Source organism: Dipodomys spectabilis, unplaced genomic scaffold (genome assembly GCF_019054845.1).
Source record: "Dipodomys spectabilis isolate Male_0828 unplaced genomic scaffold, ASM1905484v1 ptg000324l, whole genome shotgun sequence".
Classification (NCBI taxonomy): domain Eukaryota; kingdom Metazoa; phylum Chordata; class Mammalia; order Rodentia; family Heteromyidae; genus Dipodomys; species Dipodomys spectabilis.
Window position 1 is genome coordinate 3,445,076 of NW_024871001.1, and position 144,179 is coordinate 3,589,254.

The 144,179-nt window shown below is 39.1% G+C and overlaps 1 protein-coding gene and 1 pseudogene across 1 annotated transcript; both read left to right on the forward strand.

Moving 5' to 3' along the window:
• Nucleotides 1-5,642: 5,642 nt before the first annotated feature.
• On the forward strand, nucleotides 5,643-120,453 carry Tspan7 (tetraspanin 7). The gene is made up of 8 exons (XM_042702438.1): nucleotides 5,643-5,784; nucleotides 98,229-98,417; nucleotides 102,579-102,653; nucleotides 104,634-104,729; nucleotides 105,305-105,460; nucleotides 112,296-112,379; nucleotides 119,054-119,129; nucleotides 119,477-120,453. The coding sequence occupies exons 1-7, from the start codon at nucleotides 5,704-5,706 to the stop codon at nucleotides 119,120-119,122; spliced, it is 750 nt and encodes a 249-aa protein (XP_042558372.1). The 5' UTR covers nucleotides 5,643-5,703; the 3' UTR covers nucleotides 119,123-119,129; nucleotides 119,477-120,453.
• On the forward strand, nucleotides 8,473-8,583 carry LOC122128197 (annotated as a pseudogene).
• Nucleotides 120,454-144,179: the final 23,726 nt, after the last annotated feature.

The window sequence follows — 144,179 nt, forward strand, 5'->3', positions numbered from 1 at the left end:
CTTGATCCATTCATCTACTGAGGGGCATCTGGGTTGGTTCCATATCTTAGCTATGGTGAACAAAGCTGTGATAAACATAGTTGTGCTTTAGTATGGCCTTGTTTGTGATCATTTGGGTAACTGCCCAGAAATGGGATTGCTGGGTCATAGGGGAGCTCTATTACAAAGCCATAGTAATTAAAACAGCTTGGTACTGGCTGAGACCTGACGACCAATGGAATAGAATTGAAGACCCAGAAATGAACCCATAGACCTATAGCTACCTAATCTTCAAAAAGAGAATTAAAAAAATAAAATGGAAGAAAGACAGCCTCTTCAGTAAATGGTGCTGGCAAAATGGATTAAACATATGTAGAAAACTAAAGTTAGATCCTTTATCACCCTGCACCAGAATCAACTCCAAATGGATCAAAGACCTTGAAGTCATAGCAGACACCCTAAAAACATCACAGGAAGGAATAGGAGAAACACTAGGGCTCTTGGGCACAGGATGAAATTTTCTTAATAAAGACCCCAAAACACAACAAATCAAAGAAAGGTTGGATAAATGGGATTGCATGAAACTGCAAAGCTTCTGCATGGCAAAGGACATGGCTAGCAAGATCAATCGAAAGCCCATGGATTAGAAGAGCTTCACTAACCATACAACGGACAAGGGTCTCATATCTAAAATATACCTGGAACTCAAAAAATTAAATCCCTCCCCCCAAAAAAAATCCTCAAAGAAACAACCACCCCATTAATAAGTGGGCTAGAGACTTAAAGAGAAACTTTTCTGAAGAGGACATGAGAATGGCAGATAGACACATGAAGAAATGCTCAAAACTTCTGGCCATAAAAGAAATGCAAATCAGAGCAACATTGAGATTCCACCTCACCCCAGTTAGAATAGCTATGATCAAGAAATCTAGTAATAGGGGCTGGGAAGGTGGCTCAGTGGTAGAGCGCTTGCCTTGCATGCATGAGGCCCTGGGTTTGATTCCTCAGCACCACATAAACAGAAAAATCCAGAAGTGGCACTGTGGCTCAAGAGGTAGAGCACTAGCCTTGAGCTGAAGAGCTGAGGGACAGCGTCCAGGCCCAGAGTTCAGGCCCCACGACTGGACCCCCCCCCAAAAAAAGAAATCTAATAATAACAGATGCTGGAGGGGATATGGCCAAAAAGGAATTCTACTGCATTGTTGGTGAGGGTGTAAACTTGTTCAACCACTCTGGAAAGCAGTATGGAAGTTCCTCGAAATTGGACAGTTTTAAAGCAAAATAGTGGCATAATAAGATTTGTATTTGAGCAAGATCACTGTAGATGCTGGGTGAACAATAGATGGAGAGGGTGACAGTAGAAGCCAGGACCAGGTAGATGATTTGATGGCAGTTCAGTTTTCCTTGAAGTACTTGTTAAATTCCAAGCAAACAAAAATTTCTCTTGCTTTTGGACAAATGATTAAAATTATTCCTATCACTTAAAAAGGCCTGGATGATTTGACTCCCTCAGCAGCCTCAAGTACATCTTCTTTTCCTCTGCAAGTGAGCCTTACTGACATTCATTTAGTTTCTTAAATGCATCCTTCTCTCAGGCTGCAGGAGCTTTGGATTTGCTGTGGTTATGTATTTATTATATTATGTAATTTCTGTGTATGGCAAAATATACATAACATAAATGTAACATGTTACCCATGACATTTAATGCATTTACAGTGTTGTGGAATCATCACCACTGTCTAGATCCAGAAGTCACTCATCAGTCCAAGAGAACTCTCCATATCCCCTAGCCTCTGGCCGCCACTCTTCTGCTTTCTGACTATGGATCTATCCATCCTGGATAGTTCACATGAAAGGAATAAGAAACTGTATGATCTTTGTGTCCTTTCTTATACTTACTAATGTTTACAAGGTTCATTTGTGTTGTTTCACACAACAGGTAGTTCATTAATTTTTATGGCTAAATAATACTTCATTATATGGATATCTTACACTTAGATTATCTATTCATCCCCTGATGGACCTTATTTATTTCTACTTACAAAGAATGTTCACATGAACATTCATATGCCAATTTTTGTCTATTTTCCATTCTTTTTGGTATACACCTAAGAGTGAAATTGCTGGTTGGTTTGGTAACTATGGTAACATTTAGTGGAACTATAGATCAGTGAATCCTATTCCTTTTCTATGGTGACTGTATAAAAAGTACCACAGATTGGCTGTATTAAAACTACTGAAAATTTCCAACCATTCTGGAGGCTTGGAGTCTAAAAAATCAAAGTGTCACCAGAGCCATGCTCCTCTAATTCTGAGCTGAATCCTCCTCTGTGTCTTTCTAGCCTCTGGAAATAACCATTGATCCTTGACATTTTGCAGTTGTTTCTCATCTCTGCTCTGTTGTCAAATGGCCTTCTCCCAGTATGACTGTCATTATATCTCCTTCTCCCCTTGTCTTCTTTATTTTTAAGGACACCAATCATATTTGATTAAGGGCCCATAGTACTCCAGTATGACCTGGTCATCACTTAAATAATTATACCTGCAACAAGGTTTCTTCCAAATAAGTTAACCTTCTGAAGGTGGGACACAATTCAATTAATGAGCACCTGATTGACATCTGGTATATCTGAATCCCCTGGTGAGTGTGTTGATACAGGTTTGGGGTGAGGCCTGGAGGGGTCAGAGATTCCACATTTCCACAAGTTGTCTATCAGTCAGTACTGTTAATTCAGGGATAGGGTTGATACCAGATGGTGAGACCTTACATAATAGAAAAAGTGGAAATGAGACCAAATCATATTTTACGAACAAAACAGGCAAAGCTGTATAGGATAACAGCCAGGACTGGCCAATTTCAGTTGGAGCCAAAAGGAGGTAAGCAGTGACCAAGTGGAGGGTTTATCAGGCAGCTGCTCTCTGAATAAGAGAGTAGCAAGCTTTTATTTGTTTTTGAAGACTGGGTGGGCTGAAGTTTGGTCTCTGTACATTCTTCTTGGGCACAGTTTCAAACAATATTTTTGTTCTTGTGCACAACATCCTGGCCTTGTACTTCATGGCTAATGGATAGTCAACTTCATTCAGGAACTGCTGAATTACAGCTGGAAATATCATCATGTAAATACGTCCTGGCCATACGTATGATATGGCTGAAGATCTTTTGGTGCTAGAACTGTTGAGGGAACCCAAGGGCAGGGTCGAAGAAACATACATCTGCTCCGAGAGACAGTGAGCCAAGTAAACTGTTTGTTTTAGTGTCTTGGACTAACCATTTCTCAAGTGGTCAGTCCATCTACATGCAGAGCTGAGTAGAGCCTGACTCACATTGAGACAGCAAAGGGGAGAGGATATGCCGGCAGAGATGGCAAGCATTTTAGGCTAGATAAGTCCTAAACAATGGATTTGCTCTTTAATAGAGAGTCAATGCTTTTAGTAAACTCATCCTTCAACTTCCTATAAAGTAACTTAACTAATTGTTGTTGTAACTCTGAAATCATAGAGGTATTAGCTACAACGACCTAGAGGAAAGTCACCAGTGCCTTGCCCAGATGAGTGACTGCTGATGTTAGTGATTTTAGGTCAATGAAGAGCAAATGAAGCTAGAAGGCTTGTTTTTGTCATTTGTGTGGCTATCTTGAACTTCACTAGTTTTAGCTTGGTGTAGTCATAAGGGGCTCTTCATCTAGCCTTGTGGTCTTGTGATACATATGACAAAGCTGTTGACAGAGCACAAGGATGAAGGCAGAAGAAAATGCATTTCATACTTTTATTGGGTTAACAGGCTAAGACCAGAATTTTCCTCTTGTCTCCTTGAGGCATTCCCTACCTGTTTCAGGGTAGCAAGCTGTCCTGGTTCACGCAAGCCTTTTCTAGTTTCCACAATGAAAACTCCTAGATGCATAGAACCCCCTTAATCCTTGGGAAACTCAGTCCTTAGTGTGCCATCCTCTCAGTCCTTGGTTCATCACCCTCTATCACAGATCACAGTTTAAGTAGCAAGAATCTAGTTAGGAAGTATCTCAACTTACCTATGAATCAGATTACTGAATACATACATCACTGAATTTACATTACTTTATATCATTACAGCACTTAGAGTTTACACACAGTTTTTGCTTGAGCATTCCAAGTTTTCAAAAATTATGTACATGGCAAAAGCTACAAATGGAAATGCTATTATTTCAAGTTGGTAGGTGGCATGTGTGAATATCCTGGTAACTTGCCTAATTATCCATGTTGGGCTGGACATTGGGATCTTTGACTCTTTTAAGCAGTAATTATACATGGCCAAAGCCTTTTGTGGCTAAGGATACTGACTGGGCAGCAAGTGACTTGCAACTCTTATTTCATATTAAAGCCACCTGAAGAGCTTAAAAGTTGCTGAGTCTTTACCTCATACCAAGCAACTCAGAATTGCTGGCAGTGTACACAGGCATAGAGAAAAGTATATTAAAGCTTTCCAGGTGATACAAATGAATGGCCAGCTTTGAGAATCACTGTGCAGTAGTCCCTCTGCCTTTATACCAGAGGCACCCCACTTAAATGTATTTCTAACTTTCTTTCCTTTGTATTCATATTCTTCTCTCCCTTCCAAGACAAAATACCTTTTGTATGATTGATCATTTCCTTAACCAGGTTCTCTTCCTCATATTTGTAAGCCTATTTATACAATGACCTCACTGACCTGGGACCATGTCTAACTCATTGGAGGTAATAATTAGTTTAGCAACAACTGACCTTGAGAGGCTCTTGCCAAGCTTTATTCGCTCCATGGTCAGTCCTGAGGCTTGAACTCAGAGCCTGGGCACTGTCCCTGAGCTTCTAGCTAGCACTCTACCACTTAAGCCATAGTGTCACTTCTGGCTTTTTCTGTTTATGTGGTAATCCTGAGGAATAGAATCCAAGGCTTCATCCATGCTAGGCAAGCACTCTACCCCTAAGCCACATTCTCGGTCCTGAAATCTCTTTTTAATTTGTTGAATATTTTATATGCAGAATGTTGATTCGTGCCTAACTGTCATTTGGCTTTATTATATGTACATTTAGAAATGGCTGAATATGAGAAAATCTTAACAAAAAAATCTAAACAAGAAAGGAGAGAACCTGTGAATATCTGTGGTGGTGTATGAATTTGGGGACTCTTGAATTCCTGACCACTCTTTCAGCTGTGTCTGGTCACCTATCATAGTCTGTGTCAGATACAGACACGGCTTACTTGCTGCCCAGGGCATGACTATTGAGTCACTTACATCTGATAAGGCCCGCTGGACATCCAAATGTAGAAAAGTGACTTATTTTTAGGGTCACCAGCATCTTCACGTAGGTGCTGACAATTTTACAGATATCAGGCTGTGCATTGTAAAAGTAGAAATCTTAAAAACCTGAGCTCAGTGGGAGAGGTTCCATGACCTTTGAACTGGCCCGCAGGATCTCAGGTTTCCTCCTCCGAACCTCGCCCCACCCCTCACCTAGGCTAAGGGTCTGAGCCTGCGCGAGACGGTTGGGGTTGGAGGCTTACCAAGCATGCGCAGAAGCTGCCCGGCCTGAAAATTGAGCAGAGCCCCCCGCGAGGTGCGCGTTCACGCACGCGCACGCACGGCTTAGCTTGCGCGCGCATGGGGCCTCTCGCGGCACGCGCCTCCGCTCCGCCCCGCCCCGCCTCTTCCCCCCTCCCGCGCGCCCGCCCGCCGCCTGCCGCCACCGCCGCCGCCGGAGCTCCGTAGTATGGCATCGAGGAGAATGGAGACCAAACCTGTGATAACCTGTCTCAAAACCCTCCTCATCATCTACTCCTTCGTCTTCTGGGTGAGTGTCCACGCCTGGCCAGTGGCCGGGACACTGTCCACCAGTCTTTATGATGATGCCCTTAGCAAGAAAGGTGGTGGTGGTGGGAAGTAAACTAAAAAATCGTGGCCCCCTCCTCAAGGAGACAGGAGCCTAGTACTGGGTCCGAGCTTCAGCATGTAGGGTGTAGGACTGGGTGGCTTGGACCCTGAATTCTGCTTGGTATAGACTGCAGCTGGTTGTGTAGTGGGGGTGAGTGCAGGTTGTCGACCTTTCGGGATTTTTTTTTTTCTTTTAATGCATTGATGTCTTTTTTAAGCTCGCGGAATGGGGTCAGCTCCCAGGGAATGTTGCGGGTTTGTTTTCTTTTCTGGATTCCTCTTCATGTCCTACCTTTACCAGTCTATTCGCAGCGCCTCTTTTGAGCTAACCTGTGGCGGCGTTGGGAAGAGAGCGCGGGGTTTGATCCCAGGTTTCTAGTTAATTCCCGACTCTATCCGGTTAATGAGAGGCACCTGAAGCCCTGTGCCGGCTTGAGCAAGGGCGACCAGAGTCCCTGAAGCGCACTAATGGGGGGTAGGCGCCTCCACCGCGTGGAGGCACACCGAGGGAAAGAGGGTCTTATATAAGCCAGGGGCATCTTTGAGCTTTCTCAGCGACCTAGAAGATGAGTCTTATGACCCCCCCGCTTCTTCCCACACCCTTCCATCTTTACATTCCTTATCTAGTCATTCTGTTCACTGCGGGAACCCCATCTGCAGGGTCCTGGGAGAGGACCCCCGCCACTTGGTGAGAGCGGTAGCGCCCTAACTCTTCTCAGTCTAATTGGTGCTGCTTCCAAGCCCTTGAAGCTCAATGCAGAAGGGTGACGTCAGCCCCTCAGCCAGGGCCACAGGGGGCTGCATGGTGCACCTCGCGGAGGGATGCGCGCGCGGGAGGAGAAGGGGGAGGACAAAAAGGAGGAGGAAGAGGGGGCTCCAGGCTTGAGCCTTACCTCATCCTGTTTGGCAATTCATGGAATCAGTGCAGGGCTGACACTGCAGTGATTCACTTGGAGAGGTGGGTGGTATCTAAAGACCATTCCCCGCTCTTTCTCTTTTGGCGTTGATGCCCCCTCCCTCGGTTCCCTCTTCCCATACCAAACCACAGCTACTCCTTAGGAAATAAATACCCTCCCCTCCTAATTTGGGTCATTTCAGCTTCCAAGGCAGTCATTTTGAAACCTGAGGCTCTGTAGGAAAAACCAGTCTCATTTTTGGTTGTTTTCCTTCTTGCCCCCCCCCCTCCCACCGCGCATATTAGCCCTAATTTTGCTTTGAAACTGGAGTACAGTGCTGGATGAGGCACCCAGACTTGGCTTGATCGTGAACTTGGGTATTTGCAGGGGCCAAGGAAGAAGGAGCTGAGATTTATTAAGGATTAAAAAAAAATCCCTCATGCCCCCGCACATTCCCTTGTTGCAAATATTCAGGTCTGGGAAACTCTGGACTCTAGGGACCATGTATATGTACCTGGAGCTTTCAAATGAGATGTGCTACATTGATAGATTGCATCGGAAAATAGATTGCATAAGGAAAATGTATAAATTGATTACTGGTACTGAAAACAACCCAGATTGAACCATCTCTGGTGGAATTGTGAGCTATGCACACACAGGATCATGTTATCTTGTTTGTCTGGAAAAAAAAAAATTACGTATGCCGATTACTGAAAACTTCCTAGTAGCCATTCCTGGGGACTAGTTTAGCTTTTTATGTATTTCCTTAAATCTGTTTTTGTTTGGCTCTGTATTATTTACTTGACTTCCTACTTTTTTTGGAGCAAATTATATGAAGGATTATTTTTAGCTTCCTCAAAAATAAGGTTTGTGGTACACTGGAAGTTGGGTTATTTTCTCTGCATCTCAGCAGGCTGGTAAAGGGGGTCTTACAAGGCTTAGCCTTTCATAGAAACTCTAACTCTCCTTGCTGATACCTCTCAACCCATACTATGAATCTAATTACTTAATGCCTCCTAATACATCTTAACCACTGTATTTCATGTTCTCTGGAAGCTCCTTGATGCCGACATTTTAATTTTTTTATGCCGTCAAGATTTTCATGTTCTTACATATTTATCTGCAGCATTTTCATTAGTTTAAATAGCATTGAAGGATCATTTCCTACAACCAAAAGAATAAGATTCCTCCAGACATGAAAACATTAGAAACAAGGCATGTTTGTTAATCAGGCACAGTCTAAATGCTCTTCTTTCCATTGTGTCTTAAATGCTGGTTAAAAAAAAAATGATTCTGTGTTTATTACAAACCTCAACCTAAATGCTGTTTTTATACAGCAGCTTTATTGAGATATAATTCACACGCCGTGTAAGTCACCAATTTAAGGTATGTTAATATATGTAAATATGTAAGTAATATATTTGAATATATTCAGCATATTTTAGTATATTCACAGATAAATGGAACTGTCACTATATACAATTTCAGAACATTTTTTCACCTCCAAGAAACCATGCTCCCTTCCTTTAGCTGGCATTCCATACCCCACGTAACGCTCATGCCAGCCCAAGGCAAATCCTAATCTACTTGTGTCTCTGTAGATTTTCCTATTCTACACATTTCATATGTATAGGGCCACACAATACTTGTCCTGTTGTGACTAGATTCTTCCACTTAGCATAGTGTCTTCAAGGCAGTCCTTCATTTTTTTTTTTTTTCATGAAAGGAGAGAAGGTTAGCACTTCCCTTGTCAAGGATGGAGGAGGCCCTTGGGCCTGACAACACGCATACAGTTAAGGCATTGCCACCTACTTCATTTTTTTATGATCAAATAATATTCCCTTATATGGAATACTACTACATTTAGTTAATCTATTGTCCATTGATGAACATTTGGATTGAGTCATTGGCTATTATAAATAATGGTGCTATAAAACATTCATGTATCAATTTTGTATCAACATATATTTTCATTTCTGGCCATCAAATTACTGGGGCACATGTCACTCTGTTTGATTGTTTGAAAAATTGCCATACTGTCTTCCAGAGCAACTGCTATCATTTTACATACCCTCCAGTTGTGAGGGTTCCAGTTTCTTTACCTCCTTGCTAGCATATTTTTTGGTCTCTGGTTTTCGACTGTAGCCATCCTAAGTAAGCATAAACTTACATCTCATTATGGTCCTGATGAACATGGATGTTGAACATCTCTTTGCACACTTATTATACATTAGTATATTTTCCTTGAAGAAATGCCTGTTTATATCCTTTGACCATTTTTATTTGTATTGTCTTTTTTATTGAGATTAAAGGATCCTTTATATGTTGTGTATATAAGCCCCTATCAGATATATTATTTTTTTTGTCCTGGTCCTGGGACTTGAACTCAGTGCCCCAGTACTGTTCTGAGCTTCTTTTGCTCAAGGCTAGTGTTCTACCATTTAAGCCACAGCTCTACCTCCAGCTTTTTAGATTTGGTAGTTAATTGGAGATAAGAATCTCATGGACCTTCCTGCCTTGGCTGGCTTTGAACCATGATCCTAGGATCTCAGCCTCCTGAGTAGCTATAATGATAAGTTCCTGGCTTCAGAAATTTGATTTGCAAATATTTTTCCCATTCTTTGTGTTGTGTCTTCACTTTTTCTTGATGTCTTTGAAGTATAGAGGTTTTTGTTTAATTTTAAGGAAAGAAATCTATCCATTCTTTCTTTTGTTGTTCATCCTTTGCCAGAATTCCATGTCACAAAATTACATGTTAAAAGCTTTTTATAATAATGATTTCTCTGAACTGTGAATCCCAGCTTCATAGGGACTACTTTAATACTGCTTTTTCTACTAAAGTTGGCATTTACCTGGTCTTTGAATGTTAGTGCTTGGCTAACCTAACTTTCTTTTACCCCCATCAGCTACACTTTATCTTTCTACTATGTAAAGGAGAGCTGTGGGAAATGGTCTATGTTTTATATTCTTAGATGTTTATGTACTGTTGGGGATGTTTTTTGTGTGCTGTTTTGGACAAAATAAAACCTTCTATATTGGGGCCAAAAATTCTCTGTTCAGTAAGTGCAATTGGTACATTAATCTTTCTTCCTCATCTTTTATAATGTCTGGGACATGGTAAGTACTCAAATATTTGTCAGAATTTGTGGAATTATGCTAATTAGCAAAATATGACTAGTTTTTTTTCTGAGGAAAAGATGGAGGGGTGATTAGGTACAATTATTTTAATCATGCTCTTTGTGAGTTGTTTGAGTTGAATGTCTCTTCCATTACTTCAGTATAGCTTAGGGCTAAAAGATCTTAAATGGTGTTGGACAGTAGTATCAGGAAGTACTTGGGCATGTACTAAACTAGAAGTCTGCAGTTAAGAAAGAGATCTGCTTTTTTGTCTACAATCATTCTTCCTCTCTGAGAGGTTTCTCTAAAGTGGTGGTTTTCAACAGGAAGCAATCCTTCCATATTGGCAATGTTTGAAGACATTTTTTGTTAGAGATAGGGAGGGAGCTACTGGCATCTAGTGGGTAGAGGCCATCCTACAGTATACTGGACAACCCTTTGAAACAAATGAACTGATTGAAAGTATCCACAGCACCAGCAATTTCGTTATTTTACTTAGTATTCGAAATATCATTCCAAAGCATGTGCAACACAATCAAAGGGAAGAAGAACAACATTCTCTATGGTATGCCATAATATGTGTGTGTGCACATGCACACATCTGTGCACCAATCCAGGGGCTTGAACTCGGGTGTCTGGGTGTTGTATCCTAGGTATTTTTGCACAAGGCTAGTGGAGCCACAGCTCCACTTCCAGCTTTGGTTAATTGGAAATCAGTGTCTCATGGACTTTCCTGACCTGGCTGGCTTCAAACCGTGATCCTCAGATCTCAGCTTTCTGAGTAGCTAGGATTACAGGTGTGAACCACCGGCACCTGGCTAATTCTTTATTGCATCCACGATCAAGGAATATTTACTCACAGGAATATTCACTCATATTTTAGGAATTACTGGGATTTAAACTAGGGGCCTCACTCTTGCTTGGCAAGTCCTTGTACCACTTGAGCCACTCTGCAAGCCCTTTTATGCTTTAGTTAATTTTTGAGTTAGGGAATCATATTTTTTGCCAGGACTAGTCTTCGATCAAAATCACACTACTTCTGCCTTCTGTGTAGATAGAATTACAAGTGCCCCAGCTTGTTGGTTGAGATAGGTAGGAGTCATGCTAACTTTTTGCTCTGTCTCCAGAGGAGTTGAGATTACAGGCATCTGCTGCCATACCCAGCCCTATATTTCTTTATTTGAAGACCAAAGGTAGGTGGCTTTTTATACAGTGTGTTCTAATGGATATGCTGATTTGTCTTCCAATTATATGACATCATCTGAATATTAAGTAAAAAGATTATTTTCCTTGATTTATATGTTCCATTTTCAGATTCCGAGTAAAGGAAGGAAAAAATGCACCTAAGAATAAGTAATTTTGTGCTTTAAAGACTAGCAAATAGTGCCTGGCACATAGTAGGTTTACTCAAGAAATATTTACTTAGTTAATAAATGAATGAAAAATAAATTCTTTACTACTTTTGGGCCCAGTTATTTATTTTAATTCATGTCAATGGAGGAGGAAGCTTTTTATAAAAGAGTTATGTTTAGTCCATACATGGTAATTTAAATCTGCTCCGCTACTAACATATGGACTAGAGATTTTACAAAGAGTTGTTCATCTTAAAGATAATTCAATCATTATATACTTGTGATTTAGTTTGCTGGATATTTTATTTAAAATTTAAATTATAACAAAACTTGATTACAAAGGATAGCTATCTTAAAACATACTATCCTACTTTCCTGACAAATACAATTAAAGAGCAAGTGGGAAATATTATAACCATATTACCAGGTAAAATCTGTTTTGGTTTATGAATTTATTGTATTTTAAATACTTGCCTGAGTTCTAAGTTAAATATATTATATCTAAACAATATTATGAGGAGAAACAGCCATTGTTTCCTTCCAATATATATTGGATTTGATGATTTGATTTCTTTTGTGATGAGCCAAGGAGGTGGTAGTTAGTTTATTAATAGTGCTATTCTTTCTTAAAAAATTATTGTAAGGATGCTGTACAGAGGGGTAACAGTTTCATGAGTAAGGTAATGAGTATATTTCTTTATTCAGTTCTTTTATGGTGAAATAGTAGTTATTTTAGGGGGGAAGCATCATTAATTTGGGGGGATTTGAAAAATAATAGTCAATAATTTTTTTCCTTTCATCATCCAGAAAGTTGAGGTATTGTAGGTTAAATAGAAAGTGAAAGAACTTAAAGACAAGAACTGATATTTTACAGAATGCATTGGGACTTGTACTGAAGCTTATTCTTTAGCATATTTGAATTGCATGTCACTGCAATTCAGCAAACATTCATTGACAATCTCTTTTTTTTTTTTGTCGGTCGTGGGGCTTGAACTCTGGGCCTGGGCGCTGTCCCTCAGCTCTTCAGCTCAAGGTGAGCGCTCTACCACTTGAGCTACAGTGCCACTTCCGACAATCTCTTATATGCCAGATATCAAATGTCACAGAATGCTACTTTTGATATTTTACCTGCATTTTTAATGTATTTAATTTTGAACTTTTCAGTTTTAGGTGTGGTTATCACACTATGGAGGATTAAGATTTAGCTCTCTTGCATCTAGCCCTTTCTTCTACAGTCAGATCTTGTGCATATTGGAGTAGACTCTGATATTTCATTTATCATTTTATAATTATATATCATTTTTGCTTAACAGTAGCCAGTGATTTCATTAATGCTACTAGGTCATGTATCATATGTCTCTCTGTTTTCCCTGAAGTTAGGAATGGCCTTGCTTTATACTTTGCTTATATTTACTAATTTATTCCCATATTCTACTCTGTATATTCAAACACTTTATATATTCTATGAGAGTCCTAGTATTGGAGACATTTGTCTGAGTATCCTGACCTTAAACTTGAACTAGTATTCTTTGGGCCTTTGTTACAGGGGACATCATTAAAATTATCCTTATCATCATCCTGATGAATTATGAATTCTTTTATAATGAACCCTCAATTTCATAGATATATTATCTTTCTCTTGCTTGATTTGTTCCTTCATTTTGGTGGAACAAATTCTCTAGTAATTTTCTATTTATTTATTTATATTGTAAAGGTGATGTACAGAGGGATTACAGTTACGTAAGTCAAGTAATGAGTACATTTGTTTTTGAACAGTATCACCTCTTCCCTCCATTTTCTCCCAGTTTTTTTTCCCCTCTTGACCTCTTTCCCCTACAAGTTGTATAGTTAATTTTCACCATAGTGCCGAGGGAGTACCACAGCTGAATTAGTTCACCCTTTGTCCCTCCATTTCTGTGCTCCCCTTACCCTCCCCAAAACAGAAAAGGGGTACACAGGCGGTCAATTTTTGAGGCCATTACTAGTGTGGAAAAAAATCTTACTTTTTTTCTTAATATACTTAGTTTGGATGGATGTAGAATTGCAGTTTGGAAGTTATAAACCCTCAAAATTGTGATACGTCTTTCCCTCCCAAAGTGGTCTTGTTATTACTGTTGAGAAATCAGACATTATTCTGATTCTTCTTAAATTCTGCTTCTCCTTTCTGAAAGTTGTTGGGATCTCTTGCTTATTTTGAATGCTTTGAAATGTACTTTGGTAATATACTTTAGTATATGTCTACTTTTTATCACTTTCCCATTTACCCATCTAGAAACTCAAATCCTTGAGTTTAGAGAATTTTTATTGAATTATTCGATGTCTTTCCATTTCTTGGATATTGGATCTCCTAGACACATTCTCTAATTTTCTTCCCTTCTATACTCTTCCTGGTTGTTTTTCTCCCTTCTACTTTCTGAGTACTCTCTCCCACTTTCTGTATTTTCTTTTCTTTTTTTTTTTTTTTTGGGTCCGGTTGTGGGGCCTGAACTCTGGGCCTGGGCGCTGTCCTTTAGCTCTTCAGCTCAAGGCTAGCACTCTACCACTTGAGCCAGAGTGCCACTTCCGGCTTTTTTCTTTTTGCTTATGTGGTACTGAGGAATCGAACCCATGGCCTTAGGCATGCAAGGCAAGCACTCTACCACTGAGGCACCTTCCCAGCCCCACTTTCTGTATTTTCTGTTGTACTTTTTCTGTTGTTTTATTTATGTTAATTTGTCACAGCACCCTTTTGAGACCTGAATGTTCCTTCTTTTGTTTTATGAATGTAGTATCTTTTTAAAATCCTGAAAATATTATTTTTTGAAAAGTGTAAGCTCTTTCTACATGTATCCTTCAAAGTACTCTGTTTTATAGTATACTATATTCATATCTCAAATTTCTGGCTATACTTTGCTCATTGTTTTGTATATGATTAAGAGTCACCAAAAGGCTGAATGAAAGCATACAATGATATCCACATTTGAAGATTATAAGTTGTCTAGGTCTTGGAACCAGGGTCAATAGCTTTAGGTCCTTTTTTCTGTTTGATCTGATCAGATTTCCTGTAGAATAATTTTTTAATTTCTCTCTGAATAAGGAAAGTAATGGACACGAGTTTCCCTGCACAATATATAAACCTTTTTGTTTTCCTTCTAGAATCCATCACCTCTGAGTTTTTGTTCCTAGTTCAGAAATTGCCTGTTGCAGCCTCTATAGAATAAAAAGAAGCCAGAGGCCATTATTTATAAGGGACCTCATTAATTGTTTTTGCTCTTCTAAAGGACTTTTTTTTGGTGGCTCTCCTTATTTTTAACTCTCTTTTTTCCCTATTTGTAAGTTTGCATGGAGGTCTTATCTTGAGGTACAAATAATTTATTTTTGCTTTTTCTTTTAGCTGCCATAAGATTTGGGGTTTGGGCTGGGAAGTTGGCTCAGTGGTAGAATGCATGCTTTGCATACATGAGGCCCTGGGTTCGATTCCTCAGCACCACATAAGCAGAAAAAAACTGGAAGTGGTGCTGTGGCTCAAGTGGTAAAATGCTAGCCTTGAGCTGAACAGCTGAAGGACAGGCCCAGAGTTCAGGCACCATGACCGACAAAAAAAAAAAAAAAAAGATTTGGGGTTTCTTTAGCTTCTAAGATGTCAATGTGGTCATCTCTTCTTCCATTCTCTTTATTATTGTGGGTTAAACATCCTTTTAGTGTCATTTCAATGAAATTTTGGGAGCTAGCCAATATAAATGGATGTGTTTGATCCATCATCTTTAACTGGAAGTCCTTTATGTACATATATAATCACGTGGCACTAATTAAATAAGCACTTGACTGATTGAGTAGAGTATATAAAATGGCAATCGTTGAGCTACTCTAATAAGTACTGGAGACATTTTTAATTTTTAAAATGCTTTCGGATGTCAAGGAAGTATTCTAGCTTGGAATAGACTGATTAAGGCACATTCTATAAAAGGTTCTATAAAAAAGTCATAAAGGACTGGACAGTTGGCATGGAGTTCTGAAAGTTGCTGCTGCTCTATCTGCCCTTCTTGTTTCTTCTTAGCAGGTGAAGGCCTTTGTATCCTTTGACTTAATTCAGACCTTGATGAGTTAAATTAATGTAGAAGCATCAGAAGTTATAGTATGAAGTGTATATGGTGGTGGTGGGGGACTAGAAGCTTGATGTTAAATTGATTATTGCTTGGTGGTTTTCTGCAACTACACATGATAGCTCTGTTATCACACATGTATGTTACAATGTAGTCTTATTTGAATCACTTTACTTTCTATACAATATATAGCATTTGTAGAACATTAAGCCCTTCCTACTTAGTAGTGGCTTATAATGTAGTTGGATTTTTGTCCAAATAGAATGAAATGTTTTCCCCCCATTTTAATCATAGCTACATTTCTTGACTCGACCTTACTATGAGCTACATTATGAAGATTTATTATGTGTTGAACATTATTGTTTTAAGTAAACATCCCAGAAGATGCTGAGATATTGAAGCATTCTGAGGTTTATAATTAAACTTATAAATTGTTTTAGACAATTTCAAAAAAAGAAGGTGATGCTGGGTGTTGGAAGTCATCTGTGACTGTATTTCTTTGTTTAAACCAGTTAAAGCTCTGCATAGATGACGAATGCACTCCTAAATTAATTTAAAACATTGTAGAAATATATATTTTATATAAATACATATTTCTCCTTTGATACCATTACAACAGTTTCTGATTTATTTCCTCATAGTGGCAAGCAGATTATTGGGTTACTGCTCTTAAATTTCTCCTATTGGCTCTTATGTTAACCCTCTTCCTGTGACAGAATGCCTTTTATCCTTGGCTGAGCATTTTGTCCTCTTTTTTTTTTTTTTCTTTTTCACTGTTCCATTTTTTTTTCCTCTTTTTTTTTTTTTTTGTCGTGGGTCTTGAACTCTGGGCCTGAGTGCTGTCCCTCAGCTCTTCAGCTCAAGGCTAGTTCTCTACCACTTGAGCCACAGCACCACTTCCAGCTTTTTCTGCTCATGTGGTGCTGCGGAATCAAACCCAGGGCCTCATGCATGCAAGGCAAGCACTCTACCACTGAGTCACCTTCCCAGCCCTTTGTCCTCTTTTATATAGTGCCCTAATATTCATCAAGAAAAGGAAGCAGGCAGAAAAGATAGAAGAGGGATTCATTTCTTTTGTTTTCCCTTTAGGATTTTTGGTCAGTTGAATATGTAATCCTTTAACCATTTTGATGACAGTAGCACTAAGGATCACAATTCTGCTGTAAAATATATTTTTAGTGCTTTCTACAAGTTCTGGTGGGTTTTGACCATTATCATCTGTTTAGGGGAAATATAGGTACATTATTCTAGAGGATGGAGTGGGTCAAGGGTCCATGCTAATGGGATAATCTGGATCAGTGAGTCTCCATCCTTTTTGTCCATAAGAATTGTCTGTTGCTCTAAAATTAATAATTAGACTCCATCCTAAGACCTTCTGTTTCCATTGATCTGATTGGAGTCCAGCATAGAAATTTTGAAATAAGTTCCCAAGGTGATTTAGCTGTGCAACTAGGATTGAGAACCATTGGTTGAAGGTGAATTTGGTAGATAATAACAGCTCTGGTTCATCTTGACTTTCCTGGACCTGGAGGTAGCTAGGGACTATCTTGTATTAGTCTGTTGATTTGGTGTTCTTTGTCTAAAAGTCTGCAGCCAGGCCTCCAGTGTCTCTCAAAAAACTAAAATGGCCTTATCACTCTTAGGAGATTTTGCTAGTCATTCTTGACTAAAAAATGCTTGTTAGAATCATCAGGGCTTTTATTTTTTGGTAGCACTGAGGTTTGAAATTAGGGTCTCATACTTGCTAGTCAGGTGTTCTACCACTTGAACCACAACCCAAACAGGGGCCATTTAAAAACATGAGTGTTCAGTCCTGACTCATAGAATTACCACTTTAATTGATGTGGAGAGGAGCCTGAAAGTATGCATTTTTGAAAAACCATACACAGGATGATTCTGATTCTTGAGATATAGGTCTGTGGTCAATTATATGGAGTATTAGAAGTGAATTTTACCTGATGAATTCTTTCCTATGTTGTGATTGTGGTTCCCAGACATCTGATTTGAGGAAACTGTCCTGTAAAGCAAGATGTAACCAATATTCTATTTTTGCACCCACCAAACAAGTTTCTGGTAAGGATCTAGTTTTTTAAGTTAAAATTTGTGAAGTAGGCTTGCTTCAGTCTCACTCCGACATACCCCTATTAAACTTTGTATTTTCATTCTTGAGGATAAGTGTTAGACTTCCCTTATATCTGTATTGGTACAGCAAGAGTCAGTAAACTAAAGTCCTTGTGTCAAATCAGAGTGGTTATCTGGTTTTGTAAATACAGTTTGATTGGGAGGCAGTACCTATGCTATTGTCAAATTAAACAGACTTGAGTAGCTACAATGGAGATGACAAAACCTAAAATAATTACTATCTGGCTCTTTATAGAAGAAGTGTGCCAACTGCTTTCCTACAGCAGTCCGTCCCTACTGTGTGGTTAGTGGACAATTGCTAGCCAGTAAATTATGTTATCAGCCTACTTGGAGAAGGAACTTGTATCAAAAAGTAACCAGAGTTTTTGTTGAATGTCTAAAAAAGTTTGGAGTATATAAACTGTTTGACCCAGACTCTTTATCTGACCACAACTGTTTACTTGACCTTATTAGACCTATAGACCTATTATTTTTTCATGGTTGATGTTTATTTAATTACTTCTGAGTTTCCAGTTTAGTAGGCCATCTCTTTGTCATCTCTATACTACATAGTGTCTATGTATTTTCTAATATGCTATAGTTTTATTTGAAATGCACTTACAACTTAAATAAAGGCTCCAATTTTTTTTTATCTCATATAGATATCCAGCAGCATCACTTAAATCTAGCTTTCTCTCACTAAAAGCTATGCCACTTTCTATTGATTAAATAATATACAATAGAACTGATTTCTGGATTCCTTAGTATTCTACCAATCTACTTGTCTATTTGTAGCCAACCTCATTTTGAATTACTGACTTTATAGTTATCTTATGTGTGATTTGTTGCCTATCAGTAGTTTTACATGCAGAAGCTGAAATAACCACAAATTTGAACTTAAAAGATCTAGTTATGCGCTATCCAATAAGGCAGCTGGTTGAGGACTTCAGATATGAGTTGTGTAATTTGAGACATGCTACAAGGGTAAACTCCATGTCAGAGTTCGAAGACTTAGTATAAAAGTGGTAAAGTATCTCATTTGTATTGATTATATATGAGTGGTAATATTTTAGATATATTGGCATACGTATGATATAATAGTCAAAGTTGATTGATCTGGGGAGAAAAATCTGACTTCTGGATATTTGTTTGTTGGCTTGTCAATAAACATGGAGATGATCAGGCTTGTATGACCTGAATGGAGCAGCTCTTCTTTAGGCTTTCAAACTGCTAGTAGAAGAAACATGGTTCATGTAGGGCCTGAAGGAGTAAGAAACACAGGGAGGGAAGTAGCAGCCACATGTGAGTGCTGGAGACCTGGAGTGGGACCAGTAGCTTCCTGGACAGCCCTACAGTAGTCCATGTATTTCCTTGGAAATGTGTCTTCTAGGGAAGCTTAGTCATGTGCATGTCATTCCTACTCTCCACATTTCTTCCTCTTTTAATTGTCCTTGCATAACCAAGATGGCTGATTAGGTGGATGTTTGAAGTGGTTAGAAAGACAGGATTGGGAGTACAACAGGAGGCTGGCATTGGAAGGTAATGGTGGGCAAAGCACATAAGGTCATTAAAGAGGCATGAGATAGTAAATGGTACCCTTTTCAACTTCATAGTACATCCAGAGTTCTGAATGCACTTAATGCTACCTTGCTAGCCAATAATAGGTGCAGCAAAGCATTAGGGCTACAGTGCTAATGGAGGCCTGCATTTCCAGAAAGTCTTGTCTAAGGGATAAAGGTTATCCTATGGGTGGGAGTAAGTCTTTTGAGCAAGTTACTTATTAAACTTCTTAATAGCAGTTGCCCTATTTGGGAAGTGAGGCTGCCTGTTGTTCCAGCTTATATTTGGAGAACAAACAAATGACTGCTTTGTATATTGTATTTTTCAAAAGATAAATAAAGTCCTGGTAGCTTGCCTGACAGTTTTATAAACGACTTAGCACAGGCCACTCTTGAGTGGTGCCTCCACGGGTGCTTTAGGGGCCTTTTTAAAGATGAGATGATGAGTGGAGGAGAAATGTACTTCACAATGTTGGGAACTGAGAACAAAGTCTTTTAAAGCAAGATGTTGTAAGTGAACTTTGACCATATAACGTGTCAATTATTTTGAGATAAAAGAAATCAAGAAAAAGAGAATTACATAAACGAATGCTCTACCTAAAAAAGTGGTTCAAGTAAGCTATCTACATATCAATTTATATATGATTTCCTATTTTTGTAAAGAAAAAAATGCATGTAACAAATACTGTAGAGGAATCTACATCAAAATGTGAAAACTAGTAAGATAATATATGGGTTATTTTTTCTGTGTTTTCCTTCATTTTCCAAGGGGTTTCCTTCCTATTATATATATACAATAAATAAGTTTTCCAATGGTGAAAAACAGCAAATACTTTTTTTGTGTGTGCTGATTCTGGGGCTTGAACTTAGGGCTTGGGTACTGTCCCCAAGCTTTTTTTTAAAATTCAAGTCTAGAGCTCCACTTCCAGCTTTTTTGGTAATTAATTGGAGATAAGAGCTTCCTGGACTTTTCTGCCCAGGCTGGCTTCAAACCGCTGTTCTCAGACCTCAGCCTCCTGAGTAGGTAGGATTACAAGCATGAGCAACCAGCATCCGGCTAGCAAATACTGTTTAAAATCAACATTCTCTGGATATTTTTTTAGCATATAGCTTTCCTTTCCTTTTCCCCTTTCTTTCCTTTTCTGTTTTCTTTTTTTGTGTGCCAGTCCTAGACATTGAACTCAGGGCGTAGGTATGTTCCTAAGCTTTTTTGCTCAAGGCTAGACTTTACCACTTGAATCATAGTTTCACATCTTGCTTTCTTTTTGCTGGTTGATCTGTATGGGCTGGTTTCAAACCTCAATGGATCCCTCAGTTCTCAGCTTCCTGAGTAGCTAGGATTACAAGTGTGAGCTATCTGTGCCTTGTGCATATTGTTTTCTTAAAGATCTGAGTCCCTTTTAAAACCACATCTTCTCAATTATAATGCAACTCATCAACCCAATCCATTTTAGTGATTGAATTAAATTCATTCAGAGTGAAAACCCCTTTTTGGATTTTTAAGTTTTATCTCTTCAAAATAAAATTAGAGTGGGGCACTGGTGACTCACGCCTGTAATCCTAGCTACTCAGGAGGCTGAGATCTGAGGATTGTGGTTCAAAGCCAGCCTGGGCAGGAAAGTCTGTGAGACTCTTATCTCCAATAAACCACCAGAAAACCAGAAGTGACGCTGTGGCTCAAGTGGTAGAGTGCTTGCCTTGAGCTGAAGAGCTGAGGGACAGCACCCAGCCCAGAGTTCAAGCCCCACAACCAACAAAAGAAAATAAAGAAAAATACCCCTTCCTATAATTTCCTGTGGTATTTTAAATATAACACTAAGACAGTAGTGTGATAACTACCTGTGTATCTACTAGCCAAATTTGTCAGGTCTTAGTAGTATTCTATTTTTTTGCATCAGGCAATTACATTTTAGAAAATACCTGAAAACTTGTTTGTAATTCTACCTGCTCAGGAGACTGAGATCTGAGGATCATGGTTTGAAGCCAACATGGGCAAACCTGATACACTCATCTCTAATTAGACTCTTGTCTCTAATTAAACAGCAAAAAACAGAAGTAGAGATGTTGCTCAAGTGGTAGAGTACCAGCCTTGAGTAGAAAAAACCAAGAGTTCAAGGACCTGAATTCAAGACCCAGTACTGCATGCAAGCGCGCGCACACACACACACACACACACACACACAAATTAAAACTTTACATTGGTACTCTAAAATCATCTGTCTTTCATACATTCAGAGTTCATTAACTGAGTCTGCTTTTTACTCATATTTGCCACCCAAAAATTGTTATAAAATATTTTCATGTTATTGAACTCTACATAAATGAATCATAGCATGAATATTGTTTTGAAACTTGCATTTTTGTTTCACATTTTTATGTGTTTCCAGGTTGATGGACATGTCTCTAGTTGAGAGGCAAACTCTGGTCTGTGGGCCAAATGGACCTCTTTATATATATGTATGTATGTATTTTTTTTTCCGGTTGTGGGTCTTGAACTCTGGGCTTGGGTGCTGTCCCTGCACTCTTCAGCTCAAGGTGAGTGTTCTACCTCATGAGCCACAGTGCCACTTCTGGTTACCAGTGGCTTATTGGAGTCTCACGGCCTTTCCTGTCCGGGCTGGCTGTGAACCTTGATCCTCAGATCTCAGCCTCATGAGTAGCTAGGATTACAGGTGTGAGCCACCGGCATCTGGCTATAAATAAGTTTTATATAACTGCTTTTTCACCAACATGACAGTTACAGCAGGCATCCTTGTAGAGGAAGAGGGTGAAGAAAATCTCTGACCATCCTACTTCTTTAGTGGGGTCTTTGGCTAAGTCTAGGAACATGACCAAATTGACATAAGGCAGATTATTGGGAGAAATACATATAGATTTATTTCTCATGTGCACAGGACTTTCACAAGGGAGTGAAGACCCAGAGACGTGGCCAAATCAGACTGCTTGATCAAGAACAAGAAATGTGGGAATAAGTGAAAGGACCTAAGGATATGTACTAAGGACAGTAAAATGTAGGGATGCCATTAGGAGATATATGAGGGGTTGTAAAGCTGATGAAAGATAATGGTTATTTCAGTGAGTAATTCCTAGTCTTTGGAAATTAAGGGTCATTTCTGATCCTGATAAGAGGAAATCAGCCCCCTCCCAAAGGAATCTTTATGGCTTGCTACATGTAGTAAAAGGTAGATCAGACCACCCTTTCTGCAGCTATAGTTTCTCAGATGTTTTCAGCTTGTAATAATCTACATAACAAGTCTAAAGTTAGGGTAGCCTCAACTTCTTCACCGTGTGCCCTGGAAAATCTAAAATGATTTTTATCCATCTCTTTCCAGAAGTTTGCCAAGCCCTAGCTCATTGTTTTTCTGGATCCCTCATTATTTCTTTGTTTTTCTGTCCATGGGCCCTTATTTTTTTGTGGTGCTTGTGTGTCTGTATCATCTCTGTCTGTCTGTCTGTCTATATCATCTCTTTACAATGTGAGTTAGAGGATCTCTCATGAAGCGTATTGAACTTTAAACAGTTCAGATTTCATATGTTCTGGTCTGGCTTTTCATATTTAACAAAAAAAATTAATCCAAGGTAGACATGTTCCCTATTAGCTGCCATGTTTTGGATGGACAGGATGAATATCGTTATTGTTGGCAGGTTTCCATATAGAGCAAAATGAGAGTCACAATGGTCCTGTCAGTACCAAGGAAGTACTCACTGACTGCATTTAACTGAATTAGGTTAAGGTGATAAAGTGATGCTATTGTTATTACTATTACTAGCTACTGCTATAGTATGATTATTGAGCAGTTAATAAAGGTTAAGGATAGTTTTAAGTACTTCACATACATTAAGCGGAAACAACTGAGGTTCAGAGTATGGCTCAAGGTCATGTCTAAAGTGAGGTTTCAGTTTGGACTACTAGTCCCACTGGGCCTAGCACTCTTTGCCGAGGAGCACATTTCTCCCTATCTTTGAATATAGGTTAGAGGGTCCTCTGAGACTCTGCTGCTCTGAGGCACAAATTCTTATCACCTTCAGCCCTGGAGCCTCTAAAGGCTATCCAAGGCTTCATATACAAAAGGAAAGTCTCAGCTTTCCTGGTTGAAGTTTCTAATTATAATTATCCCCCCCTCCCGCTTTTTTTTTGGTAGAAATCGGAAGCTGGGCAATCTTGTCATATCTTTTTCTGTCCTCCCTGCTCAGAACTTTCCAAAGGAAATCATAAAGCTTTATAGATAGTAGGTGCTGGAGACAATGATCCAAATGTTCCTAACATCAAGTGCAACTGGGCAGATGCCCATTTCCAAAAGTTTCAATCTATAAGTGTCTTTTCTTCTCATCAGAAAACCTTCATGGAAATAGTCTCTATTCTATCATTTAAAATTATCTTGTATCTGAAAAACTCCAAGTTGTTGGCCCACACTGTGTGACTCTTTATCCTGCTGCTGTGAAATGTGGTAGGGATGTGATTTTGACTCCTGTGGTGATAAGCCCCCAACCACTATGAACTAGCCAGAAGCCAAGCATTAAAAGCTGCTGGAAATGCATTTTTCCCTTTCTTTGCTCTAAAAAAACAAAGCTACAAGCAGTGAGAATCATCAGGGATTTTCCTATGGAGCTGACACTAGCTAAATAGTTATCTAATCCACACATGGTCACCCAGATAAGGCTCATTGGCCTCGTTGCCAAGTGAGGGTTTGTTGGTTGTGGCGATCTTGTTTCCTCTCCCTAAATCTGCTTTTAGGCAGATATCTGACCAAATGGCAATAGGATTTCTTGCCTGTATAGGGTTAAGTAGATATATTGTCTTCTGATGAGAAATGTGTAAGGCTTTAGAAGCATTGGAGAAAGTCTAATTCTAAGCTGGGGGCTGGTTGGTAGCTACTCAGGAAGCTGAGATATGGCAGATTGAGGCTTAAAGTCATCCCTGAAAGGAAAGCCTGTGAGAGGCTATCTCCAAATTTACCAGCAAGAAACTGAGCTGAAAGTGTAGCTCAAGTGGTAGATCATCAGCCATGCAAGCAAACTGAGTAAGCATGAGGCCCTGAGTTCAAACTCCAGTACTGAACAAAAAGTCTAGTCCTAAGATACTTTCCGCAAGTGCTTAGAATCACAGTTTAGCAAAAAAAAAAAAAAAAAGTGATCTGTAGATGAGCCTCATTTTCTGCTTATAAGATCAGCTGTACAGCAATAACAATGATAATAATTCATCAAAGCTCATTAACATCTATCTATCTCTCCAGTTTTACTAGTCAATGCACATGTGCTTCACTTCTACCATCCCAAAATTCTGGGATATGTTTCTCCTGCCCCAGATCTATCAGATGTCATAAGCATTCCTATGTAACCTTGGCAATATATTTTAACCATCCTTTGTTTGACACTTCTGCCTCCCTCTGTGTTAGATTCCTAGAATTGTAATGGTTTGATTAATAACTATCTCAGAAGATTTATAATTTTGAAGCAATCTTGCTAGATGGAGGTATTGGTCAGAAAGGCAGAGAAAATTGCATTTAGATTAAGCCTAAACTGAACTGAGTATGCAGTTACATTTGTTATTTTTGTATGTAAAATAGCCAATTTCCCCCACCTAGCAATTAAAGCAGTTCTCTGATTTCCCACTCTCCCCCGTCTGCTGGTATCTGTTGTATCTAGTTGTCTAGGCAGTAAACCTACATCATGAGCATCATTGCTTGGCCTTACCCTCAGTCATAAACAGAATCAAGTCCTATTGAGATTAAAACTTACATAGTTGTAGTATCCCTGCTCTCCATCTCACTGCCACCATCACTTTTTTTATATTGTTTATATTTTCCTTGTTCAAACTTATGAGGTATAGCGTGATAATACATGTATATAATGTATAATGATCAAATTGGTTCCACCATCTTTTGTCTCTCAGTTGGAACATTCCAGAAGTTTCCTGTTTGTTCTGCCTCAGCCCTTCATCTCGCTCCATTCTATTCTGTTATTCTAAAGAAAAATCTAGCCATTGTTTATGTTTCTACAGACTAAGTTCAAGTGTTTTTATGTGTGCAGATAAAAGATTCTTTATACTCTTTACATCATATACCCTTCCCTCTCTTTGCCTGCCCTCCCTTTTTCCCCCTCTCCTTTTCCCCCCTCCTTTGTGTTTAACATCCATTCTGGTCACTGGCTCTAGCTGCTGTGATCAGTGAATTTTATTAGTCTTCAAGATGGGGTATGGTTGAACCCTCACGTTCTAGGAAGCTTTGCCTTTCATGACTATCTCTCCCTGCCACTCTGGAGTTAGTCCCTTCCCAATATGCCTTCTTTGAACTTTGCCCATTGAATGTACTCATGTTGTATAGTAATTGTTTATTTGTTTGCCTGCCAGTCTTCCTCATTTATCCATTGCACTTATTCAAGGAAGAAATATTGATTACCTAATAAATGGCAGGTGGCTAGGATATAATTGTGATCTGCTTAGAAGGAAGGAAAATATATACTAGACAGGAGAACAAATAGGATGATTTCAAGCAGCAGTAAGTGCTGCTTAGTTAAGAAGAATTAAGAAGGTGAGGTGTAGACTACTTGACCGAATCATCATACAAGCTTTCTAAAGAGGTGACATTTGAGCTGAGATCTGAATGAGGATGTTCAGAATCTAGACTCTAGATGATGCCGAATTCATTGTGTTTTGCTATTTGCTGGCCATTGCCAACCTAATTATGCCAGTTATCCATGCTGAAGAAGGTAATTTAGAAGTCAGTTTATGTTTGGGATTGCTATCACTTTCCTCCTGTCTATAGCAACATCACATTTGTCCTTCTGGTTATTATTTTTAATATGAAAAGCACCAACCTAAAAGGGGTCCACAAAATAATTTAAAATGATGTAATTAACTTTCCAGATTAATGAATAGAACATTTCCAGCACTCTCAGAACCCATGTAAGTTCACCTATCTATTGAATCTTCCTCTTTCCTCTCTTTTGTATTGCAGGAAAATATATACAAATGTATTTCATTTCCTCTTGATTTTCTTTGTAGTTATACCTCCTAAGAGGGGACTAGCTCCTTTTTATCTTCTGTTTTTGAAGTACTGGGATTTGAATTTAGGGCCTCACACTCTTGTTCAGATTGCTTACTCATGGCTGGTACTCTACTGCTTGAGCCATACCTTCAGCCCTGCTTTTTGCTGATTATTATTATTATTATTTTGCTGGTCGTGGGTCCTGAACTTTGGGCCTGGGTGCTGTCCCTCAGCTCTTCAGCTCAAGGCTAGAGCTCTGCCACTTGAGCCACAGCACCACTTCCAGCTTTTTCTGCTTATATGGTGCTTAGGAATCGAACCCAGGACCTCACGCATGCAAGGCAAGCACTCTACCACTGAGCTACCTTCCCAGCCCCCTTGCTGATTATTTGTAAATGGAGTCTTACAAACTTTTCTTCAGCTTCAAACCATAATCCTCCAGGTTCCAACTTCCTGAGTAGCTAGGATTACAGATGTCAACAACTGATGCCTGACTTGGTTTTGTTTTTTGGGTTTTTGGGGGGTCTGTTTTGACATTATGTAAACTGAATAGTACTCATTGTGTTCTGTGACTTTTTTTACTTACTGCTGTTTGGAATCTAGCCATATTGTTGCTTGAGATATATTCTTCCTTTTTTGTTGCTGTATATTTTTTGATATGATTCTTCATCCTGTATTGGCCTTCAGTTAGCATTTATGAATAATGCTGCTGTGAGCATTCTCTCATTTCTTGTTGGACATGTGTGAAGGTACATGTGTATTGTTAACATGCTAGATCCTGCTGACCTGTTTTTGAAAATGGTTTTAAGTTTATGAGAATTTTAGTTAGCATCACATCTTCTTACACATTTGTTCTTGTTAAAAGTCCTCACTCTGTTCCCAGTGTGGTAGAACTGCAATTATATGTGGTGCTTTGAAATTGTATTGTCCCAGTTAATGAGGAAGTGTATTCATTCTTATCTAACTGCTATGATTTGAAAGATTTTGATTATAAATGATCTTTAAGAAATGGTGCTTTATTAATATCATTATATTTGTATATGTGGTGTTTATTACTTGTCTACAGGTAATTTTAGTGCAATACAAGAATATATAAGTCTTGGTGGGGGTCTTTCATCTAATGACTGTTCTTGTCTTTGTTTTTCTGACCCTTGGCATTTAGCACCCCTACCTGGAACCTTGACTTAGGCATTTTTTAAGTCTTGAAAATGCCCAATGGGTCTTCTTTACTACATTCAAATCTCCTTGGGTGTCTGATAAAGCATTAATGCTTGTTGTTTTGCCTCCTTTTATGGAATTGAGACTTGTGGAATATTTTTTTTTTTTTGGTTCGGTCGTGGGGCCTGAACTCTGGGCCTGGGCACTGTCCCTCAGCTCTTCAGCTCAAGGCTAGCACTCTACCACTTGAGCCACAGTGCCACTTCCAGCTTTTTTCTTTTTGCTTATGTGGTGCTGAGGAATCAAACCCAGGGCCTCATGCATGCAAGACAAGCGCTCTACCACTGAGCCACCTTCCCAGCCCATTGTGGAATATTTGATACCAGGAATGATTTCAGTATTTTGGACCAGTTCATTTCTTTTAAGCTGTAATGTTGTATATTAGGAGTTAAAAGTGATCAAATTATCTACTTCCCCCAGCATCTTTTCCCCATAGGGCCTCGTTTAATGTTTTATTAGTTTAATTAGTAGGTAGGAGTAATATCTATTTGTCTTTAACTCAGTGTGAAACTCCAGGGGCTTGAATTTCAGGAAGTCCACTTTCTTGAAAATCATTTGATAAAAGTCAAATGTGTGTTTTTTTCTTCACTTCTCAGAGTATAAGATCAATTCTTTAATTCCAGCATGTTCTACTGGAACAAATGACACATTTATGAAGTTACTGAGAGAGTTCATCAAGGCAATTGCTAGGAGTTTCAGGACAACTTCTGGAAAATGGATTTGAGGTGTTACAAATTTGCATGTGCTCATTAGCTGGGGAAGAAGACATTGACTATTGATTAGTTATAGTTGATGATGTCACACATGCTCTTTAAGTTACCAATGTTCTTCATTTATTTCCCCTTTTCAGGGATTGTTGCCTTTTACCCTGATCTTTAGCTTATGAATATATACCTACCCAATTTTTACCCAATCTTTGGTACCAGGCTTCAACTCGGAGCCTCAGGGGCTTGAATTCAAGCCTCTGAATTCAACACTGACTTAAAAATAGACATCACTTCTACCTACTAATTAAACTAATAAAATACATATTAAATGAGGCCCCATGTGGGAAAGATGCTGGGGGAAGTAGATCATTTGATCACTTTAAACTCCTAACATAGAACATTCCAGTTTAAAGATTCCAGCTTAAATTATGAACTACATGTTCATAATTAGGGTAGTTGTGACCCCACTCCCATCTCCAGAGGCCACCATGCTGTCTGGAAAGATTTGGAGTTGCCACAATTGAAGGGGGAATGTGTGACTAGCATCTAGTGGGTAGAGAGCAGGAATGCCATTGAACCATCTTACAATGTCCAGGACAGCCACACGTGAAAGAATTCTCTGCTTCAGAATGTCAGAAGCACTGAGACTGAGAAGCTTACTGCAGGGTAAATGAGTTTTCTCATCTTCTTTTTATGTCTTTTCCACTAACTCTCATGGCTATGTTTTATGAGTTAATTGTTTGTTTACATTTATATTCTGTAGGGCTCTAGTATGATCAATATTGTTGAATAATTGAATAGTTTTAGAGATTTTATATATATACACATCTTACAAATACATAATTTGATAGATTTTGATAAATATATATGAATATAGAATTATGTTTAAAAATATACAAATATAATTTTATATATTCACACATGCTTATATAAATTTTGATAAATATGTATAGTTGTGTGACCACTGTCATAACCATTGAAATATGTTTATATTTTAATTCTGCAATTTCAAGTATATTTGAAATATACTTCACACACACACACACACACACACACACACACACACACACACACACATATCATTTGTTAAATGAGATGAAGTAATTCAGGTACTGATGAAGTAATTCTGGTACTGATGGGTACCTGATGACTAATATAGAGTAAGTAATGAAGGAGGACACCTTGAAGCAGAGTTGTGAATTCTACTCTTGTTTTGTGTGTGTGCACATGTGTGCATGTGTGTGTGTGCACACATGTGTGCTGGTACCAGGTTTGAACTCAGAGCCTCATACTCTTTTTTTTTTTTTTGGTCCGGTCGTGGGGCCTGAACTCTGGGCCTGGGTGCTGTCCCTCAGCTCTTCAGCTCAAGGCTAGCGCTCTACCACTTGAGCCACAGCGCCACTTCCGGCTTTTTTCTTTTTGCTTATGTGGTGCTAAGGAATCGAACCCAGGGCCTCATGCATGCAAGGCAAGCGCTCTACCACTGAGCCACCTTCCCAGCCCCAGAGCCTCATACTCTTGCTCAGCTTTTTTTGCTCACAGCTGGTGGCTGGTTTTATTTTGCTCTCTTGAGCCATGCCTTCAGCCCTGCTGTTTTCGCTGCTTAATTGGAGATGGAGCCTCAGTCTTTTCTACCCCGACTAGCTTTTTATTCGTAATCCTCCAGGTCTCAGCTTCCTGAGTAACTAAGATTATAGGCGTGGGCCACTAGTACTCAACTGAATTTTACTCTATTTTAATCTTAACTTGATGATATTTTAGTTTCCTTGGGAGGTCACATCTAGACCCCCTGGATGATTCTGACAAGGCATTTTTCAGGAAGTCTAGATTAGCTTCTACCATAAAGTACTCAATTTTATCTTTACAATTTTGTGGGGGTCCCATTGCATTTCCTAGGACCTTTTTTGTTCTTCTAGGTATAAAACAAAACAGCATGAGTGTTTGAAATGAAACGAGAATATGTGTTTTTCTCCTAAAAGATAATTTCTAGAATGTTGATTGCTTTGTTGGTTGTGTTTCACCTCTCAATAAGTAGTAGCAGTTGTCTGTGGTGAAGTGAGTAGAAACCCATGCTGCTGTTGCTGCACTGATTTCTTAGAGTGAGAGGTTTGTCTTGACCATTAAATGCTATAATGGGAGCTTGGGAGATGACTTGAGATGAGTATGAATCTTGAAATGATCAGTGAGTCTGATTGCTTGGCAGGTGTTTTCTTTCTTTCCTTTTAGTTCTATATCTGATCAAGGTGGAATGAATAATTCAGAGTTTCATGGGGGCATTTGCTGTCTCTGTAGGAAAACATAAAAGGGTCAGAAGGAAAGGAAAGGTTTGACTTCCATTCCTGTCATTGTGGTATATGGAGAATACACGGAGTTCATGTGTGATGACACAGTGAAGTATGTTTCAAGCATTTCGATACATTTTGAGGTATTTAACTACCCCTTAATAGTGTAGACAATAGTTTGGAATGACCACAGGAATTCTGCTGGTTTTATTTGTGGGTTTATTGTAGGCAAACTATCAACAGTATTGAAATGATACTCTGTGAAGAGGGGGAAAAAAGAACATACTCATAGTTTAAAATGCTGTGTTTGCTCGTTTTTCCCTGTTGACCTTATCCACCAATCAAGAACTGCTGGAGAAAAAAAAATTACACTAGAATAATCCTGCCAAATCCACTATGTAATCCTGGGATTATTTGCATTGCCCCACATGGTAACCTTAGTATTGCAGAACCTTCATGATGAAAATAGTCTTCCAACCTGAGAAAATCTGAACTGCTTTGAAACAACATTTCAAATGCCAAGAAAACATTATTTAGGGGAAAACATTTGCCCTTAGTCCCTTTTTCCTTAGTGTTAGCCCACGTTGTTCAAGGTTAGCTCACTGGCAATTGACTTAGAAAGGTGATTTCTTTTTGTCAGTACTAGTGTTTGAACTCATGGCCTGCATTTGCTTTCTTGACTTGCTTGGCTGGTGCTTTACCACTTGAATCATGCCCCTGACCCTTTTTTGCTGGTTATTTTGGAGATGTAGTCTTTTGAACTTTTCTACCTGGACTGGCTTCAAAGCTTTATCCTCTGGGTCTTACTTTCCCCAAATGCTAAGATTATAGGTGTGAGCCACCTGCATCTGGCTCTACCATGTACTTCTGCTGCTTCTCTTGACCTGGAGGCTATTTTACAAATTAGTTTGTGGTTTTTCTCACCTCCATCTGAGTCCAATTTAGCATTAAGGGATGGCTAAGAGTTTCCTGTTTTTGTCAGTCTTGGGGCTTGAACTCAGGGCACTATCCCTGAGCTTCTTTTACTCAAGACTAGCACTCTACCACTTGAGCCACATCATCACTTCTGGCTTTTTCTGTTTCTGTGGTAGTGAGGAATCGAACCTGGGGTTTCACACATTAGGCAAGCGCTCTACCACTAAACCACATCCCCAGCCACATCCCTAACCCTGGCTTAGATTTTCTGAATTCAGACTTTCTAGTTGGTAGTGACCAAGTCTTTTGCTGTTTGCCACTTGGTTGGTGACAAACCACTACGAGGTTACAATTTGGTAAAGGTGCTAAAAGAACAGGAGCTGAACTTTCAAAATGTTGGGGAGTAAGACAGATTTGTGTCCTGCTATTTTCTCATTTAATCAGATTTTTTCTCAGGTCTTTAAATTTTTTTTGACAGATGTCATTGAAAGACCATGTAGTTTGTACCTTTAGGTTTATTTATTGAGTAGCTTTCCTGCTGTTGCATATGTAGGCTATTCCTAATTTTTCACTATTGGAAGGTGTAACTAATAGCACTTCAATCTATGGCTTCACATTTAATTATTCACTTTACCTTGAGGCAGAACTAAGTGTGAATGCTTTCAAATATTATACTTAAAGCTTAAAGGGCTTTCTGAAAGGATGTTTACCAAGTAGCGTCTCCCTGTTAATTATTTAAAAACATACCAAGTTCAAAGCACTCTTACAGTGCCTTTTACTCTTTAAAGGCAGGAAAGACTGCCTTTAAAATCTACAATTCACAGATTTAAAAGTGGTAAATTATCCAACACTATCCATTGTTTTTGTTGCTGATTACTAAATTTTTCATTCCTTTTTAAGTTTATGGGGTAGGAGCTATGTAAATTAAAACAAGACATAGTTCTAAGGCCATAGAGTAGTTTGATAATGGTAATTAAGTTCTCTATAAAGATATAGCCAGATATAATTCTAAGGACTTGGACCTGGGAAATCTGGTTTGTTCAGGACTACTTTTCTCTAGCTTTTTTAATTCCTTCACTGTATTCCTATGTTCTAGATGATTGGAATCAACTTGCTAAAATTTTGATTAGCATGTATATATATATGTTCATGAGGGGTGGTGTTCTTCAGTTTTCTTGTATTCCAGCTTTAGTTTTTCATAAAAACAGGATGCTGGCCATAACCTGAAATTGTAAGTATTCCCTTTTATTCTAATTTTTGAAAGTGACTATGCAGAATCGGTACTAATTCTTTCTTTAAATATTTGGTAGATTTTACTAGTGAAGCCATCTGGACTCCTTTCTTTTTGAGAAGGTTTCAAAATGAAATCCAACCTTCTTAACAGTACAGATCAATTCAGGTGATCTAATTTTTCCTAAACGAGGTATGGTAGTTTATGTCTTTCAAGGAATGAGTTCATTTAAACTAGGTTATTGAATTTATTGATATTAAATTTTAAATCATGTTCTGTGATTATGCTTTCAATATCTGTAGGATCTGTAGTGATGTTGCCTTTCTTAACAACTATATTGGTAATTTGTTGTCTTCTCTCTTTTCCAGATCAGTCCAGCAAGAGGTTCATCAATTTGGTTGACCTTTTCAATGAGCAAGTTTATGGTGTCATTTGAAAAAGTTTTTGTTTTGTCTGATTTTATTGCTTTCAATTCTGCTTTGATTTCCTTTTTCTACTTACTTTGGATTCAATTTTCTCTTGTTTAGAGGATCAGCTTTTCTTGTTCATCTGGTGGTTTCCAAAAGTCAAAGCTGATGTCATTGATTGAGATTTTTTTCTTTTTTATATAGCCATTCAATGCATACAATTTCCCTTAAGTACTTAGATACATATCCTTTAATTTTTATGTGATTTTTTCCCATTTTCTTTCACTTTTCCTTTATGCATCTTAAAGCACTATTCTAAAATGCATAAATGTTTGATTATTATGTTCTTGTAAATTGAGACCTTTGTCTCAATTTGTCTTTAGCCCTGATAACATTCTTTACTCTGAAATGCACTTTGTTCAATATTAATATACCCAATTCTTTTCTGGCTAATGTTAAAACTTATCCTTTTACTTTTAATTTATTTGTATCTTTATATATAAAGTGTATTTATATTTTTAAATTAATTTTGGTAGTACTGAGGTTTGAATTTAGGTTTGCACTTGCCTATCAAGAACTGCTGCCACTGGAGCCACACCTGAGTCTGTTTTCATTTTAAGTATTTTTTTCAGATAGGGTCTTTCACCTTTATCTCTTATCTCCACCTTCCAAATAGCTGGAATTATAGGTGTGAGCCACCATGCCTGGTCTATCACCAATGTTTTTGAAAGGTATCATTACTAAAGGTATCATTCTAGGTTGATACAGGTTTTTTTCATTCTAAAGATATTGCTCCTGTGTCTTCTTCTTTGCATTGTTTCTAATGAGAATTGTGGCATCTTTATCATTGTTCTTCTCTGTAGAATATAATTTTTTCTGGTAGGTTGTGAGATTTTTTTTTCATGTTATACTTGGGGTTTGTTGAGCTTCCTGAATATGTAAGCTTATTATTTGGAAAAAATGTGGAAAATTATGGCCATTGTTCCTGTCTCCTTCCTTTCTTGCCTTTTTTTAAAAATAGAAAATAATATTTAGAAATTAGGTTTTGTGTGGTAGTTTTGTTTAACTACTTAAGTGTCCCTTCTTGGCCCCTGTGAGCACCTAGAAAAGATATTTAAGTACACTAAGGATGCAAATACACGTGTGTTTTTGTGTGGCTAAAGTTAGAATGTTTGCCCTCTCCCAAAGCCATATTGGAATCTATCATTGTACCAATGTTAAGAAGTGGGAACTTTAAAAGCAGGCACCAGGGGTATGTTCATCTGATTGGATTAATGCTGCTGTTGTGGAAGTAGATTTATTATTACAGCAATTGATTCTTTTCAAAGGATGAGGTTGGCCCTGGTTTAGATCCTTCTTGCAGTCTCTAACCTTGGCTTTGTCCTTCAGCTATGGGATGATGCAGCAGCAAGGCCCTTGTCAGATGCCAGTACTTTGAGGCTCTCCAACTATGAGAAATACATTTAATTCTCTAAAAGTCACCCAGCATCAGATATTCTTTTATAGCAGCACAAAACATACTTAAGGTCTTCCTTTCTACCTTCCCTCTTTTTCTCTCCTGTTCATCCATCTATCTTATCCATGTATCCATTTATCTATAAACAACATAGGACTATTTGGTTGAAATTCAGTGTCACATAGTTCTCCAGCCTTCTTTTGCTGGCAGTAAGAAAACTTGCTTCTCAGTATCAAAATTATATGTAAACATATTTCTCTACTTATTTTAATCTTTTTTTTTTCTTTGTCGGTTGTGGGGCTTGAACTCTGGGCCTGGGCCCTGTCCCTCAGCTCTTCAGCTCAAGGCTAGTGCTCTGTCACTTGAGCCACAGCACCACTTCCAGTTTTCTGGTGGCTTATTGGAGATAAGAGTTTCACAGACTTTCCTGCCTGGGCTGGCTTTGAACTGAGATCCTCAGATCTCAACCTCCTAAGTAGCTAAGATTACTGGTGTGAGCCACCAGCACCAACGCACTTCTTTTAATCTTAATGTATAAACAAGCCAGTTTTGGAGCTGTTATCCATACCCTTGTGAGAAACACTTTTTTATTTTTTTATGTTTTTTATTGTAAAAATAGTGTACAGAGGGGTTACAGTTACATGAGCAAGGTAATGAGTACATTTCTTATAAAGCATTGTTACCTCCTCCTTTGTTTTTCCCCTGCCATACCTTCCCTCCCATCTCAACTACTACACTCCCCACCCCCTGTCCCCACCGAAGTTATAAAGTTTGTTTTCAACATAGTGTCTTGTACATCTCATTGTTAGAATGGGCCAACCTGTATCCCTGTTTCAGCATTTTGTTATTTCCCTTCCCCTCCCCAAATTAGAAAATGTATATACAAGATGTAGGGTACCGACGTCAAAGACAGTGAAAACAGGGGTTATACTGTGGGGGAAGAACATACAAGAGACACAAAAAAATTACATAGTACATGTTAGATATGTTAAAAACAATAGCAAGAAAGAAAAAACAAGTTGTGTCCCTATCTTAGGGTTCATTGCACTTAATATCATCTTACATAGTCATATGTACATAGCTTCTGACCTTTTCTGCTTGTCCTCGACTTATACTAGTTATTGCAAATAAGGGAAACCATGGGACCTATGTTTCTTTGGGCCTGGCTTACTTCACTTAATATAATTTTGAGAAACACTTTTAATAGCTTAAATACAGTACTGGGTACTGTGAACAACGGTCAGTCAGGATGCTGGTTACACAGTTAATAAAGTTAGTTCTTCCCCACCCCTTCAGTGTGGGGTACAAGTAGATTCTTTTGTTAGGCTCGTGTTTGCCCTCTTTCCCTCAAACACACACATTCTGGTTGATTTTATTGCTTGTGTATGTTAAATATCACTGTTTCTGAGTATCAGTGCTGTCCCAAAAGGTATACATGGAGTCATTATTCCCTTATCGCTAATACCCTAATTCCATTTCTCCTTTTTCCATCCCATCCTGTCTACTGTCTAAGAATACCAATTTCTTTCATTTTTGAGTTTAATTATACAAATGAAAAGATATGATTTCTTATATCATCTCCTTTCTTGCATAAAAAGTAACATAGAGGGGCTGGGAAGGTGGCTCAGTGGTAGAGCGCTTGCCTTGCATGTATGAGGCCCTGGGTTCAATTCCTCAGCACCACATAAGCAAAAAGCAAAAAGCCGGAAGTGGCGCTGTGGCTCAAGTGGTAGAGCGCTAGCCTTGAGCTGAAGAGCTGAGGGACAATGCTCAGGCCCAAAGTTCAGGCCCCATGACAGGATCCCTCCCCCCCAAAAAAAGTAACAGATTTTTTTTTAATACTTTAGCTTTTTTTAAAGTGTTTGAAAAATCATACTATATTCAGGTTCTACAGTGTGATTATTTGATATGTATGTACATTATATAATATTTCTCACAATCAAATTCATATATCCTTCACTAGATCTAGGTACCTGTCGGGGGGGGGGGGGGAGGGTGGTAAAGACACTTCAAATCTGCACCTTGCTTTTTTTGTAACAATTTATCCTGCATAGATAAATTATATCAGTTCATAGAGATCTTCCTTATAGCAGCAGCACCCCATTCTGTGGCTGTACTTTAAAATTATTCTCTTTTTGAGGCTCAGTTAGATTGTTTCTGTATTTTGTAATTGCAAACAAAATTTCAAGGACTAATTCTATCCATATATATTTTGTTTTTGTTTTTTTTTTCCATATATATTTTGTAATGGAGGCATGTCCATTTGTTTCCTTGAAGATCTGATTCATATGAAAGAACAACAGGATTAAAATCTACTTCTGTATGATTTTTTTTTTTTGTCGGTCATGGGGCTTGAACTCTAGGCTTGGGCACTGTCCATGTGCTCTTCAGCTCAATGCAAGCGCTCTACTGCTTGAGCCACAGCGCCACTTCCGGTTTTCTCATGGTTTATTGGAGATAAGAGTCTCATGGACTTTCCTGCCCAGGCTGGCTTTGAACCACAATCCTCAGATCTCAGCCTCCTGAGTAGCTAGGATTACAGGCATGAGCCACCGGTGCCCGGCTTTCCTGTATGATTTTTATCAAAAGAAAATGCAGAACTTTACAGAAATATAGATGAGGCAATTTTCCAATGTGTCAGCTGTACTCCTCCTTTCCTTTATGAATACAATGTTTCTGCAGTCATCTCCTTCTTTAATCATTTTTCATAGAATTGTCTTACATTGTGAATATTCCTGAGATTTTTCTGACAGAAGGGTAAGTATCTACAATTTGTTTTTGTCTTGTCAAACTAAAAGGTACAACCAGGCTGAGCCCTAATGACTCATGCTTATAATCCTAGATGCCGAGGACACTAAGACCTGGGGGATAATGCTTTAAATCCATCCTAGGCAGTAAAGTCTTCAAAACTACATATCTAGTTAACCAGCAAAAAAGCTGGATGGGAGACATGGCCATAGTGGTAGAACTCCATAATGTGAGTGGAAAAAGCTGAATTGAAAGCATGAGCTCTGAGTTCTAGCTCCTGTATAGGGAAAACAAAAAGAAAAGCAAACAATCTCTCAAATGTTGTATTAGTAAGATGTAGTCAAATGCAGACAGCTATTTTTCCTTCTAACTGCAACTTGAACCATGTGTGTGGAACAAAAGTTGGCATAGGAGAAAAGACAACTGTGGAGACTTCTCAAGTAGCGTGGAAAATCAGACTGGCTTAAATTATGGAGAAGTCTATGCTTACTCTCAAATAGAACTTTGAGTTTTTAAATTATTAAAAACAAACTATCAAGTTGGAATCAGAGGTGTGAAAAGATAGGCTTTGAGTGTCCCCAAAGCCGTTTTTCTTCTTTTTTTTTTAAGTCGGTCGTGGGGTTTGAACTCTGGGCCTGGGCACTGTCTCTCAGCTCTTCAGCTCAAGGCTAGCACTCTACCACTTGAGCCCCTGTGCCACTTCGTTTTCTGGTGATTTATTGGAGATAAGTGTCTCATGGACTTTCTTGCCTAGGCTGGCCTTGAACTGCGATCCTCAAATCTCAGCCTCCTGAGTCGCCAGGATTATAGGCAGGAGCCACTGGTGCCTTGCTTCCAAAGCCTCACCTTCCTCAGCTGCCTGCCCTTCTGCAGTACCCATAAACACAATATGCTTTTCATCAGCTTTGTGGTTATTTGTGTAGCTCTGCAAATCTTTGTGGGAGACCAATATGCTTCTAAATTATATCTTCAAAATCAAATTTCCACTGGAGAGTTTGATTCAAATTACCCTTCTTACCAGGCTCTTTGGTTCCAGATTTCCTTCAAAAATTAAACTGTGCCTCATCTGTACTTTACCTTTTATTTCACCAAGGTGGCTTTGATTTATTATGTGTACCTAGGGTAAGAGCACTGAGGCAGTGAGTGAGAAAGCCAATGCCTTTATCTGCAGATAACAGCTTCCTAATAACCCCAGCCCTTATCTGCATGGTAAAATGGACAAGTGGTGCTTTGCCTACTTATATGTCAGCTGCCTGCAAATGAAGCCCTCTGTACTTTCAGATAGCCTCTCCTTTGCTTCCTTAGTGCTGCTAATGGTTTGTTGGTAGAGGAGAAAAACTACCCTAATTTCTGATCCTATTTGAAAAGCAATAATGAGATCCTAATATACCTTGCTTCATTTTCCTTTACAAACTGATAGATTTAGGCAAATAAATGAATGTAGCATCGTCTATTCTAGTCTATTTTGCACACATATCTACTAATATTCTGAAAGATTAGTTATTTAAAAATATTTAATATGCTAATACCTACTATTTGAAGTTGAAGTAGTTTTTTTGTTTATTTGTTTTTGTTTTTTTTGCCAGTCCTGGGGCTTGGACTCAGGGCCTGGGCACTGTCCCTGAGCTGTTTTTCCTTCAAAGCTAACACTCTACCACTTGAGCCACAGCACCAATTCTGGCCTTTTCTGTGTATGTGGTACTGAGGAATAAAACCCAGGGCTTCATGCATGCTAGGCAAGCACTCTACCTCTAGGCCACCTTCCCAGCCTGAAGTATTTTTATAAATAAGTAATTATCTATTGGACATATGAATTTCTTGAGGTAACCTTAACTTACACTCTTATTTCTCAAAGTATGTGTGTCACCAGCATAATCTAGGAATTAGGTAGAAAGACAGGTCTCTCATCAGACCTCTCCTCAGACCTTTCCTCAGACTGGAATCCTAAGGGGGATGACTGTAGCAAAGCACTACCATAGGAGATGGAAAATTTGCTTAGGAATCAATCTAGAATTCATTCTCACCCGCTTGCCTGCCTGCCTGCCTTCCTCCTCTCCCCCTCCATCCCCCTCCCTCCCCCCCTCAACAACTTGGTTCATGATTTTCCAAAGCTTTGACTTTTTTTTTCTTTTTTTCATATTTAAAAGAATTGAAAGCTGAATTTCCCCCCAGGCTCATAGGAGAACAAATGAATACAAAGTCTAAACACCCATTTTAAAACTTGTTGGAAGAAAGCATGTAACTATCAATATTGTGTTGTTGCTAACTTGTTCTGCCCATCTGCCTTTTGAAGCCTTAAGGCAGAGTATGGAAATAAGTCAATCCTCATTATTCACAGACTGTGTTTGAGAATTTTCTTAGTTGCTAGAATTTATTTGTAACCCCCAAATCAATACTTAACACTTTGTAGTCACTAGTAAATATCCACAGAGGTGAAAAATTTGATTCACTCAATGTGTACATTTTAGTCGCAAGTCAAACAGGCAATATTCTACCTTCTTGGTTCAATTGTCATAATGCAACAAATAGCCTTTTCACAATCTGTTTAGTGCTATGTTTACCCTAGTTTTGTGCTTTTTTTGCTATTCAAATCTGTCCCCCAGCATAGTGCTGAAGTGCTGTGTGGTGTTTCTAAGCACAAGAAAACTGTAATAAAACTGTAATAAGCCTTGTGAAGAAACATTTTTTGGCATAATAGTGATGTTAACCATGCTTTAATAATAATGAATCTGATCTCTTCATTGCCCTTTATACCCACCCCCTGCCTCCTACAGAGACAGAGGGAGGAAGAGAGAAAGAGGGAAGGAGGCAAGAAGGGAGGGGGGGAGTGTGAGTGAGCAAGAGTGTAATAGAAAAACACAAAGTCATGAATTACCCACAAAAATGTGGAGACCAGGGGCTTGGAGGAACATAACCAACCCTATATTTTCTTAGGAGTAATACTTTAATATTCACTAGTTCACTGTTTGCTGTATAAAAACCAAGGTGCTGCAAATAGTAAGAATGAACTCTGTATTTTAACATTTACGCTAGAATTCTCACTAAGATTCATGATCTCTTTTGCAGGTGATATTGAGATTAGCTTGTTACAAGAAATTTTGAGCCAGGTGGTGTTGGCCCATGTCTATGATCCTAACTATTTGGGAGGGTGAGATCTGAGGATCGTGGTTCAAAGCCAGCCCCAAGAGGGAAGTCCATGAGACTCTTATCTCCAATAAACAACTCAGAAGAAAGCTGGAAGTGGAGCTGTGGCTCAAGTGGTAGGGCTATAGCCTTGAGCACAAAGAGGATCAAGGACAGCACCCAGGCTCTGAGTGAGTTCAAGCCCCAGGAACAGCAAAAAAAAAAAAAAAATGAAAAGAAAAAAATTTGAATTGTACCATGAATTCAATTTAAATGAAGATACTTGATAATTTATAAAAACATATCAATATTTGAATGCTTTTGTGGGATCAGAACAGTATTTCAGATAGACTTCTCTCCTGTGAGGGGACTTGTCACAGTAGACAAATATACAGCAGTTGTTCTAGAACCACCAGTTTGTATGTTACATGCTTGCTTAGTTTACTTATTGCTGGTATTTTTTTGTTTATTTTATTTTTTTGGGTCTGGTCGCGGGGCCTGAACTCTGGGCCTGGGTGCTGTCCCTCAGCTCTTCAGCTCAAGGCTAGCGCTCTACCACTTGAGCCACAGTGCCACTTCCGGCTTTTTTCTTATGTGGTGCTGAGGAATCGAACCCAGGGCCTCAGGCGTGCAAGGCAAGCGCTCTACCACTGAGCCATCTTCCCAGCCCTGTTTGTTTATTTTAGGGGGAAATTTTTGCGCAAATTTTCTGGAGTCTGTGACCTCTCCTGATCCCATGATCTACACAGTCACATTGATAAAGGTTTTCTTATACTATTTGCCGTGGACAGAACCCATTTATATCACAACCCTTCCGGCTGTAGTTGACATTCTGTAGCAGCAAAGCCTGTTACTGGTACAGTTTCCATTGTTGCCTTCTTAGGTTCTTGTCTCAGGATTCAGTGAAGTACAAAGACAATGAAAGGTATCTTGGTTGGAAAGTCTCTGCTGTGCTACCACCTTTTCCCCTTGGTTTCTGCTGGTCTGACTCTAGTTGGCCAGTTCTAAGGTTGGTTTTGGTGCCTGTCCTGGGGCTTGAACTCAGGGCCAGTGCTCTATACCTGAGCTTTTTTTGCTCAAGGCTAGTGCTCTACCACTTGAGCCACAGCTCTACTTCCATCTTTTTGGTGAGTAATTGGAGATAAAAGTTCCTTGGATTTTTGTCTGGGCTTCCTTTGAACCATGATCCTTATATCTCAGCTTCCTGAGTAGTTAGGATTACAGGTGTGAGCAGAATCATATTCTATATGACTGGTTGTTTTTCAACCACCTAATGCTTTATTTAAGAAATAAAGAATGTAGCCCAGTGCAGTGGCCTATAAATCAAGCTACTTGGGAGGTGGAGATTGGGGGTGGGGATCATGCATAAAAGTTTAGAAGTCTCTAACTCAACCAATGGCTGGGTATAATAGCATGTTCTAATCGTCCCAGCCACAAAGGGAAACACAAATAGGGACAACACAGTGCAGGCTGGCCCAGGCATAAAGCGAGATACCATTGCAAATATAACCAACACAAAAAAAAGGGCTGAAGGAGTGGCTCAAGTGGTAGAGAGTAGAAAGTATGGGGCTCTGATTCAAATCCCAGTTCTGCCAAAAAGATAAAAGAAAGAATGTCAAATGAATTGATTGATCCAACAGAGTAATGGTATTCAAGATTTTAATGCCTATCATTCATCAGTTCACACAATGAATGATACACTGCAGTAGAAATGAATGAACCATTGCAATATCCAACAGTATAGATGGATCTTAATACAATAAAGTAATTCTTCAGGATTGCATGATAGGAATATATCAAAGATCAGTTATTTGGAATGAGGGAGAAAGGTGGAGGGAACAAGGACAATTACATGAAGAAATATAAATTACTGTCATGTTCTAGTCAGTTAGTGGGCTCATGTTCTGTATGTGTGTTAGTGTGATAAACACAAATATATAAGGCCATGATGCGTGGTCATGAATGAAGGATGTTGTTCAATATGAGTTATTCAATTCTTTTCAGCACAGCATCATACTTAAAAATATCCCTATTAGGAAATATGAGAGTAACTGTCATCCTTTTACCCTCTTTTGAAGATGAATTAATCACCTATGTAAGAACTGTATCTGTTTTGTATGAGAGAAAAGAGAAAACAAATGATCAAATATAAAATGTAATATTAGTGGTGGGTTCAAAGACAATAAGCATTATGAAAATGAGAAGATAATGAGAATACTGCACAAATAGCTAGCCTTGTTTGACTCAATCAAGGACTGGGGGACGTGGAGATGAATTGCAATCAATTCTAATGGAGTCCTATTTTGTGGCTTGTATTAGCATGTCCTACATTTTCTTGGCAGCAGGAAGCAAAGGGCACAATTCAAAGAAAAGCAACTGTGCAAGGCTTGTGAGAAGAATATGCATCCTATTTCTTCTAAGAAAGCTTTGCCTTCCAATTTTGTGAGAAGTACCCTTCATTTGACCATGATTTTGTTTTCTTCTGCCAGTGTGTGCGTGAGCGCTCTCTTGCGCGCTCTCTCTCTTTCTCTGTCATGTGCTTGCTTGCTCACTTACTCAAAATTTCTTGTCAATCCTACATTCTGTTTAATGCTAGAATCCCTGAAATCCCTTTCTAGTAGCAGTTGGTGCAAGACAATGTGCATTTATTTTGGTGGCAGCTTTTTCTAGTTTCCATGCCAGAATGTCTGCCTTCACAATGAGCTCGTTTTAAGGCACTTTAGATTTCAGCCAATTCCCAGTGTCAGATGTGAACAGACTAAGTTCTATCTGAGAATAAAATCTCTCTTTTAGCAGGATCTTTAGTCTCCCTCTTGGCAGAGTCCAGAGAGAGGAATTGAACATTGTTTGGATTCCCATGTCATTTCAAAAACTATATCATGAGGGTCTTCCTGTCTCCTGGGTGATATGTGGCCATTTTCTTCCTGGAACAGCCACTCTGTGTATTTTTAATAACAGCAGGAGAGGATGAATATTTGAGGGAGCTGTGTACCCAGCTGGAAAGCCTAAGCATACAAAGGGTCTTAAGTTTCCCTTGATCTTATTTTCCCCCAACCCCCTACTTGCTTTTTTTGTAAGGACAGAAATGGAAAGCCCATTTGTGAAAAGCATCTCACTTCGGGCTTACTAGCTGCCATTCATTTCTTTGGCTCTTTGTTCCATTTCTTCTACAAGCAAGGAAAGCACATAAGTTCTGCCAGCTGTTTGTCACTTCCAAAGATACGATGCTGTTTCTGTCACGTCTGTCCAGCCCTGCTAAGAGTAGAATCTTCAAGTTGGATGACCTATAAATAGGAAGCCCTAGAGAATATAATTTAGTATTGTATTTCTTTTTTTCAAAGCTTCTTTTCTATTCCTAGCTAACTAGCAAATGTTACAGACTTAGAGTAGTTTGTAATTAAAAGTGACACTCTTTCCTTACAATCAGCAAGAAAGTAAATGTTACATTCTTCCTTGTCACAATGGGGTTTATGTCAGCACCACTCTTTCAGAATTGTGTCCCAGGTGCTTAGAATGAACTATGGCTTTTGGTTCCCTCCCTCCTTCCCTCCCTCTTTTCTTTCTTTCTTTTTTCTTTTTTTGGTTGTGGGGCTTGAACTCTTAATTTAAATTTTATTTTTAATTGTTATTATAAAGGTGATGTACAGTAGAGTCACAGTTACATAAATTAGGTAAAGAGTACATTCTTTTTGGACAGTGTCACCCCTTCCCTCTCTCCCAGTTTTTACCTCCTGTCCCCACTCACAATTGGCATAGTTCATTTTCAACACGGTGTCTAGTGAGTATCACTGTTGCCTTTGTGACAAAACTGCTGCATTAATGACAAAAACAAAAGTCAGTTTTCTAAGTTAGTTGATTTGGTAAGTATTCTCTCTTGGTCCTAGAATCCAGGATATCAGTGGTCCATAGACCAGAGAGAGACGACAACAAAAAGACCCTTCTCCTCACACTTCCTTCATCATCAGAAGATGTTCTACATACCCTGGGCCATCACTTTTAACTGAGCAGGTCTTTTACCCTTCCTTCATCTACTTTGTAGAAGGTCCTCTCATGTGAAGACTCAGGCATAGGAGTCAATCATAGTGGGTATAAAGTGGAGGACTATGACATTCTGAAGGAGTATTTACATTAAAAGTGAATCATAAGTAAGTCTTAAGTCAGGAAGCATGAATAGTTCCTTTTGGGGAACTGCATATCATACAGGGCATGTACAAATGGGTTGACTTCACTTTTGGACTTTATTGATCCTAGAAAATTGTTTAATTAAGTCAGGAGAGTTACTTTTGAGGGCACATTGGTAGAGACTATAGCCCCTACCCTGTGACAAATGTCATTATGGGAGAAGCCACAGATTAGAAACTCAGTGTTATTGAGGTAAGTAAAACTACACAAGTCTTGGGCATAGGGAGTTGTTGCTTATCGGGGATGGTAATTAATCATCTCCCACAGTGGAGATAATTTTTCTGGTTCTGGGGCTTGAACTCAGTGCCTAGGTGCTGTTCCTGAGCTGCTTTGTGCGCAAGGCTAGCACTCTACCACTTGAGCCACAGCACCACTTCTGGCTTTTTTTTTGAGTAGTTTATTGGAGATAAGAGTTTCAAGGACTTTCCTGCTCAGGCTGGCTTCTAACCTTGATCCTCAGATCTCATCCTCCTAAATACCTAGGATTATAGGTGTCAGCCACTGGTGCTGGGCCCACAGTGGAGATTTAATTTGCAAATGCAACTTCCATTTCTTTCAGCACCATTGTTTCTGGTATGAGGTAAGAGAGCTGAGGACAAGAAAACCATGTTTCTGCATTGATGTGATAAATGTGCTTTCTAAATGAGAAACCACAGGCCAATCTGGTAGAGGGATTTTTAAAAAAGTGTCCTAAGTATAAAACATAATCATCTTTGTGTATTCTTGGGAAGAGAAGGCTGATTCATAGACTAATCTACATAAAAATGAGGAACTTTTGCATTACTGACACTGCAAATAAAACAGGAAAACAAACAGGGAAAGTTATTGATAATAGCCAAATGAGTAATATTCCTAAAAATTGCCTAGAAAGAAATTTCAATAGAAAGGCAAAGGATCTGAGAGAATATATCTTTAGAGCAGGTATACAAAGGGCCAGTACAATCACATGAAACCTGTCATTAGCTATTAGAAAAATACAAACCAAAATGACAAGAAACTAAGATACCTGTTAAAGAGAAGAAGTACTGGCATGCGTTTCTGGGAGTAATGGAAAATGACAGGGCTGCTTTGGAACACAGTCTGGCATTTCTTCAAATGATTAACATAAAGTTACCATGTGATCGAGCAGTTCCACATCTAGATAGAGACCCAAGAGATTTAAAACCTGCTTACACACATGCAGTTGTGTTTAAATGTGTGTTGCAGCATTATTTGTAATAGCCTCAAAGTGGAAACAACCCAAGTGTTTATCACTTGATACCTTGAAGAACCCAGAGCTACAGCAGTTTTTCAATGTGTAAACCATAGTCTTATTTTTCTTTTTAAGTTGGGAATTGATCGGTTGGGGCTCTATAAATAGTGGGAACTCAGGCATCCTTAGTCTTTCAGTTTGGAAGTTGATGCCCTCCATTCTCAGGAGAGAAGGACCATCCTCTCTTCACTGCATCCCGTTAGAACAATATCCTGTCCCCGGATAGGATGGCCACTTCTTTTTTTATTTAAATTTTATTTTTTAATTGTTATTGTAAAGGTAATATACAGAGGAATCACGGTTACATAAGTTAGGTGAAGAGTACATTTCTTCTGGGACAGTGTCACCCCTTCCCTCTCTCCCAGTTTTTACCTCCTGTCCCCCACTCACAATTGACATAGTTCATTTTCAACACGGTGTCTAGTATCACTGTTGCCTTTGTGACAAAACTGCTGCATTAATGACAAAAACAAATGTCAGTTTTCTAAGATAGTTGATTTGGTAAGTATTCTCTTTTGGTCCTAGAATCCAGGATATCAATGGTCCATAGACTAGAGAGAGACGACAACAAAAAGACCCTTCTCACACTTCCTTCATCATCAGAAGATGTTCTCCATACCCTGGGGCATCACATTCATAAAGGTGCATCTTCAACTGGAACCTAAACACTGTTTCTAAGTAGCAGCATTTCTAAATGATTAGGTTGCTTTATGATGTCAGTAAATTATTGTGATCAAATATCTTTATGACATTGTATGAGGAAATGTGTTCAAATTGCAAACAAATTATTTAGAAATGATCTTTTGGGAACACAGCAGCTATTTTTTTGTAGTGCTGGAGATGGAACCCAGGGCCTTGTGCATGCTAGCAAGTGTTCTCCCACTGGCCTATCCTCCAAGCTCCCAATCCAGTTTTGGTGTTTTTTTTTTTTTGTGAGCTAGAACTGCCTTTTTTTTTTTTTTTGGTCGGTCGTAGGGCTTGAACTCTGGGCCTGGGCCCTATTCCTGTGCTCTTCAGCCCAAGGTAAGCACTCTGCCACTTGAGCCACAGAGCCAATTCCAGTTTTCTGGTGGTTTATTGGAGATAGAAGTCTCACGGGCTTTCCTGCCCAGGCTGTCTTTGAACCGTGATCCTCAGATCTCAGCCTCCTAAGTAGCTAGGATTACAGGCATGAACCACCAGTGCCCAGCTTAGAACTGCCTTCTTTAGAGCTCCTCTCTGAATCTTGTTGAATATTTAGAGAAAGACATTGAGAAAATAAGATAAGGAACTCCAGTTCTTCTTTTTGATTAATACATAGTCAAGTTCCTATTCTAGCATTTGCTGCTCAGATTATCTGGGAGCTAGTGTTGAAATCTGTACTTTAGCTTGTTAGATGAGATTTGCATACAGCTGACGTTCCAGAATTCCCATGTATGATGAATTTCATTAACACAATGATTTTTTTTAAGCTTAAATTAAATGTTTCTTCATGCTCCAGAGACTTCATGGGGCTGCTCTGCATTGGTTTCCAGTTTCACCCAGTGTTATGAGGTAAATTAAAAAGACACCCAGAAATGCAAGATAATTCAGAGACCTCTGAATGTAATAGTATAGACCTCAGTATAGGAAATATATAGGGAGTGTACATAACAGTATAAGGAAAGATAGTACAACTTAGATGTTGCACTTAGAATAACTTCTTCCCCTTTCCACTCTAGAAGCCCAACAGTTACACTCTCACTGTTTATCACTGTGTATTAGTTTCTTTTTTTGGGGGGGGGGTCCGGTCATGGGGCCTGAACTCTGGGCCTGGGCACTGTCCCTCAGCTCTTTAGCTCAAGGCTAGCGCTCTACCACTTGAGCCATAGCATCACTTCCGGCTTTTTTTCTTTTTGCTTATGTGGTGCTGAGGAATCGAACCGAGGGCCTCATGCATGCAAGGCAAGCGCTCTACCACTGAGCCACCTTCCCAGCCCCTGTATTGGTTTCTTATAAAGGAAAAGGCTTGAAGTGTTAGAGGAAGAGGTTCAAGTGTTAGATTTTCCTAATAAGTACAAGGCCTTGAGTTCAAGTCTCCTTACTGCCAAAAAAAGGATTCATAGGTGAATCTACATAAAAATAAGGACCATATTTTGTATAGCAAGCACCATGAATAAGCAAGGAAGAGACAAATTGGGAATATAATTTATATTAAAATAAGTAACATTCCAAAAATTAAGAGACAAAAATGCCAATTGAAAAGCAAAGGAACCAAATCCATACTTCTTCAAAGCAGATAATCAAAAGCCAATGAACATATAGAAAATACTTAATCTCATTAGCTATTTAGAAAATACAAATCCAGGCGCTGGATGTTCATGCCTCCTGGGTACTCAGGAGGTTGACATCTGAGGATCACTGTTCGAAGCCAGTGTGGACAGGAGACTGTGAGACTCTTATCTCTAATTAATCACCAGAAATCCGGAAGTGGAGCTTTGGATCAAGTGGCAGAACACTAGCCTTGAAAAAAAAAAGTTCAAAGGACCACACCCAGACCCTGAGTTCAAGCTCCAGGACCAGCACATGCACACAAAAGAAAATACAAATCCAAACTTTCAGCATGTCTCACTTAAGTGAGCGTCATCTACTTGGAGCAATAGTAAACCTGCCAGTACCTGGACCCTACACTTAGAGCTTCAGATTCAGTAGATCTATAGTGGGTCCAGAGAATCTGCATTCTTAATTTTTTTTTGGCAGTACTGGGTTTTGAACTCTGGCTTGTTAGGAAAATCAGAATTAAGGTTATAAAATGAGTTTTGAATAACTACAAAACCCATCTTTTTGCTTTGAGGTTATAACCCAACTGTCATATCCCCTGATTCTTCTCTGATTAAGCTAGATCCTTGGAGGGAAAGGGTCCCAGTCTTTAGGAAATATGGAAATAAGACAAAGGCTCCCCTTTCCATGATGGGAAGGCTGAGAATTTTAGTGAAATGGATTGGAATCACTAAGCTCTTAGTTCCTTTAAACATTTGATTCAGGCTGGGGATGTGCCATGTTGGTAGATCACCTGCCTAGCAAGTGTGAAGCCTTGAGTTCAAACCCTCACATTGCCAAAATGACAACAAACATTTGTTTCTTTTAGGCAGTTCCAACTCCAATGGTATTCTTGAGAAGAAGGTGAGGAAATGGAACTGTTAGGTTTTACTGTAGTGTCTAGACAACATAAAGAGCTAAAATACTTGTCTACCCATTGACTCTGCAGGGGAATCCAGGATGGTCAACTTCACTTCAGAAGACACTATTTTATTTTATTTATTTATTTAATTTTTTTAATGTACTATTTTTTTTTATTGTGAGAATACCGTACAGAGGAGTTTACAATTACATGGGCAAGACACTATTTATTTTAAAATGTTCAGTGCCACTTATTTTGTTTTGAGGCCATTTCTTAGTAATAAGAGCTGTGTGGCAACTTTCTAAGGCACCATTTCTAAGTTTCTTGGACATAATTCTTGATAAATGTAGGCAATGCAAAAACATTGTGCACTTATATATACACTACATATATACTTATTTGTTGTTTATTATAATAGCCATTCATAAGGAAATAATTATAAATTCCAGATCAAAAGATAAATTTCCTCAATTCCATTAGTCAGAGATAATATCTTTTAACGTTGTTGGAGTTTTTGTTTTTGTTGTTGTTATGGTACCAGGGCTTGAATTCAAGGCTTCACGCCCTTGCTCAGGTCTTTTTTTTTTTATTGTTTATAGCTGGCGTTTTACTACTTGACCCATGCCTCCATTCAGTTTTTTTACTAATTAATTGGAGACAGCATCTTGCAGACTTTTCTGCCTGGGCTGACTGGCTTAGAACCACAATCTACAGGTGAGTAACTAGGATTACAGGTGTGAACTACCAGTGCCCATCTTTTACCTTCTTTCTAATGAACTTTTATCATTTTCTGTGCATCCTTTCATATATTTTTTCAATGCTTAGTATTTTTTCTATAAAAATGAAGTCTTACTCTCTGACTAACTAAACCCCCTTTCCTGATAATAATATTGCAGACATGTCTCCATATATCTCTACTGTGCTGCTGTGCCACAGGACTCCATGGGATGATTACACAGGCCTCTAAGTGAGCAGTACTCTGATACTCTTATTCATATTCTTATTTTTTGGACAGAGAACTGTACTAAACATGGGTGTTTAGGTATCGTATATATGTATATGTATGATATGTATTCATGTGTATACATATGAATATATATCATACATATAACAAATGTGTGATTTTATACATATATGTACATACCTTGGACATATGCCCAAATGTGACGTTTGAGAATGCAAGTGCTGATTTTTGAATGAAAGCATTAACAAACTGAATGAATTTGAAGTGCTGGTGGTGAATATTATTTGAAGCTGCCTTCCCACACCCCTCCTGCAGCATTTTCACACTGCCAGGATAATGAACCAGTTCTATTATTAGTGGAAGACAGTGAGAGAATCCAAATGTTTACCATCAGGTTTCCTCTGTGTTTAGAGCTACATGTATGAAAATATTTTTTCCTCGAATGCTATATTATATTTATCCATGCAGTTGAAAGGCGCATGTAGCCAAATATCTGTTCACACATACATTTCAAGACTGCCTTCCATTTTGATCTCCAAATTAGATATCCTTTAGAATTAATGGATTTCTCTGCATTATGCTTGGCATACAGATGTGTGTGTGTTGTGTGTGTATGTGTGTTGTGTTTGTGTGTTTGTGTAAGTACTGAGACTTCTGCTTCCTATGAGAGTACAGAGATCCTTTGAAAACAATGCTCCTTTATCTTGTAAGTAAGGCAATACCATACACCTTTGAAAATAAACCCTGGAATCCTACAGCTGTTCTTGCCAATTCCTGCAAATGCAGTGCTCAGATTTCACACCAGGCTATTAACAAAGTGGGGGTGTCCAAAGTGATGAAGAGAAGGGCAGACACAGCAAAGAAAAATATTCGTCAGCTGTGTTAAATTGCCCTCTTGGATCTCAAAAATGCCCAGTAGGCATTTGCTCATTTGCCCATTGCCGAAAGGCAAAGTTTGTTTATAAAAGTAAGGTATACAACATTTGAAGGATTTTTATCTTCAACATGCGCTATTGGCATCCTAAAGAAAATTTTATCTGATTGCAGATTTTTTTGGGGGGGGAGGGGGTCAGCTGTGGGGCTTGAACTCTGGGCCTGAGTGCTGTCCCTCAGCTCTTCAGCTCAAGGCTAGCACTCTACCACTTGAGCCAGAGTACCACTTCCGGTTTTCTGAGTGGTTTATTGGAGATAAGAGTCCACAGACTTTTCTGCCAGGGCTGGCTTTGAACTGTGATCCTCAGATCTCACCCTCCTGAGTAGCTAGGATTACAGGCGTGAGCCACCAGTGCCCAGCAAGGATTTTTTTTTTTAGGTAATTCACCACATCAATTTTTTTGTTAGTCATGGGGCTTGAAAGCTGGGCCTGGGTTGCTTTCCTTGAGTTCTTCAGCCCAAGGCTAGCGTTCTACCACTTGAGCCACAGCACTACTTTTGGTTTTCTGGTGATTAACTGGAGATAAGAGTCACACAGACTTTCCTGCTCTGGCTGGCTGTGAACTACAATCCTCAAATCTCATCCTCCTGAGTAGCTAGGATTACAGGTGTGAGCCACTGGCACCTGGCCACCTCACCAATTTTTAAGAAAAAAAGTTTCTCTTTGGGGCCTGACAGAAACTGATAGTTGATAGTTAGTTTAAATAAACATTTAAGGCTTATTCTGCATCATACACATGGTTGTAAGCATTCTGTAAGAACCAACTAAAATGAATCCGCACCATCCTGTGTAGTATAGATACTCCTATTATCCCATTTCACAGATGAGGAAACAGTCCTAGGACATTTGGTAGATTGCACAAGATCACTCAGCCAGGGAGCAACAAAGTAATCCAGACAGCCTGACTCAAGATTCAGTGTTCTCAATCACTTAGCTCTGATGCCCGGCACACATACACACTTAGTTACAACAATGGTAGCCTTTAAGAAACTATCTATCTATCTATCTATCTATCTATCTATCTATCTATCTATCTAATCTATCTGTCGGTTGTGGGGCTTGAACTCTGGGGTCTCGGTGCTGTCCCTGAACTCTTCAGCTCAAGGCTAGATCTCTACCACTGGAGCCACAGTGCCACTTTCAGTTTTCTTGTGGTTAATTAGAGATAAGAGTTACATGGACTTTCCTGCCCTGGCTGGCTTCAAAACTGATCCTCAGATCTCAGCCTCCTGAGTAGCTAGGATTACAGGCACAAGCCACTGGTGCCTGGCTATTTATATATATTTTTTTTTACAGGAGGACTTCTCCCCATTATTCTGTTAGGCCAAAGTGCTTGTTCCTGACCTCACATTAATATCACCTGGGGAATTGTTTTTTGTTTTTTGTTTTTGGTCGATTATAGGAGCTGAACTCTGGGCCTGGGAGCTGTCCCTCAGCTCTTCAGCTCAAGGCTAGTGCCCTTCCACTTGAGTCACAGTGTCATTTCTGGCTTTGTTTTTTTTTGTTTGTTTGTTTTTTTTGCTTATGTGGTGCTGAGGAATTGAACCCAGGGCCTCATGCATGCAAGGCAAGCACTCTACCACTGAGCCAACTTCCCAGCCCTCACTTGGGGAGTTTTAAAGACTCAAATAACCTAGGCCATACCTCCGACATTCTCAGGAGCTGGGACCTGCGCACCAGTGGGTTCTAAGGTTCTCAGTTGGCTCCTGAGGCAACCAAAGTTGAAAAGAGACATTGCTGATGACCAGTACTTCATCTGAGACCAGTACTTCATCTGACAGTTTTTTCTTAGCTTAAATTAATTGTAGAAAGGGTTTCATTGTGACCTGCTACCAAAGGGAAACATTCAGCACATAAAAACTTGTGAGAACTTTTCCTTTGGAGCAACTTAGTGAAGTTGAGTAGCACAATGTTTTATGACTTAGTCATAATGATATGAACATTGACTATGTAGCCTTGAAGAAAAGCAAGCAAGCATGGATTGGTAGTTAATGGTAACTATTTCCTCTGTTTCATTGGAATCACCCTGGGAAGGTGAGGGAATTTGTTTTGGAATTGCAAGGCTAAGTCATGTTGGGGGAAAGGTAAGAGCAATCTTTTCTGACTAGACACTATAGTTTGTTGCCCTCATAAACCTGTCAGCTTGCAGAAATCCTACTGCATGAGCTGTAGGCCATTTCTCATTATGTCTATATATGAAAGCTAATTACAGAGGGTCCTGTTTCTTCTGTTTGTTCCTTCCATAAAGTGTCTTCTAGAATTGCATTTCTGTGCATATTAAGGCACATAAAGGGATTATGGTGATAGACCATTTTATCTACTGGTGTTTGGAGTGGGAAGACCATAGGAACAAATGGTATAAGTCATTTTTAAAGTTGTGAAATGTATTTCAAATACCAAAGAACGTTTAGTAGTTATTGATACAATATAAAGAATAATAAAACACACAGCCATGAGTCTAGTCCTCTACTTTAAGAAATGGGACAATAGCATTTGCTATTGTCTTAAAGATCCTTATCTTTTGTGCCCTTGCGTAGTTTCCTTATACTGTAGAAACAACTCCTATACTGATTTTTGATGCTCATTTTCTTGCTAGCATCCCCTAAATACTATATTGTTTGATTTAGAAAACAGAGCAGCTAGCACAAAGAATTAGCTGTATAAGCTCCATAAGCTTATTGTGGGGAAATTGGTAGGAGACCTGAGTGAATCCAGGAAAAATGGGACATCTGTCCACACTGTGGAGTGGACTGGGTATTGAGAGTCCAGCAGGAATGTGGTCTGTGGCAGGGGGTACTCTGCATTTCCTCTCTTTGGCTCAGTGGCCCACTGCCTATACCTTTTAGGAACAGGCCAAATAGAACACTGCCCTGGAGTGGCTCTGCTGGTTCGGGCAGCTGAAAAAGGGAATCTCAGCCTGTGGCCAGAAACAATCTGGATCCAACTCAACTTTTAATGGCAAAAAACATGTTTTGGTAATGATCCTTGGTGTGTTCCTCTGTTCAGAGTCATTTCTTCTATTGGAATTGGTTGTGCTGCTTATAGCACAAGGCAATTATTCTTTTGTTGTATTTAGAACTTCCTTTGGCTCTCTCTTACATTAGAATACCTTTTCTTTTTTGTGTTCCTTCTTTGTTTTGTTGGGGCACATCCTTTAATAACTTTGTGAGATGAGAGATACGGAAAATACATTTTTTTTTGTCTGAAAATGTATATTCTACTCTCACCTGGTGAAAATTTAGTAGTAGAATTCTTGAGTTCTAATGTAGAAAATTGGGATTAGTTGTATAGCTCAGTGTTATAGTATACACACGGCCCTGGGCTCAATACTTAGCACCAAAAATAAATCTTGATTTAAACCTCTGAAGGAAAATGAACACATTACTCTGTTGTCTTTTATTTCTACCATTGCCATAGAGAAATGTGAAGCCATTCTAATCCCTGACAGGCTACTTAGGATCTTATGTTTTTCTGTGTGTATAGTCTGTTTGTCCCCAAGGATGTAAAATGTCACACCAATGGGTCATAATGTAGGTTTGTTTTTGTCTACTGTGCCGGATGCTCTATGACATACTATGTACCATTTTATTTTGACAGCTCAATTCCTTCAATGTTGAGCCATTTTCTTGACTTATTTCTTTTATTGTCCATTTTCTCCCTTCATTCTGAAGCTGATATTCAGGATCTGGAAACTCCATAGTAATTATCTGATTTTCTTTTCTACTATTTTTAATCTCCTGGTGTTTAATTTGATTAAGCTATTTTTCAAATACTTCTGTTTCTTTTGATTTCCCAATATATTGCAGTTCCCCAAAATGTTTGTTTTGGCTTTTCAATTGTGCTTCTTTTCTCATTATCATTTCCTTAATTTCACACATACAACATCTTATCTCTCCAAGGAGATAGTTTGTGTGTATGTATATATATGTGTGTGTGCTTTTTTTTCCCACCTGGCTGTATAGTGTCTGTTTCCTTCTTGGTTGTTCTGTTTGTTCTGTTTGCATATTTTGATTTGTCTTCTTTGGCAGAGCTCTTCTCAGATGTCTGCTAATCCTTGGTTTCTTGGGAACTAGAAAGCTGTCACTAAGCAAGTGGGTGGAGTTTGTCAAATTTGTTCACTATAAGGTGATACAGGTTGGGCATTTGTTGGAAAAATCCCAATGTCAGGGTCTTTAGGTCAGTCATTGACTTTGGGTCACTAGGAGAAGCTATCTAGCCTCCTGCTGGGAGGAGTAGGTCTGGTGCCCAATCTGAGAGCTCTGTGGGGGAAAGAGGACCTGGGTCTATGCATTCTGGATTACTTAATGCCCGACTATGCCTCCCAGGATCCAAGTCATTTCCTGAGTGGGGAAGGGACAGTCCCTTAGTGGAATGGAACTGAAGCTACATGTGACCAGCTTCTCAGAAAGCCTCCTGCTAACTTGTTTAGTTGAAGGTCAGTCATGGTTGCTGCTATGCTGTCTGTTCAGAGAACAAAGCATATGTGGTTTTCTGGCCCATCCCAAAGGATGTATGTCCTATCAGTTAAGATTTCTGTAACAAGGACTTACTTTCTATATGGCTCCAAAGCCAGGTAATTGATTACCCATTTAGTGTCATGAATATCGGCAGTGCTTTCTGTCCAGTCTGTGCATTTTGCCATCCTCTTTACCCCAGATGTACAGAGGCTTTCCTTCTGCTTTGAGAGCAATTTTCCTCTTACCTGCTGATTTGGTCCACTACTCATCCATCTACTTGGCAGCTTTTAAGACATGGATGCAATTGACCACCTCCTATTCTCCTAGATTTGTCTTTAAAACACACAATTCCTTTATGTGTTCCTTGTGGGGTTTCAAGACAGTGAAATCAGATGTGTGTGTTTTGTCCATCTTGGAAGCTAGAATTTTGCTTCCTTTCTTCATGTCATGGTGCATTTTTAACCATTCAATGCCAAAGACTTCCAGTATTTATGAGATACCTTTGAATCAGGTACTGTTCCGCTCTTTGGGTGTGTGGACCTGCAAACAGGAAGGGGTTGTATCCTTAATTTACAAAAGGCAAATTGGAAACCTCGCGTTAGCACTGTTAGAAAGGGCTGGGAACCAAATGCAATCTAAAAAATCTGGGTTTCACAACTCTGTGATGAAAACAACAACAACAAAATGTCTAGCTCTTTATACCAAAGTCTGATTTGAAGTAATGCCTGTGAATCCTATCAAGACCTCTTTGAGTTCATTGGCCTTTGAAAGAAGAAACTGTCTTGACACATATCCAATTGAGCAACCTTGCTTGGGCTTTTGAAAAGCAAAGAGGGCACCCACAAAGCATGAGAAGCACCTGCTTTTCCCAGCTGCAGGAACTCTCACCTCCCTGTGAGCTTAATGTGTGGCTGAAGGTCAGTCACGGCACTGCTATGCTGTCTGTCCAGAGAACAAAGCGTGAATATTTTTTTCTGACCCACCCAGATGAATGGATGTCCTATGAGACTGTGCTGTAACAAGGACTTTTTTTTTCTCTATGGCTCTAAGGCTAGGTAACTCATTACCCATTCATGTGCTGAGTGTCAGCATCTCAATTCCCTATTGAGGCTTTTGCTTTTTATCTGCAACAGTATGAAGCCATTGATCTGCAAAATGAATACAGCCATAAATGGGATCTTTTGAGTCTTTATAGATTTAATTATTTGGATTTTTTGCAGACGTTTATTAAATCAACCAAATTATGTAGCAAAATGTTTGTTTTGGCACTAAAGAGCTAGGCTATAGCTTTAAGTGTGAATTGGATATGTTTTGAGTATTAGCATATTAAAAATATTGACAAACAATGAATTTTTTTCTGGCTGCTGAGAGTGTTATTCTTAGAACAGGTTTCGGCTTTAGGGCGCTTTCTCTGCATGACTGCTTAGTTATTAAGAATGAAATTCTGTTTATATTCATTCTCATAACTCTATCTAGCTCTTTGCCTGGAAGAATGGAATATAAAATGCTTGATAAGAAATGTACTCACTACCTTGCTCATGTAATTGTAACCCCTCTGTATGGTATTTTCACAATAAAAAACTTATTAAAAAATAAATAAACAAATAAATAAATAAGATGGTAACACACACAAAGAAAACCACTTACACATAGCTGAAAATAAGGTTTTGAAAACATGCAAAGTAATATCAAGCTGCCTCTGCCTATGAATCCTTGAAGTGAGCTGTGGTCCCATTTTAATACAGTGTTTTGAGCCAAATTAATTTTAGTCTCTGTAGAGAGAACCCTTTTCATTTAAGGGGATTAAAAGAATGCTGGACCAATTTCAGCTGCTCTAAAAAGCACATTTGGGGCCTTTTTACATTCCCTGAAGTTCTTAAGAGCACATTATAAGTACACTCAGTAAACTACTCTATTGGCGTTCATGTTTAACTAGACCTTTTACTTCAGAGAGAAAATGCTGGGGAACATATCTTGTTCTTACAATAGAGAGAAGTACAATATTTGACCTTATTTTACTTTTAACACTTTTTTTTTTTGTCATGGGGATATCATGTCCACCATTCTTACCGAAAGGAAAAAAAAATGTTGTACATTTGAAAAATCTGCTATGTCAAAACCAGAGTTTGAATCCTAGAGAACTTTTGAAGACCCTGTGCAGGAAGACCTGTGATGCTAAGGTCACCAGTACTTCAGACTTTGCATGAGCATAAGCGAGCAGACAATGACTTATGTATGTAGTTGGAGCAAGGATTCTGCCTCTATGTTGTATTCTGGCTAAAGTCTTCTGAGTCTTAGTTCTAAACCTTGTGTCATTATTTCTACTGAGCATTTCATGTGTGGCTGACCCCATGAGTAATCTGTCCACAACTGATTAAATTTGTTTGCTAAAGATCTTTAGCAGCAGAGATCAGTACAATTATTGGATAAAGGACCAGGGAGTAAATATTTTAGGTTTTGCAAAGCATGAGGTCCCTGCCTGTATTCCACAGTAACCAAAAGGCAGTATGTGTGGCTGTGTTCCAAGAAAACTTTATTTACACAGAGCCTTGCTGGTTGTCATCCCCTGAGAACTGTCTTTTGCTGACCCTGCCTTCTAGTGCTGATTTTCCTGCTTTGTAGTGCTGAAGACTCACCTTTTAAAAATAGAAAATCCTTGTCCTGCCCCTGTGAGAAGATAATATTCAGGAAGAGGTAAAAACCATTACTTTCATACAGATAAAAATGAGCACATGTTAAAGATTTTATTTGACTCATGTAAATGAACCTAGCAGATGTTGTTCTAAGCAGTTCAGAGTTGGGGGGGGGGGCGGGGGAGGACTCAAAAAAGCACAATTTTATAATGCATAAAGGAACTGAATTGCCAGTTGCCAGGGAAGGCAAAACTGACTTTTTTTTTCTCCCCATAGAGAAGAAGGAAGTCAAACAAGGCTGGGAAAGGACACTTTTTATGTCTATCAGATAGTACCAATTTATAAAATTGCAGAACAGCTCAAAGAGGGCCAGGTGTGGTAGCATATGCCTGTAACCTCAGTTACTCCAAAGGCAGAGATGGGAAGATTGTAATCTGAGTCAGGAGAGGGGCAACACCTCAAGAACCTGTCTGAAAAAACAAACAAAAAAAACCCAAAAAAAGAATTGGAAATATGTGGCTCAAATGACAAAATACTTTCCTAGCAAGCCCTGCATTCAAACCCCAGTGCCAGGACTGGGAACCTGAACAGGAGGGATGTGTTCTTTGTAGGCAATGCAGAGATTTCCTTTGAGACATGTTTTAGATATTCCAGAGAGACTGCTTCTGTTTGATGTGTTAGCTTCAGAGATCTGTAGTTTGAACAAATTGCCAAAAGATTGGCCAAGCAGGATGGCTTCATATAACACTTTGGGGAATGTTATACACTGTCTCCATGTTTACAGATTCTTCTTGTTCCAGGAATTCACTTTTCTACTCTTCTAATCCAGAGAAATCAGCTCTTAACCTGTGAGGCTTACCCTTCCATTTAACCAAATGGATGGCATTAGGTGACACCTATGTGGGAAGTAGTGGAGACAGGCAGTGATTAGATGTGGGGACCAATTTACTCTCATCTCCTATTAATTTGCTCATGTTAAAGAACCAGAGAGGACACTTAAGCCTATATGGATGAAAGAAAAGTATTTTGGGTAGACTATGGAAAAGTCTCTCACTGGAAGAAGAGTAAACCTTCCTCTCGGTGCTGTTGTGGGAAGGTAGAGAAAGTAGGTGGGGAGAATAATGCTGTCTCTGAGAAGAACTAGGACAGACAGACTGGGAGAGCAGGAAGTATGAATTGTAAATAGTCAGGGGGACAGAGACCTCTAAGTCTGTTAAGGAAATCCTAACTCATTAAATTGACAACCCCTATACATTTACTTGCCTGCAGATCTTTAACTGCAGTAGCTGCTCTGCTTCAGCAAAGGCTGCTCCTCCCTGGACAGAACAGCAAATCTGACGTTCCTAAAGGATGGGGATGGTCAGAAAGCCCTGTTGTCTTCCTTTGTGCTGTGTTTTCCCTCTCCTTGTGAAAATGCAAAGGGATATATTGGTAGACGGACAGGTGTCGAATGTCCTTGTTCTTCATAATGGGATGTTTGGAAATTACCATCAAGTCAGGGGGTAAAGACAAAATTTGTTATCTTGATTGCCTTTCCAGCAGGAACAGCCCTTGTTTCTGAGACTGAGGATGGAAGAGTAAGGAGAGTTCAGTCCTCCACCCATCTTCCACTCAAATAGTCAAAGATGGGAATGAGGCCATTTCAAACTAGCCAAGAGTCTTGATGTTAATGCTTGTGCTCAGTGAGCTCCACAGATTTCAGATGATTTCTCTGGCAGATATAGAACTAAGCCCAGAAGCTCCAATGAATAGTCATCACAGATTGGGAGACTGTTTTTTTTTGGTTGGTTGTAGGGCTTGAACTCTGGACCTGGGCGCTATCCCTCAGCTCTTCAGCTCAAGGCTAGCGCTCTACCACTTGAGCCACAGCACCACTTCCAGTTTTCTAGTGGTTTATTGGAGATAAGAGTCTCACAGACTCTCCTTGCCTGGGCTGGCTTTGAACCATGATCCTCAGATCTCAGCCTCCTGAGTAGCTAGGATCACACGCGTAAGCCACCGGCGCCCGGCTGGGAGTCTGTATTCAGTCGTCTCTCTGTGTTAGAGAGATCTGCCCAGGTATCAGACAGGAGTAACCCAGTTGTTTTATACTGAAGCTGAATGGCTTTTCTTTCTGGCAAAAAAACAGATCCTGAGCACATTTTGCTCTTTTGAGCCCATGTCTTGCTGAGGATTCCCTCCCCATCCACATCTTTGCCCTGAGCCAAAATCTGGAAACTTGCCCATTTTGCTGGGCAAGTCAAGTTATTACAAGATACTGCTGTCTGTTATCTCTGACAGCTCCGAAGTGGAATTTTTCTGCTAGTGTCAAGAGCTTAAAGGATAAGAATATCTGAGCAGTGGCTGCTGCTGGCCACTGGGATATCCTAGGCCTCGTGCTTAACTAAGATACAGAGGCGGGCCCCACTGGCACCAGAAATGTAGCCCTGGAATGTGCCCAGATAGAACTTGGGATACTGCCACTCTGCTGGGCTCACTTGCTTTGAGCATTTGCTGCTTCCTCAAAGAGCACAGCAAAGCTTTCCTTTTTTTTTTTTTTTTTGCATGTGCTATTTTTCATACTCTTTGCTTAAACTCCCAAGAACACCTGACACGGGATTGGGCTGGTTATCAGTGTTAATGAGAGAAGGTCTGGCACCAACCTTGAGACCCTCACAAAGAGCTACAGGAGAGGCCTTCACTGGGTCTCTGAAAGAATTCTTAAGGGGGCTGATAGCTACACAAAAGGCAGGAGCCTCTTATCAGTGGAGGGAGGAGATACACATGACCTACTCTATTGTCATAGGGGAATTCATATTGGTGTCTTCCTTAATCTGTCTAACCTCTGACGCCAGCTCACCATCTCCTAGTCAGAAATTGCAGGCCTGAGATTTGAACCTAGATTTTTCTGATTCCAAAATTGCTTGGCTTACTTATGGAGTAGAATCTAGAAGGAACTCACCAGAACTCATTTCTCTTCTTTCTGAACACATGGGTAAACTACCTCTTCCCAATCTACCTCTATGTTTGCTATTGTCATATAACTGGGTTCTGGTTGATACTATGAATGCAGACCTGTCCCCCACTAGGCCCTTCATTCTTTTACCATCTATTGACTACAAGTGAAGATGACCTTTGACTGGCTGCCTGCCAAGTACAATGTAATTTTGTGCGAACAAGACAAATATCTTCAGGGAGAGATCTGGAGGGTTATTTGTTTGAGCAACTAGGCATAACTCCTGGGCACTAATGAACCAGTGAAGAGGAAAATTAATAGTGGAAGTCCTGGGAGGAGGGGATTTAGAAAATAGGTTGGAAACAGTCTTGTACAAATGAAAGGACTTGTACTTGGCTTTGACAGTGGGGAAGAAGGAAGACACCAGTATGGATGCATGAACATGTAGAGAGATTGTAGCAAGTTGAGGCCATTTGTCTCTGATAGCTTAGTATTCTTTTTGGTGTATAAGACAGAAGTCATCCATGGGTATTTCATGAGGACAGGATAGGTAGTATGAGGATGTAATGTTCTGGGGGGAAAAGCCCCCAGAGGAGGAAAGAGATGCAAAGGAAACAGACAGATTTGCTTAGTATCAGGAATCTATTGAAGATGCAAATCATGTGAATTTCTTTCTGGAAAGACTGTTTCCTGGTCACTATTATTTCTCCAGTGCTTAGCATTGTACATGGTACATGGTACCATTGTACATGGTAGATTTGGAATAAACCATTGCTTATGGATGAATAAATATAGTAGCATTAAATTTATAAATGAGTTCTAGAAAAGTATAGAGGAACATGATCAAAAAGTTAGATGTTTTTGGCCATTCTGCAGGTGAAGTGTTTCCTGCTGCTGACAGTTTGTGTTGTACCCATGGGAGTAGGTTTGGAATGAAGATAAAGATCATTGCCATTGGGAGATACTAAACTTAAGAAGTCATCTTTCATGACTTCCTAAAGGAAGAAGAGACAATATAACCATCAACCAGCTGTCAGTTTTAACAAACCCAAAGGAATTGGCACTTGACATTAGTAGGAAAAACTAGAGTGTGATGTGTAGATAGCCATATGGGCTGAGCAGGGATCTGGTTGACTATTTAGGAGCAGAAGGGCAGTGGTCTGGAAGTTGCACTGGGACATGAGATAGATGCTAACTGTGCCTCATGGCAAAGAATGTACTGGGTACAAGAGGAAGAGCCACAGAAGCCACAATATTCTCAGAGGAAAGCTGGGTTCTAGAAAGGGCCAAGAGGTGAAAACTGCATTTAGAGGAGAGGGGTTCATTCCTTACCAAAGGAACTGACTTACAATAGGGAAACTGTGGAAGGGAGCTTCAATACATACAAGTTATTCCTTACTATACTAATTCTGTATTACCATAACCACAAAAAACTGAAGGGCATATAATGGTAAGTTCACTGAATATTTATTGCTTTTATTTAGACGGATGTCATCTAAATGTCTCTGGGAATTCTGATGTATGCTGGCCTTGTCTGGAATAACTTGAATCTGCTCTGTGTGTTTATCATACACCTCGTGGGACCACTAGACTAGCCTGCGCATGGCCTTACCAAAGTGAAAACAGAGGGCAAGGTTGGCAACAAGTACAATGGTTCAATTGCCTTTCAGCCCTCTATTTTGATCACATTTGCTAATACGCTATTGTTCCAAACACACCACATAGCTAAGTTCGTGTTAAGTCACAAATATATATTGCAAAGGATATGGATGTTAGGAGGGATGAAGAACTGGGCCATTCTGGCCACCTGCTCCCTATTGGAAGAATAGATAAGGAAAGAAATAAAAACTATGCTTAGACAAGTTTACCTCTAGAGATGAATAAGGATGACTTCTGAGTAAAGCAGGTATGATATTTGTACAAATAAAGCATTATTATTATTTTTTCTGTCGGTTATGGGGCTTGAACTCTGGGCCTGGGTGCTGTCCCTCAGCTCTTCAGCTCAAGGCTAGCGCTCTACCACTTGAGGCATAGCCGCACTTATTGGAGATGAGTCTCATGGACTTTCTTGCCCGGGCTGGCTTTGAACCATGATTCTCAGATCTCAGCCTCCTGAGTAGTTAGGATTACAGGTGTGAGCCACTAGCACCTGGCAAAAAAGCATTATTTTTGTGCCAATTCTGGGGCTTAGGGCCTGTGCACTGTCTCTGAGCTTCTTTTGTTTAAGGCTGGTGTTCTACCACGTCATCCATAGCACTGCTTCTGGTTTTGTTTTGTTTTGTTTTAGTGGTTTATTGCAGATAAGAGTCTTATGGCCTTTCCCTTCCAGGCTAGCTTCAAACAATGATCCTCAGATCTCTGAGCTACTCAGATCTTCTGAGTAGCTAGGATTACAGGCATGAGTCACCAGCACCCAGTGACAAACATTAATTTTAGTAGGCATCTAATAAATTGGGGATGACCAGCCTGAGTCTTCTCTGACATACTTAGTCTTGGCCATGATTTTCCCATATGTATATGAGGATGTTGAGCACTTTTTAAAAATTATAGTGAGGTACATTTTCAAGACATTTTGTAAATGATGAACTTAAGATCAGGTAAATGTCATTCCTTTTTCCTATCATAGATGAGCTCACAACTAGCTAATCCCCAGGCATGTCAGTAAGCCCAGGCAAGGTCCTTTGGGCTACACTGTGTAATGTTCTGGCCAGATTACCATGTAAATTCTGTATAGTTGTCTCAAACCCCTACCAATGCTACAGTGACTCCATTCACTCATTCCCCGTGCTCTTGAAAAACAATTTTTTAAAGACTATTATATTGAGTGTTTTTTCCCCCCTGGAGTAAGTGGCTTGGATGGATCTCTTAGTCCATTTTGTGTTGTTTAATAAAATCCTTAAGGCTGAGTATTTTATGAAGAAAAGTTTGTTTAGCTTACATTTTTGTAAGCTGAAAATCTAAGACCATGGAGCTCCATCTGGCTATGTCACAACATGGCTGATGGCAATATGGTAGAAGCATGTGCAGGAGAGACTAGCTGTAGGTGGGGAAGACTTGACAAGATGAAATAGGAAGCAAGAGATCAAGGAGGATGAGACTCCCTTTTATAGCAACTCATTTTCATAGGAACCCACCTGAGCCAGGGAAAACTATATTAATCCCTGCTGATGGTGATGTCATCAGCACTTAATCACTTTCTACTAGCTTACCCCTTCTTTTAAAATCTATCCCTTTCAACACCATTCTATTAGGGACCAAGTTTCTAGCATGTGAACCTTTGGGAGATAGACTCAAGCTATCCAATCTATAGCCCTCTGGCTTACTGATTTAATACGAGTAATAATGCTTGCCCCCTCTAGAGGGCAGTGCTTTCCACACAGCCTCTACCAAATCTTCTGAAGCCCATAGTATGTCTACAGCAATTTTAATTCAGAGAACCTACTCTGAATGAACTGTTCTTGATTATGGTAAACAGGTTTGATTAACTCCCAGAGTGCCTACACTAGGTTGGGTTTCTGACCCCCCTTGGCTGAAGATGAACATTCCTACAGGCCATTTTATGATGGCCTCCATTCATCATAGGATGGAGTCTCCATCTTATCACCTCCTCCTGAATGATGTTCAGAAGCAAGAGTCCATTGGCATTGATACCAAGTATTCTTCCAACCTTTGTTTATATCACCACAGCTAGGGACTGTGTTGGTAAATAGGCTTCCAGAATTGCCCTACAAGTCTCAAGCTAGGTGTGCAAATGACTTGGTTATGTCCATGGAGACCCATGTGGACTATGAACATGCCTCCAGAGGGACTGCAATATGCCTTTCATTATGGGAGCATTTATGATGACAGTTCTGCTTTGAGCTTGCTTTGCTTCTTGCTGAGCTGGTATTATACTATTTGAGCTGTGCCTCCAGCCCAGCATTTTGCTTTGGAGATGGAGTCTCATGAACTTTTTTTGTGAGCTAACCTCAAACCACAAATCTCAGCTCTTGCATAGCCAGGATTAGAAGCAAGTGTGAGCCTGGATCATTTATCTTTTTTTTCTTCTTCTTCAAACTTCAACCCTTTTTGCAAAACAGGGATACTTTCCTGTGTGTACTATGGCTGAGTAGTTGGTGTCTTTTGATGGCTTGCAGACAGGCTTATGCGTTTTGATTTAATTAGTATGTTAAAAATCGCAGCATCCATGCTTGTACTGTCTGCCCTATTCTAAAATTCATCTCGAGTCAGTATTGCAGCTGGATCTCAAAGCTGCTTATTTTAAACAATATTGACCTGTCACCCAACTGGTCTGATGGTTTAATACCTCTTCCTCTTGGACTTGAAAAGTTGAATTGTTTCAAGCACTTCTGTTTATAACCTATTGACTGGATTCTCTTTCTCTTATTTGCTAAGTATTTGGTTTATTTTTTTTTTTAGGGGGGAGGGAGATTTAGTGTCATGATCATTAAAAGGAATACCATTCACTAGAGTGTGTTTAGGTTTGTTTTGTCAAACTGACATATGGAATATGTCTAAACACTGAGATCTGTAATGAGAAATTGCTGCCTGTTTATTTCTGTAATCAGCCCTGTAGCTTAGTTCTGGCCTAGAACGGATAATATAGATTCCTACTGTGAGATTTGCAATTTTGACCGGAGGCCAACTTATTTACAAATTAAGTTGAATATAAATATACTACAGAAACTTGGCAAACAATCTCAGAAGCTCACAAATTATAACCATCTTCGTCTCTGCTCTTATGTTTAAGGAAAATATCATTTGAGTATTGCTACCTAGTGCAAGATTTGTCAGACTCAGGGTAGGATTTTCACTTAAGTGTTCCAAGGGGTGGGACAGTGGTCCCAGCCCATGACATCCATGGCCCTCTGGTTAAGGGCTTTTATAGCTCATTACAGAGTCAGTCTTCAGCTTGAGCATCTCTGTCCCTCAGCTACCATATTCTAATGAGATCGATGGCTAGATGTAGCATGATTTAAGCCTGGGGCTTTCCTCCATAACTCATATATGCAATTGCTGCCCTGTTTTTCTAGATCACCACCTAGCGGCATTTATGGAATATTGGGCTAGGAGCAGGAAGATGGTAGTTATACTGAGAGAGTTATCAAGAGCACCTCTTTGGTTGAGTGTTGTGGTTCATATCTATAAGCCTAGCTACTTGGGAGGCAGAGATTGTGAGGATTGTAGTCCAAGACTCTTCTGGACAAAAACGTTAGACCCTGTAACAGGCTAGGTGTGATGGTGCACGTCTGTAATTCCAGGTACATGGGAGGCATAGGCCATAGTGATCATGGCCTACAGCCAGCCCCAGGCAAAAAATACAAGACACTATGGGGAAAATGACAAAATCAAAAAGAAGTCATGGGAGTATGGCTTAAATGGTAGAGCACCTATCTAGCTAGAATGAGGTCTGGTGTTCAAGCCCCAGTACCACCAAAAAAAAAAAAAGACAAAAAAATCTTTCATTTACTTGTACAAATAGGAACCGCTGGCTTAGGGAATTTAGTGTAGTACAGGTAGCTTTGCATTTCTATACTTTTTTTTTTTTTTGCAGTTCTGAGGTAGTAGGCAAGGCTTCATGTTTGCTAAGTAGGTGCATTACCACTTGAGCCAGGTCTTAGTCCTTTTGCTTTTAGTTTGTTTTACAGATAGTGTCTCTTTCCTTAGTCTGGGCTGTACTCTGTCTGTAATTTCCGGAACCTGCATCTCAGTAGCTAGGATTATAAGCATGTGCTACCATGCATTGGTGCTTATATCTACTTTTAGTGGCCAGTAAATGTTGAGTCTTAGTCTTTGTGCTAAGTAGCATACATATAATTAAGAATTATGATGTATGTTTTAACTATTTTCCCCTTGATACTTTTTATTTCTTTATAAAGGAAATTTATGGAATTTTTATTCAATAGAAATATAACACAGGTATCATGTTCAAGTTTCTAGTGCCCACATTAAAAAGTAAAAAGAAACAAGATGTATTTGGTATTTCATAGTGTCAACCTTTATACTTGTTGAAATCCTATACCTATCTTACATTTACAGTGCATCTTAGTTTTCATCACATTTCAAGGGCTTAGTAGCTATTTTGGATAAGAGTTGCTGTAATGGATAGCAGAGTTCTATGGCATTATAAAAGCATGTATGAGCCAGGTAGGGTAGCTCATGCCTGTAATCCCAGTACTCAGGTCACTGAGACAGGATTGCCAGGTCTAGGCCAGCTTGGGCTACTGGGTACATGAGGTCTTGCTCCCCCAATCCTCCCAAAAAAGGAAAAATAAAGATGGTATATGTAATGCAAGTGGGCAGTCTTCCATCATAGATCTTGTTTTTATATTTTGTTTGTTTTGCATTTATTGTTCACAACAGCATCTTGATTAAATTTGGGGTGTTATATGTGAAGTACTTAAATAGCATCCATAAGTATCATGCTGTCTCACTTGATTACCCTCAGTCTTCTTGCTTTTTGAGTATCATTGGAGAAAATTTGAGAACCACTGCTGTTTCTGAAACAAAAAAAAAAACTTAAAATTTTTTAAAATTTATTTTTATTTTTTTATGTTTTTTATTGTAAAAATAGTGTACAGAGAGAGGGGTTACAGTTACATGAGCAAGGTAATGAGTACATTTCCTATCTAGCATTGTTACCTCCTCCTTTGTTTTCCCCCTACCATCCCTTCCCTCCCTACCTCTCCAACTCCTCCCTCCCCCGCCCTAAGTTGTAAAGTTTGTCTTGTACATCTCTTTGTTACAATGGGTTGACCTGTATCCTTGTTTCAGCATTCAAACAAACAACTTTTAACTAGAAAAACTAAGCAGCCATTTTTAGCATGGCCACTGTGAGGGATAGTAGTGACATACGTGCATATGCACATGATTAAGACTTGCCAGGTCAGTTCTCCTAAAGAAAAAAGTCAGGAGGTGTGATGCACAGGGCCCACATATCTAAGATCATAAGAGCTTGTTCCAGCTTAATGTCTGACTGATCTGAGGCCTTTGGTGCCCTGAAGGATGGCCAGCATTGCAAATGTATATAGAACTTTACAGAATTTGCTCTTCTTATGGGTTTTCCTCCCGCATCTACTAGTTTCATGTTAGACCTGCTCAGTTTAATATTGTCTGTTTTCCAATGATCAGAGTGGATTTTAGAGCCTTGTTCTATAAACACTGGAAACCAGTTCATTACCATCTAAATGCCATTTGACTGTTATTATCAGGCAATGGAATGGGCAGAATATAGCCAGAATAAGCTTGGCTTGCAGTTTCCAATCTTGTACTTTCAAGTCTAAACCACAAGTGGTAAGATTCTTGCTGTTATGCTAGAAAAGAATGATGCCTTTTCAATGTTTATAATGTTGCCAAGGGAAAAAAGAAAAAGAAAGAGTGATGACTTTAATTTTCTCATTTTAATTCAGTTATTTATATGTTAAGTTACAATAGGGACTATCTAAATCAGTGTAGGAAATGGTATATGTGCTTCATGTAGCCTAAAGAGTGTTGCCAAGCACTAGTAAGTTGATGATTTTGGCTTATTGTCAATGTGGAATAGGATAGAAGAAAATAGTATAAGGACTCTCTTATTCTATAGATATTTATATTAATCTTTTTTTTTTTGGTAAATCAAGAACAATAGGTTTAAAGTATGGGGAATTCAGAGGCCTCTCCTAACAATGGTTAACCTGAAGGGCTTTTTAAAGTTTATACTGAAATTCTGGTAGGACTGAATTTACTCTATGGAGACTCAAAGTTGAGCCTATTGGGTCTGATGAGAAGGACAGTATTACTTCTAGATGCCAAAGGTATAGACAAGGTATTACTCAAATTTTAATTCAGACATCTTAATGTCACAATATGGCAACATTCTTGGTAGACTGTGATTTTTAAATCCAAACAGGACTAAAGATAGATATTTCTACTATTCTGATGTAATGATTGTGTTGTATTTACTATATAGCTCCAGGCTATTTGGACAGCCAATGTGGTCTTTTTCACACCTCCTCCTTTATTTTCCATCTTTAGAGCTTTCTTCTTAATGTAATCTAAGATAAATCTAGATGATCTCTCTTATTTCTGAGTTGCTTTGAGAAGACCCCCACAATGTAGCATCACAACAGTACAGAGTTACCCACCTACCATAACAACTGAGCCCAGCTATGCCTAGAGTGGGAACAAACATAGAATCCCAAGAACTGAATAAATCCCAATTCTAGCCTTGTTTGTACTGCCCAATCATGCTTTTCTTGGAGCAAAGATGGGAGGTTAGGGTTTTTTTTCTCTTTGGATGGTAGCTCAAATTCTTCATTTTATATAGGTGTAATACTGTTTTAAAAAACACAAACTGCTTTTATTTTCTTAATTTTGTATTCCACCAAGCTTTACATATTTCTTATATTTATATTCCAGAGTTGGTTGTGATTCAGGTTTTATTTTTTATATTTTTAATTTTTTATTGTTATTAGAAAGATGATGTACAGAGAGATTACAGTTACATAGGTTAGGTAGAGAGTACATTTATATTTAGACAGTGTGACTCAGATTTTAACTGATATCCTAATGGTGCTGCTTCAGTGTATTTTATACATCAAGACATTTGGAGAACAGTTAAGGAGAACAGGAGGGTGAGGTTTGTGTGTTTTTTAAATTGCCACATTCCCCTTGGGAATTTCACTTGGCCCCTTGTCTAAAATAAGGTATTGTCCCTTTATGTTTTGATATTTTCTAGAGTTCCAATTTTAAACTCAAGTTATTGCTACAGTTTTAATACACAGACAAATCTATTACTTTCCCATTTGAGGCCATGTATATTAAAAAAAAGAGGTTGCTTCCTGATAGTATTTTTCCATTGTCCTGAATGTAAAGTTGACTATCTTTTGTATTGGGACAATATCCTAACAAGATAATTCATTTTATTTTATTTATTTATTTATTTATTTTTGTCGGTTGTGGAGCCTGAACTCTGGGCCTAGGCGCTGTCCCTCAGCTCTTCAGCTCAAGGCTAGCACTCTACCACTTGAGCCACAGAGCCACTTCCAGCCTTTTCTGCTTATGTGGTACCTAGGAATCAAACCCAGGGCCTCATGCATGCAAGGCAAGCACTCTACCACTGAGCCACCTTCCCAGCCCCAGATAATTCATTTTAATAGGTGCAAAACTCCAGAGTTTCTCAGCTCTGGTACATCTTTGATGAAACTGTAGTTATTTCTGTAGGTCTTATGACACCATGTTCAACTATGAAAAGGAAGCATCATTTACAAGGAATATTTCAGGGAATCGGCTTTAAAGTTAGACTTGACTTAGCATTAATTTCTCACTTTCTCATTGTGTTAATGCCATTAAACTTTCAACAACACTGCATTCTGAAGCTGTCTCAGACAGGTGATGTCTATTTTTACCTGTAGCAATGATGCTACTAATTGATAAAATGCCCCTGGACAGAGTTGCAGGATTCATATCATTCATTTACTCTACTTAAAACTCTCCTTGTCTACCTACCTGCTTCAAAATCACTGTCTATTAGCCCTTCTGAGAAAGTTTTATTTCCAACCAATGCCATTATACGATATTCTAAAAATTACAAGCGCTGAAATATCAAGATGAGCTGGAGGAAAAGAAAATTATATTAATCATGAGAACCAGAGTTAATTTTAATTTCAACGACTAATTCTGTTGAGCTACTCTACCTTCAAGCATTCACCTCCATTTGTCTTGCTGGCAGCCAGAAAGGAACATTGGAAATGGTTGGCCTGCCTGCGACATTTAATTAATCTTTAGAAAAGTCCAGTTCAATTTTAAGACTTAATGACCTTAGTATTCATTGCCTATCATTTGCCACCATTACACCATAAGGAAGCTGTCTTTACCAAGTGTTATGAATGTGAATATCTACAAAATGGCTGTTACCAGGATGGTAACACTGTAAGACTTGAATATTCAATGTCATCATCACTATTAGTCAGAAGATTTTCATTTGCACCAGTACTTGGGAATATAAACCAGACCATTAATTGATAAAGAAGAAGAAAGATAGTCCGTGGGAGGTCAAACTTAAAGCAGATGTGTGGCTACAGAACACTGAAAGACTGGAGGTCATGTGGTCTAGTTTATTAACTACAGAAGTTTCCTTCTGTCATTTCCTAGCATCCAACCTTCAGAGATGAGGAACAGACCACCCTGCAGTATGGCATAGGTTTACATACTGGGAATTCTTCTTAGATGTATCTTCTAGAAATGGCTATCCTTTAGATCTTGGTTTTGCTTTGGGAAACAGATAGGAAGAAGTGATAAACAGTGAAGATATTGAAAGATATCTATGTTTTCCTGATCCTGAAGATTGCTTATGTTATTTGTCAGGTAGAAGATTTATATTTTCATTTCTAGGATCCTCCTAAGTGATTAAAAAACATTCTAATTACTGAGCACATACTTTGAATTTGGCTTTATGAAGTTCACGGAAGGCTCCATTTAATCATCTGGAAGCTTAATCAATTAAAGGAAGCTCTATACACAACTGATGATTGCAAAGTGGGCCACAAAACTAATACTCTTATACAAGTAATATTAAATTTAACTTTTAAAGATGCCTCTAATTAACTGCTTAGTAAAATATTTGTTTCAAAATTGTGTTACCTAGTTAATATATTTACAGTGTTAACTGAGGTATAGCTATTTCTGCAAATAAGCCTTACTGATTAATTTAATCATGAGTGTGTTCTTCAACATGTACACTCACAAAGCAAGCAGTTTCTTTTCTGTTTTGTATGTGTGTACATACATGTGTGAGCTTGAACTCAGGACCTAGGTGATGTCCCTGAGTTTTTTGTTTTTTTGTTTGTTTTTTTTTTTTTTGCTCAAAGCTGGCACTCCGCCATTCAAGCCACAGCTCTACTTCTGGTTTCTTGTAGTTAATTGGATTATGAAACTCACAGATTTTCCTCCCTGAGTAGACATTTAACCACAATCTTCAGATCTCAGCCTCCTTAGTAGCTAGGATTATGCTCATGAGCCACTGGTTCTTGTCTCATTTGATTTTTTAGCTTTTGCTTTCCTTTTACACCCCTAAGCATTTTCTCAATTTTAATAAAATAGACTATAAAAGGAATATTTTAACATCTGTAGGTTATATTGGTGTTTGTTTAATGACCTCTCCTACTGTGTTCTTCAGCAATTAGATGATTTAATTTTTTATTTGATTTCCTTAAATCTTTCTTCATTATTTGTAATGAAGAATTCTTTTCTCTTTTTTTTTCTTTTTTTTTTGTGTGTGTCGGTCATGGGGCCTGAGCATTGTCCCTTGGCTCTTCATCTCAAGGCTAGCGCTCTACCACTTGAGCCACAGCACCACTTCCTTTTCTGCTTATGTGGTGCTGAGGAATCAAACCCAAGGCCTCATGCATGCAAGACAAGCACTCTACCACTGAGCCACCTTCCCAGCCCTGAAGAATTATTTTCTTTATAATTACTACCACTTATTAATTACACAAATAAATTTCACTGTACCATTTCTCTGCATGCATATATTATGTTTTGATTTGTGTCTATTCTCCTTTTTTTTCTTTTCTTTTTTTTTGGGGGGGGGGGGTCCGGTCGTGGGGCCTGAACTCTGGGCCTGGGCGCTGTCCCTCAGCTCTTCAGCTCAAGGCTAGCGCTCTACCACTTGAGCCACAGCGCAACTTCCGGCTTTTTTTTTTGCTTATGTGGTGCTGAGGAATCGAACCCAGGGCCTCAGGCATGCAAGGCAAGTGCTCTACCACTGAGCCACCTTCCCAGCCCTCCTTTCTTTCTTTAAAACTTTAACTTCAGCATTCAAATTTTAAAACATTTGAGACAATCATTACATGCCTATATTCGTATCAGAAAACCTTGATATAAGATACTATTGGCCTTCTTATGGTGGTTGATGCTTGTAAGTACACAAAAAAATACAATCAATAATTGTCACTTGATTTGAATTGGCTTTCCTAGTAAATACATATAAAGATATTCTTGATGCAAACAAGTAACTCAGGCATCTGACAGCAAAGTTTACTGAGGTTTGGGTGAGAGGAAGAGAGAAAGCTACCATAGACTTGCATAAGCTTTAGAAAAAAATTCCATCTAATACTCTTATCATTCCACACCTCATTTGTATATGTGAATAACTGCAGAACTTTCTTTTTAAAGGTCTTGTTTTAGATAACTGTCTTGCGGTTGACTTTAAACAGAATAAGTGCTCCTTGTTTCTGGGACTTGAGTCTTTGCCTTGTTCCCTGGTTCAAGGTGTTCTTTCTGATTTGTGACTCACCATGTAGATCTCCATCTTATTAGTTTGGGGTAGGCCTCTGGCTCTATTCCATTTTTCTCTGAGATGGGCTAAATTTTAGAAGTGGGTAGGAGAGAGTAGCAGTGTGATTATCACTTCCTTTGGGACATAATCCTCAGTATCCAAAATTACTTTCTTGTCCCTTTTCCTTCATGAGAGACCTCACATTATTGGCACAGTACTCTGCAGCATCCAAACAGTCCCCTTAAAATGTCTTCCCAGCCTCTCAGGAACACAAGAAAATTGAGACTCAGAGGTGAAAGAACTAACACTTGACCCTTCAGCAGCAACTCGTGTTTCTGAACTGCTCTGGAAAGCAGAGACTGATAAGAAGCCAGGAGCAAGAGGGATCCAGGAAGTAGTGGCTTCCACAAGCACAGGGAGAACACTTATCTAGGGAAAAGGCCAAGAGGAAAGCAAGATGTGGCTCCTCAGTGGGAGGTCATAAGCCAAATCCTGACTCCATGCTGAACTCCTAGGCAGTGAACTTGAGAACAAACTCCCTGGACTATGCACACACTACTATTGGTACTTCAGATTGATCTTACTATTAATTGGTATTGCAAGCAGCATTGAATAAGTGTAGATGGGGGACACATCTAAGCCTTAGGACTTCCCTCCACAAAACTGAAGTATGTCTTCACCTGGAATTGTGAAGTATAGAAGAGAAGAGTGCTAGTTAGTCATCAGTGAAATCAGTTTTAAATTCATTTTAAAGGAAATGTACTCCAAGATTAAAGTTTGAATTTTCTGCTTTAGTTTGCGTACAAGGGGATTTCTAGAAGATGGCAGGGATTATTCCAAGGAAGAAAATATTTAGAAATGTCTCCTATTATGGCTTGGCAAGACTTGGGGGGTGGGCAGAGGATCATAATGGGAACTTCTGTACTGTTTCCATTTCCTGAGGAAGATGATGTAGGTATCTAGTTACATTTCTTAAGAAATAAACACCATTTCCCATCTTTGTTCATGAGGATGCATGATTCCTTGTTTTCAGAAATGCCCTTGCCAGGAAGAAAAAAAAAGTTAAGCTCTGTAATCACTTCAAATAATAATGATGATACTTCATGACAATACTTGCTCTTTGTTTTCTATGTACCCTGCACTACCTAGAAGTTCTATTTGAGTCATAGATGAAGAAACTGAGATTGAGAATAAATCACTTTTCCTAAATCCTACAATAGTGAAGTGTAGATTGGGACTCTACCAAAGCTGTCTGAAAAGTCACTTTTCTAAAGCTATGTGGCACTAACTGTGTGGTTCCTCCAGGTGAGGTGCAAATGGGTCTGCATAATCATTACATCTTGAATCTGGGGGAGGGCGGTGTGCTCTGTAGGTCTATGAGTAGCACCTCATAAAGTTCACTGCAGACTTCCCATTCCTGGCAAAGGATTCAATCATTCATTTTCAGACATGTGAAATTTATTTGAAAATTCCACACTGCAACACCAACCACTAAATTTGTATCTACCTATTAATTAGGAAGGTTTTAAATAAAAAGAACAAAACTCTGATGGACTATATACTTACGAGTATCACGTAATCTATCTTTGAGCCAAAAATCTCTTGTAGATGATCAGAATTCTTTCTTAAAAAATGTCAACTTGCTTAACAGTGAACAGTGGCCATTTCTTTTTCTAGGTTCTTTCTCCTTGATCATAGAAACTGTTTCATAACCATTCAAGACTTGGAGTAGATAGGTACTGTTTGTCCTGTCTTCATAGAGACATGTTTAAAATGGGAAATATCTTTCTGTTGCAAACAAGTGTCCTTATTCACAATCACTTTTCCTGTACTTAGGATCTGTGAGGCTGCTGAGTGAGAGAATCCACTTAAAGAGTAGGGCATCATGTCAAGATGCATTGTACTCATAAATTGGTATGTTGGATTGAAACTGTTTACAACTACTTAAAGATTTTTTTAAAAAGTAGAGCATTATGGAAAATGCTAGAACCTAGTCCCAAAGATCTTGTGTTGAAGTGAGAAATGACCCTACCAAAGAGAACAGTGCTGGTGGAATAGGCCGAAATCCAGGTCTCTATTTTCTCTGACTAGCAGAGGCAGTGTGAGGGGTGAGCTGGGAGTTTTCCTCTGTAATTTCTCTTACAAAACTGTACAAAAACTCTTACAAAACTGGTTGAAGAACCGTTGTGGGAAAAGTAGCCAATGTGTTTAAAAAAAAAAAAAAAAGAATGTGACTTTCAGAACTAATCCTTTCCCAGTCCAGGCTCACTGTGTGTCCTGACTTTCTGGGAAGCATTTCCTTGGCTTGCGCACCAGAAGTTCCTGTGTCCTGTAGGATTTCAGCTTACTGCTGTGCTTTTGGTATCTTGCAGGCTGGCCTTTGGGTATTCCAATGGGCAGATTTCCTTCCTGTAGAATTCCAAAACTGTTGTTTTAAATTCCTATGAATGCAGTTATTTTGATGTTGCTTTAACCTTGTGTCCCCTGGCAAATATTTGCTTTCTCTAAGACTCCTTCCCCAGTTCATTTCCATTTTGTGTGCTCAGGGTTGATCCAGTCTAAACGATATATAATCATGTGTTCTTGGTCCTAAACTTAGAAATGCCTTGGCATTCATTGCTTTAGTTGAGTATTGGCTCCCATGGGTAGCTCAGTTCAGCAGGGCTATTGTCCTTCTGTTTCTCAGTTATTGTTGTGGATATTGAAATCAGTTTTTCCTTCCCACTGCCTCTTGAAACACAGCCATCTTTCCTCACAGGAAAGCAAGCCCCAGTCACTGGAAAATCTTTCCATGTGACATAAACACAGTCATTTATTAGCACGAATGGCAGCCAACGGTGTTCTAGGGGCAAGGAGTTTATTTTCCCTGGATTTCAGTGCTCTGCGACCTAGGTGGTCTGTGACATTATAGGCTCCCTGCTGATGGAAGTTTCTTTGTAGAGACTTGCCTTTAATGTATTTGAGGCTCCCACAGACATTTGTGACAGTTGGAAAAAATGTTTTCACATTGCAGTGATTTCAGGGGATCATTCTCTAGCACACAGGTATGTCATGCTGTAGGCTTCTGGAGATCATGGATTGTCACAACCCCAGGAGAGTTGGTTGGCTGTTACAGCAGAACTAGAGCCACCAAAGAACCCTCAATAGCCAGCCATTGATGACTGGTCCATTAAGGATTCCCTACTATGCAGTCGTTTTTTGTTTGTATTGGAACTTGAACTCAGGGCTAGGATATTCTTCCTTAGCTTGTTCACTCCATGCTGGCATTTACCACTTGAGCCATACCTCCATATCTGGATTTTTTGCTGTCTGATTGGACATAAGAGTCTCATAGACCTTTCTGCCCAGGTTGGCTTTGCACCACAGTCTTCAGATCTCAGACTCCTGAGTAGGTAGGATTACAGGCATGATCTACCAGTGTCCAGGTACTATGCACTCCTACTATTCAGGGAATGGCTTGTGTTCCTGGCTAAATCTGCAAAGCAGGGAGAAAGAACAACCCTCTTGAACTGCACCTTAGGACACTCTACCTTCTTCCCCACTGACTTGCCAATTCTGGTAAAATGCAGTGCACTTTAATCATCCACTCTTTTTTAAAATTGAACTTGTACTGATTTAACCTCCTTTACCCTTGTGTCTGTGTCTCTCTGAAAACACAGGATAGGCCTCCTTTGTGGTAATCTGAGTGTGCTACCTATCAGAAGATTTGTTTTTTAGACTGTGGGCTACGAAGATTAATTTAGTAGGTTCTGACCAACATTTAAAAATTGAGTACATAAAGTAGAAAATTATCAAAATGCATGTTCACTGTGAGTGTCAGAATGGTTTCGGGAAACATTTGTTCCAATTGTGCTTGTGTATACATTAGGGGATTCAGTATAAATCTTGTTTCTTATGTAGATCACGGCCAAGTCTGAAAGCCCTGACTTGAAGGGCTCTGTCTTCTGCCTTGATCTCAAACTGCCTCCCTCTGCCATCAGCTTGCTTTTGAAATTGCTCTGCAAAGTCTCAGTTGTATGAAACCTTCCTTAATTATATGGACTAGGGCACTGCTAAATATTAAATCATCAAAGATGGATTAAATGATGGCCACACCGTATGTTCTAAGGCAGGAGATAGGCTCCCAGAGACTTAAGATATTTTATGAGTTCAGACAAATTGATTTTCTTGATTAGTAAGAACACACAATGAACCCCAGCATGATACTGTAAGCATTTTTGGTCATTTGCTGCTTCTCCCTAGAATGCAAGAGTTGAAAGCAGACAGCAAGCAGGGACCTTGCTGTGAAAACTTTGGTATCTTTTGTTTTCATGTTTTAATAGATAGGAGCTCCTAGTGTGCACAGAGAAAGACTTTCAGCTATCTATACAATGCCCTTTGCCTCTAACCCACTGCATGGGTGATGGAATTGTTGTAGCCAGTTCTTCTGAGCCTCATCTATGAAGTTTTCCTCAAAGATGTATTTATTTAGTCTTTACAAGGGAAATCTCCTGTGTGATAATGAGATAAGGATAGTAGCAGCTCCATGTTCATGGGCATTTGCTAGACATGGACCTGAACTACATTATTATAGTAGTATAATACTACTGAGCATTTGTTTATTTTAGGCCCACTGCTAAGTACCTTAGCTGTATTTCATTATGTCCTCATAGCTCCTCCATTAGAAAAGTTATTCTCATTAGACAAGGGAGGTAAGGGAGGCCTTGCCCAAGGTCACATGGTAGGAATTCAGCAGAGCTGGGTTTTGTGTCTGGTCAGATAAAAAGCCAAATATAGGGCTTAGTCTTTCTGCTAGAGGATTTGTGTGGAAATTCTTGGCTTTGGAGACTAGTACAGCCTCCCAGTGGGAGGTCTCAAATATGTCTGCAGTACGATTGATGCTCAGAGCACAGCCCCTTCTTAGCATTTCTACAGTCTGCAATTCTGAAGAGAGGCTTTGAACTTCTTCAAGAGAAAGTTTTTCCTTTCAGATGTTTGTTTGTAGATGAAGAACAAAGAAAAAGTGTGTCACTTTTAATGCCAATTCTCCTGTGAAGACATATATTCCATTCTGAACTTGAGGAACCTGACTTCTCCTTTATTATTACTTTCAGAGTGATGTTGACAGAATTATCTCAGAAAAAAGGAGTCCAAACCTCCTACCTAAAAGACCTACCTGTCCTCTGACCAGCTCTACATAGCATCTGGACTCTTGTGTGATGCCTTTCCCTATGTACCCTAAAACTCCAGTCTATAGAAAGGAATCATCTTTATGCTTCCCGTCTTCCTTTTTTTTTTTTTTTTTTTTTTGCTTCTCTTTCTTCTTAATTCACCTCTTAATCTTTTTTCCTCAATTCTGGGGCTTGAACTTAGGGGGTAGCACTTATTTAGCTTGCTTGCTCATAGCTGGTGCTCTACAATTTGAACCACACCCCCAGCCCTGATTTTTGCTGGCTCTTTTGGAGACAGTCTCAGAATTTTTCTGTCCAGACTGGCCTCAGACCAGACTAAATAGGATTCCAGATGTGAACCAATGGTGCATGGCCCAATGCTTTGTCTAAATTTATTTCATATATCTCTTCAAACTCCTACGAAGAATGAGATCTGGTTTGTCTGGTGGTAGCTTTTAGAGTCCTTTCCCCTATTGTCCCCACAAAGCATGTATTATCTTTATTTTTTGATTGGAAGTTGAGCCACTGCAATCTTATAACAAGTAAGTAAGTGGCCAAGATAGGGTGAAAAGGGAGATAGTAAATAAAAGCTAGGAAAGAAAAGAAGAAATGCATTCCCCCATCTCTTCCTGTCTTTTGGAAAGTTCTATTTTCAGTTTATCTTCAAATTTGTGAAATGTGTCTCAACTAGCTGCTGTCGCTTGCTACTATTGCCCTGTAAGTTTCATTACGAAGTGTGAAGTAGTGATTTTTCTTAGGTATGAAAACTCTACCTCTTCTATTAGTCATGTGTCATGTTCTCTTGGAAGCCATTAACAGTTTCTTTTGTTCTATTTCTGGCACTCTCTGGGGTGTACCTTTGTGTTGTAAGAGCAGATTTGTAGCTTACCTGAACCCTATCTGCAGTGACCCCCAGGTTAAGGAGAATATACTTTTGAGTTTATAAGTACTATTACACTGGGCAGCTGTCTCTGGAACATCTCAAGACTGAACTTGAGATTTAGGGGACATGACTGATTAGAAAAGTTAGCAAAACTGAATTGAGTAAGGAAAAATAGACAGTATCATTGTGGGAAGACAAAGGTGACCTGGTTGCCCAATGAGTGTACCTAGGAAACTTACACTTGGCTTGTCACCATGCTTTACCACTGGTAGGAAAGGATAGGAGATAGTTTCTAATTTCCTAGAATTTAAAATCTAATTGGAGAACAAAGACTTGAAAGCATGAATATATCAGGCAAGAATAAATGACTTAAGTAGCTAGGTACCAGTGATTCTCACCTGGTATAGTCCTAGCTACTCAGGAGACTGAGATCTATGAACTAAAGTTTGAAGCCAGCCCAGGCAGGAAAGTCCATAAGACTCTTATCCCTAATTAACCACCAAAAAGCCAGAAGTGGAGCTGTGGCTCAAGTGGTCAAGCACTAGCTTTGAGGTAAAAAGCCCAGGGACAGCATCCAGGCCCTGAGTTCAATCCCCAGGACTGGCACACAAAAAAAGACTGTGAGTGTAAGCAGTGGGTTTTGTAGTCTAGAGTGCCCAGATAAACTGACTGCAATGGAGCAAACATTGAGAGTATGAAAAACTTTTATAGGATTCAACTTTTGTGCTGAGGAACCTCCTACTACTACAGGAATGCACATGCTAATGGCTAAAGCATAGCATACTTCTGTCATATGAGCACATAGAAGAGTAGGTAGCTTGAGAGTAGCAGTTAAAAGTCCAAATTGAAGGTTCAAATCCTCATGCCATCATTTACTGATCATGTGATTCTTGGGCAGGTTTTTTTGATCACTCTATGCCTCTTTTTTTTCCTCTTTAAAATGAGGAGCAAGATAATAACTACCTCATAGAAGCTAGGATTGGTGTGAAGGATTGAATAAATTGATACACATACACTTCAAGGGTTCCTGGCTCAAGATACTCTTTTGGACATTAGGGTGATGTCTCCAATGGGAGACAAACTTTGGTTTGGAAAAGAACAGAGAAGGGGCAGAGAAAGGTACACAGTAGGCCCTTAGAAGGAATTCTTTAAATAGGCAGACAATGAGAAGGGACACAAAATGGCATGATGGGTTATGGAGAAAGCTGCAGTTGGTTAGATATTATTGCAATGTCAGATTTGAGTGGAGAGACTTTTAGAAATAAATATAACCCAAATTGGACTTTAAAGAATGTGGAAGGATTTACTATTTCAGACTGGAGAAATGTGTAAGAAAAGGCATAATTAAGGTTGTGTATTCAAACTCTGCAACTATACGGGGAAAAAATGGTTTTGAGACAGACACGTTTCTCCAAAGTAATTTTTTGCAAAGACCCAGCTGAAAGTACTTAATACTAAAACACGGAATTGAGATTTAGCCTATTTCCCCTTGTTTACTAAGGAAAGCAAAATTGACCTGAGAGGACCCAAGAGGAAAAAGAGCAGTCATAGGATACTTGGTTAAGGAGCTTAAAGCAAATTGAAGTTTTATGCCCAATAAATTGGAGTTGGTGTGAAGGAAGAACATTAACATATGTGCATTCATGTGTGCATGTGTGTGTGCTTGCATGGGGAGGGGGTGTAGAAAACAGAACCTTATATATGAGAGGCAAGTATTCCCAGCTCAGTAACTCTCTAGGGTTTGTCAGATTCCATCAATGCTCTGTGCTTCTCTCACTCTGATAATATGAATGGACAGATGGCCACAGGGGTGATTAAAATTAGCAGAGCCTCAACTCCCTACTCTTTCCACACTGCACTAACCACTATAAACTATGCATGGGAGGAAGAGTTTGATTGAGGAAGGTGATATATGGGCTAAATTTATCCTGAATTGCTTTTTTGAGAGGAGCAGTTTGAAAGCGAGCAGTTAGCTGGGAAGTGCTGATGCTGCTGACCTTGAGGTGTTTTCTTTTTAATTTGAAGATTTGGTTTTAGTAAATTTTTAAATTTTTTGTAGCTTTTTATTTTCCACGGCTGAGGACCGAACCCAGGGCCTTGCGCTCCGGGCGGGCTCCCTTCTGCTGGGCTAAACCCCCAGCCCCTTAAATTATATTTTTATTATCTTGTAGTTGTACAAAGTATATACTCTTCAACATGTTGGTTTAAAAGTATATTACACCAGGCTGGGAAGGTGGCTCAGTGGTAGAGCACTTGCCTTGCATGCATGAGGCCCTGGATTCGATTCCTCAGCACCACATAAGTAGAAAAAGCCAGAAGTGGTGCTGTGGCTCAAGTGGTAGAGTGCTAGCCTTGAGCTGAATAGCGCCCAGGCCCAGAGATCAGGCTCATGACCGAAAAAAAAGTACATTGCATCTTGATTGATAATTACCCCTGGATAGGGGAGGATATGACCTTGAGTTTAAGAAACAGTAGCTCAACCTGGCACTGGTGGCTCACACATGTAATTCTAGGTACTTAAGAGGCTATGAACTAGAAGATTGTCATTCAAAGCCAGCCTGAGCAGAAATGTCTGTTAGATTCCATCTCCAATATGACCAGCAAAATGCTAAGATAGGGAAATGGCTATTGAAAGAGGGAGAAGCTCAGTGTTCTATCTATAAAACAAAACCATTAAATATTTTTCCCTAAAAGCCAGTCCAGACCTCTACATTCCTGAATGTCTAGATATTTAACCAAATACTTTCCCAAGAGGCAATTCAGAACATAAAATGAATTCTAATAGTATGGATTGTTCGTAGCATGGGTAATTGTGAAAATACTTGGCAGTGCTCAATAATAATATTAATAATAAAATAATAATGGGAACACCTTTGACATTTCCTGCTTACCAAGCCTAGTATCTCCTGAGTCCATTAGACACTTTGTAGATAAAACCACTCACGAAGCCTGTGAAACAGTAAACTCAAACTAAGTTAGATGTGAGGATCTGAAAGAATAAGATTATACTTTTGGTGCTTGCCTCATTTCTATGTAAGTTTAGTGTACTTTTTCTCAGCCTCACTGGCCATGAGCTACTGATCTGGGAAGTTCCAGACTTCTAATGCTCAAACAGACTTAAAATTCTGATTTTAACTAGAGAAGATTGGAATGCTTCCTATCCTAACAATAGCTGTAAAGATACTGAAGCTGTGGAAAAGGTGGTCAGGCATAAATTAGACATCAAGCACTACAGAACTTTTGTCTTATATGCTCAATAAAAAAGGAAAAGGCTGCAAGATTTTGTGACAGATAGGCTATGGTTGTGGCTTGGGTTAATGCATTTTATTTGGATGGGTAGCTCATGTGATCAATGTCTATCTGTGAGTTTTTTGTGAAAATGGTGTGTATTTTTACTCTGAGGTGGAAGTCAAATAGAAAGATCTGGAGGGCTGGGCACCAGTGGCTCATACCTGTAATCCTAGCTACTCTGGAGGCTAAAATCTGAGGATCACAATTAAAGTCAGCCCAGGCAGGAAAGTCCATGAGACTTGCCACCAGTAAACTACTCAGAAAAAGCCAGATGTGATGCTGTGGCTCAAGTGGTAGAGTGCTAGACTTAAGCAAAAGAAGCTCAGGGACAGTTTCCAGAGTTGAAGCCCCAGGACTGGTGGAAAGAAGGAAAGGAAGGAAAGGAAAGGAAGGAAAGGAAAGAAGGAAGGAAGGAAGGAAAAAAGGAAGGGAGGGAGAGATAGAGGGAAGGAGGGAAAAGGAAGGCGGGGGATACATGTATATAAGGTGCTTAACTTAACAGGAGATGTCAGAAATTACAGGAAGGAGTTGGCACAAGTATACTAAGTCATCTTAAAAGACAAGAGCTATAATGTACTTACCTAAAGGAGGATAGGTTTTAAAATTAAGAAGCTGTAATTATTTTCCAATCCAAGTATATAACAATGTATGAGTTATATACTGTAATTATATGCATTCATGTGGTCTGAAATGATTCAGAATTTGAATATTTTCATTTAAGGTGATAGCATTTGGGGATGTTATTTAATTGTTAAAATTTGCTAACCAAGCAATATTTAAAAAAAATTATCTTTAAGTAGTGGTATAAAGGAATTGCCATTCAACAAAGCAGTTTATGAATGCAATGCATCTTGATCAATGCCACTCCTTTGATTATTCTCTCCCATCTGCTTTTATCTTTCCTTCTGGGATCTTTGTGTGTTTCTTGCTGCCAGAGATTGGTGGCAGGAGAGTAGGTTTTCTCCATTTGTGGTCCCTCACTGAGGTCACTGCTAATATTCCCTTGTATTCTACTTAGGAAGTGTAGTGCTGATAGGTATCATCATGATACTCCAACCTGAAAACCACCTGAGCTATGGTGAGAAATAGGGATATACTCAGGGAGAAAAGTTTGGAGAATACTTTCTTCCTGCTTATTTATAGATTTTCTTTTAATTACACTTAGTGGGAAATGCATACTTTAAAATTATGTTCCCTATTCTGTTCTAATATAGATATTTTTGTTGTTGTTCAGCCATAGGGCTTGAACTCTGAGCCTGGGTGCTATCCCTGAGCTCTTCAGCTCAAGGCGAGTACTCTACCACTTGAGCCACAGCATCACTTCTGGTTTTCTGGTGGTTACTAGCGATAAGAGTCTCATGGACTTTTCTGCCAGGGTTGGCTTTGAACCGCAATCTGCCTCCTGAGTAGCTAGGATAACAGGTGTGAGCTACTGGTGCCCCACTAGATGTTTTTATAGGTTAGGTTTGTTAGCTATGGTGCCTTAGTTAAGCTCTGTCAATTATTCTCCCATTTGAATTACAGAGAGATGACCCAGAGTTGATATATAAACTATTCAAGTAACTTCATTCTGAACTTTACTGAAATTCGTCATGAAATACGTGAATTACAGAATTTTGTGCTGCAGAACTTCTATTCTTAACACCAGCACCTTCTAGAAGGCATCACATAAATTGAGAAAATAAGCATTTGTTGAGTGCGTATTATATGTACGACCCCATGCTGATTGCTCCTGGAAGTATAAAAATATTCAGTCTCTAACCACAGCTGATTACATGCTGTTAGGGGACTACATCAACATTTATAAAACTTCAAGACAAATTGAAAACACAATCTGCAACGTGACATAATTGTGACAGTATTAATTTAATAGACTCTATTTCAACCCTTTGATTTTTAGTCTGTATTCTTGTGGCTTTATTACTGAAAAACCTGTGATGCTGGATATTAGGCACAAATGGAATCCTATAGCTCTGGAAGATTGTCAGTGCTGATTCATGTCAATTTGGATGATGATGCTATTCATAAACTCATTGCTGAAAGGAGCTTACAATTTAAAGTAACAGATTGGGGCCAAGTCATGTACACAAAATAAAATGAAATAAACTGAATAGCAAAAAAAAAAAAAAAAAGAATTTATAATGTTTCCAGCATGATATAGTCAGGAAGACTTAGCCTGGGAGTCAGAGTATTGGGCTTTTAATTTGTCTTTGTTCTTTACATATTGTGGGGACTTAGGGCAGCATTTCATTTTCTCTGAGCTTGTTTCTTCATCTTGTAAGTGGGCATACGCCTTATGTGAGTGTTATGGAGTTATTAGGAGGATCAAGTGGAATTTTACAAATGAAAATAGCACAGCTTTTTCTGGGCATTCGTTCTAGCATGTGCTGATAACATGTGACATTAAGATCTGGTCCTCCATCAGAGTGGAAGGCACCAAAGATTCCCAGACGTAAGATTTTTTCTCAGGATGTAATCTCCCTTCCATACTCAAGGCTGTTCATCAGTCTCTGTTGCATGTTTGAATTGAGGTGGGTGGACTTTAGTCACTGTACAGAAAGAGCTTATCTTCATGGGTTGAAAAGAAAGTGGCTAATATGTAAGAGAGGCCCCATTGCAGAGCCTTTTCTGGGTAAGAGGCAAGAGAGCAGCTTCCCTAACTTCTTCCTTGGAGTTGCCTTTATTTCTCCATCAGATGCCTGTGATCCCAGGAAAGCATCCCTTACAGTGGTTTCTCTCTCCTGTGGTCTCATGATCTGTGGGAACAATATAAGCCAAACTGTGCTGAGAGAAAGGTTTGACAAAAATAATACCCACTGATCTCAGAGATCAATGGAGCTTGTCTGTCCATCCCACCAGTGTGCCAGGGTAGTCCTGTGGTCCCAGTCAGTGTGTAACCAGGGCTTCTTAGGGCTCTTGGCTTTGAGTATGAACATATAGCAAGATCTGGTGGTAGTCCTGTGTTCAGCAAACAAGACCTTGGACATTAATTCATGTGAAATACAGTAGGATTCAGCCCCTTACGTGCTTCTTCAGAGTCATCAATGGCCAGTTACTTTTACCTAACAGTCAGAAGTAAGAACTCCTGCTCCTTGCTGATCCTTTTTGCTTTCAAAAATATATTACATTGATGACTTTTGGCCTCCGAATTGGAGGGTCTAATGAATGTCTACTGTCTAAGAGTGCAGTAGACATTTTTCTAAACACTATGTTTAAATAATACAACTTATACAACAGATGCCAATTTAACATTTGTATCTCTCCAGCCTTTTCTTTGTAACTTAGCAGACTCCATAACCTACCACTTCTGACCCATGCCCTTCTAGCAAGCTCAGAAAGCAAAGCAGAGTTTGATGTGTCCTAGATAAAAGCCACTTGCCTTCAAAGTACTCTGTCTGATCATGTTTCATTATAAAAAGCAAATATGAAACTGGGCAACAGTGGCTCATGCCTGTAATCCTCGATACTTAGGAGGTTGAGATCTGAGGTTCCAGGCCAGGCAAGAAATTCTGTGACGCATCTTCAATTTACCAGCAAAAAGCCAGAAGTAGAGCTGTGGCTCAAATGGTAGAGCACTAACTAGCCTTAAACACAGAAGCTCAAAGACAAAAACTCAGGTCCTAAGTTCAAGCCCCAGGACTGGCACACAAAAAAGGAAAATATGAGAGAGACATCACACATGCCACCATATCACACCCACACCCACACCCACACCCACAGAATCCCACGAGGATTTCATCTGTTTTGGAGAAGCAGATGATGGGGGATGCAAACAAAATAAAAGTTTTAGAATAAAAGGTTGGACACCACTCAAAAGAAATATATGGAAAATCCTAAGCCTGTTCAGAGAAGGGGAAAAAATATGAGTGTCCTTGACAGAAAAGACCTTTTAGTGGAAAGGAGGATTTGATTCTGTTTGAAGGGCAAGTAGGGAAAGCCAGCTCAGCTGCTGTGGAACTTAAAGGTAGAAACTGGGGTTGGATTTGCCCCATAAATATCTAAGGAACTTGTAATTGTTTTATCTAAATAGAGCTCTGGTGCAATATACTACTACTAATAGACACTCTCCTTTTAGTTCCAGGTTATGTCAGTTTGGTGTTTTTTTTTTTTAAAAAAAACAGAACCCTTGTCTATGTGTGAAAACTATGAAAGTTGCTAGTATAACTTTTGGAAATTTATCTTTTTGCCAGTCCTGTGGCTTGAACTCAGGGCCTGGGCACTGTCCTTGACCCTCTCTGTGCCCAAGGCTAGTACTCTACCACTTGAGCCACAGCACCACTTCTGGCCTTTTCTGTTTATGTGGTACTGAGGAATCAAACCCAGGGCTTCATGCCTGCTATAGGTGAGCACTCTACCAGTAAGACACATTCCCCGCCCTGGAAATTTATCTTAAACCAGATTCACTAATTCTCAAAGTCAGTCAAGGTCTTTGACATGCACTTAGAAATAGAAAAGATTGTATTTGCCTGGGGATATAGAAATATTAAGAAAGCTGGACAGCCAGGCATGGTGGTACCTGCCTATAATCTCATCACTTAGCAGGGTGAGGCTAGAGAATCCTAGATTACCTACTTAATTCCAAGACAGTTAGAAGGGGATTGTTCAAGGAAGGAGGAAGAGAAGGAGGGAGAGAGGGAAAAAAGGAGAAGGGGAGGGAGGGAGAGAGAGAGAGAGAGAGAGAGAGAGAGAGAGAGAGAGAGAGAGAGAGAGAGAGAGAGATGAGCAGTTAACAGAGAAAAATGCCCCTTCAATTTCAGAACACAGCTCATTTTAGTTGCAACCTCATTACAGTGTACACGGATTTCTATTGCTCTTCATGTGACAGAATTTTGTGGCCTGTCATTTCCTGTGGGAAATCAAGGAAATGAAACTCGGGCTCTGAGAAAATGGTTTCCCTGGTTCCTGTGTTGCTAAAGCTCCTATTCATTCATGTATGAAAATCCAGGGAGATAATTGGCTAGGAAAAATCACAAGGCCTTCTGGACAATAGTGAGGATGGGAACAGCTTCTGACAATCACTGCAACTGAGCCTTTCCTGCTGGCTTTCCCTCCACAGGACTTTTGGTTGCCTCTAGAGACTCTGTGAAGCAGAAAGCTGCTTACCTTCTGTCATAGAACCTCCCAAGGCAACCCACTTCATTTTGGGCAAGGCCTATTATTAGAAAATTCTTCCTTATCTTGAGCCAAAAGTCTGTTTCCCTATAACTTTCCCTAGCACAGTCCTTTTGAGGACTGACCCAGAAACACGGCCACCATTTATAATAGTTTCCCAAAGAAAATACAATTTGAATTCCAAATGTATAAACAATATGCTGGAACATGGCCTACTTCATTAATTGGAGCATGCTCCATAGGGGGCATGGGAAGCATGCCATAGGAAAGAAGGGTCAAGGCCAGCGCTCATGGGGTCAGTATGTAGAATCTGTTTTTGCTTTTTCCCGTCTTCCTTTGGCATTCACAACTCAAAATGGCCTATGAAAATGCATTGTAGAAAATGGGTCAGAGTGCTGGCTTCCTCATAATTCAGGAAGCCCTTGGTGTAAAGGGTTTCACATTATGGTACTCACCTGTCTAGGGGAGATGGGGTGATTGGGTAATACTGGATGAAGAGGAACTTAGCCCTATGCCCTGCCCACATTTTCTTACCTTACTACAGGAAGCAGAGCATTGTAATGGCTAAGAAAACCGCATTTGAGTTGAACAGAGATGGATTTGACTCTTGTACTGTACTACCGTATTAGCTCTGCAACTTTGAGCAAGTTCTTGAACCTTTCCAAGCATCAGGTTTGCATCTGCAAAACAGAGATTGAGAACAAGCGCAATGGAGCATATAAGGAGCACAGCAGTGCTCAATAAATGTCATTTATCACACGTATACACAATTAACTGTGTTTCCAGACCATGTGCCTTTAGCTAGAAATGACAAACCACATCCGGCTCCAGGCCATTGGAGTGTGCAGATTTGATGCTGCTGCCTTAGCTGGTGACTTGGCCCATCACTTTTAGTCAGAACTACTTTGAAAAGTTGTTGTTGTTGTTGTTGATATTCCCAGTGTGCTGGGATGGAACACAGGCGGTTGCACATGATAGACAAGGGCTTCACCATTGAGCTTCAGCCCTAGCCCTTCAGCCTATACACGGAAAGTCAGATTCTAGTTTCAAATTGAGTTATCCTCATAAACATCTCAATTATGACCTCTTCCGTTTCTTCTTGGGGCTCAAACCAAAGTACTTTATTCTTCAGCTTTATTTCTAGAATGTGCTTGTTAGAAATACAGTACTCAGTCTACGGCCATACCACCCTGAACGCGCCCAATCTCATCTGATCTCGGAAGCTACACAGGGTGGGCCTGGTTAGTACTTGGATGGGAGAAATACAGTACTCAAGATGCTACAGTTTTGTCTTATTTCATAAATTGAAGTTTCCTGATAATTCAGATGGGTCTTCTCATAGGATTTTCCCTACATTTGTGATACTTAACATTTCTGGTTTCTTGAGGATATTCTTTCCCCATCTTGGCTCTTAAAATATCAAACTGTAACTTGGAGCTGAACATGTTTCCATTTCTGTAGGTTTGTGTGCTTCAAGGGAGGATGGAATAGCATTTTGAAATGAGTGAGCTTATGGCATTGCCTACAGATTTTATTTGTGTGTGCACCAACCAATATAAGGATTTGAACTCATGTTCTCACTTGGTTTTCTTTTTTTTTTTTTGGGTCCGGTCGTGGGGCCTGAACTCTGGGCCTGGGTGCTGTCCCTCAGCTCTTCACCTCAAGGCTAGTGCTTTATAACTTGAGCCACAGTGCCACTTCCGGTTTTTTCTTTTTGCTTATGTGGTGCTGAGGAATCGAACCCAGGGCCTCAGGCATGCAAGGCAAGCGCTCTACCACTGAGCCACCTTCCCAGCCCTCTCACTTGGTTTTCTAACCAGGATTTCTTGCATGTGGCTGGCACTCTACCACTTGGACCATTCCTTCAATCTGGGTTAATTGGAAAAACATCTCAAGAACTTTTCTGCTAGGGCTGGCTTTAAACCTCAGTCTTCCAGGTCTCAGCTTCCTGAGCAGTAGAATTACAGATGTGACCAATTGACTCCTGGCAGATTTAATTTTTTAAACCAATTCTCATGCTAGTTTCAGGGGCAAATTGGTACAACAATAGCCATATTAGCTTCTGAGCTCTTTGTTGGTTGTATGGCTTGAACTTAGGGCCTGGGTACTGTCCTTGAGCCTCTTTTTGCTCAAGGCTCGCACTCTACCACTTGATCCACAGCACCACTTCCGGTTTTTGAGTGGTTAATTAGAGATAAGGTTCTCATTGGGAATTTTTTTCTGTCCAGAATGGCTTCAAACCATGATCCTCAGATCTCAGGCTCCTATATAGCTAGGATTACAGATATGAGCCAGCCTTGACAGAGAAGACTGAATTTCCATTTCCACTTAACCAGCAAAACAAGACTGGAGGTATGGCTCAAGTGGTAGAGAGCCAACTGTGAGAAAGCAAGCCAAGTAACTGAGGCTCTGAGTTCAAACCCTGATAAATAAATGCAGTGACCTGTGCCTTAGGAGAGACAGGTTCCCTATTTGGCCTCCTCAGTGCAATGCTTGTGAAGACGGAATTTCTCACCTTTGAAACTCACACTTCACTCACCTGCCTATTACCTTGCATTCCTTCATTTAACAAATATATACTGAGCATGTACTATGGACATGTGTTTTTTGGTGCTTACATTCATTTACAGGGCAAATAAATGGTGTCCTTTTTAAATGTTTTTTATTGTAAAAATAGTGTACAGAGGGGTTACAGTTACATGAGTAAGGCAATGAGTACATTTCCTATCCAGCATTGTCAAATAGTGTTCTAAGATGAGAAACACTGCGGAGAAAACCAAAGCTGCCCTCCAACAAGACTTCAGTGTTAAACAAGGTTATTAGGGAAGAGCTCATAGAAAAGCATAAGCTTAAAGAAAGCACAGACCTCAGAAAGGCAGTGGAGAGAATAGCAGGTGCAGAAAGCACAGCATAGGAAGAGGCCTGGAGTGTTTGAGCAACAGTGAAGAGCCCTGTAAGGCTGGAACAGGAAACACAAGGGAGGAGCCACTGGAGGCCACATCCAATGACCCAGTGAAGGGTATAGGTCAAGTAGGACTTTGCAGGCAAAAGGAAGAATATTGGCTTAGGCTCCAGTAGAATACTCTGACTGCTGTGTTGAAAACAGAGAATGGGGGCAAAGGTGCAGGCAGAGAGGGGGGTGTGGTTCAGGGTAGTAGTTGTATTGATGTTAGAAGTGGTTGATGTTGGAGTGATTGATTTTTTTATTCCCAAAAATATATTATAACCTTAAAGTTAATTTCTTATAATACTCTATCAATATGAGGTATATGACTTTTTTCTGGCCAGTCACATGTCATTTAGCAGTAAGACTGTGTCCTGAAAAATGTATTCTTGGGCAGTTTCATCATTGTGTGAATGTCATAGAGTGTTACACAAACTAAGGCTACCCTGTCTTGTGAGTCCTGCATCATATACATAATCTGTGGTGCAGTACATTAACCATACAGCTTATTTGGTGACAGTATTACATGTGTGCAGGATGGATATGTGAGTATGGAGAAGAAGCGTAATTCAAGGACTGTGTAAGTGGATTTTTTTCATTTGTTTTCCACCCCTTAAATCACCTCAGAAGGAAGTTAGGACCACCAACAAAGAGGAGCTATACTTCACTATTTCTGTCAGAATCTTGTTCTGGGATACTGCATCCATATTTCCTTCCTGTATTTTTTCCTCATTTATTAATAGGTCCTCTCCTGAATTCATGTTTTGTCAGCTCCAGTTTTATCTAAAATGGCCACACCCCACTATATATAGTCAAAGAGGACATGGGAATTCACCATGCTTCTTCTTGTTTATTTTACTTTGGTGCATAGTATATATGGCATTGTTTTGGTTATTTACAAGAAGATAATCCTATATAGAAACTGTGCTTTTCCAAGTGATACAACTGCAGGAGAGCCAAATGTGTTTGACAACATGATCATGACATGTGCTGCTCTGTCACAGACTGGCATTTAGGTTCACATTTATGGGATAAATGTGAGAATTTCTTCATCCAGGCTCATTCCCATCTGATACCTCTGAAGAACATAGCCACTATACTCTGAATTTGAAGAAAAATTGGTTGTTAAGATTCATTCTGTATTTATCAAGCTCTTGCTGTGGGCTCCAGAGGGACAGAGAAGCACAGTGACTGGTTTTCAAATTAAAATTTTGGATTCATAATCAGACAAGCAGTGGTGGCTGTGCTTGATGGATATTAGGACTGGATGAATGACATGTTGTCTTGGGAACTCAGGCACAGGATGTGGCTGAGCCTGTGATGGATACAAAGGAAGTAAAGGACTTTCTTCTCTTCCATGTGACTCTTAAAACTTTGATGTGTACACAATTAACAAACAGGACAGGATAAACATGTGGTTGGCCGAAACTTTCAACAGGCATTAATACACTGGTAGCTCTTATTCATAATCGACTTCTGACATTTTAAAAGTATCTTTTCTTATTAGGGTAGGTTTTGACCCATCTTTGCAGCGTCAGTCCCCTGAGCCATGGAAGCCATGGAAGTGTTTTCTCTCCACAGCTCTTCCTTCAGTAGTGGTTGGCTACCTGCCAATAGTGCGAAGACTGTTAGTACTTCTGGCACTCATGTGGCCTCTGTGGGTGTTAAACTGTGCCAACAGATTTATAAAACAAGTGAGATCGACTTGGGGGTTTCATGGAGGAGGTGTGCCTTAGAGAGAATCCCCCAAACATTAAGCTTCTGACAGTTTCACCAGTACAGCTGGTCCTGGTTTCTAAGTACATAAATCTTCTCGTAAGTGGCTTTGCTGGCCCCAATTCCTAATTCACCTATGTGACGTCTATTTGTGAATCTGGGTCATCATGAAACTAGAGGTGTGAGCTTTAGCTAGATAGTATTAAGCTCTGATTTGCTCATGCTTTCTTCCTCTCACACATTCCTGGACAGTTAAATTTGGAAGGAGGTACTCCCTATTTGTGCAGAACATAAAGCTAAGTCCTGTCTTCGACTTTTACAGGAAAATGTCAATAATATTTATCCATTAGAAGTAATGCAGTGAGGTTCAAAATAAGTTACCCTTGACATTCTTCCCAGATGTGTTCAGATGATTCCCTCAGAAAATGTTCAGAGCCCAGTGTATCCAGGCCATTGGTAAGTAGTACTTGGCATCCTAGCTAACAGTTGGCTTGATCATGGCCCCTCTGAGGATCATTGAACCTTTCAAAGAACTTTCACACTTAAAGGACCCTGATAGATAGTTACTAGAGTCAGTTTTGTGACCTTAGAGTTGTCAAATGAAGGTATACATGTACTGCATGACTGGTGTAAGGTCATTGTTGTGACTTAAAAGGCAATTGAGAGAGCTAGGTGCCAGTGGTTCATACCTGTAATCCTAGCTACTCAGGCAGCTGAGACCTGAGGATTACAGTTTGAAACCAGCTTGGGCAAGAAAGTCTGTGAGACTTCTATCTCCAATCAAGCACCATAAAAGCTAGAAGCAGAGCTATGGCACAAGTGGCAGTAGATCACTAGCCTTGAGCACAAAAGCTCAGAGACAGCATCCAGGCCTTGAGTTCACAGCCCTGGACAGCATACAAAAAAAAGGTAATTGGGAGAAGGAAGTATGTTTTATGGGACATAGATACCTAGAGCCATTTCCTATAAAATGATCACTTGCTTTACTGTGCACATGAAGTGCCTATGACCAACCTACAACCAGAGCTGGAACTTATGGATTGTTACAGCATCTTTCAAAGCCCCTTTTTTATCTTCATGTGTGATTTATTGTCTGCCAGACCCAGGTTCTATGGTTACTGATAAAATCCAAGTAGGACTTAGAGTTTGTGATGAGTTGCTCATGACTTAACTCCTGAAACTTGACATTTATGAATTGGCTGGAGGATGTCATAATATTTAAATATAAAATTTATCTTAGTGAGCTTTCTGGGTGTGGGAATAGAGTATTAGCTCACAAATATCCTTTGGGTCAATGAGCTATTTCCAATAAGTCTTTTCTATTTTGTTTCTGGTCCCAGACCAGGACTTGAACTTGGTATTTGATGCTTTTGCTCATTGGCTAGTGCACTACCAAATGAGCCACGCCTCTAACTCCTCCAATAAGTCTTTAAAAAGACTCTTCCATGTCTCTTTCTTTCATAAACTTGTCTACTTCATTCTGTGTCTCCTTATTGTTTCCAGTCTTCCAACATCATTCTCCTCTATTACAATAAGGATCTTGCTGAGACAACAAAGTTCCCTTAGCTGTCACCTCTGCCCACAGCTTCACCTGCAGCTATGACTCACTCCTAAACTTCAGACTCTCATATACAACTACCTTCTGAGCATGTTATCTACCAGGCTTCGGATCCCCTCAAACCCCACAGAAAATAGGGCCTAGGCAAGATCGTCTCTGAATTGCCTGTTGGTTCTCAAACTCAGCTTGAACCAAGCAGCAATTAAGATGATCTCCTCTTCTTTTCTGTTTCCCTGTCCCTTGGTAATGATACCATCATGTCCTCTTTTCTACATATTACAAACACAGTGTGGCAAATGTACACTGATCCCAAAATGACGGAGCCTGTGCTGAAATTACCAAAGTAACTCAACCTAGAAAGACGCAGTAGAATAAGTCATCTTGTTGCTTTTAGTCTTCAGAATGATAACAATCTTCTTAATGTAAAAGGGAAAGCATTGATTATTCTAGTAAGCATATACATTTTTGGATATCTGTGCAGAAATGCAAGACCCCCCCCCCCCCCCAGGCAGTCTTCCTTCCCTCTTTTATTGGTAGCCTGGTGCCACCTCAGAAAGCTAGAGAAACTACCTTCAAGTATGAAAGTGAGCTGACTTCCCTTCTCTGTCATTAATGTTTGTTTTGTTAGTCACAAAGCAAACCTCATAAATTTCCTCTCCTTGTTTACAGAAAGGTACATGCGAAATTTATTGCAGAAGGAGTGTGTCAAGTCTGAAATTCAGATTTGTCGTTCCACATAGAGCTGGGAAGATGAAGCAGGACCCTTCCTACGTTCTACTCTTACCGAAGGGGAAACCGAGGTCCAGATCATATGGCCAAAGTTCACACAGCTAGTGACAGAACTACAAGCATTGCTTCCTAACCCCGAGACCAGAGAGATCTAACGTTCATGTACTTTTCTGCCCCTTATCCTACCAGTGAGTTCTCAAGCCCATATACACAAAGATAACTTGGGATGAAAACTCAAAATCATAAATATGAGGAATACACACTATTATTTTGATAAGTGTAAAGAAGGTATCAGTAGATTATGCAAGTTTCTTTGTCATTCCAGCTGCTTTCTCCATCTCTACAAAACCAGGTACCACACCTTTCAAAATTACTCTACTGTCCACTTGGTACACACATTCACATAAGTATTAGCTGGAGAAACAAAACAAAACAAAACAGATGTCAGCTGCTCATACATAGTATCTTTGCCTCTCAAATGGCCAAGATTTAATGAATTGTGGTTCAAAGCCAACCTTGGCAGAAAAATCCACAAGACATCTCAAAAAATTTTTATAAAAACTGGGCTGGAACTATGGCTCAAGTGGTAGAATAGCAGCCGAATAAGCAAGCTGAATGAGTGTGAATGAAGTCCTGAAATCAGAAATAAGTACCTCTAAAAACATTAGCTGGCTACTTTTCTTCTTAAAATCTGACCTTTGAGGGATCTTTTGACTATTAGTGGTATGTGTGGAGCTTTTATCATGCATTTTTTTCTGAGTTTTTCTGTAATAGGAAAGGGATATGTCACAATATTTCTATGTGTAGTTGACAAAGATGACTTAGCTTGTAACCCTGCAGGATGGTTGAATTGAGGCTTGTGTCTCAAAGTCTAGCTGAGGTTTCCGTCTACCATCTCTTCCACATGTTTCTTTTGATCAGGTTAGATGCAGTGTTTGGATCCTGTAGGGCTTCTTAGAAAGGGTCTCTTCTAGGTATCTTGTGCCTCTTTCGCCTTTAAAGCTTTTCTTTAGTTGTATAATGTGCTAAATATGAACTCATGTTATCATTACAATAATGTGAATCTGTAGGTGGAACACCTGAATCAGGTTTTATGGATTTAGAGGGAAGGAATAGGAACATCACCGCAGACCCAAACCTGGCATGGCATGAGTGTGTCCACATCAGTTTAAAAAGAAGGTCTGTGCTCTGCATGGGGAAAGAAGAGTGGGTATAAAGCAAATAGTTCTGGACTATTTGAGGAAGATATGAGCCCTCTAACCCTGGATCCTCTAGGGATTAAGATGCTACAAGGCCAACAGGGAGACTTCTCAGCATTAGCATTTTCACTAAAGCAATCATATTTAAACAATGACTGGAAACACATACTACTATGTATACTCTGTACACATACAAAGTGGTAATGAAACTTTGAGAGCAGTCCAAAGTGCAGATAAGATACATTCAGCCTCAATAGTGACAGAACTTTTCCAGTATATTTGCATTATGACATTTACAAATTAAGACAGTAATGCTAGTGTGGAAAGGTGTTTTTTTTCTGGTTGTATTCAAAGTTATTTCACATTATTCACCTGATTTGGAAGTTTTGTAAGTATCTGACAGACTATTTAATAAGGTATAAGATCTAAGACCCAAAGATAGGAAGTGTGTATCTTGTCCATATTAATAAGCATTTATTCTGTGCCTTGACAGTACTAGTTTGATTATTGAATAAAAGATAGCTGTATATTTTTCTATGTTGTGTTCCTGGTACTTTTGTCAGTAATTATTTGTGATTTGGTTCTTACATTTCTATTCTAATGATTGAAGTGTTTTGTGTTTTTACCAGCAGACTTTTCACACAAGGTACTACTTCTTTTAGCTACCACCAGATGTCAGCAGAGGATTTGGAACTCTTGGCAGCATCTGTGTTCTGGTTTTCATTTACTAAGGCCATCCTCATGGGCCATCAACCTCCACTGGGCCACCTTCTCCCGATATCAGTATTAAATGCTTTCTCTTCAAGAATGCATGCAACCATTCACCTTTATAGCACTTGTTATTATCCTTTCTCTGATGTAAACATTTTAAACTATCATTCTTGGTGATGGTCCTATGAAACAAAGAGGGTATGTGTGTAAGCTTTTGCTTTTTGTATTTGTTTTTTGTTTTCTGATCTTTCATCACAAATAGGTAGAGCTCATCCTTCCCTGAGACAGGGAAAAGTGTAAGGTGCATTCTTTTTTCTGTGCAGAGAAATAATCTGAGCATAGAACTTGATGGCTCCAAACTAGAGAAAGTGTTTTCAACGTAGAGCAGAAAGATGTTCAGGCATCTTCACTGACGATGCCTTTTGGTCCACAGTTGATCTGCATTTGGCAGTGTTCAATTATAGATATTAAGGGACAGGATATTGAGTGGCAGAGCAAACTTTGGCAATGTGGATATAGATTTGTGTCATGGCGATTTTTCTCCAGTTCTCATCTTGCCTCTTTTTTGTTGTTGTTGGTTGTGGGCACAGTCTTGACCTCTTTTACTCAAGGCTAGAGCTCTACCACTTTGAACCACAGCACCACTTCCGGTTTGGGGGTGGTTAATTAGAGATAAGTCTCAGGGGACTTTTCTGCCTGGGCTGGCTTCAAACCTCAATCCACAGATTGTAGCCTCCTGAGTAGCTAGGATTACAGGCATGAGCCACCAGCGCCCAACCTCATCTTGCCTCTTTACTTGAATAGATTAAGTAGGGATTAGAGGCATTTGACCAGGGACAGTGGACTCTAGGGTGGGGCAAAGTTGGGGAAGGGCTTCAGTGAACACTTGGGTTTCTTTCAAGCTTCATACTGTCAGAAGTGGTAGCAACCAGAAGACTTGAGTTTGCATGTCACCAAGCTATGAGTAAACTGAAGGAGAAATCAGCTGGGGATGATTAGAGACATAAAGCAACTCATGTTTCAGCAAAGTTGCTGGAGTCTGAGGCCTGTGTAAGATGAAGGGTAAGGCATAGCATGCATGACTGAGACTATGCCCTGAGTAAAGACCTGATTGATACATGGTTCTAGAGTTTAGACTGTTTATTAAGAGATTTTCTTTGGACTGTTCAGCAGGATTTGATAAATCATATTACATCTAATTCCGAGAACTATCCCCATTCTTTTGTTGCTTTATATTGCATAATCGATTGTAAATCTGACAGCACAACAATGATTCAAAAGCAGTTGAAATATTGTGTTTTATAGAGATTTTGGTGATAATGCGCAAAGAGAATCAACTCTCTTAAAATAGCATGTAAGCTATTCTTCAAATATCCTATATATACACATGCCTTCAAAGAGGGGAGCTGACTTTCTTCCTGGAGCAGCAGCAGCTAGGGGAAGACTCTCAGATCTGTCTTATGATATACTTTTTCAGCAATATTTGTTGTTGGTGGTGGTGGTGGTTTTTAGGTTCCTTATTGTCTGATTAACACAATAACAGCATATGGGATATGTAAGGGACAGATGTAACTTACAAAATCAAAATGTCTTTACTGTTAGGAAAATGGAGGAGAAAGGAAAAAGGCCTGACTCAATCTTCAACAAGCTAGGACTGTTTACTGAGGCACAATAGCAAGGGGTACAACCTTCCCCCTGGAATGGAGGTTGTGCAAAGAAGTGGGGTTGGAGTTGGGCTTTAATGGGGTCTTGAGCAAGGAGGCAGAGGTTACCACAAAAGCCATTAGGTCTAGGGCAGTGGGGGCTTTCAGTTGGGCACACAATGGAATATTTATAGCCAGGCTTAGGTGAATTGCCCTGTCTGTGTCAAACAGTCTGAGCATATATGATGGCTTGCCTGATGTCTATATGCACCTGGGGAAATAGGGTGGGTTCAATCCTTCATTTACTCTGTGAGTTTTAGGTGATGATCTCCGACATTTCTCACTACTCGGGGGAATTCCTATAGCAAGGACCATCTTCCTCACAGAACTTTGTGTGTTCCGTGTAGCCACATTACTTGATTTCAATTCTTACCTCCCCTAGCTATGGTTTCACACTCTCCTCTTCCCCTTCGCAGATCACTGGGGTGATCCTGTTGGCCGTTGGAGTCTGGGGAAAACTTACGCTGGGCACCTATATCTCCCTAATTGCTGAGAACTCCACCAACGCTCCTTACGTGCTCATTGGAACTGGCACCACTATCGTTGTTTTTGGCCTGTTTGGTTGCTTTGCTACATGCCGTGGTAGCCCATGGATGCTGAAACTGGTACGTATGTCCCAACATAATACTGCCTTCTCAATTTTTTTTGAGACAGAAACCAAAAACAAAAATAACAACTAGGCAACTCTGATTGGCCTTTAACTCACAATCCCATGATGGTAAAGTAGACCTTTTTGAGGCCACAGATAAAACTTTAATATGTACTCATTCTAATTTTAGCAAAAGGTATTGCCTAGTCCATCTTGTAACCCCCTTCACCCATGGGAAACCCAACACACAGCATCATATAATAAATCTTGTCTTAGTCTCTGTCTCTCTCTGTCTCTCTGTGTCTGTCTGTCTGTCTGTCTGTCTGTCTGTCTGTCTGTCTCTCTCTCTCTCTCTCTCTCTCTCTCATCAGTTATGGGGCTTGTACTCTGGGCCTGGGTGTTGTCCCTGAGCTCTTCAGCTCAAGGATAGCGTTCTACTACTTTGAGCCACAGCACCACTTCTGGTTTTCTGGTGGTTCATTGGAGATAAGAGTCTCATGGACTTTCCTGCTTGGGCTGGCTTTGAACAGTAGGCTCAGATCTCAGCTTCCTAAGTAGCTAGGATTATAGGCGTGAGCTACCAGTGCCCTGCTTGTCTCAGTCTCTTAACAAGGACTGTGACAGAGCAGTGGACAATGATTCTAATACTCTATTGATGTCCCCCTGGCTAGATGCCCTGTGTCTTGTACTATGTTTTAAAAATCACCTCAGGCATGTGATGTGATAGGCAAGGCTTTCTCCAGAACAGAAGCAGCTTTTCATCTCCAAGTTCCTACTGGAAAACTCCTTCCTGTGTCCTTGAGCCTAGCTGTGCTTGCTCTTCTCTCTACTGGTGGCATGCTCTGGCTCATTGCTGTGGGAGCTGAGCTAAGCTAGAGCCTTGCATTCAGAGGGCAGATACAGCGCCAAATATTTGTTACCAAGACCATTGCTGGGGGCCTGTACTCTTAACAGAACAGAGGAGTGATGTAAAGGATGAAAGGCAGATACTGTGACTTTGCACTTTTTTTTCTGACAGACCAGTTACCAAGTTTCTTACTGTTTCTTTTTTTTTTTTTTTTTGGTCCAGTCGTGGGGCTTGAACTCTGGGCCTGGGCGCTGTTCCTCAGCTCTTCAGCTCAAGGCTAGCGCTCTACCACTTGAGCCACAGCGCCACTTCCGGCTTTTTTCTTTTTGCTTATGTGGTGCTGAGGAATCGAACCCAGGGCCTCATGCATGCAAGGCAAGCGCTCTACCACTGAGCCACCTTCCCAGCCCCTCTTACTTTTCTTGATGAGGGTTAATGTTGAAATACTTTGTTTATGAAAACTAGCAAGGGCTTCTCCTCAAAAGGAAATTTTGGTTAACGCAAGTAATCTTAGACATGTTATTTCATTAAAGAGGGAAGCAGAGATTCCACTGGGCTCATGATGTTGCCTGTCCTTGATCAGCCTTAAGCTATAGTAACATCAAGTGCCACCTCTTAAGTGGAGGGTGATTCACTCCAAAGGAACCACATTCCCAACTGGCACTACTTGATCATCATTCTCTGTTGGCAATCCCATGGAAAATGGTGGCCTTCTGACAGTCACCTTCCCTCACAAGCCTGGTGTGAGACTCTTCCCCAGAGTAATACATACTTCTAAAAGCTTGAAATTTTGCATGAAGTTTAGAGAAAGAAGGTTGTGTACATGGACCATAATTACTACATGTTTAATGTCTAAGTGACTGTGCTTTGTGAATTTTTTATGGGGTGGGGGAGAGGAGCACTAGGGATTAAACCCAACCCTTGCATTTTATTAATACTTAGAAATTGGTATTTTGAGCCAGTGTTTCCTTTTTTTTTTGTTGGGGTGGTACTGAGATTTGAACTAGGGTCCTTGCACTTGCTAGATGGATACTGTTTTAACCACTGACCCATGCCTCCAGCCTGATTTTTGCTTGGTAGTTTTGGGATAGGATCTGGCCTCTGCCTTGCATGTACCTGCACACAATCCATCAGTCAGGTTTCATGGTAACTAGAATAATAAGTACATGCCACTATGTCCAGCTCTTTGCTAAAAAGGAATCTCATGAACTTTTCTTTCTGTACAGCTGGCTTTGAGTCATCTCAGCCTCCCAAGTAGCTAGGAGTTTAAACATGAGCCACCAGTGCCACCTGGTTTCTATTATTATTATTATTATTATTGTCTTTAAGAAGTTGTACAAAGGGGTTTCAATTCAACAAGTCAGTTTATGAGTACAATGCATTTTGATCAATGTATCTTGTCCATTGTTCTCCATATTTCCCAACCCTATCCATACCCTCAAGTTACATTGCTCCATTTTCATGTAAGTAGATTGACTATACTGAGTGTATTTTCCTCAGTCTATTGGGCTGCTCATCCTCTCCTTGACATACGCCTGAACCTTGATGAAACATGTTTCATCTTCTTGGCATTCATTTTGTTAAACTATCTGTTAGATGTTCAGAGGACTTTATATATATATTACATGCCATTAGAATCCTCTCCTAAGTATATCTTTCTTTTAATATATGTGCTACTAGTTGAGTAAAACAATGTATGTTTCTATGTACATGTATACTGTAGAAGACATATGAACATTTTGCAGATAAGTAATGTGGGCCATGTGCAGTCCACCCAAATTCCACAGCATCACTAGGGTCATTGCAAACGGTCAGAACCATTGTATTTCATTTTGAGATGAGAAGCAGCAGATTGTAAGACATATGCTTTGTTGGTAAGGAATCAATTTTCCTTCCTTTTATCTGCTTTTCAAAGTTATAAAAATGGAAACAAGTGCCTTGTAATATCCCTGGATTCAGATGCTCACACATGTCTGGTCTCTGTTTCTCATACACATGCACACACACACAGAGAAAGTACAGGCAACATGTGATGAAAAGCACTAAAGTTTATAGATGCATGCAAGGTCTATTGTAGTATGCTGTATTTGCTGTTTAAAAGACTATAAATCCCATGTAGTGTTCAGACGAGAGAGGCAAGCAGCCCCCTGGGAAATGCTGAGGGTCCTGTGTTCAGGGATAATCACCATATTGAACAAGTGCATCCTCCTTTGGACCCAGATGATAGTGTAAAATTGCAAATGAAGTCATTTTGTAGACATTCATATGAAATGTGGCAAGGACAGTAGAAGAGTTTTCCCAGCAAAAGCAGGGAGCTCTGACTGCTCACACATGTGAAGGGTCTGTGTAAAACAGAGGTAAGTTCTTCAAGTTATTGAAAGCAGAATCAGCAGCAGCAAGTGGGAACTGGAAGTAGGCCAACTTATGGCCAAGGAAAAGGAAGCTTTCCCATCCTTTGGAACAGTTACAAATAGAATATGGAGGGCCAGGGAGGTCACTCAGTGGTAGAGCATCCAGGACCTAACATGTGCATGGTGCTGGGTTTAATCCCTATCATGACAACATTAATATTATTTTAATGAAAAATTACTAATATTTTTAAATGAAAAAGTCTGTAGGAGATGGCCTTTCAGATGCCATGTAGCATGCCATTATAAGTCAGAAAGGAAGGGAGTCAGAAAGACTCCTAGACAGAGCAGAACTGTGGCCTATGACCTCCAGAGTAGATTTTTCTCTACTGCAAAGATAGTAGATACCTTAGTTACAAGTGACCCTTCCAAGTTTCTCCAGGTTGAATTGAACTGACAGAACAATGCCAGTCTCTGCTGAGCCCTCCTTTAAAAAATAAAAAAAAGCTGGGTGCTAGTGGCTCACACTTATAATCTTAGCTACTCAGGAGGCTGCGATTTGAAGATTGGGATTCAAAGCCAGCCGGGGCAGAAAAGTCCCTATGAGACTCTTTATCTCCAATTAACCAATCAAAAACTGGAAGTGGCACTGTGGCTCAAATGGTAGAACACTAGCCTTGAGCATAAAGAGGCTCTGGGACAATGTCCAGGCCCTGAGTTCCAGCCCCACAACAGACAAAAAAAGTGAAAAAAGGAATGCAGATAGTCTACAGAGCTCTCCTTGGCTTGTATACTCCAAAATATTCATGTATCTGTTGAGGCTCATGTGGGCAACTCTGGGGCAGAGTATTTTTAATTTTTAAACTTTTTGAATCTTTCTTAAGGGAGTATAAGGCCTTGTCCAGTCCTACCTATCAGGAAGCAGTTTATCCCTCTCCTTAATCCCAGCATCTGACCTTGTTCTTGTCCACTTGATTTTTAGTATGCCATGTTCCTGTCCCTGGTGTTTCTGGCTGAGCTTGTAGCTGGCATTTCAGGGTTTGTGTTTCGTCATGAGGTGAGTATATGGAAGGTGGAAAACTCAGTTAACTGGTCTTTGAGGGGGAAATTTTGGAAAATTCTTGGAATGTATGAAGCATGCAGATAGGCTAGCTAGTTTAACCAGTGGTGTCTCCAGTTTCCAAATGTCATGTAATATAGCCTGAAATTCTAATTAAATTTTCCATGCAAGAATTTCACCAAATTCTAAACTTCCTTGTTGATCTTCGCTCTGTTTCTCTGTATAACTATTGCATGAAATAATTCTGCACTCTGATTTAAAACAGTGACTTTCTATATAGATGAAATATTCCTTCAGAATAGTTGCTTTGCTTCAACAGAACATGTGTGTATCTGTAACAAGTTGTCTGGGCCTGTTAAAGGCAAGTCAAACTAATTATCTTTCTATCTCATAAACCCATTATTAAACCCTGTATTGTAGTAGAACCCTGCATAGATGGAGAGCCAGAAGTAGATAGGCATATGTGGGAAAGAGGAACATAGAAGATCCCGGTTGAAAACACACTGAGGAAGAGTGTTACTGGGGTGCTGACATCATGTCTTCCTGGGCCCTGCTTTTATTCTTGGTCAAGTTGTATCCCTTGGGATCTTAGCTTTTTATTTTTTACTCCTTTCCCTATTGCCCTGAGTTTTCCATTTACTGGAGGCATACAGTATCCAGCCCAAGCTGATTTCTAGAACCCACTTCATATGAATTCTGCATCTAGAGTTAGACTTGCCTCCCTCATTCTTATTCTCAAGTGAAACCCAATGACATCACAGCCTTGACAGTCGTGATAGATGCCCCAAGTTCATACATGAGTACCAGGAGCCTTCTGCCTCACTCCTGCCTGAGCCCTCTTGTCTCTTCGGTGCTTTTGTGACTATTCCATGTAGACATTTTCTTTAAATGTCTTCTGCTTCCTAGGGCTTGAAATTCCTTACCTCCTAATTTCTTTTATCTGAGCCACTTAGGAAGCCACACTTAAACCTCAAATGCTGCTGGTCCTGAATTTGGCTAAGCAGTCAAACTCACGAAGTGACAATAGGTCACACTTGGTAGCATTTACACAGAAGAATGTAGTAGGAAGCTCAGTATACCTGCAGGGCAAAGCTTATTTTCTCAGCTTGTGTCCTTAGAGTGGCCCAGGGCCTATTCTATGTACAGCTTCTGCACCAAGGGACATCTTAGGTGCAGTGAAATAAAGCGACATAGCTGGGTATGGCAGCCATTTTGGCTTAGAGGATCCATGTAGCTAGTGTTAGTTTACCACTTGTAACTGTGCCATGGACATAACTTTTGAAATTAGCAAGGACTCTATCATAACTCTGAGCTTCCCACTAGGTAATTATTGTCATTTGCTCTCTTCCTAATCTGGAAGCATTTCATTATTTACTATAAGCCAGGTGGCCTGACAACATACCTTCCTGCAGAGAACAGTGCTTAGAATTTCAGGGTCAAATGTGTTCATGGAGGAGGGAAAAGGATTTTGTTAATGCTTTATAATCAGAAACCATCTTGTTCTGTAGCCTCTTTTACTTTGACCTCAGTGAGCATGGGTAAGTGAAAGTTTTGTCCCATTTCTGCATGGTAGAATAGGGATCTGTTTGGGGACTAATAACAGTTTTCCTGTCCCCTATGTGGATTTTCCATTATTATTTCTTTTGCATAATGACCAGGTTATAGAAATGAAGGTGGACATGAGTCAGTTCAAAGAAAATAAGTAGAAAATCATGGCTGAGGCTATCACAGCCTTCTCAAAAGCTGACTAGCCACATCAGCAGATCTTTTAACAGGCTAGGCTACTTCGGAACTGAGGATGTGGCCAACAATTTATTTTCAATTCCTGGGCTAATAAACCCCTTGGTGAATTTCCCTTCCCAAACTTCCGTTTATCCAGAGTCTTTCAGAAGAGGCAATACTGGGGTTGAAATTGGTATGACTCTCAGTTTGGACTACAGTGAACCTAAACCATATTCCTCCCCTTGTTTTACATAGATCAAGGACACCTTCCTCAGGACTTACACGGATGCCATGCAGAACTACAATGGCAATGATGAGAGGAGCCGTGCAGTGGACCATGTGCAGCGCAGCGTAAGTTCCAGGGAAGGAGATGGGGATGAGGCCTCCCTGCCAGGTCTGGGGTTAGACTTGTAAGCTGTGTCAGTACAGTGGACCAGTAGCATTTGGTGGACAGAGGGATTGGGAAGGCTCCATCTACTGGCTGAGTAATGTGGCAGGGGTGGGAAATGTACTAAGAAGAAGCTGAGGACCTATGTGAATGGCTGTGCTGCCTGTGCTTTGTAGAAGGCAAGAGGGGAATAGAAGAGAGCTTTCCTGCCTGGAGGCACTTAGGGTGACAGAGGCTAGTGCAAAAGCCTGCCTGCCTACTGGGATGCTTAGCCAAGTCATCGAAGCACTGCTTTGCTATGTGGAGATGGTAAGAAAGGCAACAGATATGTGATCTAAATGTACTTCTTTTTCTTGAGTTCACGTGGGCACTGAAGTGAGAGTAATTGTGAGTGGAGCTTCAGTTCAAAAGCTGTTCATGTTGTCTTAGGAGTGTTGGTCCATGTTTCTCTTTTAAAAGTTGCAGGGTAGTGTGAGTGAGGAGACCATAATGTTTTTGATCTAACACTCTTTGATTCTTTTCTTTTCCATGTTCACAGCTGAGCTGCTGTGGTGTGCAGAACTACACCAACTGGAGCACCAGCCCCTATTTCCTGGAGCATGGCATCCCCCCAAGTTGCTGCATGAATGAAACCGATTGCAATCCCCAGGATCTACATAATCTGACTGTGGCTGCCACCAAAGTTAACCAGAAGGTACAGACTTCTTCCCAGCCCTGATAGGACCAGTGGTGAATGTTTGGGAGGGCTTTGTTGTTTCTGTGAAATTGACTGATAGGTTGGAAAGGGTAGTCCAGGAGGGAGTCAAGAGTCTTCCTTTGTGGTCCTTGATTGCCGGTGAGAGGCACTTGAGGCTGCTCACTTCTAAAAGAGGAAGCTGTGCCTCAGATCAGCTTCGCATTGCTCTCCCGCAGTGAGCATCTCCCAGGCACAGTCAGGAAGGAAGGTTTGGCAAGTGGTTCCTGTTAACCCTGATGCCTGTGTCAGGCAGGGAATGTTGGCTTTCTTCTTTCTGGGTGTCTTTCTTCTGCTTAATATACCATCTAAACATGAAATTATTCGCAGCTGGGTGCCAGTCTTTGGCAGGAAGAAGAGAGCAGAGTTGACAGACAGCATCTGCTTCTGCTAGGAGGGTGGCCTTTATTTTAGGGAGTTCCCTGCTAGAGGAAAAGAAATCAGTAACTCCAATTCAACTCACTGTCAACATTCTGACTTCCAAAGAAACAGGGGTGAAAAAGATGGTTAAAGGAAATTAGGATGTTAGTACATAGTGAAAATGGGAGAAATGAAGATTTGGTAGTCGAAGAGAAGGAAAATCAATTTTATATCACACAAACAATACAATGAAGATGCAATCCAGCTGTTTGTGAAGACTATCTACATTCTTAAACATTTAGTGAAATTCCACATACGTAGTATGATTTGATGAAATGAAGAGGAAGAAGAAAGCCTGTTGAGTTTTATCTGTGGTTATTCAGCCATGGAGAAATTTTTATCAAGATAAAATTCTGTTTTTATGATGTCTTCAAAATTCCATGTGATCTGGGCCAACTACTGAATAATTCATAGAGATGATAGCCATTCTTTCCAGATTAGAATGTTGTGAGGTAGTATCTATATATTTCATCTATCTAGAGGGATTACTTATCACAAAAATGCTGCAAAACAGGTTTTGTTTTTGTTTGTTTTTGTTTTTTTGTTTGTCCTTCTGGAAGCACATGCTGTTGTTCTGGACTTAGAAGTCTGCAAGCGATGAGAAGTCTGCAAGCGAAGCAGTTCCATATGATTTAGTTCTGACAACTTTTTGCCTTAGCTAAGAAAATATATATTCCTACTGGAATTTTCTTATGAACCACAACTTAGAAATTCCCTTAATGTCTCGATGTCTAATGAGATGACTTCTGGATTTTTAATGAATATCCCCAGTGAACACCCAGACACTTTGCTTCCATTTGCTGAAGTGTCAAACATACCTGGCCTGTTGTGGACACTCTCATAGAAGGCAAGAAGTATTCTATGACAATTAAATATTAGGCTTCTCAGACTCATTCATAAAAGCAGCACTCATCAAGAGTTGGTGCAGGGCTAAACTTCCTCTCTTTTGTGAAATTTGAGGATCTAGAAATCAAGAGCTACAAAGCCTTGGAGTCAGATTCCAGTCTAAATTCTGAGTCAGCCACTCATTGATGTGTGATCTTGGTCAAGTAATTTATCCTTTCTCAGTGGTGTTTTCTCCATCTGTAAAATGGGGATAATAATGGTCATCATTTTATTAGTGTTAGTAGTTAGTAGTCACAGTAATAGCCCCTTAGAGAGAACTGAATGAGCTACACAAGGCTTGACACAGACTAAACGCTAATGTTAACTAATGCTAATGTGATCCCATTGATGATGAAGTTTTCTTTACAGTTCTTGCAAATAACAGCTGGTTCTTGTAGGGAAGATCTTTTGTTAGTATCAGAAGGAAAATTGGTGTGTGTGTCGGTGGGGGGGAGCAATATCCTACAGTACATCTAAAATGTATACAATTGTTTCTAGAAGGAAACATAGCTACTCTTTTCCATTTTATTGACATCCTGCAAACTGACCTCACTGCAATCCTGGCTTATATTCCTCTGGGTAATTTCAATACTTGGAAGATGTACCTAACTGTTCTTTCACTGTCCTTATACTCTACAGCCTCCTTCTTCACAGGAGAAGAAGTCATAGAAACTGAAATTTGTCTGCTAAGTTTTAAATTAGACATTGTCATTTAATTCCCACATGAACCTCTGAGACAAATTATTCCTCCTGTCTGTGTTTTTATACACATCACATCTAGAAAGGTAGGAGATGGGCATGGAGTAGAGGCAATAATAGTAGGTACGTAATGTCAATATCCCCCTGACTTCCTTCCCCAGGAGAGCTTAACTACTGCCACATTCAACTTACATAGAACCTGTGGTTTAGAATAAACAGATTGTCTATATAGATCTTTTAAGTGTTTTGAGGCCTATACTGTGATTACACAGAACGATGACTTTTGGTTTTTATATAGTAGCCTGACTACATTGTACAGATTAAGGGGAGAGAGAGGAGGGAGAAGGTGTGAATAGTTGTACTGGATAGTTGTTTGGTTTGGGGCTAGGTTTTGCTTTGCTTTTGCTAGTAGATGGTGAAATGTCTTCAGGTTCAATTGGCTAATCACACTAGCTAAGCCTCTACTCCATATGAATTCCTTGCCAGTTGGTAAGAGCAGGAGAAATTATTCTGGTTGGCAACTAAAGAGAAATCTCTTCCCAGAACCTTCCTGGAACTAGCCTTCTACTCTTAAGTCCTTGAATTCTCCTACTTGCAGATGTTTTCCATTGGTGACTGCTGGTTTAGGCATACTGTTCTGTTTCTAGGTGTTTTCTATGACACTTAGCAAGCCTTTGTAGACTTTTTTTCATGCCTGACAACCATATTTTCTTATTGGAAAATTGAGAGAGATGGTTGTGGGTAGATACACTCATGCTTTAGTGTAGAACTTAAGGTTGCATAGAACCATGGTCTGTGGTTATAGTATCAGAACACTTCTTTAAGTCTGAAGAGCTGTACTGAGTCTTGGAAAATGGGCTTTGAGTCTATATGGTTAACAACAAAAATAAATCCAGAGATGGGAAACAATTAGTCTCACAATACTTTCATCTTTTCATTTGGATTAATCCTATTACTAATATGATGCATTGACTTGGTTTCATATATACAATAAAAAAAACACAGGCAAGTTTTTATAAACGAGTACTTCTCAAGGAGGACATATCAAATGTCTGGAGATCTTGTTAAAATGAATTTAAATTTATTTTTTAAAATATTAAAAAAAAACAGGGCTGGGAAGGTGGCTCAGTGGTAGAGCGCTTGCCTTGCATGCATGAGGCCCTGGGTTCGATTCCTCAGCACCATATAAGCAAAAAGAAAAAAAGCTGGAAGTGGCGCTGTGGCTCAAGTGGTAGAGCGCTAGCCTTCAGCTGAAGAGCTGAGGGACAGTGCCCAGGCCCAGAGTTCAGGCCTCACGACCGGACCCAAAATAAAAAATATTAAAAAAACAACTCAGAGCTGTGGCAGATTCTGATTCACCAGATGTCATGTGGGGTCTCCAGGTTTGCATTTCTCACAAGCCCTAGGTCAAGAACTACACATTGCCAGACATGGTGGTGCATGCTTGTAATCCCAGCACTAGGAAAGCAGAGGCAAGAGGATTGTGAGTTTGAGGCCAGCCTGGACTCTATAGTGAGAACTGTCACAACAAATAAGAATAAGTAAAACATCAATACACTGAAGAATTAGGTTCAGAGAGAACTACAGTTGTCAGTCAGTTACTTCATTTTCATGATTTCTCTTACTGGTTGGAGTGGCCTGATCAAAAATAAACTGACTCTGAAATTCTCCAAAAATGAGGCTAGGAGTGTAGCTCAGTGGTAGAGCACAGTGTCTAGTATGTGTGCGGCCCACTAGTATGTGTTTCCATTCTCAGCACTGCAAAATAAAACCAAGTTCCAAAATGAGTAGAAATTATACTTAAGGAAAACATGTTTGGCTTAAGTATAGAATTTAAGCCACAGAGGATGGGGGTGGGGGGAATCTATGCCAAGCTATTTTACAGACTAAGAAAATGACCTGGATTGCTTCTCTCTGGGTGGTATTATCAGGCATGTGTTTCATATTTTGAGCTGACCTAACATTTTACTGATCTGACCCTTATTCCCTGACCTGGTCATCACTATGGGGAGAAGATACAGTAATGACAGCCAGCTTGGCAAAATACTATGTTGGCTCTTACCATGTGGGAACATGTTACAATAGCTACTTACCTTCCCTCTTTGACTCCTTCCTAACTCAAATTCCTAACTTTCTCACTACCTTTGGAAAAGTAATGTGGTGTATCATTCCCCTAGTAAAAATGAAATCAGTAAATTTCTACTAGAAAGAATCAAATTTCACAGATCTCCATGAGCAAGAATGTACTTCCTTCCCCCGCCTTCCATATCTGTTCTACTTAACTAAGGAGTATGGTTTGTGAACTACATTGAAACCATGTGTGTCAGATAGCACCACTAAGTTAATTCACTGCAAATGATTTATGGATGTAAAATGTCACTTAGAAGGTATATTAATGGTGAATGGTATCTCATGCCTATAACCATAGCCTCTCACAGAAGCAGAGATTGGGAGGATTGCAGATCAAGGTCATCCTAGGCAAAAATTCTCCAGACCTCATCTCAACTAATAGAAATCTGGGTGTATTGATATGCATCTGTCATCCCATATCTATAGGAAGTGTAAATAGCTGGCCCAGGCATAAATGTGAGGCCCTATTCAAAAAAATAACTAAAAAAGAAAAAAAAAAAAAAGAGCTGGTAGAGGAATGTCACTCAAGTGGTAAAGCAACTGCTAGCTAGCACAAGTCCCAGAATCCAAACCCCAGTACCACTAGAAACAAGGAATACAGGCATTTGCAGAATTTTCACAAGCTCTGAGAAAAGTTAAGTTGTTAGGATTTAAATTTAAAAATGGAAGACATTAGTATTGTTATCCTTCAGAAGTTATTGAAACAGGATAACTTTTTGATAGTTTTTTTCTTTGTCACTGTTGTTTTTAATGTACTAGGTGATTTTTTTTGTTTCTTTTGCATGTTCTTTTCCCATAATATAGCCACTATTTGTCACTGTATTTGATTCTGGTGCCCTGCATCTTGTATATACATTTTTCTAAGTTGGGGAGGGGAAGGGAAATAATAAAATGCCGAAACAAGGATACAGGTTGACCCATTGTAACAATGAAATGTATAAGTCACTATGTTGAAAATGAACTTTACAACTTTGTGGGGGGAGGTGTTGGGGAGGCGGGGAGGGAAGGGATAGTAGGGGAAAAACAAAGGAGGGGATAACAATGCTTGATAGGAAATGTACTCATTACCTTACTCATGTAACTGTAACCCCTCTGTACGGTATCTTTAAAATAAAAAAATTTAAAAAGTAAAAAGAACCACTTTAATGAAATTTATTAAATAAATGTAATAATATTTTAGATATTCAAGTTGAAGTCCTTTATTAGAAAACTGGGGGGGGGGGAGAGATGACATTTTTATAATGAGTAGATCAATTCAGGACTTTGGACTGAGTTGGCCAATTCCAAATAAATGTACCAATAATAGACACACATTTCTACTCCTACTACTTGACCTAAAGGTTAGGGATATACAGAAAGAGTCAGCAATTGCTTTAGTCTTAGGTATGATACAAAAACTTTGACATTTCATATCTGGGCTACATTGACAAAATGTAATCTAGAATAACAGCAACAAAACTTGTTTAGCAATATTGTTGAACTCCAACCAGATTATTCATCTTAGAGAAAGATAATTTCACTTCAGTTCTAAACTAATATTAACACTGGTGATAATTGTTGCCTTTAATCATGCCATTTAGGGATTTTATAATACGTTAAGGTGAAATTCAGTTCATTTTCTGGATAGTGTTATTGAAGTTCAGACAGAGGAAGTAATGTGTCCAGGGTCACATGGTAAATTTTTGGAAAAGATGACTCTGGAATATAGATTTTTATTATTAAGAATGATCTTAATAGTTTCCCTTAGGCAAAATCCAAAAGCTCCATCAAGTTGGCAGGTATTTAAATACTTCCTTCTAACCAGATGATTTCTCTTTGTTTATCCAAGAGTTTGTCCTTCCTTGTCAAAAAGCTGATGACTGTTTATGATGCCAGTGTTTCTTGTCCAAGGATGTGGAGTGCCTTTTCATCTATTCATGTCTCCTTCTCTATCACTACATCATTTGCTTCAATGAGCTTTCAGATTTCTCACTAAATTTATCCTACTAATGACAACATTTGTTGATACCATTGTGTTTAGGATTTCAAAATAACTCATCCAGGAAATGGGATTTGCTTGGGGTTAGGTGGAAAAACACTGGCCATATATTAGCCGTAGTTTTAGGGGAAATGTACAAGTATTCATTTTATAACTCTGTACTTTTTTATGTTTCATCATTTTGTTAGTTTTTGTTTATTTGTTTGTATAGAATGCTGGTAAATTCCTGTTTTCACTGTATTTGATGTCAGTATAATTTGGGGAGGGGAAGGGAAAAAACAAAATGTTTAAATAGGGATACAGGTTCACTCATTGCAACAATGAGATGTACAAAACACTAGGTTGAAAAACAAACTTTACAATTTGGGGGGATGAGGTTAGGGGTAGGGGTTGGAGCATAGTTGTGTAGGTAGGAGGGAAGAGATGGTAGGGAAAAAACAAAGGAGGAGGCAACAATGCTTGCTAAGAAATGTATTCATTACCTTGCTCATGTAACTGTAACCCCTCTGTACAGTATTTTCATAATAAAAAACTTATTTTAAAAAAAGAATTCTGGTAAATTCCTAGGATGAGTTGCAATTATATTTGCTAAGATTGGAGTATAGCTGAGGGTTTTACTAGTGCATGTATTCCAGCCTGGTCTGAGGAAAACTCATGTGTGAGACCTTTTTTCTCTTTTCCTAGGGATGCTATGATCTGGTGACCAGTTTCATGGAGACAAACATGGGGATCATTGCTGGAGTGGCGTTTGGGATCGCATTCTCCCAGGTATCCTACATAGTTGTCTGGAGGCCTGGTCTAGCTTTTGGCCTGCCTCCTGCTCAGGTTTCCCTCCCTGGCCTCCAGATTCTCAGACTGCCTTCTGTGCCTTGGGGAAGCTGATAGATGGGGTCAGAGCTCCTGGCTTGTTAGTCCTCAGGTCATCTGTTTATTGATTTTCCTTTTTCAACTTAAATGAAGTTCTGCCATCAAGGGAATATCAGTTACAATTCAACTAATGACTAGCTCCAGAAAAACAACTTGCTTCTTCTGTAGGTCAAATGGAGGTTAACTGAACAAGGTGCTGGCTTAATTGGAACATAAACAACTCAAAACATCAAATGGCTGACGTAGATTTGGGGAAAGCTTTTTTCCTGGTTGACTTGTCCCTTTTTGTCCTCTCTTAGTTCCTATAGATTATAGATGACATCGCCCCCTTTAAAGAAAGCCCAAACTTAACAAACTTCATCTTGTGGTCATTATTTTAATCTCTGGGTTTTACTATTCTATTTCTTTAGAGGAAGTCCAATTTTGTGTGTTAACTTTTATATACTTTTATCTCCTCTTAAAAATGGGAAAAATAATTATGCAAGTTAAACAAACCATACACACTCAAGGATGGAACAAGATTAAACTAAATCTAAAATTCATTCTTCATCTATTCTTCAGAGCTTCCCATAGGAAGAAGAATTTCCCCCCTTCCTTTCTCTCTCCCTTCCCTGTTTAGCTACCAGAAAAAAAAATCTTTATGTTTAACTCAAAGTCTTTGCAGAACAACAGATTTGTTTTTCTCACAAAGCCTAATTGTTTCAATCCCAATCCCAAAACTCTGCTATGTGTATGGGCTATATCAGACTATATCTTTTCTTCACCCATCTGTACTTCTGACCCTTCTGCCTAGAAACATAGATACACTTGAATTTTATTCAACTTTGTTCCTAAAACTTTTTATAAAATATGCACTGTACAGAAGAGTATATAAATTATGTTTACAGTTTAATAAATTATTATAGAACGCACAGCAATGATCTAAGCCCTGGCTTCAATCAAGGAATAAACATTTAGCCTGATCATCTGTCTTTGCCAAGTAGAGTGTTTAGATTTAAAGAGGTAGAAATGCCTTTCTTCCCAAGCAGTTTTAAAAACCTATATGTCATTTCATCTCACAAGAGCATGTGGACTGTCAAGAGGAATGTGTTTCTTGTTGTATTTTCAAAATTCTCTTTCACCATGCTTCATTGTTTTTGTAAAGATGAGTGAAATAAATCCTTAACATGCAAACACACAGAGAAACCAGAGCACGGTACATAGTCAGTGCAATTAACTTAGTCTCCAGGGACTTTTCAAAGGTTGTCACCGCCTTGAACTTTCTTCTAGTTGCTATAATATTTCGATAACAATAACACCTCCATAATGACCCAGGGATATTTCAAAAGATCCAGAACCTTGTGACTCATGCAAATATATAGAATGCACTTGACAGCCTTGAACATGGTTATTTTACTACAGGTATTCATAGCATCAGATTGTTAAAACTGAGGAGATCAGTCCCCTTGGAGAAAGTAAAGGTTTTGCTGAAGTATTCCATCATGGCTACTATAAAGAAATAATGGGACACAATGCTAATACCATACATGAAGAAAACAGTACCTCATCTCCTAGATGAGGCATCAGATCATCGAATAATATTCCCATGTGGCCCTGGGGTAAAGATGTGCAGATAAGGATCCTGTTTTGATTAGTGAGATGAATCAAATCCAATGGATCCTTCTCCAAATTACAGAGCATCCGTTTTTCCACTCCCCTCTCACATATCCCTATAAAAGAATTTATGCTCAGACACATGAGCATCGATCTCTCTGTGCTGTTTTGAAGGAATCTCCTGGCTTAGGGATTGTTGAGTGTGCTTTGTGGCACACTCAGGCAGTAAGAGAGGTGCTTTGGCTCCAAACACAGAAATACTTCAGCAAGCTTAAGTCATATAAGGAACTATATGGTTGTTAAGATAGGAAACACAAGGCCCAGTAGAGATTTGAGACCTGTTGTGTTCAATTTGAGACAGGGAACAGAATGGCTATGGCTGGCTTTTCCCAGTCATCAGCATGAGGACTTGCAACTATTTGTGGCACCAGCGGCCTCAGGATTCCTGGAAACTTCAGTTTGTTCCCAAATGCAAGTAGATTGAGGGTCCTCCCTGGGACAATGGATGCTTGCTCAGGTAGAGCCAGCACCACTGGTCAATGATAAGGAAGCAAAGCTTTAGCTGCATTCATTCATTCATACTTTGTGGTTTCTTTTCCTTCATTTTAAAAAAATATGATGTACATAGTAGGTAGTTTCACTATGAAATTTCTATACATCCATATACTATAATTTGATCATGTTCACCTCTATTACCCCATACCCCCTATTTCTTTCCCCTTCACCTCTTTAGTAGTCCTTTTACTTTCATTACCATGGCTCTCTTGTTTTGTTCTGCCTTATATAAATGGGAGAAAAATACAATGTCCTTTTTTTGTCATGGGCCTAGGCTCTTGTCCCTAAGCTCTTTTGCTCAAGGCTAGTGTGCTAACAGTTTGAGCGACAGTTCCACTTTTGATTTTCTGGTGGTTAATTTGAGATCAAAGTCTCATGGACTGAATTTGGAACAGTGATCCTCAGATCTCAGCCTTCTGAGTAGCTAGGATTACAGATGTGAGCCACCAGCCTCCAGCTACAATGCGTGTTTTTGTGAGATTGAAATTATTTCACTTAACATGATGATCTCCAGTTCCATCCATTTCCCAGCAAGCAACATCATTTCATTCTTCTTAATGGTTGAGTAAAACTCTACTGTATATATATACATTTTCTTTATCCATTCATCAATTGATGGGCACCTTAGCCGAGTCCATTACATAGATAAACATGTGTTTCTATATTAAGACAACTTTGATTCTTTTGGGTATGTACACAGAAGTAGTATGAACTCTTAATTTTGTTGAGGAACCTTCATACTGGTTTCTATAATGACTGGACTATTATATTCCTATCAGCAGTGAATAAAATTTCTTCCCTCCCTACATATCCTCATCAGCATTTGTTATTTGTTTTCTTAATGATCTTTCTGACTGGGATAAGGTAGAAACTCAATGTCATTTTAATTTGTATTCTCTTGATGGCTGAGAATATTCAGTATTTTTATGTATTTATTAGCCACTTATACTTCTTTGCTTGAAAAGTAAACATTTGGCCATTTACTAATTTGGTTATTCTTGGGGCTGGGAAGGTGGCTCAGTGGTAGAGCACTTGCCTTGCATGAGTGAGGCCCTGGGTTCGATTCCTCAGCACCACATAAACAAAAGGAAAAAAGCCAGAAGTGGTGCTGTGGCTCAAATGGTAGAGCACTAGCCTTGAGCTGAAGAGCTGAGGCACAGCGCCCAGGCCCAGAGTTCAGGGTCCACGACCAGACCCCCAAAAAAACCCAAAAAACTAATTTGGTTATTCTTCTGGTGTTTATTTTGCAAGCTCTTGGTATATTTCAAATATCAATCATTTATCCAGTGAATAGCTGGCAAGGATTTTCTCTCATTCTGTAGGCTGACTCTTTACTGTTGATTATTTTTCTATTGCTAATGAAGAAGCTCTTTGGATGCAATCCCATTTGTCAGTTCCTATTCTTTGTTCTCTTAGCTAATGGAGTCCTATTCAGAAAGCCATCACCTATGCCATATCTGTTTTTGTGTGTTTGTGCTGGTCCTGGGGCTTGAACTCAGGACCCGGGCATTGTCCCTGAGGTTTGTTGCTCTAGGCTATCACTCTACCACTTGAGCCACAGCTCCACTTCTGGCTTTTCTTTGGTGATTAATTGGTGATAAGAGTCTCACAGACTTTCCTGCCTGGGCAGGCTTTGAACTGAGATCCTCAGAGCTCAGCCTCCTGAATAGCTAGGATTACAGGTGTGAGCCACTGGCATCTAGCCTATGCTATATCTTGAAGTCTTTCCCTATGTTTCCTCTAGTACTTTCAAAGTTTTGATTCTTAGATTAAGTTTTTTTATTCTTTTTGATTGATTTGTATACAGGATGAAATAGAGACATAATCATCCACCCCCAGAAATTATGGAGCAAATGTTGTCATGAAACCTTGCAAATGTTAGCTAATGTTGATTAAACCATGGCGCTTTTGCCTTCCTGTAATAAAGTTAGATCTACTGAGTAGAAGCTAATGTTATGAGGAAATATCAGCACTGTGTCTCCTTTTCACTTTCCCTCTGCATTTGCTCTGCACCTTCTTTTTGCCCTTTTCTTCAACTGTTCTTATGGTCCCATTCTCTCACCTGTTAAAGAAACTGGCCTTATACCTGTATTGTCTCAGAGATTGAAGGTGGTATAAAGTATAAGGAAAACTAAACTGACTCCAGTCTTTCAGTATACTTTGCAAAACCTTTGTTCCCTAATAGTTAACTTAGCTAACTTAGAGCCCTTGTTTAAACAGCAGGATTTGATCAGACCTTTTAGTACATCTCTCCGCAAACTCCCATTGCCTTTGTTGTCTCAAGTAAAAGCCCATTTGTCTGGACTTGGTGAGAAAGTCTTTCTGCACATTATCCACATAGTTTGAGAGAGATTTTTAGCCTCTCCTAAATCTATTGTCTTATCTAGAATGTTGCGGTTATAATATTGCACAAGATTGTAGAAGAGTCAATAATTTGTTAGGACTGATTACTTATTTATTTTTTGTCTGGAATCTAAATTTTGATACTGGCAAAGATGCTCTGGAATTTGTTGCTTCTAGAATATGGTCATTTTAATTCCCCAAATTGGGTAAGCTTTTAAGTTTAAAAGTCCTTACACTCATGGATGATTTTCATTTCTCATTTGACAGAATATTTTGAAAATTGCAGCCATGAAACCTATGGTCAGTCATTTGGCAGCAAGTATATGATATCTTGCATTTTGTGGTATGAAATGATGTAGACCAGGGCATTGGTAGAACAGTGAGTCCTTTAAGGTAATGAGTTTTCCTTACCTGACAAAAGCTATCACTTGCATATTAAACAGCATAGTTTTGATTTTAAAAAGCAAGATAAGAATCTGCTTGGTGAGTTAAGAGACAAGAGAACAGAATTCAATGTTTACACTGGCCAATGCTGTAGAGTGGAATAGTAATAGATGTTTCATCTATCAGATAAGGGCAACCTGGTTGCCTGGAATAGTGATTCCCTCCCATGGAGGGATTGTGAGGCACAAGCTGATGGGAATGTCCCAAGTGTGTTTGATTTAGTAGGTATGGGGTGAAGCCTGAAAATCTGTAAGATAAATTCTTACAATCCCAGGGGAGGCTGTTCTGTTGGTCATGGGGCTCACAGGTCTGAATGTAATTCCCACCTCCAATTCAATAAAACATGTCTGAGTTACTTAGAGAAAATGGACTACACTGGCCAAGGAAAAGCAGCCTCTAGGCTCGGGTACACAATTAGTCTCTCATCCAAAACTTACTGATCCTCCAATTGATGAGTGAGGAGTTTGATTGCTAATGAGCGGGCATGATGTGCTTTATGGTGTCTTGACAGTGTCACAACTATTTTATTAGAATCACCTGCCAGGTTAGGTCAAAGTACAAAGACAAGTAGAGGACTAGGGTCCTTGAGCAAGGGGAGGTGTTCTAGTAGCTCTGCAATCACTGAAAAACTAGAAGATAGGCCCTGGGTGTAGATGGACCCACTTAGGCCAAAGATAGCTACAGGCATGAGAGACAAAGAAAATGTAGAACCTTATTTTCCCCTTTTTCCTCACGTTTTACCTCTATCTCATAAGCCATGGCTTTCTTTCCTTGCTGGCAGATGGACCCAGTCTCTATGCTTGTGTTAAGGAAAAGAACTGTTATTCTGTCAGTCAAGTATGGCTAAAGTATCATACTAGGTTGAGACATTTTACAAATATATGGTGATTGATGTGAATGAAAATTTTGGCCTTTCAGTTCATGTCCCTAATTCTGTCACTTAATATTTTGCATTACTTTCATAACATGAACATATTTTAAAATTACTTGGAATCAGAAGCTGTTCTAAAATGGTCAGAGTGAGCTGGAAACTTATGGCCAATTCCATAACCTCCACTTAGGTTGAAATCAGATTTGCTCTTAACCTCTAGTGCCTTTTTACCCTTTCATGGATACAAACCTTTGTTTGCAAAAAACAAACAAAAAGGGGGCTGGGAAGGTGGCTCAGTGGTAGAGCGCTTGCCTTACATTCCTGAGGCCCTGGGTTCGATTCCCCAGCACCACATAAGCAAAAAGAAAAAAAAGCCAGAAGTGGTGCTGTGGCTCAAGTGGTAGAGTGCTAGCCTTGAGCTGAAGAGCTGAGGGACAGCACCCAGGCCCAGAGTTCAGGCCCCACGACCGAACCCCCAAAACAAACAAACAAACAAAAAATAAACCAAAAGAAAACTATTGTATCTAAAGATATACATATGTTAAAATATCACCTGAGGACTCCTAAGCATGCTGAATTGAAACAACGTTGTCCAACTACTCAAAGATGATAAAGACTAAAAATAAGTTTGAAAATAAAAGGACTACATGCAAATAATATATATCAAGTAAAAAATGAAACTTTACATTTAAAATTTCATCTAGGGGTAAGAGAAGGGTAGAGTTCGATGATTTGAAATTCTCATTTTCATTTGTCTCCTTGGCAACAGTTGATTGGCATGCTGCTGGCCTGCTGTCTGTCCCGATTCATCACGGCCAATCAGTATGAGATGGTGTAAAGAGAAGGTAAGTGGCAGTGGGCAATGCTCAATTGGTATATATTCAAGCCACCTTTCAAATAGACAGGAGGCTTTTGGGCCCCTTCTACCTGTTCTTAGTGGTGCTTGAGCAGAAATCTCATGTCTACAGTGCTGAGGAGGTACAAGGGATGCTATTGTTGAAAAGCTCTCTTCAGCTTGTTTGATTTTTGATTTCTCTGTCTGTCTGAAACAGTTTCATTGTGTAGCTCAGGCTGACCTCGAACTCATGCTCCTCATGCCTTAACTTTTCAAGTGCTTGTTACTTCTCTTTTTTTTCAAGGTCTTATTAATGGTAAATCACTCATGTTTGTTTGTTTGTTTTTTTCTCTCCAGTCTTTCAAGAACGATGGAGTAAGAGATCTGTTCTGAAAAGGAACTGCAACAATCTCTGAAAGACTTCCAAAGAATGTTAGAGCACAGTACATAATACACTTAACCTGCTCCCACAACTCCCTACCCTCAACCCTACTCCCTGCGTGCAACTGACTCTCCTACCCAGTCTCTGCTCCACCTTTCAGCCCGCATCATGTGTAGTGTCTACCTTGTGAAGCCCTGTTGTGCCACAGCTTGTAGCTAGTCTTAGTGAACCCCCACCCTGTGCGTGCCAGCTCCTCCACGTGTACCTGGTCCAACTGCAGTTCATCGTAGGTGACTGGTTATCATCATTGGCCCCTTGGGGCCCTGCATGTAGTATGGGAGGCTCCTGTTAGTCCCTCACCATGGTCTGTAAATGCCATGCACCTTTACATAGAGATGATACTTAACTGTTCTTTTGGCTTAATCTCATTTGGTTTGGTTTTCCCTTTACTAAGGCTCTTTCCTACCTTCTTTAGGCTGCCTAGGACATGTAAGGAGGAACTTCAGTAGTTGTTCATGAGGAGAAAAAAAAAAGCATGTGTCATGCATGATGGAAATTGTTGAGCAGTAGGTGGCCTCCTTGCTCATTATTGTTCCATGCCTGGGTATGTAGAGACAATTAGTTCACCTCCTCCCCTGAGTTAAAACTTATATATAGTCCTGTTACAAAGCTGTCCTGTTGCTTAGGCAATGATATTACTTTTGATTTTTCCCCCAATTAATTGCTGTTGTGTTATTTTACTTCTTTCTGTATTGTTTTCTTGCATTGACATTATAGACTTTGAGGACCTCATGAGATCAGTTTAAAAAGGAGTGTGAAGGGCGGAACAGAAGTCAAAATATTTTTTAAAAGATCTTAAAAAAATAAATGCCTCTGTCTAGCATGCCAACAAGAATGCATTGATATTGTGAACACTTGTGATATATGTATTAATAAATAGAGCAATTACAAATGGCTGTGTTATGGTTCTTTAATTGCTATGACAGGTTTGGAACATGTACTTGCATTCCATCTTGAGAATTGAGTTGAGATTCTCATTTTAGTTTGCAATTTACCTAGGGGATGAGAGTCAGCCTACCTTATATATGGACCCACTTCTCCACATGTGTCTCCAACCCACCAAAAAGAAGTCTATTTTTTTTTTTTATTACAGACATTTCATCAATTGTATAGATCGTTGGCTACGGAAATACAGCCTTCATATTATTTCAGGCCTCTGAAAACCATGAAAGAAGTACAAAGATTTCAGCAGTTTTTTTTTTTTAAGTCTGGATTTCATTTTAAAAGGAAATGAACATCTATTCTTTTCTTCATCGTTTCTAATAAGCATATATTCTTCCCTTCCCTCTTTCTTCTCTGGATTGGATTGAATAAATGCAATCTGCAGATCAATTCCATTGTCCCAATGCCCTGATTTTTACTAAAGTTTTTTTTAAAAAAAAGCTTACATTTGATTTAAAGAACATTTTAACAATAGGTGTAGTATAATATATTATCTGTAATCAATTTTTTTCCTTCTTGATGAGTCATCAAAAAACCAAGTAAATGCATAAATTGATCTGTTCACAAATGAATGGATCTAAAAAGCTGCTTCTCTGTAGAATAACCCAGAATTGAGGCAGAAATAGCCTTCTAACAATACCCATTTAGGAGCTTGCACTTGGCATGGGGTAAACTCTACAAAAGTTTGTAGAGGGCACTGCTCAAACCTTCAGATATTCCTCCTTGAAAGTGTTAATGTTTTTAGAAAATCATTTTTGTATTTCTTCAGTGGAAATACTTTCCAGTATTTCATTAAAGTTTTTCTACTTTATATTGAAAATGGAGCTTTTGTGTAAAATCCTAAATACAACCTAACCCATGATTTACCTGTTGTTGTTGTTGTTTTGGCAAAGCGCATTTATTAGTATATTTTGGTAAGAAATTTATCTACATTCTAAATTAAATTCAGATCTCTGCATTACATACTTTTAATACAAAACATTTGGGCCAAGGTTGATTTTACTTCAAAACTGTAAGAGTATCATGTTTTCATTCTCAATGACTTGTATATGACATACATTCCTCCTCCAAATGAAATCTGAAAGACAAATTGAAATTTTTTTTGTTCTTTTTATAGTAACATTTACATATGGTAAGGTGCACAAAATGTTAAGTGTGCAGCTTGAAGTTTTACATCTTTAGAAACCAGTGTAACAATATCCTAGATAAGATGCAGAATATTTAACACTCCTGAAGTTTTCTTCATGTCCCTTCTCAGCAACCACACACACATACCCCCATACTCCACTTAGCCACATTGTATTACCATAGATTCATTTTATCTGTCCTTGAACTTCATATAAATAGAATCATGTGTGGACAACCCCATTTGTGACTACAAATTATATGGCAAATAACAATCTCACCTCCACGGTCATTTAGGATTCCACTCAGAATATAGCACAATTTCCTCATTCTGTTACTTAATGTACATTTATATGCTTTTCATGTTTGAGCTATTATAAATGTAGTTGCACTGAGTATTATGGGATATGCTTTGTGTGTTGCTTGTCTTTGGGCTTGAACTCAGGGTCTGGGTGCTCTCCCTGGGCTTCTTTACTCAAAGCTAGTAATCTGCTACTTGAGCCACAACTCCAGGTTTTTTGGTAGTTAATTGGAGATAAGAATCTCATAGACTTTTCCTACCCATGCAGACTTCAGACCTCCTTCTCAGTCTCCTGAGTAAGATTACAGGCATAAGCCACTACCATCCAGCTTTGGAATATGCTTTTTGGCACACAAACACAGGTGTAGAATTACTCAGAAAATAAGATGTATTTCTTTTGTGATGGTAATGCCTAACATTTATGCTGATTTATATTTAATTGTTCTATGCCCTCACCAACACTTGCTGTTCTCAGTCTGTTTTAGTTATTCTATAGGTGTGTAGGGTTTCTTTTCATTTGCCTTCTCTTTATGACTAGTGATATGAAAATATTTTTTTCATTTTTCAACGTACTATTTTGATATCTTCTTGTAAAGTGTTCAGGTCATGCTTAGTAAATTCACCTGTCTATTGATTTGTAGGAATTTTTGTATATTCTAGATACAAGTTCTTTCTTGGATATATATGTTGCAGCTGTTTTCTTCCTGCCAATAGCCTGTTTTTCCAAGTTCAGTCAGTTCTTGATTAACTACATTTCTGAGAGTTTAAGGCAGTGATTGGATCATTCAAAATATCAAGAGGCCTTCTTAGCAAGAGCACTGATTCCACAGTGTTTTTATTTTAGATGGAACTTTGCCTTCTGTTTGTGGTATGGTGTTTCTAATACAATTTATATTTCTTAAATATGCAAGTTTGGGTCTGGAAAGAGAAAATAACTGAAGTATGGTCAGGAACTTATTAGGATTAAAATAACAGAAAGCACACAAAACAGATTTAATTCCTGTTTGTACACATTTGTTACTGTTAAAAGCCTCTAGATAACTTTTTTTGCCAGTCCTGGGGCTGGAACTCAGGGCCTGGGCACTGTCCTTGGGCCTCTTTGTGTTCAAGGTTAGCATTCTACTATTTGAGCGACAGCACCACTTCCAGTTTTTGAGTGGTTAGTTGGAGATAAGAGTCTCAGGAGGACTTTTCTGCCTGGGCTGGTTTTGAACCACAATCCTCAGACCTCAGCCACCTATGTAGCTAGGATTACAGTTGTGAGCCACCAATGCTGGCTTCTATAAGAAATTTTAAGTCTCATAGATAGTTGAGATTGTAATCGTAGCTCAGCCCTGAGGTGAAGTTTGGTCTGGCCATTCGGGTTTTATAATGCCTCCCATGTAATTCTAGTAAGCAGACATGGTGGAAAACTCTGTGCTAAAATCTGGCTTCAGATTTCATTTTTACTATGATCCACATCTGTCCTATTTGTTTGAGATTATCTTTTTAAGAGGTATGACTTCTCCCTAGGCCTCTATCTTCAAAGCCTTTTTTTTTTAATAATTTTTTTTGTTTTTTGGGTCCGATTATGGGGCCTGAGCGTTGTCCCTCAGCTCTTCAGCTCAAGGCTAGCGCTCGACCACTTGAACCACAGTGCCACTTCCAGCTTTTTTCTTTTTGCTTATGTGGTGCTGAGGAATCGAACCCAGGGCCTCATGCATGCAAGGCAAGTGCTCTACCACTGAGCCACCTTCCCAGCACCAAAGTCTTTTTTTTTTAATAACATTCTTCCTGCTAATACCAGTTCCTAGGCAAACACAGCAATTATACTCTCTGCCCTATATTTTGAATTGGCATTTTCCAGAACACTTCTTCTCCTTTGGAAATCTTAATGACATCTACTTTTACACAATTTTTCATTCCTAATCTTTTTTCATTCATGCTGGGAATGTTTGTTTTTATGTCTTTTTGAAGAACCAGTCTTGATTTGATCCTATCATTTATTTTCTATCTTGTTATTTTCTGCTCTTCTATTTAAATTGTTTCCTGAGTTTTTCTCTTTTCATGGATTCTTAGCCCATTAATATTTTTAATTGTCTTTCTTAGTGTTTTCTTTTTTAAAAATAAGTTTTTTTATTGTGAAAATACTGTGCAGAGGGGTTACAATTACATGAGGAAGGTAATAAGTACATTTCTCATCAAGCATTGTTGCCTCCTCTTTTGGGGGGGGGGGGACTGGTCGTGAGGCCTGAACTCTGGGCCTAGGCACTGTCCCTCAGCACTTCAGCTGAAGGCTAGCGATCTACCACTTGAGCCACAGCGCCACTTCCGGTTTTTTTTCTTTTTGCTTATGTGGTGCTGAGGAATCGAACCCAGGGCCTCAGGCATGCAAGGCAAGCGCTCTACCACTGAGCCATCTTCCCAGCCCCTGTTGCCTCCTCTTTTGTTTTTTCCCTATCATCCCTTCCCTCCCATCTCCACAACTGCACCCCTCCCCCTCCTAAATTGTAAAGTTTTACGTAGCATCTTGTACATCTCATTGTTGCAATGGGTCAAACTATATCCCTATTTAAACAATTCGTTTTTTTCCCTTCCCCTCCCCAAATTATACCAACAACAAATACAGTGAAAACAGGTTATACCATGGGGGAGGGACATACAAAGCATCAAAAAAATCACGGGGTACCTTATAAATACATTAGAAACAATAGCAAGAAAGAAAAATACCACTTGTGTCCTTATCTTGGGGTTCATTTCGTTTAGCATCGTCTTATCTGACCTTTTCTGCTTGTCCCAGACATATACCAGTTATTGAAAACAAGGAAAACCATGGGACCTATGTTTCTTTGGGCCTGGCTTACTTCACTTAATATAATTTTTTCCAAGTCTTTCCATTTCCTAACAAATGGGGCAATGTCATTCTTTCTGATGAAGGCATACACCACATTTTCTTGATCCATTCATCTACTGAGGGGCATCTGGGTTGGTTCCATATCTTAACTATGGTAAATAATGCTGCAATAAACATAGTTGTGCTGGTAGCTTTAGTATGGTCTCCTTTGTGATCATTTGGGTAAATGCCCAAAAGTGGGATTGCTGGGTCATAGGGGAGCTCTATGTGGAGTCTTTTGAGGAACCTCCATACTACTTTTCAAAGTGGTTGAACAAGTTTACACTCCCACCAACAATGCAGTAGGGTTCCCTTCTGTCCACATCCCCTCCAGCATCTGTTGTTATTAGAGTTCTTGATTATAGCCATTCTAACTGGGGTGAGGTGGTATCTCAATGTTGTTTTGATTTGCAATTCTTTTATGGCTAGAGAGGTTGGCTATTCTTATTTCTTCTTCAGAGAAGATTCTCCTTAAGTCTTTAGCCCACTTATTAATTGTGCAGTTGTTTCTTTGAGGATTTGTTGTTAGGGGATTTAATTTTTTGAGTTCTAAATATATTTTAGATATGAGACCCTTATCCATTGTATGGCTAGTGAAGATCTCCCAATCCGTGGGCTTTCTATTGATCTTGCTAGCTATGTCCTTTGCCATGCAGAAGCTCTGCAGTTTCATGTAATCCCATTAGTCCAACCTTTCTTTGATTTGTTGTGTTTCTGGGTCTTATTAAGAAAATTTCAGCCTGTGCCAAGGAGCCCTAGAGTTTCTCCTATTCCTTCCTGTAATGTTTTCAAGGTGACTGCTTTGAATTCAAGGTCTTTGATCCATTTGGAGTTGATTCTGGTGCAGGGTGATATATAAGGATCTAGCTTTAATTTTCTACAGGTGATTAACCAATTTTTCCAGCACCATTTACTGAAGAGGCTGTCTTTCTTCCATTCTATTTTTTAGCTCCCTTATTGAAGATTAGGTAACTATGTCTGGGGGTTCATTTCTGGGTTGTCAGTTCTATTCCATTAGTCCTCAGGTCTGTTCTTGTGCCAGTCCAAGCTGTTTTGATGACTATGGCTTTGTAGTAGAGTTTGAAATTTGGTATTGATATTCCTTTAGCACTGTTGTTTCTGTTAAGGATCGTTTTTGCTATTCTGGGTCTCTTATTGTTCCATATGAATTTTTGGATTGCCTCTTCTATTTCCTTGAAGAATGAGGTTGGAATGTTGCTATGTATCGCATTGAATTTGTAGGTAGCCTTGGGAAGTATTGCCATTTTCACGATGTTGATCCTTCCAATCCAGGAGCATGGGAGGTTTTTCTATTTTCTAAGTTCTGTTTTCATTTCCTTTTTTAGGTTTTTAAAGTTTTCACTATAGAGGTCCTTCACTTCTTTGGTTAATTCTTAGGTATTTTATTTTTTGTGGGGCTATTACAAATGGAGTTGCTTTCCTGATTTCAGCCGCATTCTTCTCGTGGTCGGCATACAGAAAAGCCATTGATTTTTGAGGGTTAATTTTAAATCTTGCTACTTTGCCAAAGTTTTGAATCAGCTCGAGTAATTTGGGTGTGGAGTCTGTGGGATTCTTTAAATACAAGATCATGTCATCTGCAAAGAGGGAGAGTTTTACTTCTTCTTTCCCTATTTGGATCCCTTTTGTTTGCATCTTGTCTTATTGCTGTAGCTAGGCATTCTAATACTAAATTGAAGAGAAGTGGAGAGCATGGACAACCTTGTCTCATTCCTGAGTTTAGAGGAAATGACTTTAGTTTTTTACCTTTAAGTATAATGCTGGCTGTAGGTTTGTCATATACAGCCTTTATTGTATTGAGGAATGTTCCCTAGATTTCTAATTTTTCCAGAGCCTTCATCATAAAGGGGTGTTGGATCTTGTCAAATGCTTTTTTCTGCATCTATTGAGATAACCATGTGGTTCTTATCCTTGCTCTTGTTGATGTGATGGATTATATTAATTGATTTGCATATATTGAACCAGCTTTGCATCCCTGAAATGAACCCTGTTTGATCGTGGTGTATGATTTTTTTGGGTGAATTGTTGAAGTTGATTGGCCAAGAATTTGTTGAGAAGTTTTGCATCAATGTTCATCAAAGAAATGGGTCTATAGTTTTCTTTCTTTGATGAGTCCCTGCCTGGTTTTGGAATGAGGGTTATAATGGTTCTTAATGTTTTCCAGGAAGAATAAAATCCCATCTAAATGTCCCTTTCACTGCATTTCAGTTTTGATTTGCAGGTTTTATTATTTATTTTTTTTGGGGGGGGTCTGGTTGTGGGGCCTGAACTCTGGGCCTGGGTGCTGTCCCTCAGCTCTTCAGCTCAAGGCTAGTGCTCTACCACTTGAGCTACAGCGCCACTTCCGGCTTTTTTTCTTTTTGCTTATGTGGTGCTGAGGAATCAAACCCAGGGCCTCGTGCATGCAAGGCAAGTGCTCTACCACTGAGCCACTTTCCCAGCTTCCAGTTTTTATTTTTTTAAGTTCCAGGTCAATTTCCATTAAGATTTTTTTTTGTTTTGAACAATGAATTGAAAATTGGTTCTTCAATTTCCTAGTGTGTGGATTTCTGACTGTCTTTTGCTTGAAAATCTTGATTCATATTATATTCTATTATTTGTCGAGGCTTGCTTTGTTCACTGGTTTGTGCAGTGTATGTTTTATGCGTGCTTAAAAGTATGTTATCTTCAGTGCAAGGATACAAATACATTCAGATGGTAAGTTTTATAAATATTATTAAAATGACCTTTGTCCTGTAAATATGTCCTCTTTAACCTGTTTTGAAATAATATATTAAAATCTCCCACTACAGTTGTGGATTCTGTCCATTTTTGCTTTGCTTTTAAGCTACCTTGTTAGGAACATGTAGATCAATGTATCATTGATGAATTATTTCCTTTGATCCCCAACTATGACTTTTTTTATTTAAAGTTTATTTTGATTGATATTACAGTTACTATAACTTTCTTTTGATTAATATTTGCCAAAAGAACATTGTTCCACATGTTTTGTCTTTTCATAAAAATATTTTAGATGTCTCTTAAACATCATAAGCATGAATTTTGTTCTTTGAGTCAATCTGAAAACTGTCTTAACTGAAGAGCCTAGTCTAACTGTATACTATAATTACTGATGTATTTGCTTGTATTTCTATGTATTTTTTTCTGTCTACTACACATTCCTTTCTTGTTTTTCTTCTCTCTTGAATTATGATATCTTTATGTATCTTTTTTGGAAATTACATGTTGTATTTTTGTAATTGGATTCACCTTTTAGTGATTATTTTCTTAACTTGCATACTTGAAATTTTATGTTAATCAGGATCCTCATCTTCCTCTGAAAGAATACATAAAGGAATGTTTTAATTTTAGTCACCTGTCACTTTGTTTTTGTTTCCTGATATTTTATTTCTACCATCTCTCCAAATAAATTCTGCTAGTGCTTTTGCAGCTTAGACTTCCCTAGATGTGTGCCAATTTGATCCTCCCCCTTGCTTCTTACACTTCAGCCCATTGGTGTTAAGAGGCCTATATGTAGTACATTCTTTGATTTCACTTGGAAATATGTCCTGTTTGTTCAGTTTGATTGCATGGTGCATAGAGATAGTAACTCCAGTTTGTTTTGATTTTATCTGTTGCATCCAAATGCAAGAGCTAAATCTAAAACAATGACTTTGCATGTTTAATTCTTAAACACATTTTAAAAATTATTTGAGGCTTTACCTAATATACATAGTTTCTTTTTTTTAAGTTCTTCATGTTGCCAGGACCTTTATTTTATTACTTGCAATATATTACATGTTACCTTCTAGTTTAATTATTTTATGTGTAAGTAATTTCACTGACAGTTGATTAAGATCTTTTAATAGTGATCTTGAACACAAGGACAAAGTCAATACTGGCTTTGTATCTCCACGTGGTTTAGCACAGAACTGAGTAGATTTTAGGTTCTCAAGTTACTTTATGAATAATGAATGAATGAACACTGAGTCCTTCAACTGTGTGTCAGAAGCCTAATGGTCTCATGTGAGTATATTTTTGTTTGATTTGTTCAAACTGTGAGTCCTATTTGTGATTTCTGTCTAGAATTCTATGATCTTCCATTTTGACCACTATTTTTATCTCATGAGTATGTCTTAGTTTTTATTTTTACACTACCCTCAAAAGAAATATGTCTTGAGGGGCTGGGAAGGTGGCTCAGTGGTAGAGCACTTGCCTTGCATGCTTGAGGCCCTGGGTTCGATTCCTCAGCACCACATAAGCAAAAAGAAAAAAGCCGGAAGTGGCGCTGTGGCGCAAGTGGTAGAGCGCTAGCCTTGAGCTGAAGAGCTGAGGGACAGTGCCCAGGCCCAGAGTTCAGGCCCATGGCCAGACCCCCCCCCCCCAAAAAAAAAGAAATATGTCTTGAGTAATACAGTATTTTCTTTCTTTTTTATTTAAATTTAATTTAATTTTATTTGTGAACATACTGTACAGAGGAGTTACAGTTACATGGGCAGGATAATGCGTACATTTCTTACCAAGCATTGCAGCCTCCTCCTTTGTTTACCCTTCACATCCCTTCCCAGCCTCCCCCCTCCCACCTGTAATACAGTATTTTCATGTATACTTAGAACCTAGATTTTCATGTATACTTAGAATCCCTCTAATTTGATTTCTTAACAGAATACAAATGGTGGTCTTTGTCTCCTATAACATGTAAAAAATAGACCAGTAAAAAAAGGTTGAAGAACAGATAACTTAACTATACCTAATGGATTTTTGCAACAAATAATACTGGATTATGTATGCACAGTAAATTTGACCTACTGTTTGATATTTCTAGGGAATGTTATAATTTCATTCAGAAGTAATTGAAGATCTACTGTGTTTAGACAATTTAGATATGTGAAAAAGAGTAAAGTATCCACCTTCAGACAGGGTTGCTTAATTTCCATGTATATAGCAGAATGTGGAAGCTAATTGTCTTTGCAGTAGAGTAATTGTAATTTGTAGAGTTGATTATGAAAAGGCTAATATAAAGCTATTATGATTACATCAACACTCATTATCTATTGCAATATAAAAAATACTCTATTAGAAGCTTAAAATAACAAGTATCTATTATTTCAGTCTTTGTGCATCAGGACCCCAGAATGGCATAGCTGGGTGCCTCTGGCTCTTTGATGAGATTACAGCTAAACCATTGATTGGGATTATAACCTGTGCTGGGATATTGCACTCAGCTTTTGAACTCGCTGAGTTGATTGTTGGCAGTCCTTGGTCTCTTGCCATGTAGGCTTCTCCACAGAACTGCCTTATGTCTTAACAACTAACAGCCACCTTGCCTCATGAAGAACAATCAAAGAAAGTCCAAGATAGAAGCCATTGTTTTATAGCTTGGCCTTTGAATTGGCAAAGGCCAATGAATAAAAGTCAATGAATAAGTCTAGACCATGAACAGAAGAGGATCACACAAAGATGAGACTATCAGGAATCTGGGATCATTGGGTATCATCATAGAGACAGCCTGCCACAACTATACTTGATATGCTTCCATTTGGAACTTAAAGATTCAAATGATTAATTCAATAGAAAATGGAAACTAAACTAAGAGGAACATCACAAGTAAGTTTATATTTCACTCTCATGGATCTTGATTTTCCATTTCTTTCATGACTTAGCCAAGATGATTTTGGCATCATTGCAAACTTCCTAAGAGTTGGAAGTCCTAACAAAATGAAATGCTGCAAATTTTCAAAAACATCAAAATTATTTTTCCATTGTCTTAGAAGACTTTAATTTTGTAGATATCTATTTGTTCTTTAAAAATATCTAGTAATTACCTAAATTCTAAGCTACCACATATCTCATGGTAAACAAAACAAGCCCCAATGAGAAATCAATAAAAATAAATTACCTGATATTTGGTATTACCCTTTCTTCCATTACATTTATTTTATGATGATTAATACTTTATATGATATTTGACACATTGAAATTTCTGGTGGAATTGTTTTATTGGTAATTTCTTTGGTAGAAAAAAGATTAAACTTATAAAAGTACATTGATAAACTGATACATGAATAAATACAGAAGAGTACTTTGAAGGAATTTGTGATTGTGAAGTTTTGTGCATGGAGTGTTGGGCATAGAGGAGAAATACGGCAAAGTATAAGAAACTGTTTACGCCCTTAAACATTGAGTTTGTGAGTGCTCAAACCTTGGTCATTGCTATGCTTTGCTTCTGGGCAATGTATTCATCTTTGTTGTTTCAATTACTATATAGATGATAATGACTCCTGTCTTCAGATAGCTATTTCACACTTTTCTTTGGAGATACAGATGTTTACAGTTCCGCTGTTAACAACCACAAGGCTAGAAGTAGACTGGAAACCCAGAGTAGTGATAATTAATGGTGAGATCAACTTGAGGTCAAGTCCAGGAAAGAGCCACATAAGCATAGTTTAGATTAAGTGGGAATTTTGGATGGGTTTTCTTTATATAATAGTTCTATAGGTATTTATTATGCACTATGTACTAGGCATTATTCTGGGTATTGGAATATGGGATGACATGACAGATCAGGCTCTTTATGGAACTTAGTTCTTGAAGTCAGGAGATAATAAATGTATGAGTGAATAAAGTTGGTACTAAACCAAACAAAGAAAATTAAAATGGATGACATTGATAATACGACTTTATCACTTAAGCTTTCACAATATACTTAAATTTATGAAATTGGACAGCCAAGCTCTGTCCTCATCTCATCTGAGTTAAAGGTGTGCTGAAATCAGATTTGTACATGATTAAGACATTGGATGTGGCAGTATGTCCACAAGTGACTGTTTGTGTAGGAATCAGCTATTTACAGTTAAACAAGGCTAACAATTTCCCCAAATTTGGACTCTGAAGAAATTTCTAAAAATTCAATTAACAGATTATTAGATATTACCTTAAAAAGAATTGATTTCAGGCACAAAAGAGTGACAATGTTCATAATGTGTGCATTGACAGGGGATCTAATTGCTATAATTATTGTTGATTAGCTCTGTGGACAAGCTCTGACCTTCACACTTGAGACCACCCCAGGTTTGCATGTTTTATATTTGGGACTTTGAAGCTACACAGATCTGGTCTGGATCAGCAGTATGGCCTTCACCTGAGAGCTTATTAGAACTGCAGAATCTCAGCCCCCACCCAGAATCTGAATCATAATTTGCCTTTCTTATATGACTTGAGGGAATTTATAATCACAACAATTTGAGAAATGCTGATTTAGAATATAGGCTACTGGTTTCTAAACTTAGTTGTACTTTGGAGTGCCCTGAGAGTTGAGTAATAGACTAAGCACTAGGACTTTGAATAGCTCCCTCGAGGATTCTGGTGTGCAACTAAGTTTGAGAGCACTGATTTAGGTCACAGATTGAGCCCTAATGTAATTGATGGCCTAAAACTGTGGGCTGTGTGGCCACCATAGAATAAGGTTTATAGTGGGAGTCCATCAGCTAGAGCCTTGTACCACTGGGAAAAGGTCCCAGTCTCCCACCCAAGTTCATCTTTGTATGTGAAAGCTAGTGCATAATGGAGAATGGCTATTCCTATAAATGGGTGGGGCAAGTATCTAGGGCACTGAGACTTTCCAACAGATGGTATCATTTAACAGCTGATTTAGACAGCGGTGAGATCTCATTTATATGCAGCAATTTTCCCTCTTCACCAGGGATTAACTCAGTAGAAACACTCAGACTAGCCCGCCTGCTACGTGATCACCCTATTTCATTTAAATTTAGTCTATGTAATTGTATGCAATAATTTATCTGTGAAATTTCTCCTGGGAAAGAATCCACATGGATAGTTCCAGCCACTGAAGACAGCAAATAGAAGGGACTTATGCATTCACTATGTCATTTAGCAAACAACAAGAGATTCTTAGGAAAGAGAGAGAGATGGCTGAACATTCCTAAGAGGACATCTTTGCATGGGGTCACCCCTGTTTCTTTTGGTCCTGTCTGTCTCTCAGAGATGTGGTCAGGGGAAAAAATTAAAGCTGCTTTAACCAGTTCCCCCTTTTAAGTTATAAAAATTGAATCATGGGAATGGGTAAGTATAGACAACAAATTCTTTTCGGTTAAATTCATCATAGCTCCAAAGCCACTTTAACAAAGACATAAGAGAAGGTATGGGTGAAGGTATGTGTGAAGCTCTATTGTGTTGCTCAAAAAGCAAGCTGCAATGAGCTTGTGGTTATGGTTTATGTATGTATATTCAACAACAAGCAAGAAGAGCTGGTACCTCTAGAGAGTAGATATTCTTTATATTTCATAGGTTATGGCACTGGGGCTTCCACGAGTCATGCTCTCCAAAATGAATTCAGATGTTTTTGAACTCATGGATACATGATCAAATAAGATTTTTAAATTCCCTTTACATAGTATCATCCCACATCTCATTTTCCAGATCAACAATAGTTTTTCCTCATGAGCCTCAGATAAACAAAGGCTCCTACTAGAGCCTTAAGGATGTAGTTGTCCAATTGGGCCACATTGTGAGCAATATTCTAGAGTCAAGGGTGTTTATCGGAGCTGACCATCAGAGAACACAAGTGAAATACAGTGATGAAATCCAAGCTGTCAGCCCAAAGCTTGGTAGCAAGTTACTTCCATTCCAGTATCAACTCTACTTTATCATACTTCTATTATCTCCCTAAAGTGAGATACTAAAGATTAAACAGAGTTTGAACAGGAAATCCCAGGGATGACCCACATTTCTCTCAAACCTGTTCATATTCTACCTTCTATCTTCAAGCCAGCAGCCTAGCGACACTAGTCCCACAATAGTTTCAAGGGGAAACAAAACAAGGATCATGAATAACTTTCCAGGTAATGACAAAGATGAAGATAAATGTACCTTTTCAAAAAGAATCTTAGGAGATTTGGGGTACATAGTTTTTAAAACTCAAAAGAATTACCTACTTACATGAATCTCAATAAGCAAAAAGATGAGATTTGATCCCATCTGTTGCCCTTTGGGAAAACAACTTGTAGCTTTTTCATAGTATGGTCAAAATTATTATGAATATTATTGGCTATAGCAGAGACAAAAATCCAAATATAGTACTGTCTGCTGCCCACTGCTTGATAAATAAAGATGGGACATACCACTCCAGCAGCCATAGACTTAGCCCTAGGTGCTTTGCACCTCCAAATAAAAAAGCAGTGCAACCAAGAGGCTAAGGTTTCTCAAGTCCCACTCTCTCTTTTGGCAAGGTGCTCTCATAGAGAGTAAAAAGGCAATTCTTTGATAGTCAGTTACATTTTGCCCAATTTGCTGTTTCTCTGTAACTGGTTCAGCTGAAGAAAATCAAACATTCTCTTTATCCCTTTTTTCTCCTCAGGACAAAAAAAATCTTTCTTTGTCTCCTGGCATGTTCTGAAGATGTCCCATTATTGATCCTATGCATGGGAAAGAACCAAGATTTCATTCAAAAGGGAGCTTTGGGATGTGGCCAGGGGTCCTGCTACCAGCTTTCCTAATTCCTGATGGTCTTATAAGACAAACGACTCTCTTTGGGGAATAAAAGGGGAAGAATAATGACGTCTACTTGGTAGTATCTGGGATAGCACCTTAGGAATTAAAATGGCAGTTGAATATACAAAATTGATCCTCAATAATTTTCAAATGCAAGAATTAAGAGCATTCTTATAAGCTTCAGAATCTTCTTTTCCTAGGAATATTCCTCAAAATATAGAAAGTGTTATTCTGAGTCCTGTCAGAATATCAATACCAACCTGAATTCCCAGTAGCTCCACACCAGAATAAACAAATATCCTCCAGTAGAACAATGCATAAGTAAACTGTGGAATATTCATAGGATAAAATACTACTCAGCAATAATACAAAGAAAACATGACAATAAAATAACATGGATGAATCTCTTAGACAAAACTTTGAGTGAAAGAATATATAAGCTAGTATACTATTCTATGAATATGAAATTCAAGGATAAAATGTAATAAATCATAGTCACCACAGTAATCTTAGAGGGTCATTATTGGCTGAAAAGCATCATGAGGCTTTCTGGAAATTCTTTTGTTTTGCTATGAGTCTTAGTCACATTGATATATAAATAGCATAAGTTAAGCAAGATTTGTGTACTTTATTATATATACTTAAATTTCAATAAAATGTGAAGGATGATAACAATTGTTATCAAGGATGTGGAGTAAAGGGTATACTTGTATACTAATAGTGGGAATATAAATTATGACAGAGATTATGGAAAATGATATGGGGGTTCCTAAAATAGATTAAAAAAATACAACTGCCATATGGCTTGGCAATACCATTTCTGGGCATATATTCAGAGGAAATGAAATCTGTATCTCAAACCAATATCTACACTTCTATGCATAATGCAGTATTATTCATAATAGCCAAGATATGGAAATAACCTGTGTCCACCAACAGATAAATGGATAAAGAAAATGAGGTATATGTATGTGTAGGGACAGTAGGCCTTTCCAAAGAAGGAAATTCTGACATTTGTGATAACAGGACTGAAACCAGAGAACATTAGACTAAGTGAAATAAGCAAAACAGAAAGATGATTCCTGATTGCATGATCTCACTTTATGTGTAGAAGCTAAAGAATACAAACTCATAAAGACAGTAGAATGATGATAGCCAGGGCTGGGGATTTTGATAGAAGGACACAAAATCTGTTATAAGATCTAATAGATAATATAGTGATTATAGTTAATAATGTATACCTGAGACACACTAAGAGGCGATCGGTGTTCTCATTACACATACAAAAGTAACTGTGAGGTGATGGGTGTGGTAATTAATTTGATTTCAGTGATTATTTCACAATCTACGAGCATATCAAAAACAGCATCTTAAGTACCTGTGACCTTTTGGTCAGTTGGTAATAAAGATTGATTTCAGGGCCCTCCAATTGCACTCTACCATTTGAGTCATGCCTCCAGTGCTTTTTTGTGATAGGATCTTGCTTTATGCCTGGGCCAGCCTTGGCTGTGATTCTCATATTTGAGTTTCCCTGTATCACTGAGGATGACATGCCTATGCCACTGGGCATAGCCCAATAAGATGTCTAGATTGGAAATGAGAAACTAAAAATGTTTTCACAGATAACTTGATTTTATATATAGATCTTATGAGATCTCAAAAACTAAAGACTAAAAAGTAACAAGTGAATTATCAGTGAATAATTAGAAAGTAAAACTTTATAAATACCATTTATGACATCAAAAAGATTAAGTAGTTGGTGATAAAATTGGCAAAACATGTACAGAATCTATATATCAAAAACTAAAAAGCATGTCTAAGAGAAATTATAACAGACTCAAATAAATGGAGACATATATCTTATTAATCTCTGAGAAGGATAAAAAATGATGTCAATTCCTGTAAGTTAATAAATTCACAGGTCTCAATTAAAATGAATGAGAATCAGTGATGTGTTTTTAATCAATATCTCATCTTTATGTTTTGTAATGATACTATATAGTGTCTCTTATGAAGCAGTTCATGTGTGCACTAAAAATGTTCTGATCACCCAAGTACAGTCCTTAGTTAAAAACGCATGCAGCCACAAATTTCTTTCAATTTAGACTCATGTACAAACTGCAATATCATAAGGATTATTAAGCACCCAGCCTTTTAAAGTCCCTTTTCCTTATTCTGGGAAAGTATTTCACTGTACATCAGAAAGAAGAAATCAAAATTAGCTTCATGTACTCAATTCTATAAGAAGTTATTAGCAATTAATATAGACTTAAGGGGGAGGGGAGTAATTAGCCCTCTTGCCCTGAAAATTAATGGGTCCTTTTCACTGTACCCCTCAGGGATATTTTACCCAATAACACTCCGTTTCAGATTAATGTAAAATGAAAACTATATTATTTCAGAATGCTGGCTACATAATGATTACAAACCACAAATCTCACAAAGATTAACAGACAAGGAAGATCAAGTGTAACAATGAACTATTAATAATTCTAGACAGGATGAAGATAATAAAATCAATGTGTCAATCATTCTACTAGAATCAAGAAGCCACAGTATTTTTCAAGGTATGACCAAGCTATGTAAAGCAAGAGTTCACATAGTTCTTTATAAGCTAAGCAAAGGTTTCACGAGTGAGTAGTTACCAGGTAGTTACAAAAGAAATTAAGTATACCCATACATTGCAACTGAGATTACAGACAAAGACAGGAAATTACTTGAGAAACAAGTGCAAAGATCCATACACAAAGCTACTGTCTTTTCTCCATTTGGAATATTGACTTTCTCTTCAAAACAGTGCTGGCTAAGAGTGATAAAATAATATTTATCAAAATGAACTCCTGGAAATGGAAACAAGATTTTTTTTCTTTGTTGCTGCTTTTGTTTTCTTTTCTTTTTTTCTTGTTTGTTCATTTATCTGTCTTTGGGAGGGTAAGGGGGCTATGGAAATGGTTGGACAGTGAACAAATGTAGCAGTGGTACTCTCTAGACACTATGTTGAAAGTGAACTATGCAACTTGTGGGTAGGGACAGGAGGGAAAAACTGGGAGAGAGCAAGGGAAGGGGAAACATTGTTTAAAAAGACATGTACTCTTTATTTGACTTAGGTAACTGTAACACCTCTGTGCTTCACCTTTATAATAGCAATACAAATGCATGAAAAAGAATGAGCTACTAGGGCACAGGAGCAAGCAGCTCTGACTAACAGCTTACCTGAAGAACACATTGTAATTCAATGACTTGGGAAAGATTGCTGATAATTGCTTTGTACATATCAAGTTGACCTTGAATTTATCTCAGTTCTTTATTTAAAAATAGGGTCAAGGTAAAAATCACTTTTCTCTTTTGAGAAATGTTCATGGGGCTAAGGAACAAATGGGATGGGGGAGAATGATGGAAGGGGTGCTTCTGATGAAGAAGCAGTGGACACTTAGACTGACATGTCAATCTGCAACCCCCTTGTACAACTTTTTGAAGTTCTGGAAAAAAAATTATAAAAAAGAAGCAATGTTCAAACAAATCTGACTTTATAAGACAGTCCATTACCATGCATATTTAGCCTATGCCACAGTTATTTCCCAACAGGAAGTATGTTGAGATGTAGCCAGGAGAAGTTACAAAAGATCAAACTAAGTGTCAAACATATATAATAAGGTATAACAGTCATGCCAGTTTCTGAAAAGTCTATCTCACATAAAACTTTCCATCAACAGTAGAAGTCAAATTAGGAAATACCCCCTAACCAATCTCAACCATATACCACTGTAATTATTGTCAGTGCTGAGGTAAACAAAATTAATTCACTTTCATTTAGCAAAAGGAGGTATCAGACTAACAAAATGTGAAGTACTAGCACTGTCCTCACAGAGTTTACAATGGACTGGGAAACCAGATGTAGAAAAGGAGAAATATTTTCAATAAGAAGACTATTGTATTCTACATGAAATTAGACTCGGGCTGAGCTGGGAGTGGAGGAAGGAAAAAGGAAGGATCAGAAAATGCTTTACTACTTGAGGCAGGGAATCCAGAATCTGTTATCAAAGAATGAACAGAGGCAGCTTGGTAAGAGAATGTGGAAGAGCCAAGGGCAGACATTTGGAGCAAGAGGCAAAGAAGAGAGAGGATGGTTGGGATGGGAGGATGGTTGACAGGCACCTGTTGCTCTTGTGTTCACTGGTAGTTATAGAGATGGAGTAGCAGGGGAAGGCAAAGGTAGAGCTCTATGGGCTTTATATGCCAGGTTGAGTATTGGGATCTTTATCTCTCAGACATCAAAGAGCTGAGGAGCTGTTTTAAGCAGGAGAAATTGTTCATTCTGGAAGGTTTTGAGGTAAATAGTGTTAAGGTTAGAATGACTAGTTAGGAAGTGGCTCCAACTATCCAGAAATAATATGAGCCTGGGCTGATAGTTGGGTTGGAAAAGGGTGACATTTGAGGGTTCCATTTGTCAAGGCTTGGTAATTGATTACATAAAGGAGATGAAGGAGGACTCAAGAATGACATTGGGATTTCTAGATTGGGTGGCTGCTATTATGGTGATATCTCCACTGAAATAAAGAACCAGAGGGTGAAGAGCAGGGCTCAGAGGAAGCAATGAATCTAGTTTTAGACAAGTGGAAAGTTTGAGGTATCTCAGGTATGTTTAGCTACAGATGTTTGGCAATCATGTTCTTATCTGCTGGGTGAGCCTAAGGATGTCTCCAGGGATATTTAGGTTGCACTCTTAGGTCATTGACAGCAGAAAATAGAATGTGAATGATTTTTTTTTTTTGTTTTGCAAAAAATGCACAGAACACAATGACAAGGACTATTGGGATAGAAAGTTCTGAGAAGGACCTCAGCTTATAAGTCATACTCATATCATTCAGTAGTAAATACTTAATATTTATTGGTTAAGTATGTGAGAGTCCCTCTGGGCTGAGGGTGAACACTAATAAAGCTACCACAAGACCCTTATCCTCAAGTGATTTATAATATAGTGGGAGAACAACCCTAAAGAAGAACCAAATGGGGCTAAAAATGACAATCAAGATGGAGAAACAGGGGCTGGGAAGGTGGCTCAGTGGTGGAGCGCTTGCCTTGCATGCCTGAGGCCCTGAGTTTGATTCCTCAGCACCACATAAGCAAAAAGAAAAAAGCCGGAAGTGGCGCTGTGGCTCAAGTGGTAGAGCGCTTGCCTTGAGCTGAAGAGCTGAGGGACAGCGCCCAGGCTGAGAGTTTAGGCCCACGAGCGGTCCCCCCCCCCCCACAAAAAAGAAAAGAACCAAATGGTGAGCAAAAGTTAGGTCTAGAGTGTTGGAGTAAGGAAGCCAAGAAAATTTCAAAGAGAAGCAAGATTTGGTTGGCTCTAGGACTAAATTGGCCATGGATTGAGGATCCATCAAGTAAAAGGCCAAGAGGAAGGCACTGTAGCATCTACTGTGGACAGGGAAGCCATTTTATATGTAAGAATACAGACAGGTCCTGTTGAGATGGTAGCTCCAAGCCAGATCTCAAAGAGCATGGATGACCACATGGGGGGTTCAGGTCCTGTATAAGGTCAAATGGAAACAGGAGTACTAAAAAAGCATTATCTTCATCAACAAGCAGTGGCTAGATGTGTGTTCTTCAAAGAGAAGTGAGAAGAAATGCTCCTGACCTTCAGGGAGAAATCAAAGTACTGTTTCAGAGAAATTCATACAATGATAGTATAGATTTTCTTTTCTACTTTTGAAATAGTCTGACATATTAACTTTTTATTTCTTTTTCAGAAGGCACAATTTCTTTGATCTTCTTGTTGTAAAATTTCCTGGTTACTCTTATTACCTGCCTAACTCTCAAACTTCAAAAAGGAGAAGACGTTTCCTCAGCGAGATATAGCCTATCAGGCTGTGTAAACGATATTTTATGGTAGCTTTCTCCTACACAGATTCTCTAAGAAAAATAAATCAAGATTCTGTAGAAATCATGAAAATAAGAGCACATTAGCTGCATAAATGATAAATTGTAGTATCAATGTGATGATATAAAAGCAAAAGAACTTTCTAAAATGTGATTTTACTCTACTCTTGTTTAAAATTCTTGTCTTACCACATGAAGAAATGTTCAACATCCCTAGCCATAAAAGAAATGCAAATCAAAACAACATTGAGATATCACCTCACTCCAGTTAGAACAGCAAAAATCAAGAACTCTAACAACAACAGATGCTGGAGGGGATGTGGACAGAAAGGAACCTTACTTCATTGTTGGTGGGAATGTAAACTTGTTCAAACACTTTGGAAAGCAGTATGGAGGTTCCTCAAAAGACTCCACATAGAGCTCCCCAATGACCCAGCAATCCCACTTTTGGGCATTTACCCAAATGATCACAAACAAGGCCACACTAAAGCTACAGCACACTATGTTTATTGCAGCATTATTTACCATAGCTAAGATATGGAACCAACCCAGATGCCCCTCAGTAGATGAATGGATCAAGATGTGGTATATATACACAATGGAATTCTATGCCTCCATCAGAAAGAATGACATTTCCCCATTTGTTAGGAAATGGAAAGGCTTGGAAAAAATTATATTAAGTGAAGTAAGCCAGGCCCAAAGAAACATAGGTCCCATGGTTTCCCTTATTTGCAATATCTAGTATAGGTATGAGTCAAGCGGAAAAAGTCAGAGAATGTGATGTTAGGAAAACGAACCCTCAAATATGTATTTTAATGTTTTTGTTTCTTTCATGCATGTGTTTCTAACGCATTTATAAGATTATTTCTTTGTTGCTTTGTATGTCCCTCCCCCACAGTGTAACCCCCGCTTTCACTATATTTGATGTCAGTATAACATGTGGAGGAGACGGGGACAAACAAGTCGTTTAAGGATTCAGGTGGACCTGTTGCAACAATGAGAAGTACAAAATGTCATGTCAAAACCAGCTTTACAATGTCGGTGGGGGGGGGGGGTATGATTGGGTGGGGGGGAGGGGGGAGGCTGGGAAGGGAGGTGAAGGGTAAACAAAGGAGGAGGCTGCAATGCTTGGTAAGAAATGTATGCATTATCCTGCCCATGTAATTGTAACCCCTCTGTACAGTATGTTCTCAAATAAAATAAAATAAAATTAAAAAAATAAATAAATAAAATAAAATTCTTGTCTTACAATTTCATAAGAGGGGGGACTAGCATCTTAGTGCAAAAAATGGGCAAAGGACATGAGTAATTCAAAGACAAAAAATTGCACATGGCTATAAGCACATGAAAAAAATGTTTCTCCTCATGGTTATGCTTCACCAGCATTTAAAGAAATGACTCTAAAACAGAAAATCTTTGCTGATCTAGCCCTGTTGATTCAGGAACTCTTGTCTAATTTAGTGGGAGTATAAATCGGCACATATTCTGGAAGGAATAATACAGTAATCATTTTCACATTATAAACACATACAATTCTTGACCCAGTAATTCTACTAGAAATTCCACTTACACTCTACAATGTAAACTTTAAAAACCTGAAAAAGGAAATTAAAGCAGAACTAAGGAAGTGGAAAAACCTCCCATGCTCCTGGATTGGGAGGATTAACATCGTGAAAATGGCAATACTGCCAAAGGCTATCTACAAATCCAATGTGATACCCATCAGTATCCCAACCTCATTCTTCAATAGGAGAATCAACCCCAAAATTCATATGGAACAATAAAAGACCATGAATAACAAAAATGATCCTTAGCAGAAAAAACAGTGCTGGAGGAATATCAATACCGAATTTCAAAATCTACTACAAAGCCATAGTCATCAAAACAACTTGGTACTGGACTGGCACAAGAACAGACCTGAAGACCAATGGAATAGAACTGAAAACCCAGAAATGAACCCACAGACCTATAGTCACCTAATCTTCAATAAGGGATCTAAAAAATAGAATGGAAGAAAGACAGCCTCTTCAGTAAATGGTGCTGGCAAAATTGGTTAATCACCTGTAGAAAGCTAAAACTAGATCCTTACATTTCACCCTGCACCAGAATCAACTCCAAATGGATCAAAGACCTTGAATTCAAAGCAGACACCTTGAAAACATTACAGGAAGGAATAGGAGAACCTCTAGGTCTCCTTGGCACAGGCTGAAATTTTCTTAATAAAGACCCAGAAACACAACAAATCAAAGAAAGGTTGGACAAATGGGATTGCATGAAACTGCAGAGCTTCTGCATGACAAAGGACATAGCTAGCAAGATCAATAGAAAGCCCATGGACTGGGAGAAGATCTTCACTAGCCATACAATGGGCAAGGGTCTCATATCTAAAATATACTGGAACTCAAAAAATTAAATCCCCCAACAACAAATCCTCAAACAACCGTCTGATTAATAGTGAGCTAAAGACTTAAAGAGAATCTTCTCTGAAGAGGAAATAAGAATGGCCAATAGACACATGAAGAAATGCTCAACTTCTCTAACCATAAAGGAAATGCAAATTAAAACAACATTGAGATTCCACCTTACCCTAGTTAGAATGGCTATAATCAAGAAATCTAACAATAGATGCTGGGGGGGATTTGGCCAAAAGGGAACCCTACTGCATTGTTGGTGGGAGTGTAAACTTGTTCAGCCACTTTGGAAAGCAGTATGGATGTTCCTCAAAAGACTCCTATGACCCAGCAATCCCACTTTGGGGCATTTACAAAACAATCACTAACAAGGCTATGCTAAAGCTACCAACACAACTATGTTTATCACAGCATTATTTACCATAGCTAATATATGGAACCAACCCAGATGCCCCTCAGTAGATGAATGGATCAAGAAAATGTGGTTTATATATCCAATGGAATTCTATGCCTCCATCAGAAAGAATTACATTGCCCCATTTGTTAGGAAATGGAAAGACTTGGAAAAAATTATATTAAGTGATGCAAGTCAGGCCCAAAGAAACATAGGTCCCATGGTTTCCCTTATTTGCAATAACTAGTATATGTCTAGGACAAGCAGAAAAGGTCAAAATCTATGTACATATGATCAGATAAGATGATGTTAAGCAAAATGAACCCCAAGATGGGGACACGAGTGGTTTTTTTCTTTCTTGCCATTGTTTTTAACATATTTATAATGTACTATGTGATTTTTTTTGTTTCTTTGCTATGTTCTTCCCCCATGGTATAACCCCTGTTTTCACTGTATTTGTTTCCAGTGCCCTGCATATTGTATATACATTTTCCTAATTTGGGGAGGGGAAGGGAAATAACAAAATGCTTAAATAAGGATACAGGTTGATCCATTGTAACAATGAGATGTACAAGACTCTATGTTGAAAATGAACTTTACAACTTCGTCGGTTGGGGGGGGGTGGAGTTGGGGAGGCGGAGAGGGAAGGAATGGCAGGGGAAAAACAAAGGAGGAGGTAAACAATGCTCAATAGGAAATGTACTCATTACCCTACTCATGCAACTGTAACCCCTCTGTACAATATTTTTGCAATAAAAAACATAAAAAAATTTCACCCACAGATATTCTTGCACCAGGGCTTCAAAATGTGTGTAAAAGGATATCTATCACTCTATTTTCTGACTTTAGGGTTCACTTTTCTCTTTGATGGACCTTATCCTTGTTAAGCAGGTGCTCTACTGCCAAACCATGCCTCCAGACCAGTTTTGTGCTTGCTATTTCTAAGATAGGGTCTTGCTTCCTCCCTAGGCACATGCTGGGGCCACTATCTGCCTATTTTAGGCTTTCCATCAGAGCTATGATAATAGTTGCACACCACTATACCTAGCTCTCAGTTGAGATGGGGTCCAGCTAGCTCTCAGTTGAAAAAGGGGTCTTGCAAATGTAACCTGAAACTGTGATTCTCCCAATATCAGCCTCCTAGGTAGCTAGGAGTATAAGCATGAACCCAGCTTCTTTTTTA

What these genes read in the sequence shown, in the direction of transcription:
- Tspan7 (XM_042702438.1), top strand. Translation starts at nt 5,704, where the DNA reads ATGGCATCGAGGAGAATGGAGACCAAACCTGTGATAACCTGTCTCAAA. An exon ending in GCCCATGGATGCTGAAACTG is followed by an intron (nt 98,418 to 102,578) that starts GTACGTATGTCC and finishes CTTGATTTTTAG; the next exon opens with TATGCCATGTTCCTGTCCCT. An exon ending in TGGACCATGTGCAGCGCAGC is followed by an intron (nt 104,730 to 105,304) that starts GTAAGTTCCAGG and finishes CCATGTTCACAG; the next exon opens with CTGAGCTGCTGTGGTGTGCA.